The sequence below is a fragment of the Coregonus clupeaformis genome, chromosome 35 (assembly GCF_020615455.1).
Source record: "Coregonus clupeaformis isolate EN_2021a chromosome 35, ASM2061545v1, whole genome shotgun sequence".
Taxonomy (NCBI): Eukaryota; Metazoa; Chordata; class Actinopteri; order Salmoniformes; family Salmonidae; genus Coregonus; species Coregonus clupeaformis.
The window spans coordinates 20426286-20570464 of NC_059226.1; the positions used below are offsets into that span (position 1 = coordinate 20426286).

Here is a 144179-nt window from a genome sequence, read left to right on the forward strand (position 1 = left end):
GTTCCCAGACATTTCTGGGTGGAATGGCCCTAGTCCTCACCCTCTGATCCAACAGGTCCCAGACGTGCTCAATGGGATTGAGATCCGGACTCTTCGCTGGCCATGGCAGAACACTGACATTCCTGTCTTGCAGGAAATCAAGCACAGAACGAGCAGTATGGCTGGTGGCATTGTTGGAGGGTCATGTCAGGATGAACCTGCAGGAAGGGTACCACATGAGGGAGGAGGAAGTCTTCCCTGTAACGCACAGCGTTGAGATTGCCTGCAATGACAACAAGCTCAGTCCGATGATGCTGTGACACACCGCCCCAGACCATGACGGACCCTCCACCTCCAAATCGATCCTGCTCCATAGTACAGGCCTCGGTGTAACGCTCATTCCTTCAACGATAAACGCGAATCCGACCATCACCCCTGGTGAGACAAAACCGCGACTCGTCAGTGAAGAGCACTTTTTGCCAGTTTGCCAGTCCTGTCTGGTCCAGCGACGCCCATAGCCGACGTTGTTGCCGGTGATGTCTGGTGAGGACCTGCCTTACAACAGGCCTACAAGCCCTCAGTCCAGCCTCTCTCAGCCTATTGTGGACAGTCTGAGCACTGATGGAGGGATTGTGCGTTCCTGGTGTAACTCGGGCAGTTGTTGTTGCAATCCTGTACCTGTCCCGCAGGTGTGATGTTTGGATGTACCGATCCTGTCCAGGTGTTGTTACATGTGGTCTGCCACTGCGAGGACGATCAGCTGTCCATCCTGTCTCCCTGTAGTGCTGTCTTAGCTGTCCGTCCAGTACGGACATTGCAATTTATTGCCCTGGCCGCATCTGCAGTCCTCATGCCTCCTTGCAGCATGCCTAAGGTACGTTCACGCAGATGAGCAGGGACCCTGGGCATCTTTCTTTTTGTGATTTTCAGAGTCAGTAGAAAGGCCTCTTTAGTGTCCTAAGTTTTCATAACTGTGACCTTAATTGCCTACCGTCTGTAAGCTGTTAGTGTCCTAACAACCGTTCCACAGGTGCATGTTCATTAATTGTTTATGGTTCATTGAACAAGCATGGATTTTTACGAATTATCTTTGAAAGACAGGGTCTTTTTTTGCTGAGTTTATATGGTCAGTCTGTCCTTCCATCAAGTGTATAGCTTCTAGCTACAAGCTACAGTGTGTGTATGTGTGTGTGAGTGTGTGTGTCTGTCTGTCTGTGTGTCTGTGTATCTTTGTGTGTGTTTTGCAGGGACAAACTGGCCATATGGCATTTCGGTTAAATGACAGATGGGCTGGTCCATTTTTTTCCTATTGGACCTGTCTAACTTTACTTTTTGCACAAGATATTCACTATCTGGCTAATAATGGAGGCCTCAAGGAATAAAATGGACCGGTGTAGGGGTCTGAAAGGAATACAATAGGCTGGTGTGGTGGTCTCAAGGAATCAAATGGGCCGGTGTGGGGGTCTCAAGGAAAAAACTGGACCGGTGTTGGGGTCTCAAGGAATAAAATGGGCCGGTGTGGGGGTCTCGAGGAAGAGTTGGCTGCTGTGGGGGTCTCGAGGAAAGAAATGGGCCGGTGTGTTAGAAATGCCAGATGTATTCTCTCTATTAGTTTCTCTGAACCGCAGGCAGTGGCTTTTAGAAATAAGACTCTCGGTATAGAGATATTCATCTTCATGTCCAGCTCACCATCCAACAGAATAACTCTATTATATGTGGCAGCTGCACACACTGTAGCTCTTATGAGGTCATTTCACAAAATAAAGATCCCATGTACACACCTATGAAATTATATGTGTGATCTAGTGTTATTTTCATGGTTATGCCATGTATTTGTTTTCACCACAATCTGACACTGCCTTTTTTAATTGCCACTCTGGGATTAATAAAGTTGTATCGAATTTAATTTAAATGAGCTGGGTGATCAAACTGGGTGATTGAACTCATTATGTACGTACATAAAACAGTCTGAAGGTGATGAGAAAGAGAAAGCAGTAGTCGTGCCCAAGCGTGTGACAATGTGAATATGTTCATTCAGAGAAGACATTTTGAAGTGAGTCCTTTAAGGCCCTGCTTCTGTTGTGGTTCAATTCCCTGTCTGGTTAATGTGTTTAACCAGACACTTACTGCAGGGTCACACGCTTAAATAGCACCCGTGGTGCAACTCTAAGGGAGCTTGAGTGAAAGACCAGGATGGGAGTCATGGTAGAAGAGTGTGAGATTACAATGTCAAACACTTTATAATCCACAGAGTGAGGGTGTTTCAACCCAATGTCAAACACTTTATAATCCACAGAGTGAGGGTGTTTCAACTCAATGTCAAACACTTTATAATCCAAAGAGAGAGGGTGTTCCAACTCAATGTCAAACACTTTATAATCCAAAGAGAGAGGGTGTTTCAACTCAGTGTCAAACACTTTATAATCCAAAGAGAGAGGGTGTTTCAACCCAAGCCTCATTTCCTCTTTAACCCTTTCTTGGAATGGAGAGATTTTTGAAATGTACAGTACATCATGGTTATGATACTGTATGTATAATAATATAGCATATAATATGCCATTTAGCAGACGCTTTTATCCAAAGCAATTTACAGTCACGCGTGCATTCATTTTAATAATTTTTTGGTGTATGGGTGGTCCCGGGGATCGAACCCACTACCTTGGCATTACAAGCGCCGTGCTCTACCAGCTGAGCTACAGAGGACCACGTAATTAACTGAACATGATGGTATAAACACTGAGTGTACAAAACATTAGGAACACCTGCTCTTTCCATGACATAGACTGACCAGGTGAATCCAGGTGAAAGTTATGAAATCTTAATGATGTCACCTGTTATATCCACTTCAATCAGTGTAGATGAAGGAGAGGAGACAGGTTAAAGAAGCATTTTTAAGCCTTGAGACAATTGAGAAATGGATTGTGTATGTGTGCCATTCAGAGGGTGAATGGGCAAGACAAAATATTTAAGTTCCTTTGAACGGGTATGGTAATAGGTGCCAGGCGCACCGGTTTGAGTGTGTCAAGAACTGAAATGCTGCTGGGTTTTTCACGCTCAACAGTTTCCCGTGTATCAAGAATGGTCCACCAGCCAAAGAACATTCAGCCAATTTGACACAACTGTGGGAAGCATTGGCGTCAACATGGGCCAGCCAAACCATCAGCTGTCTGAAGTCCTATAGATTAGTTTTGACATGAGAGGGCTTCTGACATTGTTTCAGATGGCTCCAGCTGCTGTGGTCAAGCCGGTGCAAATGAGTGTTTGGGGAGGAAAAGGAAGGAAAAGTGACTGACAGCTCAGCGAGGCAGAACTCACGCTCAAGGGAATCACAGTGACACCAGCCTGCCTCTCCCCATATACACCATGATCTATCATCTCTGCCCACTCTGCTTTGTGGTGAGGACCTGAAAGATCTCACCCAGTGGCCAGATCAGCTGTTTGCCTCAAGCACCCTTTCATTGTTCTACAGAACAAGGTAGAGTTGAGCATGTTCTGTCCCTTTACCTGAGATCTCAACCAGTCTCAACCAGTTTGGTGAGCCACACAGTAAGTCAAAGCCTGATGAAGACGTCCTTCACCAAAACATAAGTGTGTTTGTTTGTCCCGAAAATAAACTCAGATCTAAGCAGACAAAGGGTGTTCCTTTTTCATTTTCCTGGACGAGTCAGATTAGTCACCTGTTGAAATGTCATAGGGTAAGGAATACTTTTATTGATTATCATGTCCTTCAGTTGAGCACCTGATTCCCTTTGTTGTTTTTGTTCAAGCTGGGCAGAATGAACAATCAGTTGTTAATTTTGAACAAATAGTATAGTTGTTATGTGTTACAGCCACTTGGCTGCAGGTCTTCCAGGAACAGCGTTCAAATTCTGTCCTTGAATCCCATTGTTCTGTCAGAAACAGTTCACTGAAAGACTACTTTTCACCGACTTTCTAAGCATAAAATGTTTGTTTTTTAAGTCATTGCACTTAGCATCTACACCATGGTCACCCAAACTCGGTCCACATTTTGATTTTTGCCACTACACAGCTGATTCAAATAATCAACTATAATCAAGCTTTGATCATTTGATTCAGCTGTGTAGTGTTAGGGCAAAAACCAAAACGTGCACCCCTTGGGGTCCCGAGGACCGAGTTTGGGAAACACTGATCTACAGTATAATAGAAATTATCATTCCGTTCTGTTTGATATGTGAACTTTGACAGTCTGTCATGAATGAATGTATTTAATTACAATATCTTATTTTGTAGTGCTGTGCTAAGAATGTCTGTAGACATCAATGGCACATTCAAGTATAAAGGCCTTATCTGTGTGGCCTCACAATTTATAATGCTTTGAGGTTAGAAGAAGCCTGAAGCAATCCTAGTCTTCCTCTCACAAGCACGAGGTGGACATGTCACACACCACACTGTAAATTCTAGTTCATTCTCCATCTGTAGTTCAGCACATCACAACTAATAATCAGTTGGCCACTTAGCCAGAGGGATAAGAGTGCCAAGGAAGAAATATGATGAGTGTTGAGTGCCAACAAGTGTCTTCAACAACCCTCTTCAACCCTTTTTCATGTTTGTGCATGTTTCCTGTGTCATTGACTGTAGTCTTGTATTATTCAGACACAAGTCTGCATATGGCACATCATACGGCCCAGCCACAACAAAGGTGTCACGCTTAAAACGAATACAAACAAAAGCAACTAAAAACACAATGTGGGAGCGGGAACATAAAACATTAGAGGTAACGTAAACAAAGAGGTCCACCGCCATGCACACTGAACATAAACAAAGCCAGATGAATTGATATTCCAACATTGATAGGAAAAGGAAGAATACAATTCACTCTTTGTTTTCGCCTCACATGCTAGAGTTTACAGATGGTGGTTTGTTCATATTAATTAGTGGCTGATCCCAATGATGTAGTCAAGTCACTAAACCTTGAGTCAAGGAACTTGTGAGTCTGAGTTAAGAGACTTGGGAGTCTGAGTCAAGGGACTTGTGAGTCTGAGTCGAATCACGTGTCATGAAAATCATGACTTGAGTCCGAGTCAAGTCTGAGTTCTGGATTCAGGTCCATACAACACTGTCTGATCCCATTAGTATTATTAGTATCCTAGTAGTTTGTGATCTGATCTTGGAACATGCCTTAGGCTGACACAAATGTCTCAAACTCACCCTTTTTTATTTGAGCAATTAAAAATGCAACACTAAAAATCACACTGTGTCAAAATGTTTTCCTAAGCAGCTGATGTGACCTTAATGAAAATGCATAATTTTTTATGCTTGCCATTTCCATAGGAACACGCCAGAAGTATGTTTCAGTTAACACTCACTGTCATTACCGGCTCCCACTCAGACCTGGGTTCAAAATAATATTTGTGTCCTTTCAAATACTGTAAGTGTTTGATTAAGCCTGCCTGGGATGCTAGATGGGAGGAGTTTGCACTTTTGGGACTTTTCATTGGCTCTGTTGCACTAGGCAAGTTCAACCAAGCAACGCAGCTGAAGTATTTGAAAGAAAACAAATACTATTTGAACCCAGGTCACATTAGAACCCTCTGAAGCCAGCCCCTCCACCACTCCCCATGCAACCCTCCAGTGGCAGTGAGTGCTCTTCCTGTACCACCTGGGGTTCAAAGATCATTGTTGTACCCTCACACACAGGGGTCAGAATTCATTAGCTATATCAACCTCTTAGAGAGACCCTATTGTTACAAAACTATAAAAACATCCACATACATGATTTATTACAGAAAGATTTAATGGTCAGAAACGCCTGAGGATTAGTTTGTGTTGAAATTATGGCGCTGTAACCTTGCAGTGTCCTACTGTCCAATGGTCCTCTGTAGCTCAGCTGGTAGAGCACGGTGCTTGTAACGCCAAGGTAGTGGGTTCGATCCCCGGGACCACTCATACACACAAAAAAAACGTATGCACGCATGACTGTAAGTCGCTTTGGATAAAAGCGTCTGCTAAATGGCATATTATATTTCTTTATTATATTATTTTACTTGCTGCAGCTATTGTGAAAGTGGTAAAGGGGGAAACAGTATTTTATGTTCTCATGAACTCATATAGGATGGACAGAAGTTTGGTATCATTCTGAAATGTGTTGGCTTAACACAGCATAGTAGTCTGCTGTGAGTGTGACTGTTTATCTGTGGCTAATAACAGTCACCTTAACAAGACCAAGGTTTTGACCATGTATTTTCTAAGACCAGATCTCTTGCCTTGTTATTGTCTGTTGAAAAGTGTTCAGATACATACACTACATGGTCAAAGGTATGTGGACACCTGCCGGTCGAACATCTCATTCCAAAATCATGGGCATTAATATGGAGTTGGCTATAACAGCTTCCACTCTTCTGGGAAAGCTTTCCACTAGATGTTGGAACATTGCTGCAGGGACTTGCTTCCATTCAGCCACAAGAGCATTAGTGAGGTCGGGCACTGATAATAATAAATAATAATATGCCATTTAGCAGACGCTTTTATCCAAAGCGACTTACAGTCATGCGTGCATAAATTTTTTTGTGTATGGGTGGTCCCGGGGATTGAACCCACTACCCTGGCGTTACAAGCGCCGTGCTCTACCAGCTGAGCTACAGAGGACCACTGATGTTGGGCGATTAGGCCTGGCTTGCAGTCGGCGTTCCAATTCATCCCAAAGGTGTTCGATGGGGTTCAGGTCAGGGCTCTGTGCAGGCCAGTCAAGTTCTTCCACACCGATCTCGACAAACCATTTCTGTATGGACCTTGCTTTGTGCACAGGGGCATTGTCATGCTGAAACAGGAAAGGGCCTTCCCCAAAATGTTGCCACAAAGCTGGTAGCACAGAATCATCTAGAATGTCATTGTATGCTGTAGCGTTGATTTCCCTTTACTGGAACTAAGAGGCCTAGCCCGAACCATGAAAAACAGCACCAGACCATTAGTCCTCCGCCACCAAACTTTACAGTTGGCACTATGCATTGGGGCAGGTAGCTTTCTCCTGGCATCTGCCAAACCCAGATTCGTCCGCCGGACTGCCAAATGATGAACCGTGATTCATCACTCCAGGGAACGCGTTTCCACTGCTCTAGAGTCCAATGGCGGCGAGCTTTACACCACTCCAGCCAACGCTTGGCATTGCGCATGGTGATCTTAGGCTTGTATGCGGCTGCTCGGCCATGGAAACCCATTTCATGAAGCTCCCGATGAACAGTTATTGTGCTGACGTTGCTTCTAGAGGCAGTTTGGAACTCGGTAGTAAGTGTTGCAACCGAGGACAAACGATTTTTACACGCTACGCACTTGGCAGCCCCATTCTGTGAGCTTGTGTGGCCTACCACTTCGCGGTTGAGCCGTTGTTGCTCCTAGATGTTTCCACTTCACAATAACAGCACTTACATTTGACTAAGGCAGCTCTAGCAGGGCAGAAATTTGACGAACTGACTTGTTGGAATGGTGGCATCCTATGGCAGTGCCACGTTGAAAGTCACTGAGCTCTTTAGTACAGGCCATTCTACAGCAAATGAGGGTGCAACCTTGCAATTTAAAGGGTCAGAGACACTCTCTGATGCAGCTAGAATGAGGCCTGTATGAAAATGCTTTCAAGGTCCTTTACATCAGGTTGTCTGGGGAGGGATGTAAGACGTGGGACAGATAGACACTTCAGACGACTTGAAGTGCTTTTACTCAGGAAGAATTGAATACCAGCGTACAAGGTTTCAACCCACACACACATCTAAGATTGCACAGAGCGGCTGCATGCCAAGCTGCAAAGCACAGACCAGCCTGGGATCACAGACACACAGCATTCTAATTTCAGCTCTGAGAATAGATGCATATTGAAATTCTTCATTTCCATTTTAATTATGTTTGCACTCTGAAACCAAACACTGCATTTGCATAATAATGAACAGTGTTGCTATACACGTAATTGGCTCTGTCAAAGAGAATGAGGAGACCAGAGATAGCGACAGGCTATAAGTTCAGGAGACATGCCTCTTGGCTGTTCTTGTCCTCACCAATGTCCCTACACCCAAACAGCAACACATTTGAAGACATTATAGCCTTGTCCTTATCTCCTCCTGATATATAACAGACATACCATGTCCATTTTAGGACAACTTGCTGAGATTGAGTCTGTCCTAATATGGTCACCATATAGGCAATAACAGAGGGTGTGTTTCTCAGTATGCTTACTACCGTTCTCCGATCATGCAAATTGGAGCACAGCACGGTCAGAGCGTGAGTCCAAATAAAAAAAGCGAGAGAAAATAAACTCAGTCTTCGGAATGTATTGCCCATTCACATCTCATAATTTTGCCTGACTACAATATGTTATCTTGATATGGTAATAAATACATACTGTGTTCATTTTGGCATGTTTAACTGCCTAAAATATCCATTGTAGTGTGCATAGTTCGCAGGCCAACTGACGAAGAATTGGTAGCTGCTAGCTCTGGTCCTCTGTAGCTCAATTGGTAGAGCATGGCGCTTGTAACGCCAGGGTAGTGGGTTCGATCACCGGGACCACCCATACGTAAAAATGTATGCACACATGACTGTAAGTCGCTTTGGATAAAAGCGTCTGCTAAATGGCATATTATTATATTATTACCCACGAAGAATTCGTAGCTAACGCTGGCCATCTACCTTGCATAACAACATGAGTTTTAGTCCGTTTTTTAAACGTTAAACTAGCTGGCTAGCTAGATTAATACGATCCACATATAGGTAGTTGATAATTATGAAGATAAAAGTTTGCGTTTGCTTTATGTAGTTATCTTGTTTCGTCTGTATTGGTCAAAGGTCCTAGCATGAAGTGCGAGTGCTTCTTAAATGTAAAATTGTATGCATTCTCCACACTCTCATCCTCACAAGAATGTACACAACCGATCGTTCTTGAAGAACAAACTCTGAACATTGGAGTGTGGAGCACGGTAGTATGCATATTGAGAAACACCCAGAGTGTGTCATTACTGTGAGTTGCCTGCATAGTTTTGTTTAGGCTAAGTACGTGAGGGCACACATTTAATGTGTTGTGAAAAGTGTTATGAAATGTAATGTCATATAATATTTTTAATTGTACGTAACTGCCTTAATGTTGCCTTGGCAGCAGCTAATGGGGATCCTTAAGCAATACAAATACAAAATGTCAAATATATTGAATTTGGCCATCAGTGGCCCCTGGGTGCATGACGCCTCTGTCCAGGACTATTAGGTCACTTTGCAGAATGAACGTTATTAAAAACTCTTCAGCTAAATCAAGGATGCCCGTTAATCACATTGACCCCTGAGTAATATAATGGATTTGTTATGCTAATATTGCCTCATGGCGGTGTCGGCCATGTGTGGCCTTTAAAGACCCCATTGATTTGATTCCTATTGTATTTTCAGAAGGGACAAAGACATGAACGTGAAAAAAATACGTATCGTTACAGTCACTGTCACACAAAGGAAAAGTGAAGTATGTTCGTGTATAATTGGACTCAAGTGAGTAAACATTGTGAGAGAGCTGTTATGGATGGGCACTGTTTTATGAACATAAGCCAACAGCCCTGGGACAATCTCTGCACTCCCTGACCAGAGGAATTGGTAAGGCAGAAAAAAACTATCTGGGACCAGGCGACTTTGCCTTCAGTGCAGCAGAGAAAAGGAGCAGCTGTTTTGGGGACAGTACATTTGTTGAGAAAAGCCGACTGAGGCCCTATTAGGCTGGTCAGTGTTCCACTGTGTGACGCTGTGGCCATGGGCAGGTTGGCACCAATTACACATTAACAAGTTAGGTGACAGGAGGAATTGGAACAGTGGTGCCGTGGGATTCAACTCAAATCACTTGACTGCGAATGTCTGCATCGGAAACGACACCCTATTCCCTCATGGTCAAATAGTGCACTAATAAAGGGTGTCTTTCGAGAAGCAGACAATGTGTTCTCATAAGGCATTACAGTAGCACAGGAAACTTGTAGGGAACAGAGATGATTTTGGTTACATGATTTGACTGTAATCTATCCTGGGGTAAGTCTATGGTAGGGGTCTGTATGATGTTGTGATGAACATATACAGACCATCAGAATGTGCTGAACATGAAGGCTTGTTCATGCTACATTTTTTTGTCTTATTTTACCATTTAGGTAAACCCAGGACATCATGATATCCCCACTGCTCCTAAAACTCTAATAATCCATCATTCAAACACCAGAGAGAGAGAGAAATATTGGCTAGAATATTCAGGGCTGTTTGATTACATTTACATTTACATTTACGTCATTTAGCAGACGCTCTTATCCAGAGCGACTTACAAATTGAATTGATTCCAGTCCTGGAGGGCCGAAACACTTCTGGTTTTTGTTCCTACCTGGTAGTTAATTGCACTCACCTGTTGTCCAAGGTCTGAATTAGTTCCTGTTTCAGCCCTCCAGGACCGGCATTGAACAGCCCTGGGCTAGATTATCTTTACTCTTCAGTAATATATTACAGTAATGAACGGTGTCCATATTAGGATAGCCTCAGCGTATGCTATAGACCTTCCTTCATAATGAACTTCAACCTTTCTTCGTCATCTGCTCCTCATCCTCAGAACTACATACCCAGCCTCCTCACTTGCCGATTTCAAGCGCATATAATCTTTTGATCCAGTTGTCAATCAATTAGCACACTCTACATCCAGATCAATGTGTAATTAATTGGGAATTAGCTAAATGATTTCATTGGTTGCCACGGGCATGGTTATTCTGGGGTACATGGAATTAGCTAAAGCTAGTTAACATTCGTATTCAGTTAGTGCAACAGTTTATGTGGATATGCAGTGTCAGTCATATACACAGCATAAAGAGAGTGGTGTGGCTACAGAGATCCAATACATTATTATATTCTATATGTAATTCTATGGGTATGGGATCATAGCCATTATGTTGTGGCTATGATCCCATACACACACACACCAGAATTTTATGTCAGCATTAGTTAGCGTTCACATTCAGTAATTGCAACAGTTTGGACTCCCTGTGGTACAGCAGTAGCTCTATGTGGCTATGCTGTCTCTCTGTCAGTCAGTCAGATAGTCAGATAGTCAGTCAGTCAGATAGTCAGATAGTCAGTCAGTCAGATAGTCAGTAAGTCAGATAGTCAGATAGTCAGTCAGTCAGATAGTCATGTAGTCAGTCAGATAGTCAGTCAGTCAGATAGTCAGTAGGTCAGATAGTCAGATAGTCAGTCAGTCAGATAGTCATGTAGTCAGTCAGATAGTCAGATAGTCAGTCAGTCAGATAGTCAGATAGTCAGTCAGTCAGTCAGATAGTCAGTCAGTCAGATAGTCAGATAGTCAGTCAGTCAGATAGTCAGTCAGTCAGATAGTCAGATAGTCAGTCAGTCAGATAGTCAGTCAGTAAGATAGTCAGACAGATAGTCAGTCAGTCAGTCAGTAAGATAGTCAGGCAGATAGTCAAATAGTCAATTAGTCAGTAAGATAGTCAGTTTGATAGTCAAATAGTCAGATAGTCAGTCAGATAGTCAGATAGTCAGTCAGTCAGTCAGTCAGTCAGATAGTCAGTGAGTCAGATAGAGAAAATGGTATATGAGAACATAATGGGACCATAGACACTTAATGCCACTCAAAGTCACTTCAATGTCAATGCCACTTCACTGGTGACATGTCTGACTGCTGTCATTACTCTTTGTGTCTGAGAGGTGTTGCTCTCTCTCTCATGGGTCTGTGGAGACCTGATGTGACACAGTGGCGTGTCCCAAATATATCAGGCTAACAGACAGACAGGGAGACAGACAGGCAGACAAGCAGACAGGCAGACAGATAGACACACAGACAGACACACAGACATTCAGACAGAGTATTTTCATTCTACTTCCAACAAGTTTCAGTCAGTGCCCACGGGCGTAATCCACAATTTGTCATGTGTTTACACAATTACACAACAGTATCTTTAACACTAAATTCTATAGCAATCAATCAAAAGTATTTGATAAAGCCCTTTTTACATCAGCAGTTGTCACAAAGTGCTTTACAGATACCCAATCATTGTGATCAGCCAATCAGAAACTGTTTTATCTCTCAAAGCTCTGCATTGGACCTAAATTGTTTCCGATTACGGGGGTGTGGTGAACTGTGAAACTATGAGAGGTTGGAACGGACAACTTCAACGCCAGATACTTGTTATCACTAATAACTGCACTGTCAGACAACGTCCATTTTGTCCATTCCATCAACTCTATCACACTGCGATTTGACAGGACAGAACAGCGGATATGGAAAACATTCAGACCGTGAAAGTACTTTCAGCTTAAATCTCTTCTTCCTCCACTCCAGGGGATTGAAGCCTAAATCACCTCTTTGCCTGAGAATCCCTGGAGCTCAGGATATTGACTCTTCACTCTGTTAAGAAGGAAATAAGGGTTTAGGGGGAAAATGACTATTGCTTCTTAAGGTTGCCATTGACCAGCATCTTAATAAATCCAGTCTGTCTGCTTGTGCCCTGAAAAGCCAAGTAGAGCAAAGTGTAGATAGGTTTGAGTTTTCAATGGTCAAATGTATAATACTGTCATATTGAAGAAACCTATTGACACAAAAACAAGATAGAAATTTCAGCACCTTTTGGCGGTTGTGGGGGTGGATTTCAACCGCACAGGCTGTTTTCACAGCAAAAAACTATGACACATGAACTGACACTTGAAGGGGCTTTTGGGGCTTTCTGGAGTGCAGACCCGGAGTTCTGCTTGACTACACTACACTAGACTCAAGACAACAGAAGACGGGAGAGGGCAAGAGCACTGAGACAGAGAGAGGCAGGGAGGCAGACAATAACAACTTGCAGTATGGGAACGAGATTTCCCCTAAACCACAAATAAAGGGGCCAGTCACATAGTGCTACAGGGTAGCACCATTCGGTAGTAAAAACATGTGTGACTTATAAGGCTAATTTAAAATAGGGTAGTTCGTATTGCACCAGAACCCACAGTGTAACATTACGTAGTTACAGGTGCATGGAGGAAACCCATGACACACCAAATCATGTTTTATTATAGTGTTTGCTGCTCTGACAAGGAGGAACACAGTTAGCATCAACAGAATCCATGTCCATGGTTTCCACTAGCGGCTAGCTGATAGCTGACATGGGAATCTTACAACGCCGCTTCGGGGCTGTTGACTATGTGATTGTCAATTTATCAAGGGGTGGATATAATCAATGCCTTCATTGATTTGAATTAGGACCAGGCGGAGAGGGTACATGATTATCACACCTCTGCAATCAGGCTGTTATTGGATGCCTGTCCTCTAAACCACCCCTTTATTGTAATATCCAACTCTTATCAATGACAGCTGGAAAGACATAATCAACACAGAGACTTGTTGTCTTGATTAGCTAATACAGGATATCAGAACAGCTGGAAAGAAATAATCAACATGAGACCCATCCTGATTGGTTAAAACAGGAAATAAATAATCTATATAGAATATCATCCTGATTGGCTAAAACAGACTACTGATACAACCAGAAATAAATAATCAAAGTAGAAACGGTCCTGATTGGCTAAAACAGGATATCAATACAGCCAAAAATAAATAATTAAAGTAGAGACTCGGCCAGTTTCAACAAACAAGATGAACTTGGCACACTGCAGTGTATTAGCGCTGGCTTTAAAACTATACTAATGGGAGATTACACGCACTTGCGTTATAAAATTATTTTGATAAAAACAGTAAAAATAAAGGCATGAGTAGATTGGGTGAACTCTTTTTGTTACCGTGCTAATGCCAGACCGCTGTGTCTATGTTCTCTATTCCAGCCCCCAATTAAATAACGATCTATAGGAGCATTTTAATGTCAATGACTCCTATAAAAAATATATATTAAGTCGTAGTCCGCGCCCCCGCGGAAATATAATTCGAATAATAATACAAAGCCCCATCAAAATCTGTCAGTTTAAGCTAGAGATATCTGGTTATTTTTGCTTGGAATGCGTCTCAATCCACCGCATCCGCCGATGTCGCCCTTGACGCATCTGCGGTGAAAGGTGGCAGAGCTAGAGTGGTGTTTGTCAGACCATGAGACATCCCGAAAATCGGTCTTGTCATGAAAACGTCTGTAGTGTCTGAACAAACTATTATGACCACTCTATGGAAAGATTAGACTCTCGAAAAACATGATGGTCTTCTCTCCGTTTTGCTCTATGACCCCAACAAGCGTCTGAACTCGGTACAGCTGATCTGCCAACTTCTGTCTGTTTGTCCATGTATAAAGCTGTCATTCAATGTGTTTCTATGGGCTAATAGCAGTAAGGCCAAGTTCAATGTTTGATCTAATGTTTTTTATATATTTTCGTTGATACCTTAAGGGGTCCTAAAATTAAAAATCAAATAGCTAAATGATCCTTGGTATGACCATCTTAAAACAATTTCATATGTTAGCTTAGTAGAACCCCCCCAGGGGTCTCCAACCTTTTCTAGCATGAGAGCTACTTTTGTTTTTAAATTAAACATGTCACAAGCTAAAATAATGGTAAATAAAAAACTCTAAGGGGGGCTCTATTAAATTTGTATTTATTTTCTCCAAAATTATGTTCTATATTTTCCCACATTTTGTTTTCTCAGTTTAATTTTCCTGGTTTCAGATTGTTTGGGTTTTTCACTCTCAAAATTACAATTGTTCATAGAGAAACAACGAAATTGGATGATATCAATGATTAAATCACATCAGAAGACCATTTTTTGTTGGTCTGGAAGAAAACGAACACATTTAGATTTTTCTGTGTAATTCCCCTTTAATTGTACATCTAGCGAGTGAGGAATGTGCAGTCTAATGTGTCATCTAGCGAGTGAGGAATGTGCAGTCTAATGTGTCATCTAGCGAGTGAGGAATGTGCAGTCTAATGTGCCATCTAGCGAGTGAGAAATGTGCAGTCTAATGTGTCATCTAGCGAGTGAGGAATGTGCAGTCTAATGTGTCATCTAGCGAGTGAGGAATGTGCAGTCTAATGTGTCATCTAGCGAGTGAGGAATGTGCAGTCTAATGTGTCATCTAGCGAGTGAGGAATGTGCAGTCTAATGTGCCATCTAGCGAGTGAGGAATGTGCAGTCTAATGTGTCATCTAGCGAGTGAGGAATGTGCAGTCTAATGTGTCATCTAGCGAGTGAGGAATGTGCAGTCTAATGTGTCATCTAGCGAGTGAGGAATGTGCAGTCTAATGTGTCATCTAGCGAGTGAGGAATGTGCAGTCTAATGTGTCATCTAGCGAGTGAGGAATGTGCAGTCTAATGTGTCATCTAGCGAGTGAGGAATGTGCAGTCTAATGTGTCATCTAGCGAGTGAGGAATGTGCAGTCTAATGTGTCATCTTGCGATGGTTCTGTACTGCTGCTGCTCATTTCATGGCAAAGTTGGCAAATAACAAATAATAGATACAAATGATATACTTCCTCATGGTATACTTCTGCCCGGTAAACCTACTTTGCAGTTTACATTTAATTGAGAAGGTTTTGGGGGAAGTATTTCTGTCAACCCACAAGACGGTTATCACATCAACTGGCTACTAGTGTTGGGCATTCCGAGTCTTTTCTGTGAGCTGGATCATTTGACTCTGTTCACTTAAAAGAGCCGTTCATTTGGCTCCCAAACAGCTCTTCGTTCAGTAATGCTTAGAAGTTCACCTAAAACCATGAAAAAATTGTACATATCGAATTTAAAGCCTAAAACGTTGCCTACCATGACGTCAGATCGTGAAATATGAGTCCAAATATAGTTTTACCCAACCAAATTATTCGATGGTCTGCAACAAAAAAATTATATAAATTTAACACACTGAAAAAATTTGTGTGGACCAGCATGAGGGTCTCTCCTCACTACATTGTTCCTGCACTAAGGAATTACCATCTTCAGAGAATGTTTAAAAAATAATCTCTGCAGATAATCGATGTCTGGAGCTCAAAAAGCTATAGTAAATGTATGTAGATCAGGGAGCCAAATTAACGGCTTCCCGAGCTGTTCAAAAAGATCTGTTCATTTGCAAACAACCCATCACTACAGTGATAGACAAAGGCCCGCACCACACAGACAGAAAGGGGCAATTTTGCTGGAAATTAATTGGCAGATGTTGTGTTAGGTTTGCCTTTTTAAGACAAAAGTGGCTAACCAGAGGTGGGATAGACAGTAGCTGGGAGCTTGCAGTGTCTGATACTTGTGAGATTTGTTTATGACAGTTTGCGATGGAACACGTGAAAATTGCATGTACTTTCAGAAGTGTTTGGCGAGCTACTCATGGGTGGTCTGCGAGTTACTAGTAGCTCGCGATCGACCTGTTGGAGGTGACCTGCTATATATGCTCCCAACAATTGAATGGGTAAATCTAACCAACGTTTCAGCAATGCAGTGCCTTCAGGTTTACTTCTTTTTGACAATACAATGTCCCTTTTAGATTTATTTTTTACAATGCACAGTGAAAGACAAATATAAACGTATGTACAGTTTGTATAATCGTCCTACATCTTTTTCCGTTACTTATCAGCAAAAACGTGGAATTTAGTCAAGCATGCATTCAAATATATTCATCAGCTAAACCTTGAATATAGAGGTTTTAGTGACAGAGTAGCATTCTCTTTCAGTTGGGCAAGTTGACCTATTTTAAGAACTTTGATTGGTTGGTGCGCTCCTACTATTAGTGGAAATATAATTCTATGTGTCATGCTGGTCAGCTGGTTGTGTTAGCAAAGTGACTAAGCTAAGTGTTACATGTTTTCCTCTGGGAAAAGCTACAAGCTACTATGCTTAAACCTTTTGGAACAGCTAGAGCGTTAACTCAGAGTTCGTAAGTATGGACCCATCCTGATTGGCTAAAACAGGCTAATGTTTAGGGTCAGTGTGACGGCTGAGGAGTGAATTTCACACATCCCCATCTGCTACCTAAACCCCCCTCCCCCCAACCCCCAAACTCACTCCACAGAAACCCCTGATCAGAACTGCAGATCCGGTTCACAGCACCATCTGTAACGGAAATCACGCTGGTCTTGATTCGGATTACACCAGGACCTCTGCCTTGCAAACACAAGCGACCGCCCTCCTGAAGCATCTTATCAGTCGTGCCATGGAAAAGCTAGCTGTTCGGCAGCGCAAGTGGAGACACTTCAGGCTGAGGAAGGAGATTTCACATGTGCTACATTAGCTGTTGTTGACACTTGAGTTTGCTTTCTCTCGATATGTATGGGAACTATGTCATCAGAATTGTAATGACCGTGTTAGTTTGGGGCGTTGATTTAATATGGTTGGTTTGATGTGATCGATACTGGATATGCATGTTAAATCTGGTCTTTTGTGCTTTTCCCAATTTAAGTGTATTTCAAATAGGTCATGCTCAACTCAAAGGTTGCATCTGAAATGGTACCCTGTTCCCTATATAGTGCACTACTTCAAAATAGGGTGCCATTTCAGATGCAGCCAACGTTTCACAAAAATTCAATGCAGTGAATGTCAATGGACGATTTGAGTTACGCATGCAGTTACGATCTGTCCCTTGGTTATCATTATGGATTATTTGACTAGCTAATATCCAGACTAATTATCGAGTCATTGATTCTTCCCTCCTGAGACCTGCCAAGTAACACCCTCCTAAAATGCTAGTTTTTTGCCACTCACTCCTTACCCCGCTCCCAAAACACTACCTCAATACAGATGTAGGATCTTAACTTGATCACCCTGTTGCAGGAGAACTTTCCAGGATTTTAATAAATAACTGTATTTGAGGTTTAAAAAGGCTTCTGAAGTTTGACATTTCCACTTTGACATTTCAGACTTGATTTTCCTTCACGAAAAATTGATCAACCCCTACAAAAATGTCCATTCATTATAAACCACATAACAATTCACATTTCCTGTTGCTGCAGGATTATTTTCCTGCTGTAGCAAACTGGCTCAAATTAAGATCCTACCCCAATAGGTGGTGCAGGTGCAGTCAGCCCAAAAGAGACATTGATGGAAAGGAGTGTAAGAGAACAAAAGTTCACATTCTCCCCCCAGAGAGATGAGAGAGGGCCAAGGAGCGACGCCATCTGACTCAAAGACAAGTTATTCTTTTAAGTAACTGTCCAGTAAAAATCTCACTTTTAGAAGTTCACGTTCTGTTAACTCATACCCAAATAATGTTGTTGAATCATCCTATACTTGTATTTGTGTGGCTAAAGCATAAATTGGAGAAATAAAAACTTAAAAAACCCCACCTCAAACTTGTATCTCAAACAGACCGTTTCAAAAATACTTGCTATTTTCTCATTAGGTATGATGTCATACTCCTGAGGAGGATGAGCTGGCCAATCATTGGTGTAGAGGTGTATCAGCTGGCCAATCAGAGGTCTACTCGCGTTAATATTTTTAATGACCGGTATACGCCCACACCATTCTGTTGTTGGGGTACACCCACACCATTTCAACACAGAAAAGCTACTTTTTAATTTCAATTGAATTTTTATTATTTTATTTTTAAAGGTGAAAAAGCAAGAAGTTTTCAGCTCTTAAGTTTCACCTCAACTTACAGCACACAATGGCGGTACCACGATGACTTGCCTGAAGAAGGCTATTTGTTGACTAGTAATGGCAGACTATCAGAGACTGATCTTTAAGTCCTATCATGGTGTGGGTCTGTAAAGACAAGCTATTACACTGTGATCGTAGCGGCATTTGAGGTCTAAAGTGCCTGACACGTGACATTACATCAAAGCGCTCAAGAAGGATCTCACGTCAGTTGGACCAATTGTATTCTCTTATCCCATTTATGAGTTTCTCTGTCAGGAGTTCAAAGGGTGTTGGAAATTGGATGGAGTCGGAGCAGCCCTCCTATAAACCAGGCATGGATAGCCATGCATGAAAATGACATTTATACAGTTTGAGTGATGGCTGGAGTGAGGGCTGAAGATAGAACACTGACTTTGTGACTCTTTCTATGAGAGTGTGTAAGATATTTCTCTCCCAGGTTTATAAAATAGATACAAAAGCAGATAACAGAAATGAAACACTGAAGATAATCTTTGGATTAGTTGATTTGGAGTAGTCCTTAAGCCTATATCTGGCATACACTTTCCCCTCAATACTGTGAAAAGAAAAGGCATATAACTGACATACATTTTCTTTTTTAATACTGTGGAAAGAAAAACATTTGTTTTGTCTATACACAGTACCACAGCATTGTTGAATTGTTGATTCTGTTTGGCTTTAAGGGAGTTATAGAGTGTGACTCGACAGTTAGGAAAGATATATCAGCTACACCTCTGAAGTGATTACAATAGGCACCTTATTACCATTCTAAATAACTGCTTCTTAATACTGTGAAAAGAAAAGGCCTATAAATTGACATATACTTTCTCCTATCTTTGAAATAAAGTCCCTATAACTGACATACATCTTCTCTTTAATACTGTGGAAAGAACCGAGAAGACTGTGTGCAGTGTAAAAAAATTAAATATGGGTGAAGTGGGCAAGAATTTCCTTTCTCGACATCAGACCTGCCTAATTCTCAATTGAAACATCGTTTTTGTATTTAATTAAATTAAACATTCTGTTAACATCTGACTCCAGAGTGACCTGCTCTTGCAATCTGTAGTCTATGATATTTCAGATTTAGATATGATATTAATTTATCACAAAGTAGTTTTAGTGTAGTTCACTTCTTCCAGTGTGAAGTAATTGGTAGCTTGGTAAACTATATTTTCAGAGTAGCTTCCCCAACACTGACTGTGTGCCTACACAGTACAATCAGATTACAAGATCACTCAACAACGACCTCATATTCCGAGTGCTATTTCCCTGTTCCCTCGTCTTTCACATCTCACACCGCCTGAGAATATCAACCCTGTTCCCTCGTCTTTCACATCTCACACCACCTGAGAATATCAACCCTGTTCCCTCGTCTCTCACATCTCACACCACCTGAGAATATCAACCCTGTTCCCTCGTCTCTCACATCTCACACCACCTGAGAATATCAACCCTGTTGCCTCGTCTCTCACATCTCACACCACCTGAGAATATCAACCCTGTTGCCTCGTCTCTCACATCTCATGCCGCCTGAGAATATCAGCCCTGTTCCCTCATCTCTCGCACATCTCACCCCACCTGAGAATATCAAAACAATGTCACTAGTTGCCATGGTAGTAGCTGGCTGAAGGGTTTTGAAAGGACTATTTGATGGTTGTACACTCTTAGAAAAAAGGGTTCCAAAAGGGTTATTCGGCTGTCCCCATAGGAAAACCCTTTTGGGTTCCATGTAGAACCCTTTCCACAGTGTTCTACCTGGAACCAAAAGGGTTCTACCTGGAATCAAAAACGGTTCTTCAAAGTGTTCTCCTATGGGGACAGCCAAATTACTCTTTTAGGTTCTAGATAGCACCTTTTTTTCTAAGAGTGTACTATCGTGTCTCACTTTGACATGAATGTTTATACATTATTCATACATGATTTTAGCAGATTTTCAGTATTTTCACATGCTGAGTTTGCTTGGTTTTGAAGCTCTTAGAATCTGCTGGGCTAGGGAGAAAGTGAGAGAGAGCTGGCATAATTGGGAAAGGTTGGAGGCTCTGTGATATATGAGCCTCGTAATTAAATCAAAGCTATGGCCCAACACTTCACAGCCAGCACCTCTTTACTGCAAATACCCCCATTTGGGCTCTAAACCCAGCCTGTTTGCTGATTGGCTGATCAAATAACACAATATCCAACATCTTCCACTCAACATCTCTCTCTCTCACCATGCACGGTTAATGTGGTAAAAGGGATTAGCTTTTCAGCAGTTAATTCCTTCACTCTATACCCTTTACTGGAGTCTGCTGCATGCCTACCACTGGGTGGTCTACTCTGATTGCAAATGCCTATACTGTCCCTCCTGCCAGCAAATTGTCTAATTAGCCATACACTAATAACACATAACAAGGGGCCAACTCGTGGCAGTGTGCCACCCAGACACCATCTGTTGTAATGGCTTGGAGTAGCCACCAAACCATAGACGAGCTAACGCTAGGATGCTAATGCTAGGATGCTAACTCTAGTGCGAAAATAGTCTAGAGATTGGTGCTAAAGATACAGTATCATGTAAATGTACTCTATGTTGTTTATGTGCTAAGGCACAAATGCTATGATGCTAACGCTAGGGCACTAACGCTAGGCTTGGACGCTAGCTTCACACAGCCTGGTGCAAAAGATATCACGTACTCTGTGTTGTTTATAGAATGGCGCTGCAATGGATTGCTGCCGTTTTGCAGGCTCCTGGCCAATTCTGTTTCTCTGCATTGTTGGGAAGGGCCCTTAAGTAAACATTTTACTGTTAGTCTAGCATGTGAAATAAAATTTGATTAGATTTTATGTCCCAAGGGCAGTTGTGTTGTCGTGGATTCTACAAGGACTGTAATAAAGCCCTCAGGCCCAGAGCAACGGGAGAGGAGTAAAAATATAACCGACTGAAGAGGGCCTCCACCTGGGCAATTAAGGGTTGGATAGAGGAACACTGGAGGTAGCAGCTGGATGGAAAAGAGTATGTTCTCTCACTCTCTCCCTACCTACTTCTCCCCTCTTTCTGTCCCCCATCTCCCTCTCTCTCCTTTCCTTTCCCCCATATCTCTGTACCTCTCATCTCCATAGCACTTTACTCTGATAGACCAGGGCAGGCTCAGAGTTTAGTATCGACTCTATGGACCCCTTGGCTGCAGCTGTGTATGCTGCATGAAAGCAGAAATGGATAGACTACAGCACTCTAGTACTACAGAGACCTCTTCAAAGCAATACACATGAGGCACATATATTAACGTACATTTGGTTCAGTAAACACTATTTAGCATACCACCTCAGTTGCTTCTAAATGTCAAACTCTACAATCTACAATTTCTTTAATCCGTTTGCTCTGCAGAGGTAACACTTTGGCTAATGAATAGCCCTATTTATTTCAAACATCATCAAGAAGAACCTAGGTGCATCTTAATAGTCTAGAATAGCTACCTCTACTTGTCTCCTCTCATTCATCTGTACTGGTCTGAAATAATGAGGGCAGGGCCGTGTCAAAAAAAAGGTTAACTTACATTTCTGACGTTCATTGGCATGGGTCCTCAGATCCTCTAAAGGTTCTACAGCTGCACCATCGAGAGCATCCTAACTGGTTGCATCACTGCCTGGTATGGCAACTGTTTGGCCTCCGACCGCAAGGCACTACAGAGGGTAGTGCGTACGGCCTAGTACATCACTGGGGCCAAGCTTCCTGCCATCCAGGACCTTTATACCAGGCGGTATCAGAGGAAGGCCCTAAAAATTGTCAAAGACTCCAGCCACCCTAGTCAGAGACTGTCCTCTTTGAATTGTCTAATGCTCCTGTAGCCAAATATCAACATGTGTATTTTTTAGAATAGGCCTTTATTTTCTGCTAAATCACACTCATCCCACTGTAAGCGAGCTTATAGCCTACTGCTCAAAGAGAGGGCAGAGGGGTAGGCTATCATCTGATCATAGTGAATGTAGATGATGTAAATCAGATAGTTAGCTAGCTAGTTATCTATGCTGTTTAAAAATATAACTAGTCTTTACCTGTGATTGGAGTTTATTCTGCTGATGACATCTGCCTCTTAGGCCTCCTAACAAACAGTGGAATTGAAGCCTTTCCTGTTCCTGACAGTGAGTTGACACATGCAACTCAAAAGGGAGCCACTTCTACAATTCCATTCTATGCCGGTAGCTTCTGCCTGCAGGAGGGGTGCAGTGCATGCACTCGTGTGGTGGCAGAGAAGCTGGGGAGCAGGAATTTTACTTTTTTTTTTATGAGCTAGTTTGATGGCAGATTCATTTAAATAACAAGAGAGAGAGAATAGATTAAAAGTTAAATAAAAATATAATAATAAAAAAACGCCACCAATCTGAAAGGGCACTTTTCTCATAGGAGGGCGAAAGGGCAGGTGCTCAGGCACCCGTTGACCTCTATCTGTGTCTGAGTGAAGACAGTACAAGGGCTGTCAGGGGATTTGCGTACTCCTTTTCAGTTCTTTCAAGTCAGTGCAGAGAAAGGGAGAAGAGATGAGCAGAGGAAGACACTTTAGACTACTGAGATGCAGTCAGTCAGTGTGTACTTGTGAGGGAGAATCGATCGATAGGGCACGCAACTGTTTTTTGTTGTTGTTTGCAATGGAAAATGAAAAATAACCTTTCTTATTGGACAAGTCCAGGTAACATAATCAATACAGAATACGAAACAGGTGCACCAACTAGACATGACAAAACAAACATCGAAAACATCAAGCGGTAGTAGCTAGTACTCCGGGGACGACGAACGCCGAAGCCTGCCCGAGCAAGGAGGAGGAGCAGCCTCGGCGGCATCCGTGACAGCAGGGTGTGTTATACAGTACCTGGAAGAGACTGAAATAGTACAATACCACACAGGTCGTGGACCTCAACCTTTCATTTGCTGAGTGGAGTGTGTCATTAGGAACATCAAACAATACCACGTTTATTCAGCAGCTTGATTGGAGATGAGACTATGCTGACCAGTGTGTCTGTGTGTGTATTAGTTTGTGTGTGTGTGTGTGTGTGTGTGTGTGTTATGGGTTTTCCCTATCTTCCATTAAGAACAGCACTACTTCGTACTACATATTTTCACTCAGACACTCCTCATCTTGTGATCCAGTGAATACAAAGAGCTCTGCTGTAGGGCCAGATGGCAAAAGTGAAATCAATCAGATCAACATGGGCAGAGAGAGACAGAGGCTGCATCCCGAATGGCACACTATTCCCAATAGGCCCTGGTCAAAAGGAGTGCACTAAATAGGGAATAAGGTGCCATTTGGGATGCAATCAGAGTCAGCCTGTGGCCAAGTCATTCAGCAGATGCCCTTGTACTGACTGACTTACAACCCCACTGAATATCAATCACAATAGGAAACACTATCTCCAAATGTGAAACAGACAGACAATTGGATTTCATTTCAGGTATACGCTATTTATTTTAGAAGGCAATTAGACAATTCTCCAAGTGATTCAAGTGATTACCCACTGGGCACAGATGTCAATTCAACGTCTATTCCATGTTGGTGAAACGTAATTTCATTGAAATGACGTGAAAACAACGTCGATTCAACCAGTGTGTGCCCAGTGGGTAGGAATGAAATGGAAGGAGGAACGGTGGGGATTTCAAGGAAAACAGAAAGTTACAAGTCTGTGGTTATCCAATGTGAGTGTTAAGGGGAGAAGTGGCAGATTAAGGTATTGGTTTGACGCACACAGCCATGGCCTTGTTTTATTATCTTTTATCTGCTGTGTCACAGATACAATCCCCCTGCCATCGAAGGTCCGCTTACTGGCTTACACTGTAGGATGGAAACGATCATGTCCAAAGAGTGCCAGCAGCACGGAATACGCAAGTAAGAACACTAAGAGCAAGTAAGAACTCTACAGACAGCTATATCGGTCAGCTTATACAGGACGAGTAAAGGCTCAGTGCACTACTTTTGTGAGAAGGAAAAAAAAAATCATTAAAATGTTTTCTATATTAGGATATTTCAGGGGTGCTGCAGCACCCTCAGTACCCCTACTTCCCGCGGCTATGGGAATAGGGTGCCATTTAGGACCCACATTTGACTCTTCACCCTGGTCTAAGAAGTATTAGAGGAAAGGACATGGTAGTGTAATCTGTTACACAATCATTATTGTTCCACACAGTTTCATACCAGGGTTCAAATACTATTAGAAATATTTTGAACACTTAGCTTTTCTCTTCTTTTTTTTGCATTTTGGGGGACTTTGTATTGGTTCCATTGTGTCAGGCAAGCTTAATCAAGCCCTAAAGTATTTTTAATGATTTCGAATAGTATTTGAACCCAGGTCTGCACAATAGTCTATGAGAGTGCTGCAGGTCAGCATGAAGGCATGCAGAACAGTGTTTGCTGTTCTTTTTATGCCAAAGATAATACTTGTCTGTCTGGGGCATGTTGTTTAGTCTTTCTTTGTGTTTGGAAGCTGTCGATGACCAGAAGGGGAAAGGGTCACTGTGTGAATCACTTGGGTCTCGTCCACTCAAAGCTATGTGTGTAGCTGGTACGGTGTCTCATGTCCTCTCCCCTACCTCACTGGTTGGCTACTTTCACAATCCGGGTCCAATTAACAGTATGTTTGATATAGGCTGTACACAAAAATACAAGAGGTATCTGGCATAATTTACGTCTAATAATTATGCTAACATTATTTGCTCCCGAGTGGCGCAGCGGTCTAAGGCACTGCATCTCAGAAGACGTCACTACAGACACCCTGGTTCGATTCCAGGCTGTATTACATTTACATTTTAGTCATTTAGCAGACGCTCTTATCCAGAGGGACTTACAGTTAGTGAGTGCATACATTTTCATACTGGACCCCCTGTATCACAACCTGCCGTGATTGGGAGTCCCATAGGTCGTCGTCCGGGTTTGGCCGGTGTAGGCCATCATTGTAAATAAGAATGTGTTCTTAACTGACTTGCCTAGTTAAATAAAGCTAAAATAAAAATAAAAAACATTTTCAATAGATTTGGTCAATAGATTTACTTGATGATCTCTTGACCTATAATCAATCAATTATGACAGTTTCCAGTCATTATTTTTAATCTCACAACTCAAATGTAGACCGGAGGTAAACAAGGCCTCAGCACTTAACCACCTTTATCTTCTCGTCACTACGAGAAGACTGCTGGCTCAGGACTGCTCGCTCAGTCCTAACGTAATAGCCTGGTGACAACGAGGTTACCGCATGCATTTTCTTTTTTTTATGGGAGGAAACGGAGAAGGAACAGGGAAATAACGGACCATTAAATCCATCTGTGTGTTGGGCTGGAGAACAGTAGCAAGCAGTAGCAACAGCTCTGTATGAGGTCTCTACCCGGTGTCTGTCATTACAAACTGTGAGTAGCTAATAAAAGCTGCGCGCGCTCCGCATCTCTGCTCAATCCAGCCCTTTTCACTCAAGGCATTCTCTGTGCGCACTTTACCATGTAGCCAGAGCCACATAGTCGTGGCACCTACAGTTATTTATTTTCTTGCGTAGACTTATTTTCAATGGTCTCGCTCTTTTTTTACAACTTATTTCAGCATGATGGCAAATTATCAAAGGTTGGTTATTTTCAAAGGTGAATTCAAACGACAGAGAGCTGTCAAACCTCGTTTCGGCTGAACGTATTGGAGAGTTGTTTGAGAAGGTTTCATGGTGGGAAATGAAGACCCAGTGAACTCAGACAAACGGAATAAAGTTTTACATTGGATGATATTTTATCGATTTTAAAGGTAAGGAAAATATAGAAATGTGTCATTATCAAAATGTCATGTTATATCGGGTCTTAAAATTCATTGACACATGCCATTAATTTTCAAACTGACATTTTCTGTCAGTTTAGGTGTATGGAAAAATATTCGAGGCTATAATTTTTATTCAGTAATCATGGTAAAGAAAAACACAATGGAAATCATGCGTGTTGATGTTATTGAAATATGTATTTAATATTTAAGCTTCAAATCACACTATCACTATAGTCTACTTAGTTTTTTCTAATGTCTTGTCACATTCATAGACTGAGTGATTTATGACACTATTTTATCAGACGACTATCATTGCATTAACTCTTTCAGGCATGATAACAACGCACTTCAATTTCCTGATCGAATGACATTTTTAACTTGGGTGCCATGAAAAGAATTTGCGCATATTTAAGTATTGATGGTTTCAATCCCTGACCCCTCTCTGTGATCACATCTGAAACGTGAATTTGAATTTATGGATCATTGGCTCACATGGTCTGTTGCTGCATGAACAAACAGATGAGTAGCTCCTTATCTTCAACTCCAGATTTCCCACACAGCCCTTTAAATCAGTGGGCCAAAGGTTTGTGACAGAGTCACTGTGTGTCTGAACAAGGTAGCAATCTGTCGGGTAGTGCCTGAACAGCACTTGTGGTCTATTCTAAATCAAAGCACTGTAAAGCATTGACCCAGCCAGTGAAGAGAAAGGTCTGTAAACTGGCAGAACAAGGTAGACAACCTATCAGGTGCCTGAACAGAGACCTATTCTATTCTATTCTAAACCAAAGCAATGTAAAGCATTGAGCCTGAAGAGACACAGGGGTAATTTTGCGGAACAAGATTGCAATCTATCAGGTGCAGGATCAGCCCACGGGTGGTCTATTCTATGTTATTCTATTCTAAATCAACACACTGTAAAGCATTAAGCCAGTCTTGATTTGTGCGAGCTGGCCCGGAACGTCTTGTAGCAAGAGCCTATCTCCTGTTTCTGTAGCATGAGGCAGCTTGAGTAACCCCCTGGACAGGACGCTAGTCTATCGCAGGGCCTTACCCAAAATCTCATACCTCCTTATGTCCTTGAATGAGACATGAGCTCCCCTAAATGAAACAAATGTCCAACTTTGGCGGGGGGACTCTAATTGAATCATTCTCCTATTTGTTTAAAATGCAATTTTTTACTGCTATAGTGGTAAATATGAAAATAAAAGCTAATTCCAAATGAAACGAACACCCCGTCATGGTTTAAACAGTAACAGTTCGGTTCAGGTTAATTCAATCGCATTCATTTCTCTACCCCGCCTGTCTCTCTCTCTCTGTCTGTCATGAGGTTTCGCTAGCGAACTTGCAACATTGTATCGACTGGGTCCTCACAGTTTTCCGCGCCAATGACCTCTAGACAGACACAGACAGCTGTATTAGCATTCCGTATTTCAGCCCGTTTTTCTATCAGGTGCCTGATCAGCCAAAAGGTTGTGTATTCTATTGAGGCAGTGCCTGAAAAGACAGAGGGGAGTAATCTGGCATTACAATGAATCAGGTTCCTTAACAGCCCACGGGAGGTCTTCTAGTCTTTTCTTCTCTATATTCTATTCTATTTAATTCTATTTAAATGTATTTTATTTAATTATATTATATTTCAATTCTAACACTAGGCTTAGATCCAGACTACTGAGACTGAACCACTTGTTGACCGATTGCTCAATGTTGCATTCAATACATACTGTACAGTGCATCTATTAATAGTTCAGTAGCCAACGTCAACCCAACGATTCCATTTCAACGAGTCCAAAATTGTACATGTAAGCATGGAGCAAACATGTTACATCATGCATCTGTTAATCTCAAATGGCACCCTATTCCCCATGGGCCCTGGTCAAAAGTATTACACTATGTAGGTAATAGGGTGCAATTTGGGATGCAGAATATGATTAGGTAATTGCACTGAGTGTACAAAACATTAGGAACACCTTCCTAATATTGAGTTGCACCCCCCTTTTGCCCTCAGAACAGCCTCAATTCAGCGGGGCATGGACTCTACAAGGTGTCGAAAGCATTCTACAGGGATGCTGGCCCATGTTGACTCCAATGCTTCCCACAGTTGTGTCAGTTGGCTGGATGTCCTTTGGGTGGTGGACCATTCTTGATACACACAGGAAATTGTTGAGCATGAAAACCCAGCATCGTTGCAGTTGCAGTTCTTGACACACTCAAACCAGTGCGCCTGGCACCTACTACCATACCCCATTCAAAGGCACTTAAATATTTTGTCTTGCCCATTCACCCATGTCTCAATTGTCTCAAGGCTTAAACATCCTTATTTAACCTGCCTCCTCCCCTTCAGCTACACTGACTGAAGTGGATTTAACAAGTGACATCAATAAGGGATCATAGCTTTCACCTGGATTCACCTGGTCAGTCTATGTCATGGAAAGAACAGGTGTTCCTAATGTTTTGTACACTCAGTGTATAGCAGTGTTGTGAATTTGGTGCATTGATATAAACCGTTTCAGTTGTTAGGCTACTCTCTTTATCCCTGGCACGGTAGGTGACGAGCTAGCTTTTCATTAAACAACATAATGAGGATTTCTATCAGCCTAATCGAGGTGTTCGAACAAGGCTGGATTTCTCGTAATGCGACTGTCGTTTTAGGTATAATGCTTTCGGTATAATGCCGGGAGCCGCTTGTGGATTTGACAGCTCTAATTCAGTTCCACTACTGACACCGCCAAACAACCGCTATGTGGGTGTCAGCTAGTGTGGATCTGATAGAATCTAGCCAATGGTCTGCGCCCCAAATAACACCCTATGGGCAGTGGACACCTTATGGGCCCAGGTCAAAAGTAGTGCACCATAAAGGGAATAAGGTGTTATTTGGGAAGCACACATGGACACATGGCATAGGCAATGTCATCATCTGTTTGACTGTTTTGTTTTCAACATCCCACACACCCCTCCCTCGTATCTGGTGTTGCTTATTTAGCACAACAATACCCATATCTCAAACAACTGGCAGCTTTCATTGTGCAGGAGGTGCAATGACAAATTGGCATAATGAAACATGTTATGATATTGATATTATCTCAGGTTGGCAGGGGGCATTCCTCTCACTGTGTGCTGACACCGACCGACACTCCAATTTGAATCTGTCACGGCTCACTGATTGAGGTGCCGCGGTCCTTTCTTTCTTTCAATTACTTAGGCAGGAATAATTTACATACTAATTTGCATTAATTCCCACCCCCTAATAAATACATGTTTTCTATAACAGTGGAGAGGAGTAACCTTTGGGTTGTTATTTACTGAGGGAAGAATATAGTCTAGTATCAAGTGAAGGACAAGCAGTTCTCAGGAAGGGGGCTGTGACTGGGGAGTTGACTGAATGATTTCCCTATGGTGGGTGTAGCTCAGTGTGTGTGTGAGTGCATACATGCGAATGTGTATGTGCATACGTGTGTGTATGGGTGTGTGTGTGTGTGTGTGTGTGTGTTGCAGTGTGCTAGTCTAGTAGACATGACAGCATAAGCTAGAAGGAAACCTATACTTTGACTTCAGATAAAAGGCAGAACTTAAGCTGTTCTATATTGTATTTAAAAGGAGAGAGAATTCCCAGCGGAGCTCTCAAAACACACACCAGGACCCTACTGTTACATCTTTTAATCTGCTATGTGATTACATTTGATAAGGGCTTTTATGGCTGAATAGTGAAAAAAGTACCCAACATGCTGTGAAACCAAAGACTGAGTGCATAAACAGCTGGACCCTCCTGCAGAGATGTCATGGACAGTGCCTTCGGAAAGTATTCAAACTCCTTGATTTTGTTGTGTTACAAAGTGGGATTAGAATGGATTTAATTGTCATTTTTGGTCAATGATCTACACAAAATATTCTGTAATGTCAAAGTGGAAGAACATTTCTACAATTTGTAAAAAATAAAAATAAATAAAAAACATATATGAAAAATAAAACACTAACATACACTACCAGTCAAAAGTTTGGACACACCTACTCATTCAAGGGTTTTTCTTTATTTTTACTATTTCTTACATTGTAGAATAATAGCGAAGACATCAAAACTATGAAATAACACATATGGAATCATGAGGTAACCAAAAAAGTGTTAAACAAATCAAAATATATTTTAGATTTTAGATTCTTCAAATAGCCACCCTTTGCCTTGATGACAGCTTTGCACACTCTTGGCATTCTCTCAACCAGCTTCATGAGGTAGTCACCTGGAATGCATTTCAATTAACAGGTGTGCCTTCTTAAAAGTTCATTTGTGGAATTTCTTTCCTTCTTAATGCGTTTGAGCCAATCAGTTGTGTTGTGACAAGGTAGGGGGGGGGGTATACAGAAGATTTGGTAAAAGACCAAGTCCATATTATGGCAAGAACAGCTCAAATAAGCAAAGAGAAACGACAGTCCATCATTACTTTAAGACATGAAGGACAGTCAATACGTTACATTTCAATAACTTTTAAAGTTTCTTCAAGTGCAGTCGCAAAAACCATCAAGCACTATGATGAAACTGGCTCTCATGAGGACCGCCACAGGAATGGAAGACCCAGAGTTACCTCTGCTGCAGAGGAAATGTTCATTAGAGTTACCAGCCTCAGAAATTGCAGCCCAAATAAATGCTTCACAGAATTCAAGTCACATAGACATCTCAACATCAACTGTTCAGAGGGGAATGTGTGAATCAGGCCTTCATGGTCGAATTGCTGCAAAGAAACCACTACTACAGGACACCAATAAGAAAAAGAGACCTACTTGGGTCAAGAAACATAAGCAATAGACATTAGACCGGTGGAAAATTGTCCTTTAGTCTGGAGTCCAAATTTGAGATTTTTGGTTCCAACCGCATTGTCATTGTGAGACGCGGTGTGGGTGAACGGATGATCTCCGCATGTGTAGTTCCCACCGTAAAGCATGGAGGATGAGGTGTTATGGTGAGGGGGTGCTTTGGTGATGATTACCCTTAACCAGAATGGCTACCACAGCATTCTGCAGCGTTACGCTATCCCATCTGGTTTGGGCATAGTGGGACAATCATTTGTTTTTCAACAGGACAATGACCCAACACACCTCCAGGCTGTGTAAGGGCTATTTTACCAAGAAGGAGAGTGATGGAGTGCTGCATCAGATGACCTGGCCTCCACAATCCCCCGACCTCAACCAAATTGAGATGGTTTGGGATGAGTCGGACGGCAGAGTGAAGGAAAAGCATATGTAGAAACTGTTAGAAAAGCATTTCAGGTGAAGCTGGTTGAGAGACTGCCAAGAGTGTGCAAAGCTGTCATCAAGGCAAAGGGTGGCTATTTGCAGAATCTCAAATATAATATATATTTTGATTTTTTAAACACTTTTTTGGTTACTACATGATTCCATATGTGTTATTTCATGGTTTTGAAGTCTTCACTATTATTCTACAATGTAGAAAATAGCAAAAAATAAAGAAAAACCCTTGAATGAGTAGGTATGTCCAAACCTTTGACTGGTACTGTATATCTTGATTAGATAAGTATTCAATCCATGTTAGAATCACCTTTGGCAGCGATTACAGCTGTGAGTCTTTCTGGGTAAGTCTCTAAGAGCTTTGCACACCTGGATTGTTCAATATTTGCATATTATTCTTTTTTAAATTCTTAAAGCTCTGTGAAGTTGGTTGTTGATCATTGCTAGACAGCCATTTTCAAGTCTTGCCATAGATTTTAAAGCCAATTTAAGTCAAAAATGTAACTAGGCCACTCAGGAACATTCAATGTCATCTTGATAAGCATCTCCAGTGTGTATTTGGCCTATAGGTTTTCCACTAGGATTTTTTGCCTGTGGTTAGCTCTATTCTGTTTCTTTTTATCCTAAAGAAATCTTGTCCTTGCCGATGACAAGCATACCCACAACATGATGCAGCCACCACCATGCTTGAAAATGTGAAGTTTTACTCAGTGATGTGTTATGTTGGTAACTACAATGTTGGTGATCCATCCTCAGTTTTCTCCTATCATAGCCATTAAACTCTGTAACTGTTTTAAAATCACCATTGGCCTGATGCTGAAATCCCTGAGCAGTTTTCTTCCTCTCTGGCAACTGAGTTAGGAAGGCTTTGTTTGTATCTTTGTATTGACTGGGTGTATTGATACACCATCCAAAGTGTAATTAGTAACTTCACTATCCTCAAAGGAATATTCAATGTCTGCTTTTTTCCCCCCACCCATCTATCAATAGGTGCCCTTCTTTGCGAGGCATTGGAAAACTTCCCTTGGCTTTGTGGTTGAATCTGTGTTTGAAATCCACTGTTCGACTGAGGGACCTTGCAGATAATTGTATGGGGGTACAGAGATGAGGTAGTGATTAAAAAATCATATTAAACACTGTATTGCACACATAGTGAGTCCATGCAACTTATTATGTGACTTGTTAAGCAAATGTTTACTCCTGAACTTATTTAGGCTTGCCATAACAAAGGGGTTGAATACTTATTGACTCAAGACATTTGAGCTTTCATTTGTAATAGTAATTTTAAAAAAAAGATCGAAACAAATTCCACTTTGACATTATGGGGTATTGTGTGTAGGCCAGTGACCAAACATACTTTCTGAAGGCACTGTATGTTTTATCACAAATGGGATACAAATCAGGGGACATGTGCCCTCGGTTAATGGGCGTTAATGGAGCATGATGCCTATGCATTTGTGGACAGGATATGGGTCTATCCCCATCGATTTTCGAAGATCATGGGGCTTACCCAGTACTGATTACCACAGGCTGACTGTAGACAGAGGCTGTGGCTGAACCAGCCAACCAAGAGTCTCTCTCTCAACAGACACCTCTAGGACCAGGGGCCTCATTTATAACGTTACGTAAATTTCACACTCAATTTCTGCGTGCGCCATTTCTGAAAAGTTTGTGCACTTACAGAAATATGGAGATTTATAAACTTGGCGCAAGCCATACATAGCATGTTTCCAGTTATGAATCAGACCTGTCATAAAACTGTGCACGTGTGAACGAGCATTAAAACTCTGCCTGGAAGACGCCCTCCATTCACCTTTTATAGAGACAATAACATCCTTTATTTGCTGTATAATTTGGAACTATTGGCATTAGGCCACAGCATGCAGATGACGAATTGTTGTTCAATATTTAGTTTATCAATATAGGCTCTGAGATTAAATAGGCAACGATGTCACGCTCCTATCGCACATCAATACTGTATCCTACCCATACCGATGTTATATAAAGCTACTGGTCTATTTACTGTGTTGGCAAAACACTTTAATCTTTAGCAGTAGGCCTAATTTATGCTATATCTGGAAAATGACTGTGTCCGTTTCTGGAAGAAAACAATGGCAAATAGTTGTGAACAATGTTTAGCATCGACTTTCCCCCCAACCCAACCTAAATATGATGGACTGCCTGCAAATTCTGAAACATTGTCTAGGGCAGGATATATATATATTTTTTAACTTACAGTAGCATACATAGGCCTACTTCAATGTAAAACATAAACTGTTCAACTGTTAAATTCGACTGTATACCGGTATTATAAACCTCGCTGATATTGCAAAACTTGAAATAGCCTACATATAGCACATCCATGTATTTACTAGGCTACTAGGTCCAATTAAATGAGAGATGCGCATGGTAATTTGTTATAGGCTATGGCTCCTTCGGGAATATGAACCCATCACGGACAGAAAAGGTGAGGAATTTATTCGGCAATGGTTTTGAAAATAAAATAATAGGAACAAGATTCCTATGTCTAATTATTTTAGATTTAAATAAAACACTGATTTTCGCTCTTCTCACCAATGGCAAATGGCTGCATTCTTGTTAATACGTTTTCCTGTGTTTTTTTATGAATAAGCTTTTCATCATATCCCCCATTTGCACACGATGCTTACTTGCCAGCGTGCAATATAATATTTAAACCACTAGCAGATGTGAGTACGCATGGTCTAAAGTTTTTGGGGTGAGCACATTCTCACATCATGTAAAACTTTTATAAATGCCAACTTTTGCGTGAAAACTGGCGCATGCACATTTTGGGTTATATTTTGTATGTATGCAGGGTTTACAAACGAGGCCCCAGGAACCAATGGTCTGGAGTGTGATTGCAACATTTACATTTTACATTTACGTCATTTAGCAGACGCTCTTATCCAGAGCGACTTACAACACAGGTTACCCAGTGGTTACCAAGTTACATAAGGACATTAGTAAATATATACCCAATGCATGGGAGGTAGGGGAGAGCAAGTTGCCCTGTGTGCCAGACCTGGGTTCAAATAGTATGTGTTCTTTCGAATACTTTGAGTGTTTGAGTCCGTCTGGAGTGCCAGATGGGTGGGGTTTCCAGTTCTGGGACTATTTCATTGGTTCCATTACACCAGGCAAGCTCAATCAAGCCCAGGTAAAGTATTTAAAATAATTTAAAATAGTATTTAAACCAGGTCTGCCTGTGTGGTTTCAAAATAATAATAATAATAATAATATGCCATTTAGCAGACGCTTTTATCCAAAGCGACTTACAGTCATGCGTGCATACATTTTTTTTTGTGTATGGGTGGTCCCGGGGATCGAACCCACTACCTTGGCGTTACAAGCGCCGTGCTCTACCAGCTGAGCTACAGAGGACCACAAAGCCATCCCATCTCTTCATGGTTTGAGCCAGGTTATTATTAATGTAGTCTAGGATGAGCATGGTTTTATTGCAACAGCACAAGCGTGGCACACTTATTAAAATCCTAATAAATTAAGTCAGCAGCATGTGCCATCCTCAGAGCTGAGGGGGGCAGACTTACCTGCATTGTCTGGAAAGACAGTCACTTCTAGTTATGCTACAGTTTACACATAAGCATTTGTAGACAGTCATAATAGTCTTCATGTTGTTATAGCCAGTGGTGTAAAGTACTTAAGTAAAACTACTTAAAAGCACTACTCAAGTCGTTTTTTTGTTATCTGTACTTTACTATTTATATTTTTGACAACTTTTACTTAACTACATTCCTAAAGAAAATAATGTCATTTTTACTCCATACATTTTCCCTGACACCCAAAAGTACTCATTACATTTTGAATGCTTAGCAGGACAGAAAAAATGTCCAATTCACTCACTTATCAAGAGAACATCCCTGGTCATCCCTACTGCCTCTGATCTGGCAGACTCACTAAAGACACATGCTTTGTTTGTAAATGATGTCTGTGTTGGAGTGTGCCCCTGGTTCTCCAGAAGAAGAAAAAAATAAAATGGTGCCTGTTTAATAATATAAGGAATTTAAAATGACATACTTTTGATACTTAAGTATATTTGAGAGATTACATTTACGTTTGAAACTGAAGTATATTTAAAACTAAATACTTTTAGGCTTTTACTCAAGTAATATTTTACTGGGTGACTTTCACTTTTACTTGAGTCATATTCTATTAAGGTATCGTCAAGTATGACAATTGGGTACTTTTCCCACCACTAGTTATTGCTAATATAATAAACAAATATTATCAAACGTGTTTAAACGCAGCTTGGACAAAAAGGGTGTTAAACGGAGGGACTTGAAAATCCAAAACAATTTACCCCAAGGCACCTCAACTTAGAAAAACAAGAACTGCAATGATCTTTGAGGTTCATTAGGGACCAAAAAAATGAAGATTGTTCCTAATGAAACTCTAAATCTGAGGGGGGAGGGGGACAGAGAGTAAATGTACATTCATATTCCATAACTGTGTGCTGTTATGTTTTGGGAGGCCTTTCAAAAATGTTTGTTCCCTAGAGAGAGCGACTGAGAGACAGAGAGACACCACATTGATTCTGTTCTTTTCTTCCATCCATGCAGGTGGGATGTCATAGTCAAAGCTCCTTGGATATCTGAGAGACATTGAGGAACCAGAGCCGCCATGGACTCCTGGGTGTTCCCCTCCTCGCTCCCCAACATAACCGAAGAACCCCTGATGTACGACAGCTTTATTCTGGTCAACGAGTCAACGGAACCCAATGGTACCTATACTGGTGACAACACGTTCAACCAGACCAGCACCATGGTCATCACCTTCCTCTACTTCCTGGTGTGTGGTATCGGTCTCTGCGGCAATGCCCTGGTGATCTACGTCATCCTGCGCTACGCCAAGATGAAGACGGTCACGAATATTTACATCATGAATTTGGCGGTTGCAGATGTTCTGTTCATGTTGGGGTTACCGTTCATCGCCATTCAGCTGGCGCTGGTCCACTGGCCGTTTGGTGCGGTGCTGTGCCGCGTGGTCATGACAGTGGACTCACTCAACCAGTTCACCTCCATCTTCTGCCTTATGGTCATGAGCATCGACCGCTACCTGGCCGTGGTGCACCCCATCCGGTCCACCAAGTGGCGTAAACCACGTATGGCCAAGACCATCAACCTGGCGGTGTGGGGGGTGTCGCTCCTGGTCAACCTGCCCATCATTATCTACAGCGGTTTAATCACCAAGCACAATAGTTGCTTCTGTACCATCGTGTGGCCAGAGCCCGAGGAGGCCTACTACACCGCCTTCATGTTCTACACCTTCGTCCTGGGTTTCTTCCTCCCGCTCATGGTCATCTGCCTGTGTTACCTTCTCATCATCATCAAGGTCAGTCTCATGGTCATCTGCCTGTTACATCACCATCACGGTCAGTCTCATGGTCATCTGCCTGTGTTACCTTCTCATCATCATCAAGGTCAGTCTCATGGTCATCTGCCTGTTACCTCATCATCAAGGTCAGTCTCATGGACATCTGCCTGTTACCTCACCATCAAGGTCAGTCTCATGGTCATCTGCCTGTTACCTCACCATTACCATCAAGGTCAGTCTCATGGTCATCTGCCTGTTACCTCACCATCAAGGTCAGTCTCATGGTCATCTGCCTGTTACCTCACCATCACCATCAAGGTCAGTCTCATGGTCATCTGCCTGTTACCTCACCATCAAGGTCAGTCTCATGGTCATCTTCCTGTTACCTCACCATCACCATCAAGGTCAGTCTCATGGTCATCTTCCTGTTACCTCACCATCACCATCAAGGTCATACTTGTTTTACACCGTTCTGCCACCACTACGGTGTCCATATTAGGACAGCCTCAGTGTCAACATGCTACTGATACAACTCCTGCTGAGACAGAGGCTGACCTACATAGATGAGACTGACAACTCCAAGACTACTGTCGTCTTTCTATACTTTTATTTTCATTTTAAGATGACTAAATTGTTGTGCCCTATTGTATGTTGTCATGGTAGCAGGGTGTGTCTACTTTAATCTATTGTTTTCTTCTTTTGTTTTTGCCTGTGTGGTGAAGTGCCTTGAGATGTAGCTATATTTACCTATATTTTAAAGTGGGCTATACAGATCAAATCTTTAATTATTACTACTATCAAAGTGAAGTTCTCAGGGATCCGTGTCGGGTCCCCTAATATTTACCTATTTTTTAAAGCTATACAAATAAAATCTATTATTTTTTAGGTGAAGTCCTCAGGGATCCGTGTCGGGTCCACTAAGAGGAAGCGCTCGGAGAGGAAGGTGACCCGCATGGTGTCCATCGTGGTTGCCGTGTTCGTCTTCTGCTGGCTGCCCTTCTATGTCTTCAATGTGACTTCGGTGACAGGAACCATCTCCACCACGCCCTTCCTGAGGAGCACCTTTGCCTTCGTGGTGGTCCTGGGTTACGCCAACTCGTGTGCCAACCCCATCCTTTACGCGTTCCTGTCAGAGAACTTCAAGAAGAGCTTCCAGAACGTTCTGTGTCGGAAGAAGGTGGGCGGGCTGGATGTGATTGAGCGCAGCGATAGCAAGCAGGACAAGTCTCGTATGATGAATGACCCCACGGAGACTCAAAGCACGCTGCTCAATGGAGACCTGCAGACCAGCATTTGATGTTTGTTTACACTAACACATCCCCTTATGTGTGATCTATACAGACATCTTTGATTTCACATCAAAGCTCCCTCACAAGCTCATCACACACAAACAAAAACACAAACAAAACACATGCATGCACACAAACGCACAGAAACAAACACACATGTTTCTGCAGATGGAATTGATCATCCTGACCTGTTATCATGCCCTATGAACAACTCATGTAGGGAGAGTGATTGTAGTTGATCTCATAGTGTGATATTCTGTAAGCATTCTCTTCCCCCGTGGATGAGGTGAAAAAAGGCCAAAGGAACTAAGCCCTCATGGTGTCTGCTCCTCAACGGCTGTTATCACCCTCTTCATGTCTCATATTTCTGTTTACAACCTCTCTCTTTACTTTCTAAAAAGACATACAATGATATGACAGTGGGTTTTCCTGGTGGTAAAACCCATCAATTGTAATATAGTCATAAAGGAGATAATACTAGCTGTAGCTGTGACTTTGCTCTCTGTTTGGGTGGAAAGCTGAAGACGAGTACTGAGTGTATTGACACTGGGAAGGAGTGGACAGTGACAGGATCACATGAGGACCAGAACAGGGTTGTGTTCATTAGGCCCCAAAAGGAAGAAAGGGACTGAAACCGGGAAGTGCTACCTGAACTTGTCCAATAAGAAACATTTGTTTTCTGCTGCAGAACATTTTGCCATGTTGTGTCCTGATTAATAAGTCCCAGACCGTTACTTACAGTTACTGATTGACATCAGATGAGACTTAACCATGGAAATCAAGGATTCCCTTTACATACGTTTACACTAGCAGGGTGAACCTCCATCTTTGTCTTTGTCACGTTGTCCTGTAGCCGAGTAAACACCAGACTAGGACGTAAGAAGTATGCCAAAGTGAGACTAGGACTATAGCAGACTCACCGTGTGCAAATTGTCTGTTTACAAAGATTGTGTGTCCAAAATGGTGGGCTCTGCAGAATGTGGATTTAGTAACATGCCTCTATGCTCAGATACTGTATTACTTAACACAACCGTGAGCAGAAGACCACATCACCTCTGGATCACTACACCAAGGTGTGGTTCGGTTGTCTAATTACTTTCTACAGAGAGAGGAGGAACAGTAGAGATGTTGGGACTACTTTGAAATGATATAAAAACACATGATATCCCACATGGCTAAGTCGCTGGCACAAGTCCTGCTGAGACTGCTGCTGTCCAAATATGGACACCGTAAAGTCGGTTTAACATTATGGTTGACCTTAGTGCTTCTTTTTTTAGGCTCAGCAAGACACATTTGCTGTGGAAAAATAGTCAGCAGTGAGTCATGGACCTACAGCTGAACAGAGTTACAGAGTTGGAATCACACGACCTACTGAATGATGAGTGACTGTATGAAGTCTCCCAATAACTGTGAATGCACCCTCACTGTATAATTGAACCGTTTCTCTCTCTCTCTCTCTCTCTCTCTCTCTCTCTCTCTCTCTCTCTCTCTCTCTCTGTGTGTGTGTGTGTATGTGTACGTGAGAGAGAGAGAGAGTGAGTGTGTGTGTACTGTCCACAGTGTTTTATTTGATACAGCATTCAGTCCAAGGCCATGATTAGAAGAAGTATGGGAACCAAGTGACCTCATCTGGAGAAACTCAGGGCCCAAATTATTATTCTAGCCCAGAGTGTTTCTTTGTCAGGTCACATAATCAGGAAAAGCGTAGAGTTTTACTACAGAGATGAATGCTGAAATGTTGTTATATTGATGGCATTAGCATGGCATCGACCAAAGCTAATCACTAACCAAACCGCTGCTAGACTGTATAGACTCAATGTGTGCCGTAATTGTCAAGTCAACATTGTCGTGTCGTGGTTGAGAATAATTTAATAAATGTTTCATCCAAGCTGAATAGAACTGTTTGATAGTTTAGATAGCAAAGACAATGCATTTTTCAATCACTATTCTCCAGTCCTATTTTAAACCATCCCTTGTCATGTTTCACGTCATCCATAAACTGTTGCTATTATGTACAGAATAATGTCCAAGAAAGACCCGTCTTTGCTTCAGCTGGTATTGAATACTGTAGTGGTCTTCATTGCTGTAAATTAAGCAGCTCTAATCTGTTTATCAATCAAGCAACATTGCTTCAAAGCCCAAAGAAGAAATCCAGTTTGATCAGTTACAATTCAAAATGGCAGACTTCAAAAACACTGCAGGTCATGCTACAAACACCGATAAAGCTCTACCGCATCATGGATTCATTTATAGTTTGGCAGCTGTTTGACCTGCATTTGACCCAAGTTTTATAGCTGGTCTTCAGGCTTGCTGAGTCATGTCGTGTTTGAGATGCTGAGCTCATCCCAGGCTACCTAGGGCAGGACAATCACCCACATACCCCATACTCTTTCTGAGAGGTCAACTCTGGCACGCTGGCATATGGAGCATTCCCACTGGGCACATACTGGTTCAAATCACGTTGTTTCCATGTCATTTCAATGAAATGACATGGAAGCAACGTGGAATAGACGTTGAATTGATGTCTGTGCCCAGTGGGTTGTCACAGAGTTAGAAAAGCTAGGGGATGCATTTGGGACAAAAGACTGATGCCATGCAACATTTTAAAGTAGTCAACTGGCTATGGGTTAAAGAGGGACCAGAGAGTTCCATCCAGGTAAGTAGGAGGGATCATACAATGAATCATATACTCCTGAGCAAACATTCCAGCACTGCAGATAACAGAAAATCATCAACATTGGCTTTATGACCATTCAAAACACAAACAGTGAAAATTGACTTTTGAAATGGGGATAGCAGTCAATTAACGACACTGCCCAATGCCTATACGGTCACAGAAGCGATCAATGGCAAGGATAGGATATGCACCATCTAGCTTTTTAAACTCTGTGAGCAATGTGCCCTCGCTTTGGGAGGTCAGAGGTCACGCTGAGGCATCCAGTCTGAGCAATGTGAATTTGAGAAGGGCTAGAACACATCGTACCCTCAAAGGGGTGCAGGTGTGTTCCTTCTACACCCCATTATCATCATCACTCCCTTCCCCTACTCTCTAAATCTCACAGGTATAACCTGTGGATCTATGCCCTATACAGTAGTGTGTAGAGTGTACTATACTGTAGATCTAGCTTAAACAGTCAGTACACATCCTTCTCGTCTTGCATAAAGGGTCACCTGACCCGAAGTTAGTCACAGACATGCTGCCCAATTTGTCTTAGTTTGTCCCCTGTTCAGGCTCTGGCGCCACACTCCTGTGTGTGTGTGTGTGTGTGTTTTGTGGCCATACAGTGCCTTGCAAAATAATTCATACCCCTTGGCGTTTTTCCTATTGTTGCATTACAACCTGTAATTTAAATTGACTTTTATTTGGATTTCATGTAATGGACATACACAAAATAGTCGAAATTGGTGAAGTGAAATGAAAAAAAATAACTTGTTTAAAAAAATATATTACGGAGAAGTGGTGCGTGCATATGTATTCACCCCCTGTGCTATGAAGCCCCTAAATAAGATCTGGTGCAACCAATTACCTTCAGAAGTCACATAATTAGTTAAATAAAGTCCACCTGTGTGCAATATTAGTGTCACATGATCTGTCACATGATCTCAGTATATATACACACCTGTTCTGAAAGGCCCCAGAGTCTGCAACACCACTAAGCAAGGGGCACCACCAAGCAAGCGGCACCATGAAGACCAAGGAGCTCTCTCCAAACAGGTCAGGGACAAAGTTGTGGAGAAGTACAGATCAGGGTTGGGTTATAAAACATATCAGAAACTTTGAACATCCCACAGAGCCCCATTAAATCCATTATAAAAAAATGGAAAGAATATGGCACCACAACAAACCTGCCAAGAGAGGGCCGCCCACCAAAACTCACAGACCAGGCAAGGAGGGCATTAATCAGAGAGGCAACAAAGAGACCAAAGATAACCCTGAAGGAGCTGCAAAGCTCCACAGCGGAGATTGGAGTATCTGTCCATAGGACCACTTTAAACCATACACTCCACAGAGCTGGGCTTTACAGAAGAGTGTCCAGAAAAAAAGGCATTGCTTAAAGAAAAAAATAAGCAAACACCTTTGGTGTTCGCCAAAAGGCATGTGGGAGACTCCCCAAACATATGGAAGAAGGTACTCTAGTCAGATGAGACTAAAATTGAGCTTTTTGGCCATCAAGGAAAACGCTATGTCTGGCGCAAACCCAACACCTGTCATCACCCCGAGAACACCATCCCCACAGTGAAGCATGGTGGTGGCAGCATCATGCTGTGGAGATGTTTTTCATCGGCAGGGACTGGGAAACTGGTCAGAATTGAAGGAATGATGGATGGCGCTAAATACAGGGACATTCTTGAGGGAAACCTGTTTCAGTCTTCCAGAGATTTGAGACTGGGACGGAGGTTCACCTTCCAGCAGGACAATGACCCTAAGCATACTGCTAAAGCAACACTCGAGTGGTTTAAGGGGAAATATTTAAATGTCTTGTAATGGCCTAGTCAAAGCCCAGACCTCAATCCAATTATGGTCTGACAAAGATTAATGTACACCAGCGGAACCCATCCAACTTGAAGGAGCTGGAGTAGTTTTGCCTTGAAGAATGGGCAAAAATCCCAGTGGCTAGATGTGCCAAGCTTATAGAGACATACCCCAAGAGACTTGCAGCTGTAATTGCTGCAAAAGGTGGCTCTACAAAGTATTGACTTTGGGGGGGGGTGAATAGTTATGCACGCTCAAGTTCTGTTTTTTTGTCTTATTTCTTGTTTGTTTCACCCCAAAAAATATTTTGCATCTTCAAAGTGGCATGTTGTGTAAATCAAATGATACAACCCCCCCCAAAAAATACAATTTTAATTCCAGGTTGTAAGGCAACAAAATATGAAAAATGGCAAGGGGGGTGAATACTTTTGCAAGCCACTTTACATGTTTGTGTGTTCGTCTGCCATATGTACTGTATGAGTGTGTATGTGTTTTGTGGGAATGCTACCCCTAGGCCTCAGCATCCCATCCTCCAGCCTGTCTCCTGAACAAGAGAAGCTAACAGTATGAGTGGTCTAAGGCGCCGCATCGCAGTGCTAACTGTGCCACTAGAGATCCTGGTTCGAATCCAGACTCTGTCGCAGCCGGCCGCGACCGGGAGACTCATGGGCGGCGCACAATTGGCCCAGCGTCGTCCAGGGTAGGGGAGGGAATGGCCGGCAGGGATGTAGCTCAGTTGATAGAGCATGGCGTTTGCAACGCCAGGGTTGTGGGTTCGATTCCCACGGGGGGCCAGTATAAAAAAATATATATATATATATATAATTCACTAACTGTAAGTCGCTCTGGATAAGAGCGTCTGCTAAATGACTAAAACGTAAAATGTAAATGTTATCTGTCCTGAAGACACATGATGCCTGTTGCAAATAACATTAAACTCAAACACATTTCACTGACAAGTTCTGGCAGGTTCTTTTGATTTTATATATACAGTACCAGTCAAAAGTTGACACACCTACTCATTCCAGGGTTTTTCTTTATTTTTACTATTTTCTACATTGTAGAATAATAGTGAAGACATCAAAACTATGAAATAACACATATGGAATCATGTAGTAACCAAAAAAGTGTTAAACAAATCAAAATATATTTTAGATTTTAGATTCTTCAAAGTAGCCATCCTTTGCCTTGACCCCTTGCCTCTTGGCATTCTCTCAAACAGCTTCATGAGGTAGTCACCTGGAATGCATTTCAATTAACAGGTGTGCCTTCTTAAAGTTAATTTGTGGAATTTCTTTCCTTCTTAACGCGTTTGAGCCAATCAGTTGTGTTGTGACAAGGTAGGGGTGGTATACACAAGATAGCCCTATTTGGTAAAAGACCAAGTCCATATTATGGCAAGAACAGCTCAAATAAGCAAAGAGAAATGACAGTCCATCATTACTTTAAGACATGAAGGTCAGTCAATACGGACAATTTCAAGAACTTTGAACGTTTCTTCAAGTGCAGTCGCAAAAACCATCAAGCGCTTTGATGAAATTGGCTCTAATGAGGACCGCCACAGGAAAGGAAGACCCAGAGTTACCTCTGCTGCAGAGGATAAGTTACCAGCCTCAGAAATTGCAGGCCAAATACAGTGGGAAAAAAAGTATTTAGTCAGCCACCAATTGTGCAAGTTCTCCCACTTAAAAAGATGAGAGAGGCCTGTAATTTTCATCATAGGTACACGTCAACAATGACAGACAAAATGAGAAAAGAAAAATCCAGAAAATCACATTGTATGATTTTTTATGAATTTATTTGCAAATTATGGTGGAAAATAAGTATTTGGTCAATAACAAAAGTTTCTCAATACTTCAAAAGGTTTTCACACACTGTTGCTGGTATTTTGGCCCATTCCTCCATGCAGATCTCCTGTAGAGCAGTGATGTTTTGGGGCTGTCGCTGGGCAACACGGACTTTCAACTCCCTCCAAAGATTTTCTATGGGGTTGAGATCTGGAGACTGGCTAGGCCACTCCAGGACCTTGAAATGCTTCTTACGAAGCCACTCCTTCGTTGCCCGGGCGGTGTGTTTGGGATCATTGTCATGCTGAAAGACCCAGCCACGTTTCATCTTCAATGCCCTTGCTGATGGAAGGAGGTTTTCACTCAAAATCTCACGATACATGGCCCCATTCATTCTTTCCTTTACACGGATCAGTCGTCCTGGTCCCTTTGCAGAAAAACAGCCCCAAAGCATGATGTTTTCACCCCCATGCGTCACAGTAGGTATGGTGTTCTTTGGATGCAACTCAGCATTCTTTGTCCTCCAAACACGACGAGTTGAGTTTTTACCAAAAAGTTATATTTTGGTTTCATCTGACCATATGACATTCTCCCAATCCTCTTCTGGATCATCCAAATGCACTCTAGCAAACTTCAGACGGGCCTGGACATGTACTGGCTTAAGCAGGGGGACACGTCTGGCACTGCAGGATTTGAGTCCCTGGCGGCGTAGTGTGTTACTGATGGTAGGCTTTGTTACTTTGGTCCCAGCTCTCTGCAGGTCATTCACTAGGTCCCCCCGTGTGGTTCTGGGATTTTTGCTCACCGTTCTTGATCATTTTGACCCCACGGGGTGAGATCTTGCGTGGAGCCCCAGATCGAGGGAGATTATCAGTGGTCTTGTATGTCTTCCATTTCCTAATAATTGCTCCCACAGTTGATTTCTTCAAACCAAGCTGCTTACCTATTGCAGATTCAGTCTTCCCAGCCTGGTGCAGGTCTACAATTTTGTTTCTGGTGTCCTTTGACAGCTCTTTGGTCTTGGCCATAGTGGAGTTTGGAGTGTGACTGTTTGAGGTTGTGGACAGGTGTCTTTTATACTGATAACAAGTTCAAACAGGTGCCATTAATACAGGTAACGAGTGGAGGACAGAGGAGCCTCTTAAAGAAGAAGTTACAGGTCTGTGAGAGCCAGAAATCTTGCTTGTTTGTAGGTGACCAAATACTTATTTTCCACCATAATTTGCAAATAAATTCATTAAAAATCCTACAATGTGATTTTCTGGATTTTTTTCCCCAATTTGTCTGTCATAGTTGACGTGTACCTATGATGAAAATTACAGGCCTCTCTCATCTTTTTAAGTGGGAGAACTTGCACAATTGGTGGCTGACTAAATACTTTTTTCCCCCACTGTAAATGCTTCACAGAGTTCAAGTAACAGACACATCTCAACATCAACTGTTCAGAGGAGACTGTGTGAATCAGACCTTCATGGTCAAATTGCTGCAAAGAAACCACTACTACAGGACACCAATAATAAGAAGAGACTTGCTTGGGCCAAGAAACACGAGCAATGGACATTAGACTGGTGGAAATCTGTCCTTTGGTCTGATGAGTCTTTGTGAGACGCAGAGTAGGTGAACGGATGATCTCCGCATGTGTGGTTCCCACAGTGAAGCATGGATGAGGAGGTGTGATGGTGTGGGGGTGCTTTGCTGGTGACACTGTCAGTGATTTATTTAGAATTCAAGGCACACTTAACCAGCATGGCTACCACAGCATTCTGCAGCGATACGCCATCCCATCTGGTTTGGGCATAGTGGGACTATCATTTGTTTTTCAACATGACAATGACCCAACACACCTCCAGGCTGTTTAAGGGCTATTTGACCAAGAAGGAGAGTGATGGAGTGCTTCATCAGATGACCTGGCCTCCACAATCACCTGACCTCAACCCAATTGAGATGGTTTGGGATGAGCTGGACCGCAGAGTGAAGGAAAAGCAGCCAACAAGTGCTCAGCATATGTGGGAACTCCTTCAAGACTGTTGGAAAAGCATTCCAAGTGAAGCTGGTTGAGAGAATGCCAAGAGTGTGCAAAGCTGTCATCAAGGCGAAGAGTGGCTATTTGAAGAATCTGAAATATAAAATATATTTGGATATATTCAAGACTTTTTTGGTTACTACATGATTCCATATGTGTTATGTCATCGTTTTGATGTGTATGTATATATATATATATATATATATATATATATATATATATATATATATATACATACACACACACACACACACACACACACAAACACACTGGCTAGTTTATTAGGTACACCACCCCGTTCACGTGCCATGGCTTGCTATCTAAAACAGAAAGACAGGCACAGAGGCATTCAGTTACTATTTGATTGAACGTTAGAATGGGCAAAACGAGTGACCTAAGCGACTTTCAGCGTGGTATGATCGTCGGTCCCAGACGCACCGGTTCCAGTATATCAGAAACGGCCGGCCTCCTGGGCTTTTCACGCACGACAGTGTCTAGGGTTTACCGAGAATGGTGTGACAAACAAAAAACATCCAGTCAGTGGCAGTCCTGCGGCCGAAAACAGCTCGTTGATGAGAGGTTGAAGGAGAATGTCAAGAATCGTGCAAGCTAACAGGTGGGCAGCAAACAGGCAAATAACGGCGCAGTACAACAGTGCTGTGCAGAACGGCATCTCGGAACGCACAACTCGTCGTCCTTGTCACAAATGGGCTATTGCAGAAGACGACCACACCGGGTTCCACTCCTATCAGCTTAAAACAAGAAGAAGCGGCTCCAGTGGGCATGCGATCACCAACACTGGACAATTGAGGAGTGGAAAAACATTGCCTGGAACATGACAGTGAGTTCAGTTTACTTGAGTGGCCTGCGCAGTTCCCAGACCTGAACCCAATAGAGCATCATTGGGATGAGATGGAACGGGCTGTTCACAGTATTAATGTACCGCGGTCCAATCTGCAGCAAATGTGTGATGTCATCGCCTCAGCATGGACCAACATCTCTGTGAAACGTTTCTGACACCTTGTAGATTGCCCCAGAAAATGTAGACTGTTCTGGAGGCAACTGGGGGTCTGACCCGGTACTAGACTAGTGTACCTATAAACTTTCCGGTGAAATAGATGGAAATAACACAGCTAGAGACTCTTAGCCATTGTCTGACCACGTTTTTAAAAGTTTTCCATTGCATTCCCTAATGAACATAACCCTGATCTCAGTTAGTGACACCTCTTTTCATAAACCTGCATTCTAATAAACAAAACTCTCTGATCACCAACTCTGATAAGCACAGCAACAGTGACCAGGAGGACAAAATGGCCCCAAGAAAGATTGATACATACTGTAGTAACAAGGCAATTGCGTCATACTTCTGGGTAAAGAATACACTCAAACCACAGAACAGTGACATGAGGCACATCTGCACCATAATATTAGTAATTAGAACAATTAATAATTGATTACATTTAAAGGATTTCTTTGGCTGTGTTTACACAGGCAGTCCAATTCTGATCTTTTGTTCCACTAATTGGTCTTTTGACAAATCACATCAGATCTTTTCACATCAGATATTTTTCAGAGCTGATCTGATTGGTCATAAGACCAATTAGTGAAAAAAATATCAGAATTGGGGTGACTGTGTAAACACAGCCTTTGATCTGCACAGCATCAATAGCCTGTTCCAGATATGCATGCATTTTTGCCAACCCCTCTGACACTCAATGTTGTCTTGCCATGCCGTACATGACAACAAGTTAGAGGAGTTGGCTTAAGCATATACAGATCTGTCCACAGCTACATCAACAGGTAGAAAGAACCATTATATAAACATATGTATTGGATTGTCCTTACATTTTGTATTCCATAACATTTTATTTGCAATTGACATAGCAGTGGTTCCCAATACTGTTATGTGTGAAGGAGAGCACAGGCTCCATAATCTGGCTTCAACCTCTATGATGAGTGGGCACTGTATCTTTGCTTAGTGATACAGATTTTTCGTCAACTTTTTCCATGTTTCTTTTTACTAATTTCAAATCTGACCTTAGCTTAAAAAACAACATGTTTTGTAGATTTCTCATGCTTATTATACTTCATTTGAGATTACAATATTACATGGTGTTGTTCGTTTACAAGTGCAACCTGCAGTGGGTAATATGTTAGGACAGTGGTACATCTTCATCCAACCAAGGCACCCTAGCTTGGCTACATTGTCTGTAGACCTTACAGAATGGGGAACAATGACTACACATCCTACGAGTGCTGATGTAAATTGATATGTTATCCAGTATAGAGTCAGCTATACAACGTTTCAGGCTGTGGTAGAACTGTTGCAAATAGCTAGCCAAATCGTTATTGTGATATAAAGGGCAACTCAATAGCCTCCATTCACCATCTGTGTTCATTACTACTATTTTTCTCTGTAGATAGAAGTTGCTGGCTACTACGGATGATGATGGTTGATTACCTTATGGTGTCCATATTAGGACCGGTTCCTGTCCATATTAGGGCAGCTTCCTAATATGGACACCGTATCACCTACCCTCAATCATTACACCAAGGGAGAAAAGATCTGACCCTGTATCAGTGGTTAGGGACAACTTCTACCTACTCCACTCTTCTCAACTGTTGCTGAAGGGTTTGTTTGTTTGCCTCTGTACAAGGAATTAGTAATGCTCAGGGGCCTTTTCTCTTTCTGATTCCATTTTGCCATTATATCTTGCTTTTGTACAAAAAATATACTTAGCATTGTTAATTTTATTGCTGTTCCTTGGAAATATTGTTCCTTTGTTTGCTTATAAAAACATATTGCAGTTGCATGTGTGTGTGCTTCTTCATGAAAGACTTAATAGTTGCTCTCCTTACCACATTGTCAATCGTAATGATGTACATAGTAGGCCTAACTCCTGACTTCAGTAAGTGTAAGAGATTTTAGTATGGATTAAGAATCCAAAAATCTAAATCTAGAAAATTCAATAACAGAATAGTCACATCGTCCCCCTATTAGGAGGACCCAGTAGCATACAGTGAAACAGTGCCCCTCTGTGGTGAAAAGACGCTACTATATGAAACAGTGATGACATTCTCCATGGTGTCTTTTCCCACTCAAACCTTGTGATTTCTGAATCGACCACTGAGGGATACACCAATTGCAGACATAACCAGATCATTCCATACCATACCAAGGCCTGTACTCCTACTGTCTTCCATCATCTAGGTAATAATGATTGGAAACCAGTTACTATCGGAAAGTTTAGGGGAGGGGCGGTTTCCCGCACACACAGCCCTTGTCCTGGACTAAAAAGCCAACTCAATGGACAGGGTACACAAAGGTCCATCAAGTGACTCGAGTCCCACATTAGACCATCCAGTATCCATGCAGAAGCACACCAAGCGCCCATCACCACATGGCATCCTAAAGTCCGGAACCAAAGACTGTAGGTTAGCCACACACTTCCTTTAATCAACTCCAAACAAAGATTGCCTCAGTAGCATTGAAAGTATAGCTAGCTACTGCAGTAGTACTGCAGTCTAACCTCCGGTCTTGTAGTCTACGGTCAATAAAACATACATTAGGCGGGTTTCCGGGTAGGGTGAATGGAGTCCCATTCATTTATTTAGACCTGTTGTACTCTACCTGTGAGACCACATACAGCGGCCTCAGCCAAACATCACCCAAACAGTGGAAACATCACCCAAAGTGTGGGAGTGCTCAATTCTTAGACTGCAAGACCAGAGAATGGGGTAAGGCATAATATGCCATCTAAACTGACATTTCCTAACACTACCATGAGGTTATTGACTCCACTAGGATCTATTGGAACAAGTCACTTAATCTACTATGGAGGGCTTCAGGGAAACAGAATGATACAGCAAGAGAAACAAGCTAGTATGCATAATGCATCTTAAGAGATTGAACAGGATCTTAAGCGCATACAAATTCGTAACATATCATACAAATTGCACGACGTAACTTATTATACGAAATGGATGACGTACACAATTGTGTACACTTTGAGGATATGTTTTCGCTCGTGAGCGCTACTTTCAAAACGACTGGCTGAAATGACAGAAAACCTTTAACACATCTTTAATCTACTATAGAGGGCTTCGGGGAAACTATGATACAGCCAGCTAGTATACACCATGCATCACAGTTCTCCATCTGTGGCAGGCGGTTCTCCATCTGTGGCAGGCGGTTCTCCATCTGTGGCAGGCAGCTCTCCATCTGTGGCAGGCAGCTCTCCATCTGTGGCAGGCAGCTCTCCATCTGTGGCAGGCAGCTCTCCATCTGTGGCAGGCAGTTCTCCATCTGTGGCAGGCAGTTCTCCATCTGTGGCAGGCAGCTCTCCATCTGTGGCAGGCAGCTCTCCATCTGTGGCAGGCAGCTCTCCAATTGTGGCAGGCAGTTCTCCATCTGTGGCAGGCAGCTCTCCAATTGTGGCAGGCAGTTCTCCATCTGTGGCAGGCAGTTCTCCATCTGTGGCAGGCAGTTCTCCATCTGTGGCAGGCAGTTCTCCATCTGTGGCAGGCAGCTCTCCATCTGTGGCAGGCAGCTCTCCAATTGTGGCAGGCAGTTCTCCATCTGTGGCAGGCAGTTCTCCATCTGTGGCAGGCAGTTCTCCATCTGTGGCAGGCAGTTCTCCATCTGTGGCAGGCAGTTCTCCATCTGTGGCAGGCAGTTCTCCATCTTCTGTCTCTGTGTTAGTGGTGTACCTACAGGGATGTATTCAGGGACGTGAAACACTGAGCATTGCAGGTAGAATAGGAAATGGTGTCAGCTATTCAATCTATCTGACAATCATTTCTACAAAACGCGTTTCTTCCAAACGTTGTGTCATTCAACACCATGCGACTGCACACTACACTAGTGCTAAAAGAGTGAATAGATTTGAAACTGTGAATAAATCAGGCAATGGTGACAGAGAGTGTTATATTAAAGAGAAAAAAGTTTTGTTCCGAGTTTAATCACTGAAACAGAATGTCTCTCTCCTCTCACCTCCTCATACGTTAGGGCTGCATTACTGAATGACCTCTGAGTGGCGCTCTTCTCTCAGAACACCATGATGCATCGGAAGCCTTGGTGGTGCGACCATTTAAAACGTGCAATTTCTCTGTTCTTCGACCCCCCATCTGTTCTGGCTCAGGGTTCAATAATGGACTAATCTGTAGCAGACCAGAGGATATATATATATATATATATATATTTTTTTTTTTACTTGTTTGTTTACCGAGCAGCTGAACCAGACCCAAAGTGTTGTGGTATCAATGTGGTATACATTTTCCCACATTTCTTTTTCAATCTTTACATACACAGTGATATTCAAACATAAAATACCCAACAACACATGGGTGTTTTTTCTTTTTAAACTCAGAATTCAGACAGCACACTGATTGGATAGAGCACTGTGTTACCGCACTGCAGATGCAATATACCCCGAGCCACATTGGGTCGTGCTCATCAGGGCACGCGATGGATAACGTTTTAAAACGTTTTGCCATGGAAAATTAAAATTAGCGTTTCTCATTGGACAAGCCCAAGCAGTCCCTCCCTGTTTCAGTCAGTTTTCTTCCATTTGGTGCCTAATGAACACAACTTTGGTCTGAACAAGCCACGTGTGGTTGTTGTTGTTATGGATATTAAGAGAACACTGATGGATTCAAAGCTGGAGAGGGTGCAGCAAACAGACAGCGCCACCGTGTACATGCAATCTTTTAGCCATTTTCCCCTCCCCCCTCCCAACACCAGTACAGTACAAACATCATGGTCAATGGAGTCTTGTAACAGAGAAGAGCTGTAGGCATGGAGGTATTATTGCCCAAGGCGACATTAAGACTGATATGCATCCACAATGGTACACTATTCCCTATGTATATAGGGAATAGTGAGCCATTTTAGTTTTGCCCTAGACCTGCACAGCTGTGTCGCAGTATACTTACGTTAGCACGTCGCTTTACTTGACGGATTCTAGGTCTGTGTTCGAAATGGCACACTATTCCCTAGAGCACTACATTTGTCTCTGCAGTATATGGGGAATAGCAAGCGATTTCCCCCAGGTATGCATCCTACTGTGTTGCAGAGGGCTTCAGTTTGAGTGGTTGCATTCTAAAAAGACCCACAGCAGTCTGATAGCCATGGCCTCTAATCCTCTAAATATACTGCATACTGTGCCTGGTCCCAGATCTGTTTGTGATGTCTTGCCAGCTAGCAAGACAGCACAAACAGATCTGGGACCAAGCTACAGTATACATTGCCTCTACTTCATAATGCCACAAGAAACCTACAGCTTATCCCCAAAATACATGTTTCAACAGCCAAAAGTGAGCCAATTTAAATCACCACTATCATTATATACCCAACAAAACTTTCCACGATAATAAAGAATACTACATCCAAATAAACGTCTTCTGAAGGTACCATGACAACAAGGAAGGGACATTACTGCACCGCAACAAAACAGAACGACTAGAAGAACATGGACACTGGAAAGAAACGGTAAACAAAGAATTTCAATGAACGAGTCGCTAAATAAAAAAATAGATATTCCCTGCCCTCAACCGAAATTAAACAAAAAAAGAAAAACACAAAAAATAGTTTGAACACGGTTACGTTCAATTTGCTCCAAGTCCATTTTTTGTGTTTGGCTACACTTACCAGGAAACTAGCAAGGATGGCGTCTCGCTCTCTCAGTTCTCTGACTTTTCCTCTTTAAAAAAATAGATGTACTAGAGGGATCATACAGCATTCCAGAACTAAATTCAAATGATAAGAATCATAACCATATCTTTTAGGAAAAAATAAAATGTTTGCTGTTTAAAAAACATAATACCATACTTTTGTTTTGTTGTTGTAGTATATATAGTTTTTGCATTCAGTTCTGTATGGATATGAAGACATCTACAATCTCATCCCATCGTGACTGTATGGTAAATGCTTGGTCAGTTGAAACGAGAGCACCATGAGGAAAGAAACAGGAAGTCAGAATCGAATACTGTCGTTTTTGGGGTTTGTAGCCCCAATGTGCCCTCTTTCCTCTCCACAGAACTGTCAATCACTCTCGCCAAGGCTCCGCCCCACTGTCAGAAAAGGGGCGGAGTGAGGGAGAGTGAGGGGAGGGCTCCTCCCCCCCATACCACTCCACTTTCCTCCTTCTCTTTCTCTATTCAGTGTGTCAAGTAGATGCCGGGAACTCAGTGCTGTTTTTAAACACAAGTTTTGCATGAATTTTCACTATTTATTAGTCATTGTTTATGTTAGACTCTCTGTGTGTTCGTGTTTTATCATCCTCTGTTCCCCAGTCATTGGTTGGTTCCTCTCATCTCTTTGAGCGTTGGGTTGGTTCTCCGCAGAGTCAGCGGTCTCCAAGGTAAGGCTACTCATATTCCAGGAACTGCTTGTGATAGAATAGAAGATACCTGAGGGGAAAGGAAATAGCTATTAGACTTAAATGTGATTATTATTAATAGTAATAGTAGTACATGAAAAGAGCTAGACTTAAATGTGGTTAGTTTGTGTGGGGTTGTTCAGTGTTGTTAACCCTATAAGAATGTGTTTGGATGGAATCGACCCCTAGAGTTGGGGTCAATTGAATCTAAATTGAAGGCAATCTAACGTTGTGTTCAGAAGGGCACACAAAACGTTTTGCAAAAAAATAAAATGAAAATCTGTGTTGTTATTGTTAAGTATTAGCAGTAGTTGTCCAGGTCATTCTGAACATGACCCGGGTATCGAACTGCAATCCCACAGGAATTCCACTTCCAAATCAACTGAGAGGAACTTGGTACTACCTGAACTTGTTCAATAACAACATAACCTTTTGTTTTCTGTTGAAAAACGTTACAGCGTACCCACGGTCAAAACCTTTTACAACGGAAAACGAAACAGAGCGTTTTTCTATTGGGTAGTCCCTATTGGGTAGTCCCTATTGGGTAGTCCCTATTGGGTAGTCCCTATTGGGTAGTCCCTATTGGGTAGTCCCTATTGGGTAGTCCCTATTGGGTAGTCCCTATTGGGTAGTCCCTATTGGGTAGTCCCTATTGGGTAGTCCCTATTGGGTAGTCCCTATTGGGTAGTCCCTATTGGGTAGTCCCTATTGGGTAGTCTTTTCTTTCAGTCTGTTTTCTAAAGAATATGACCCTGGTGTCTGACTACCCACCCTTCACTGTCCAGCACGTCCTTGATGCTGGCCTTTGTGATGATGGCGTCGTCACACTTGAACCACTGGTCCTTGTGTTGGCGGATGAAGCTGGTGTAGTGGCCGCTCTCCAGGGTGCCCTGGTGGTTCACCACCGCAAACAGAGAATACCTGGTCCACCACAACACACACAGAGACAGTGGAGAGTTAAACAGAGAATACCTGGTCCACCACAACACACACAGAGACAGTGGAGAGTTAAACAGAGAATACCTGGTCCACCACAACACACACAGAGACAGTGGAGAGTTAAACAGAGAATACCTGGTCCACCACAACACACACAGAGACAGTGGAGAGTTAAACAGAGAATACCTGGTCCACCACAACACACACAGGGACAGTGGAGAGTTAAACAGAGAATACCTGGTCCACCACAACACACACAGAGACAGTGGAGAGTTAAACAGAGAATACCTGGTCCACCACAACACACACAGGGACAGTGGAGAGTTAAACAGAGAATACCTGGTCCACCACAACACACACAGGGACAGTGGAGAGTTAAACAGAGAATACCTGGTCCACCACAACACACACAGGGACAGTGGAGAGTTAAACAGAGAATACCTGGTCCACCACAACACACACAGGGACAGTGGAGAGTTAAACAGATAATACCTGGTCCACCACAACACACACAGGGACAGTGGAGAGTTAAACAGAGAATACCTGGTCCACCACAACACACACAGGGACAGTGGAGAGTTAAACAGAGAATACCTGGTCCACCACAACACACACAGGGACAGTGGAGAGTTAGTGGAGAAGCAAGGGAGGGGAAGTAAATAACTTTATAACACAGTTGGTGGTATATAGCGACTTCACCTGATTATTCTGGCTTCACATATTCCTCTTAGTTTATACATCTATTTCTCTGACCATGTGAACTAGCCAGAGGGGCCATCCATTTAAATAGTGACACGGACCATGGTCAGGAACACTCGACTAAACTACCAACTAGAAATGGTACTGTATAACACTGATTCATTTAACCCTGGTAAATGTATTGGAAAATGAATGCCATTGTAACTGCCATGGATGAGAAAAATATAGCTACTTTTAATACTGTTTACATTTATTTCATTTGGGAGTCGGACTAGGATGCTCCATGCCGTTAACGTTCGCTGTTGCGCTAGAATGGAAACAATTATAATTAAATTAATTTAGCTTTTTTTCCTGTGCACCTGTTGTCAAATAAATTACAAACGGCATACAAGGAAACTCTGGCAACAGATGACAATGGTGTTATTCAGACCTAGGTTCAAATACTATTTGAAATCTTTGAAATACTTTCAGCGTTTGCTTTAGCCTGCCTGGAGTGCTAGGTGGGCGATGTTTGCACTTGCAACTATTGAATTGGTTCCATTGTGCAAGGCAAGCTCAATCAAGCCCAGATAAAGTATTGAAACAACATTTCAATCTTATTTGAACCCAGACCTGGTGCTGTTTACTGGCGATATGTTGCTGTTGTTTACCATAACACAGAATAAACTTGGACGTACTTACTTATTGTCGTTGTTTAACACTTCTACTGTCTGTTGATAGTGGCCATTCACTCTGCTCTCTTTACTGTAGAGGACAGAGACACTCAGTCACATGCATGCTCATATCAAATGACACTTAGAAGAAAATCATCCAACATGTAACAGAGACATACATGGTTACACAGCCATTCAAATGACAGTCTCACAGTGACGGTTACATTTACATTTGAGTCATTAAGCTGACACTCTTATCCCCAGCGACTTAAAGTGCATTCATCTTAAGGTAGCTGGGTGAGAAAACCACATATCACAGTCATAGTAAGCTCATTTCTCCTCAATAAAGAAGTTAATCAGCAAAGTCAGTGCTAGTAAGAAATACAAGTGCAAGAAAGGCAAGGATGACTGTTAATACAATCTGTTATGTCATTGTATGACAGTGTTATGAAGGAAAGTGTTACCACATACTATAATTCTGTCATGAGTATTCAGACATAATACTGTGTCTTTGATTGATTGATTGATTGATTTTGGGGTAAAACAATTTGTCCAGTTATAAACTATTTACAAGTACAAAGACCCCAGAGGATGACATGAAAGTGTTGAAACACGTATTCCAATGTTGTGCTGGGTGTCATTTACCACATATCCACTAGGGGGCATGGGTGTCCTGTATAATAAGCAGGCAGACAGCGGAGAGTCTCCTACACTCTCCTATTTCTCTGTCCATTGATCTGCCACTCACTACATTCAGAGCTACATGACTACTGCCGTTACAGCCAGAGCTACATGACTACTGCCGTTACAGCCAGAGCTACATGACTACTGCCGTTACAGCCAGAGCTACATGACTACTGCCGTTACAGCCAGAGCTACATGACTACTGCCGTTACAGCCAGAGCTACATGACTACTGCCGTTACAGCCAGAGCTACATGACTACTGCCGTTACAGACAGAGCTACATGACTACTGCCGTTACAGACAGAGCTACATGACTACTGCCGTTACAGCCAGAGCTACATGACTACTGCCGTTACAGACAGAGCTACATGACTACTGCCGTTACAGACAGAGCTACATGACTACTGCCGTTACAGCCAGAGCTACATGACTACTGCCGTTACAGACAGAGCTACATGACTACTGCCGTTACAGCCAGAGCTACATGACTACTGCCGTTACAGCCAGAGCTACATGACTACTGCCGTTACAGCCAGAGCTACATGACTACTGCCGTTACAGACAGAGATGTGTCACTGGCATCCCCAAAGCATTGTCCAATGGTGAATACACAGTAGATAGGTAGCTAGGGTATATGATGAATAAACAGTAGGAAGGCAGGGTATATGATGAATAGACTGTCGGAAGGTAGGGTATAATGACAAATAGACAGTAGGAAGGTAGGGTATACAGTGGGGAGAATAAGTATTTGATACACTGCCGATTTTGCAGGTTTTCCTACTTACAAAGCATGTAGAGGTCTGTAATTTTTATCATAGGTACACTTCAACTGTGAGAGACGGAATCTAAAACAAAAATCCAGAAAATCACATTGTATGATTTTTAAGTAATTAATTTGCATTTTATTGCATGAAATAAGTATTTGATCACCTACCAACCAGTAAGAATTCCAGCTCTCACAGACCTGTTAGTTTTTCTTTAAGAAGCCCTCCTGTTCTCCACTCATTACCTGTATTAACTGCACCCGTTTGAACTCGTTACCTGTATAAAAGACACCTGTCCACACACTCAATCAAACAGACTCCAACCTCTCCACAATGGCCAAGACCAGAGAGCTGTGTAAGGACATCAGGGATAAAATTGTAGACCTGCACAAGGCTGGGATGGGCTACAGGACAATAGGCAAGCAGCTTGGTGAGAAGGCAACAACTGTTGGTGCAATTATTAGAAAATGGAAGAAGTTCAAGATGACTGTGAATCACCCTCGGTCTGGAGCTCCATGCAAGATCTCACCTCGTGGGGCATCAATGATCATGAGGAAGGTGAGGGATCAGCCCAGAACTACATGGCAGGACCTGGTCAATGACCTGAAGAGAGCTGGGACCACAGTCTCAAAGAAAACCATTAGTAACACACTACGCCGTCATGGATTAAAATCCTGCAGCGCACGCAAGGTCCCCCTGCTCAAGCCAGCGCATGTCCAGGCCCGTCTGAAGTTTGCCAATGACCATCTGGATGATCCAGAGGAGGAATGGGAGAAGGTCATGTGGTCTGATGAGACAAAAATAGAACTTTTTGGTCTAAACTCCACTCGCCGTGTTTGGAGGAAGAAGAAGGATGAGTACAACCCCAAGAACACCATCCCAACCGTGAAGCATGGAGGTGGAAACATCATTCTTTGGGGATGCTTTTCTGCAAAGGGGACAGGACGACTGCACCGTATTGAGGGGAGGATGGATGGGGCCATGTATCGTGAGACCTTGGCCAACAACCTCCTTCCCTCAGTAAGAGCATTGAAGATGGGTCGTGGCTAGGTCTTCCAGCATGACAACGACCCGAAACACACAGCCAGGTCAACTAAGGAGTGACTCCGTAAAAATTAACTCAAGGTCCTGGAGTGGCCTAGCCAGTCTCCAGACCTGAACCCAATAGAACATCTTTGGAGGGAGCTGAAAGTCCGTATTGCCCAGCGACAGCCCCGAAACCTGAAGGATCTGGAGAAGGTCTGTATGGAGGAGTGGGCCAAAATCCCTGCTGCAGTGTGTGCAAACCTGGTCAAGACCTACAGGAAACGTATGATCTCTGTAATTTCAAACAAAGGTTTCTGTACCAAATATTAAGTTCTGCTTTTCTGATGTATCAAATACTTATGTCATGCAATAAAATGCAAATTAATTACTTAAAAATCATACAATGTGATTTTCTGGATTTTTGTTTTAGAGTCCGTCTCTCACAGTTGAAGTGTACCTATGATAAAAAAAGTACAGAACTCTACATGCTTTGTAAGTAGGAAAACCTGCAAAATCGGCAGTGTATCAAATACTTGTTCTCCCCACTGTATGACGAACGCACAGTAGAAAGGTAGGGTATATGATGAATAGACAGTAGAAAGGTAGGGTATATGACGAATAGACAGTAAGAAGGTAGGGTTTATGACGAATAGACAGTAGGAAGTTAGGGTATATGACGAATAGACAGTAGGAAGGTAGGGTATATGATGAATAGACAGTAGGAAGTTAGGGTATATGACGAATAGACAGTAGGAAGTTAGGGTATATTATGAATAGAGAGTAGGAAGGTACTGTAGGAAGGTTATATTCCATACCCTGATGGTGGAGGATGGAGAACACAAAACACACACAGCGTTCATACACACATCTCATTATTTGATAGCGCTGGAGCAGGAGGAGTGAGGGTCTTATATTTCCAAAGCAGAGCTTAGATCTGCAGTGTGTGTTACCCCACCTGGAAGCTATGAAAGGTGTCATGTCCAGCTCTAGAGGGAAGGAGACATATGTGGTGATCTTCCTCCTCAGTTTTGCAGAGTGTTCAAACCGCTACATCCCAGGAGGGAGGAGAGAAGAGAGGGGGAGGGGAGAGAGAGAAAGAAAGAGACACATTATTTAGACCCATCCCTGATCTTCTGGTCATTTTGAAGGGAGGGATTACTTGTGAGAAATAGAGAGCCCTGTTAGACTTGAGCCCTGATGGTAATAGATTAATCAGAACAGCCATGGATCAGTCTGAAGAGCAGAGAGAATCCCACATTCAGCACAGCCCTATGAATATTATAAAAAGCTTATGTATGGCCCACCACATCTCCATAAATAAAACATGTAGAGGACTGAGTGTGTGTGTGTGTATGTATGTGACTGTGACTGTGTGTGTGTGTGTGTGTGTGTGTGGTGTAGTGACAGTAATGGAAGGCAAATCTTTCCACACAGAAAAAATTATAGCAGTAGTTATAATAGGCCTCTATTTAAGCATACAGTGAGAATGACAATGAATTGTGTAACATGATATGTTCATATATTAGTGTATTTCAATATATTTATTATATATTATTACACTTCAATATATCATATGTTCTTATATTGTATTTAAATTAGGGCTGTCAAAAATAGCGCGTTAACGACGTTAATTAGTTGTTTGCTGTTAATTACGTCAATTTTTTTAACGCATTTCACGCATGCGCAGTGTGACAAATTATTCAGGTCAGGAAAGTGGTTGGGAGCTAGAGGCGAGATGGAGCAAGGTGAGCAAAGTGGGCCTATTGACGGATTCAAATATAAAAAGAATGATGATGGTACAGTTAACAAGTACAAGGTTATTTGCAAGATTTGTAAGAAGGAGTTTCAATTTCACCGGAGCTGTTCAAGCTTGAAGTACCATGTCAACGCCAAACATGCGTTTGCTGGGCCGTCAGATTCTGTCATCGCAGCCCTGGACAATCAGGAGCACAAACTCGTTTTGCCGACCGCAGCAGAGTGGGATAAACTGCAGAGGCTGGAGACACTTCTAGAGCCATGCAGGTAAATCAGTCTGTAACTTATCAAATAACATCGCTTTGATTATTTTCTGGAATGAATTAAACCAAGTCAAATATCAATAACATGTATCTATGTAAAAAATAATGATGATGATAATAATAATAATAATAATAATAATAATAATAATATGTTGATAACCACTGTTCTAATAATACACTGTCTCTGTGTGCATGTGTGTGTTTGTGTGCGTAGGTATGTAACTGAGCTCCTGGGTGGAGAGGCCTATGTCTCCTGTTCTGTGGTACTACCTTCTCTCTGCCACTTGCGTCTCAAGATGGAAGCCTGTGATGAGGACCCTGCATATGTGGTGAGATTCAAGACCAAGTTCAAGGAGGACCTAGCATCCCGTCAAGAACAGCTCAACAATGCATGGCTCCAGATTGCTACAGTTTTGGATCCTCGTTTCAAAGACTTGAAATGCCTGCCCAAGACAGACAGGGAAGAGGTGTGGACCACACTTGAAGGGATGCTGCAACAAGAATCACCCAGAAGGTCTTCACAGACACATGATGATGGGCCACCCAGGAAGAAAATCAGCCTTCTGCAAATGGGCTCAGATTCAGAATCAGAAGATGAAGAGGTCCAACCTGCCATACAGAGGTACAGAGCAGAGCCCACCATTAAATTGGAGGACTGCCCCTTGAGGTGGTGGGCATCTCATTCAGGAGCCCATGAGAAGCTGGCCTCACTAGCTCACAAATATCTAGCCACTCCTGCAACCACTGTTCCCTGTGAACGACTTTTCTCAGTTGCAGGTCACATTGTGAACAAGAAAAGGTCAGCTTTACTTTCAGAAAATGTGAACAAGTTAGTTTGCCTCAGCAACTGGCTGAAAGATGATGAAGCTCAGTAGATTTGAAAGGTGATGTTCAAACAAAAAGACCAGTTTCAGTGCAACATGTTATAGTAGTTAGCAACTGGATTTTTGAGCAACTGGATTAAAGAATGGAGGAAAAGGTAAAAGATTGTTCTTTGGTTTGATTTAAAAGTTTTATTGAAAATGTTTTTTTCCACAGATGACTCAAATTGTGCAAAAATGTGGTAGGTCACTGTTATGATTTGACTACATTTATTGCTTTCTGTTCAATTGAATACTGTAAATTGTACATCCTGGTTAAGAGGAATGCCAAAGAGGAAGTGATGGAACATTACAAAGACAAATATTATGGTGTGTAGTATGTTTCAGCTTGATTTAAAACACCATTATTTGGCTGTGTTAATAAACAGACATAATATGAAAATTATGTATCTGTGTCCTGTTATTTATCTTTTGGTATGCATTTCAGAAAAAAAATGGTTAGGATTCAGGTGTAATTGCAAATAGTGATTAATCATGATTAATCCACTGAAAATTCTGATTAATTTGATTAAAAATTTTAATCATTTGACAGCCCTAATTTAAATACATTGTCCTTAGTGGTCATGGCAGGCCTCTTGTGATTGGCCGGGAGCAGAGAGACTCACTTTGAGCTGGAAACACGCCACGATGGAGAGAGACTCACTTTGAGATGGAAACACCCACGATGGAGAGAGACTCACTTTGAGATGGAAACACCCACGATGGAGAGAGACTCACTTTGAGCTGGAAACACGCCACGATGGAGAGAGACTCACTTTGAGCTGGAAACACGCCACGATGGAGAGAGACTCACTTTGAGCTGGAAACACCCACGATGGAGAGAGACTCACTTTGAGATGGAAACACGCCACGATGGGGAGCTTCTTCATCGTCAGCTGTTTGGTGGACTCCTGGTAACTATGGCAACCACCACATTTGATTTTGGCACTGCTTCCTAGATGCTCAGGCCGAGTGAACCTGCAGAGAGAGGGAGTGGAATGATAAGAGAGCGAGAGGGAGGGAGGGCGGGACGGAGAGAGAGAGTATATAGAAAGAGAGAGAATGTGGAGAGAGAGAGAGAAAGGGGAGTGAAAGGGGTGGGGGAAGAGAGAATGAGGGAAGATAATACATTCAGAGGGTACAGAGACAGATAAAGTAGAAACACACCAAGTGTACAAAACATCAGGAACACCTTCCTAATATTGAGTTGCACCCCGTCAGAAGAGCCTAAATTCGGCGGGGGATGGACTCTACAAAGTGTTGAAAGCGTTCCACAGGGATGATACACACAGGAAACTGTTGAGCGTGAAAAACCCAGCAGCGTTGCAGTTCTTGACACAAACCGGTACGCCTGGCACCTATTACCATACCTCGGATTCACCTGGTCAGTCTATGTCATGGAAAGAATGTTTTGTACACTCAGTGTGTAAAGAAGAGACAGATATAAAGACAATAGATAAGAATTTGTTTGTAGTGATACATAACAAGTCAGTTTCCATGGTTACACTGCAAGAGGCTGCAATATAGTGCTAAGCACCGATCAGACCACGCCTGTCGATGGAACAGTGAAGTCACCAGTGTTCTGTAGGGGGGAGGCCAACAATGGTGGTCAACGAAGTGACTAAGGATTGATACTGTTCATCAGCGAGAGAGAAAGACTTCACACACTGCAGCATATGTTCACAAGGGTAGGACCCCAGGAAGAATAGCTTCTGCTTGGCAAAAGCTAAACGGGGATCCGAATGAACAAAAACAATCCAACATCCACACTAGCACACCACTAAGAATGCATGCCCAATACATTGGACACTAAGATAACCTGCCTAAATGACTACCAACCCGTAGCACTGACGTCTGTAGCCATGAAGTGCTTTGAAAGGCTGGTCAAGACTCACATCAACACCATTATCCCAGAAACCCTAGACCCACTCCAATTTGCATACCGCCCCAACAGATCCACAGATGATGCCATCTCTATTGCACTCCACACTGCCCTTTCCCACCTGGACAAGAGGAACACCTACGTGAGAATGCTATTAATTGACTACAGCTCAGCGTTCAACACCATAGTGCCCTCAAAGCTCATTAATAAGCTAAGGATCCTGGGACTAAACACCTCCCTCTGCAACTGGATCCTGGACTTCCTGACGGGCCGCCCCCAGGTGGTAAGGGTAGGTAACAACACATCTGCCACACTGTTCCTCAACACAGGGGCCCCTCAGGGGTGCGTGCTCAGTCCCCTCCTGTACTCCCTGTTCACCCATGACTGCATGGCCAGGCACGACTCAAACACCATCATTAAGTTTGCTGACGACACAACAGTGGTAGGCCTGATCACCGACAACGATGAGACAGCCTATAGGGAGGAGGTCAGAGACCTGACCGTGTGGTGCCAGGACAACAACCTCTCCCTCAACGTGACCAAGACAAAGGAGATGATTGTGGACTACAGGAAAAAGAAGAGGACCGAGCACGCCCCCATTCTCATCGACGGGGCTGTAGTGGAGCAGGTTGAGAGCTTCAAGTTCCTTGGTGTCCACATCACCAACGAACTATCATGGTCCAAACACACCAAGACAGTTGTGAAGAGAGCACGACAAAGCCTATTCCCCCTCAGGAGACTGAAAAGATTTGGCATGGGTCCTCAGATCCTCAAAAAGTTATACAGCTGCACCATCGAGAGCATCCTGACTGGTTGCGTCACCGCCTGGTATGGCAACTGCTCGGCCTCCGACCGCAAGGCACTACAGAGGGTAGTGCGTACGGCCCAGTACATCACTGGGGCCAAGCTTCCTGCCATCCAGGACCTCTATACCAGGCGGTGTCAGAGGAAGGCCCTCAAAATTGTCAAAGACTCCAGCCACCCTAGTCATAGACTGTTCTCTCTGCTACCGCACGGCAAGTGGTACCGGAGCGCCAAGTCTAGGTCCAAAAGGCTTCTCAACAGCTTCTACCCCCAAGCCATAAGACTCCTGAACAGCTAATCATGGCTACCCGGACTATTTGCACTGCCCCCCCCCACCCCATCTTTTTACGCTGCTGCTACTCTGCTAATTATTTATGCATAGTCACTTTAACTCTACCCACATGTACATATTACCTCAACTAGCCAGTGCCCCCGCACATTGACTCTGCACCGGTACCCCCCTGTATATAGCCTCACTACTGTTATTTTATTTTACTTCTGCTCTTTTTTTCTCAACACTTTTTTGTTGTTGTTGTTTTCTTTTACTTTTTTATTAAATAATAAATGCATTGTTGGTTAAGGGCTGTAAGTAAGCATTTCACGGTAATGTCTACACCTGTTGTATTCGGCGCATGTGGCAAATAAAATTTGAAGTGTGTATATTATAACAATGTTTTCAACCCTCAGACTCAGCCCTGTCTGTACCTTTAAGAGGCATGCTGCAGCACCCAGGCTGTGACTGGGGATGGAGTACAGGAGGGAGAGGAATAAGGAGGAGGAACAGAGAGGAAGTGAGGACACAGGAAACAGAGGAGATGGAACATAAAGAAGAGCAAATTGACATTCATCAAATTACAGGAGAGAGAGAGAGAGAGAGAGAGAGAGAGAGAGAGAGAGAGAGAGAGAGAGAGAGAGAGAGAGAGAGAGAGAGAGAGAGAGAGAGAGAGAGAGAGAGAGAGAGAGAGAGAGAGAGAGAGAGAGAGAGAGAGAGAGAGAGAGAGAGAGAGAGAGAGTCAGGTTATATGATTGTGGTAGCAGAGGTGGAGAGAGAGATAGGATAGAAGATGAGTAGACTAAACAGCATACTATGTTTATGGTAGCCCATATGAAGTGGAGACGGACGGACAGACAGGCGTCTAGTGGAGAGGAGAGGGATAGACGTGGTGAAAGACATGGGGACGGACAGACAGACGTCTAGTGTGGTCATACCTGCGTAGACAGTCTGTGAGCGTGGTGGCCCCTGAGAGGTGGCTCTCTCCATTGACCGTTGAGCCGTCTCCCCCGGGGCTGAGGGGCCAGAAGGGAGTGGACGAGCCCGGCAGGTCCAGACTGATGTCCCAGAATGGGTCTATTGTGGTGGACACACCGCTAGAGAGGGGAGGGGAGAGGCTCAATGAGATACATTGTGTGTGTATGGGTGAGTTACGAGGTAATGTGGGTTGCTAGAAAGACTGGTGTGTATGTGTGTTAGTATTCATACTCTTGGTCATATTAGTAGTCATGGGGAAAGGGTGATGGATGGTCATGGTGTGTAAGCTTTAATCCATACACTTTGTGAGTGTGTACACATACATTCTGTTCAGCCAACTGCACCGATAGGGGGCTATGGAGGGGGTTACTACTGTCTCTGTCCAATAGGGGGCTATGGAGGGGGTTACTACTGTCTCTGTCCAGAAGGGCTATGGAGGGTTACTACTGTCTCTGTCCAATAGGGGGCTATGGAGGGGGTTACTACTGTCTCTGTCCAGTAGGGGGCTATGGAGGGGTTACTACTGTCTCTGTCCAGTAGGGGCTATGGAGGGGGTTACTACTGTCTCTGTCCAGAAGGGGGCTATGGAGGGGTTACTACTGTCTCTGTCCAATAGGGGGCTATGGAGGGGTTACTACTGTCTCTGTCCAGTAGGGGGCTATGGAGGGGTTACTACTGTCTCTGTCCAGTAGGGGGCTATGGAGGGGGTTACTACTGTCTCTGTCCAGTAGGGGCTATGGAGGGGGTTACTACTGTCTCTGTCCAATAGGGGGCTATGGAGGGGGGTTACTACTGTCTCTGTCCAGTAGGGGGCTATGGAGGGGGTTACTACTGTCTCTGTCCAATAGGGGGCTATGGAGGGGGTTACTACTGTCTCTGTCCAATAGGGGGCTATGGAGGGGGTTACTACTGTCTCTGTCCAATAGGGGGCTATGGAGGGGGTTACTACTGTGTCTGTCCAATAGGGGGCTATGGAGGGGTTACTACTGTGTCTGTCCAATAGGGGGCTATGGAGGGGTTACTACTGTGTCTGTCCAGTAGGGGGCTATGGAGGGGGTTACTACTGTGTCTGTCCAGTAGGGGGCTATGGAGGGGGGGTTACTACTGTGTCTGTCCAGTAGGGGGCTATGGAGGGGGTTACTACTGTCTGTCCAATAGGGGGCTATGGAGGGGGGTTACTACTGTCTCTGTCCAATAGGGGGCTATGGAGGGGGTTACTACTGTCTCTGTCCAGTAGGGGGCTATGGAGGGGTTAATACTGTCTCTGTCCAATAGGGGGCTATGGAGGGGGTTACTACTGTCTCTGTCCAATAGGGGGCTATGGAGGGGGTTACTACTGTCTCTGTCCAGTAGGGGTCTATGGAGGGGGTTACTACTGTCTCTGTCCAATAGGGGGCTATGGAGGGGGTTACTACTGTCTCTGTCCAGTAGGGGGCTATGGAGGGGGTTACTACTGTCTCTGTCCAATAGGGGGCTATGGAGGGGGTTGCTACTGTGTCTGTCCAATAGGGGGCTATGGAGGGGTTACTACTGTCTCTGTCCAATAGGGGGCTATGGAGGGGGTTACTACTGTGTCTGTCCAATAGGGGGCTATGGAGGGGGTTACTACTGTCTCTGTCCAATAGGGGGCTATGGAGGGGGTTACTACTGTCTCTGTCCAATAGGGGCTATGGAGGGGGTTACTACTGTCTCTGTCCAAATAGGGGGCTATGGAGGGGGTTACTACTGTCTCTGTCCAGTAGGGGGCTATGGAGGGGTTACTACTGTCTCTGTCAAATAGGGGGCTATGGAGGGGGTTACTACTGTCTCTGTCCAATAGGGGGCTATGGAGGGGTTACTACTGTCTCTGTCCAATAGGGGGCTATGGAGGGGTTACTACTGTCTCTGTCCAATAGGGGGCTATGGAGGGGTTACTACTGTCTCTGTCCAATAGGGGGCTAAGGAGGGGGTTACTACTGTGTCTGTACAGTAGGGGGCTATGGAGGGGGTTACTACTGTCTCTGTCCAATAGGGGGCTAAGGAGGGGTTACTACTGTCTCTGTCCAATAGGGGGCTATGGAGGGGGTTACTACTGTGTCTGTCCAATAGTGGGCTATGGAGGGGGGTTACTACTGTCTCTGTCCAATAGGGGGCTATGGAGGGGGTTGCAACTCCATTCAGTTAGCTATAAGAAAGCTAGCTTTGGTAGAATTTGGAATGATTGGTTGATTCTCCTCTCATTAGTATGTCTGACTGTGGTTTGGGTAGTTAGCCTATATTTAGGTATAGTATCTAATCATGTAGTTCTGGAGAGATAAACTACCACTATTCCCTGTAAGTATAATGGACCCAAGCCATGAGCACACGCTGCAAGTAGACATAGTGAAGAAGTATTATAGCTAAAGAGATAACCCTACAGTCCCTTGTATTTCAGTCAGGTATATAGGGAGCTAGCCCTACAGTCAGGTATATAGGGAGCTAGCCCGACAGTCAGGTATATTGGAGGTAGCCCTACAGTCAGGTATATAGGGAGCTAGCCCGACAGTCAGGTATATTGGAGCTAGCCCTACAGTCAGGTATATTGGAGCTAGACCGACAGTCAGGTATATAGGGAGCTAGCCCTACAGTCAGGTATATAGGGAGCTAGCCCTACAGTCAGGTATATTGGAGCTAGCCCGACAGTCAGGTATATTGGAGCTAGCCCTACAGTCAGGTATATAGGGAGCTAGCCCTACAGTCAGGTATATTGGAGCTAGCCCTACAGTCAGGTATATAGGAGCTAGCCCTACAGTCAGGTATATTGGAGGTAGCCCTACAGTCAGGTATATTGGAGGTAGCCCTACAGTCAGGTATATTGGAGGTAGCCCTACAGTCAGGTATATTGGAGCTAGCCCTACAGTCAGGTATATTGGAGGTAGCCCTACAGTCAGGTATATAGGGAGCTAGCCCTACAGTCAGGTATATTGGAGGTAGCCCTACAGTCAGGTATATTGGAGCTAGCCCTACAGTCAGGTATATTGGAGGTAGCCCTACAGTCAGGTATATTGGAGGTAGCCCGACAGTCAGGTATATTGGAGCTAGCCCTACAGTCAGGTATATAGGAGCTAGCCCTACAGTCAGGTATATTGGAGCTAGCCCGACAGTCAGGTATATTGGAGGTAGCCCGACAGTCAGGTATATTGGAGCTAGCCCTACAGTCAGGTATATAGGAGCTAGCCCTACAGTCAGGTATATTGGAGCTAGCCCGACAGTCAGGTATTTTGGAGCTAGCCCTACAGTCAGGTATATTGGAGCTAGCCCGACAGTCAGGTATTTTGGAGCTAGCCCTACAGTCAGGTATATTGGAGGTAGCCCTACAGTCAGGTATTTTGGAGCTAGCCCTACAGTCAGGTATATTGGAGGTAGCCCTACAGTCAGGTATTTTGGAGCTAGCCCGACAGTTAATGGGAGCTAACTTCTGTGTTGTGTTGTGTGTGGCCAGGTGTGGCTGAGCCCGGCTAGCCGTGTAGCACTGTGTAGTATGCAGTAGAGTGCAAAGAGTGCAATAGTGTGCAGTAGAGTGCACTAGAGTGCAGTGTGCTCTGTGTTAATGTGACAGGACAGCCCAGCGTCTAGAGAACCACCTCCCAACAGCAGCTACACGGGGAGGGGAGGACCATGAATTAAATATGAGAGGAGTGCAGTGAAGGGGCACTGTTGGGAGATTGGGAAAGATGAGAGCAGTGTTGGGAGATTGGGAAAGATGAGAGCAGTGTTGGGAGATTGGGAAAGATGAGAGCAGTGTTGGGAGATTGGGAAAGATGAGAGCAGTGTTGGGATATTGGGAGAAAGATGAGAGCAGTGTTGGGAGATTGGGAAAGATGAGAGCAGTGTTGGGAGATTGGGAGAAAGATGAGAGCAGTGTTGGGAGATTGGGAGAAAGATGAGAGCAGTGTTGGGAGATTGGGAAAGATGAGAGCAGTGTTGGGAGATTGGGAGAAAGATGAGAGCAGTGTTGGGAGATTGGGAAAGATGAGAGCAGTGTTGGGAGATTGGGAAAGATGAGAGCAGGTTAGAAAAGGGGAGAGAGGTGAGACTGGGGCTAGAGAGAGGGAGAGGACAGGGGGAGTGGAAGGGGGAGAACCACTGTGGCACTAGAAGAGAGTACTAAGGCAGGAAGCACTGGGAGACGTGAGCGCAAGAGGGGAGAGAGGTAGGTGAGTGTGGGGGAGAGAGGTACGTGAGAGTGGGGGAGAGAGGTACGTGAGAGTGGGGGAGAGAGGTAGGGGAGTGTGGGGGAAAGAGAGGACAGAGGAGGCAGTGGGAGGTGAGTCACTCCAGACTGATAAATCCACTGTTGCAGAAGGAGAGGGTAGTGGGGTCTAGGCTGATTAATCAACCGTAGCACAAGGAGAGGGTAGTGGGGTCTAGGCTGATTAATCAACCGTAGCACAAGGAGAGGGTAGTGGGGTCTAGGCTGATTAATCAACCGTAGCACAAGGAGAGGGTAGTGGGGTCTAGGCTGATTAATCAACCGTAGCACAAGGAGAGGGTAGTGGGGTCTAGGCTGATTAATCAACCGTAGCACAAGGAGAGGGTAGTGGGGTCTAGGCTGATTAATCAACCGTAGCACAAGGAGAGGGTAGTGGGGTCTAGGCTGATTAATCAACCGTAGCACAAGGAGAGGGTAGTGGGGTCTAGGCTGATTAATCAACCGTAGCACAAGGAGAGGGTAGTGGGGTCTAGGCTGATTAATCAACCGTAGCACAAGGAGAGGGTAGTGGGTCTAGGCTGATTAATCAACCGTAGCACAAGGAGAGGGTAGTGGGGTCTAGGCTGATTAATCAACCGTAGCACAAGGAGAGGGTAGTGGGGTCTAGGCTGATTAATCAACCGTAGCACAAGGAGAGGGTAGTGGGGTCTAGGCTGATTAATCAACCGTAGCACAAGGAGAGGGTAGTGGGTCTAGGCTGATTAATCAACCGTAGCACAAGGAGAGGGTAGTGGGGTCTAGGCTGATTAATCAACCGTAGCACAAGGAGAGGGTAGTGGGGTCTAGGCTGATTAATCAACCGTAGCACAAGGAGAGGGTAGTGGGTCTAGGCTGATTAATCAACCGTAGCACAAGGAGAGGGTAGTGGGGTCTAGGCTGATTAATCAACCGTAGCACAAGGAGAGGGTAATGGGGTCTAGGCTGATTAATCAACCGTAGCACAAGGAGAGGGTAGTGGGGTCTAGGCTGATTAACCAACCGTAGCACAAGGAGAGGGTAGTGGGGTCTAGGCTGATTAACCAACCGTAGCACAAGGAGAGGGTAGTGGGCACTGGGAGAATGGGAGTGTAGGGGAGAAAGGATGGAGGGAGGGAAGGAGGGAGTGAGGTAATAGGAAGGAATCTGATATCAGAGGGAGAAGGGCAAGGGAGGGTAGAGCAGGGGAGAAAGGAGGGAGGAGGGGGTAAGAGGGAGGAGGAGGATGGGAGGAGAAGGATGGGAGGTGAGAGCAGAGGAGAAGAGCAGAGGAGGAGGATGGGAGGTGAGAGCAGAGGAAAAGAGGGGGGAGGAGGATGGGAGGTGAGAGAGCAGAGGAGAAGAGGGAGGAGGATGGGAGGAGGAGGATGGGAGGTGAGAGCAGAGGAGAAGAGGGAGGAGGAGGATGGGAGGTGAGAGAGCAGAGGAGAAGAGGGAGGAGGAGGATGGGAGGTGAGAGCATAGGAGAAGAGGGAGGAGGAGGATGGGAGGTGAGAGCATAGGAGAAGAGGGAGGAGGAGGATGGGAGGTGAGAGCATAGGAGAAGAGGGAGGAGGATGGGAGGTGAGAGCAGAGGAGAAGAGGGAGGAGGAGGATGGGAGGTGAGAGCAGAGGAAAAGAGCAGAGGAGGAGGATGGGAGGTGAGAGAGCAGAGGAAAGTTCTTGCCTCCTGGCGATGTCAGATGTCAAAATGTCAAATGTGAGTCTTTTAGCAGTCTTGACACATACAACCTTTTCCTTCTTCCACACACAGTCTTGTACAGCTAACCTTGTGGGGACACACAATTCAAAATCCTATTTTCCCTAACCCCTAACCCTAACCCATACTTTTTCCTTAACCCTAACCTAGAAACCTAACCTTAACCCTAATTCTAACCTTAACCCCCTAGAAATAGCATTTGACCTTGTGGGGACCAACAAAATGTCCCCAAATGTTTGTTTGTTTAAACACGTCCACACACACAGGGGATGTTGGCTAGTGGAAAGAAGATGAGGCGCTCGCACACACACACTTACTGGCAGACTTGACAGGTGACATCTGATTGGAGGCCGCCGGTGAAAATTTGGTCAATGATGCAGCTACAGTGGTTCGGATTGTTGGCCTTCTTCCCGTTGTCATCTCCTAGGTAACCAACAGAACACAGATAGAGAGCGAGCACACAACTCTCTCTCTCTCCCTCTCCCTCCCTCCCTCCCTCCCTCCCTCTCTCCCTCTCTCCCTCCCTCTCTCCCTCTCTCCCTCCCTCTCTCCCTCTCTCCCTCTCTCCCTCCCTCCCTCCCTCTCTCCCTCTCTCCCTCCCTCTCTCCCTCCCTCCCTCTCTCCCTCCTGCAGTGAAGCATGTCTAGCACCTCTAAACTCCCTCTACCTTACTGCAAATCAGAGGCCTCCTTACTGCCGGGACCCTCTCTATGTCTGAGTCAGACCTGTCTGTGTCATTGCGGTGCAGTGGGGCACATTGTCATTCCCCCCACAATGCTCTCTGTCCCTTCGGTGCGCGGCATTGTCACTTTCCCTTCACTCAATCCCTTCAGTACATTTCCACTGGTGCTGAGTGCCGACCACACACTGCATTATGGGTAGATTTGACACAGACGTGTCTCCTCGGCAAAAGTGGCGTTTCGATTGACACAACTGAGGATTCAGCGCATGCAGAATTTACGCAGGCAGACAGACGTGACAAATCTGTTCTCTCTTATAACCTATTTCAACTGTAGGCTAACTGATAATATTCAGTTTTAAACCAGACAACGACATTGTAGATCTCATACATTTATCATACATCTTTTCTTGACGAAAACCACTTTGGTCTCTGATCCGCAAGAAGAATCAGAACATCTCTCTTCGGTTACAATACACTCACACTGTCTGTACTGCAATGAGTGCAGTTACACTGAAGAGATACAATATATCTCAACTGCCACTTCTCTTTAACAATACTACAGTATTATACTGTATTTATGAGTAAGTTATTAAGTGAAACTTTACTCCAGTATTTAAGAAATAAGTCAGGAGGGCGATACTTACGGGTGGTGTCTCCTTTGCAGTGCCGGTGCAGCACGTCCAGCGCTGCGATGAGGAACTCATGGGCATCCTGTTGCTCGTAGCCCGCTAGGTGACGTGCGTGAGTCCACACCAGGTGCAGCAGCCGGAAGGGAATGTGGGGCCAACGGTGGCCCGAGTAGAACTGTGGAGAGAAAGTAGGTTAGTGGGAGAACAGGGATTTAACATCTGGCAGCCATGTTGTTAAATTTACCTACACTCTACTTGTATCTTCACTGAAAGGGAAAAGTGCCCGTTTTTCTTTGTATAGCTGACACATTAGCACAGGGATTCCCAAACTTTTTTGGGCCCACGACCCCATTTTGATATCCAAAACATTTAGCAACCCCACCATGTAAAAAAAGGTGTTGTAAGTCAATTGCCAATGTTTACTTTTCTTCAATTGGAGCTATGACAGTCTATTGCAAATCAGTTTTACAGTACTTTTGACAGTATTTCTAGCCGAAGGAAGTAGTTTGAAGTGACTGAAATGCATCAGAAAGGTATTGGGAAGTTCAGAAGATCATCAGGCAATAATTGTGTATGATCTTCTCTGTAGAAAATAACATATTTGATGATGTTCTTTTCCCCCCAGTTTGATTTAGTGCCTGGTCTTGTCCAATCTGTTTAATTGAGTCCTGTGCGGCTTGTGGGCATTTATTGTAAAGTGAAACAGAAGACACACAAGTGTTCCTGAAAGTCTTATCTTTCAGCGATGGGGTCATACTACTTTGTAGCTTAAACCGTTCAAAAGATACTCACATTTGTAGGAAAAAAACAGAAAACGCTCTTTACTACAACCGCATCTAGCGGATACTAGAGGTTACTGACATAACCCCGGTTCTATGGACCAAGCAGTTAAAAAAAAATAATAATAATCAGGCGACACCACATGGGAAACACTGCCTTACCACTACATGAGCCCATCGACATAACTTACTAACCTGACTTGAATCAATTTCTCCAAGCATCTAATATTAGTGTTAGCAAATGCTAGCATCCACTAGCAAATGCTAGTGATTGTTAGCAAACGTTGGTACCTATTAGCAAATGCTAGTAACTGTTAGCAAAAGCTATTATCTGTAAAAAAAAGTATTTGCTAGAACCTGTTAGCAAATGCTATTATATGTTAGTGAATGCTAGTCACTGAACTTCCAGAGAGAGTGTGTGTGAAACCAGACTGCTGAATCTCCAGGTTGCTATGGGGATTGGATGATTGACAGTCTAGGTCAGGGTGTGAGATGGAGAGAACATTTTACATTTACATTTTAGTCATTTAGCAGACGCTCTTATCCAGAGCGACTTACAGTTAGTGCATACATTATATATATTTTTTCATACCCCCTGTGGGAATCGAACCCACAACCCTGGCGTTGCAAACGCCATGCTCTATCAACTGAGCTACATCCCTGCCGGGCATTCCCTCCCCTACCCTGGACGACGCTGGGCCAATTGCGCGCCGCCCCATGGGAACACCACCATAATGAAAAGAGTGCTCTGCTTGAATGCAGAAGCAAGCCTATTACAGTACACACACACCTTTAATCTCCTGACTCACGCACACACAAATAAGCTTATATCTTGTATCTTACAGGCTCTTTGGTCCTGCGCTGCGGTTTGAAGCAGGCTGACAAACCAAAGAGTCTATAAAAAGAAGGGAGACGGGGAGGGGTTGTTCAAAGACCATCGCCTCCCTGGCTGAGAGGAGCTATGTGTGGGTACAGACTCAGAGGAACAGACCCGCTTTCCTGGTACTGATGATGGTGCTGCATGCGCCAAGTTCAAAGGAGAGGAGGAACGCGTGGAGCAGGAACGAGCATCGTGATTGGGAGAGAGGGAAGAGAAGTGTGTGCGCGCGTGTGCGTGCGTCTGGCTCTAAGGGACAAGAACAGAGCAAGAGGGACTGAGATATGCGCTCTAGCTGAATAGTTATAAGCAAGCACAAACAGTTTGTTCTGAAACTTTTATTGTAGTTCCATTGTAGCATGACAAGTATTCTCCAAGGGTATGCTTTTAACTTTCCTCCTTGGTTTACTCTAGACACTAGTTGATTCACGCTGTCAAATCTGAACACTAAACGGTTGCTCCCCCATGTGATGAAGGTGAATGGTTGCTCCCTCCCTTTGTTCTAGCTGAACGGATCAGCCCACTGAGGCCTCCCGGGGAACACCTTCGTAATATTGAGTTGCATCCCCCTTTTGACCTCAGAGCAGCCTCAATTCATCGGGGCATGGACTCTACAAGGTGTCGAAAGCGTTCTACAGGGATGCTGGCCCATGTTGACTCCAATGCGTCCCACAGTTGTGTCAAGTTGGCTGGATGTCCTTTGGGTGGTGGACCATTCATGATACACATGGGAAACTGTTGAGCATGAAAAACCCAGCAGCGTTGCAGTTCTTGACACAAACCGGTGTGCCTGGCACCTACTACCATACCACGTTCAAAGGCACTTAAATATACACTGAATGGCACACATACAAAATCCATGCCTCAATTGTCTCTAGGCTTAAACATCCTTCTTTAACCTGTCTCCTCCCCTTCATCTACATGATTGAAGTGGATTTAACAAGTGACATCAATAAGGGATCATAGCTTTCACCTGGATTCACCTGGTCAGTCTATGTCAGTGGTTACCAACTCCAGTCCTCCAGTCCCCCCGACAGTATACATTTTTATTGTAACCCTGGACAAGCACACCTGATTCAACTTGTCAACTAATCATCAGGCCCTCAATGAGTTGAATCAGGTGTTTTTTTTCCGGGGCTACAACAAACATTTGTGCTGTCGGGGGTACTGGGGGACTGGAGTTGGTAACCACTGACATAGACTGACCAGGTGAATCCAGGTGAAAGTTATGATCCCTTATTGATGTCACTTGTTAAATCCACTTCAATCAGTGTAGATGAAGGGGAGGAGACTGTTCAAATATTAATTTTTAAGCCTTGTCTATGTCATGGAAAGAGCAGGTGTAATGTTTTTTACACTCAGTGTATATATACACACCAGAGAGTGAGAGGGTGTGAGGAGGAGAGGAGGAGGAGGAGGAGGAGGAGGAGGAAGAGGAGCAGACAGACATCTGTAATGTTCAGGGGGCATTGAGTCTATTAGATGTAATCTAACCCACTGACTGTACTAAAGACATTCAGAACTGGTAGTGAACGATTGGTAAGGAGGCTAGCATTTAGAGATAAGTATGGAGACACACACTGAGACACATACACACAGAGACCGATAGACAAAGACAGACACCCTCCCCCGCACCCATCCCCTCACACACAGACTGGTGAGCTGAGTTGATATAAAATGCCAAATACTGTAGCTCTATAATACGGCAGGGCATTCTTGTTGAACTCAGTTCATTCCACTCAGACAGAGTTGTTTCTCTCCAGCTCCACAAAGCAGTGATCCAGTCAGTGACTCCCCTCTGCAGTCAGTCTGTTAGTCTGTGAGAACATTCTGTTTTGATGTGGTTAGTCATTCCATTTCTATGTCTGACTGGCTGTAATTCTATCTCATATGTTTTCCTTTGGCCTCACAAACCCTTAGAAGACTGCATTTGACCGCCCTAGGGTTGCAATATTCCAGTCTTTCCCAGAAATCCCAGTTGGAGGACTCCCTCCCTGATTATTCCCTCCTGATTCTCCAACAACAAACATTTCTGAAAAACCTGGGAAATTTGACAGAATTTAGCTAATTGCAACCCTATCCCCCCTAGCTCCGGCCTTACCTCCTGAAAGAGTTGTGACATCTCACACACCAGACAGGAGTTGGACTGCATCTCACACTTGTGCCTGTCGGACAGGAAGAAGTCCCGCAGCAGGGGTGTGTGGGTGAGGGCCTGGACGATGCAGTTCATGAAGCACGTGTTGCCCAGGTTGATCAACCCTCGTAAACCTGCCGGGGGGGGGGGGGGGTTAGAGAGAGAGGGGGAATGTGAAAAAGTCGGCCAACTTCGGGACAAACAATCAAGAAGGGTACAGTTATAGGTGCATTCTCCTGCAACAGAGAGAGGAGTACATTAAGGTCTAACATTGCCATCTCCTGTAAAGGCAGCTTTAATTGTATTTAATTATTTGACAGGGACAATGAAAAATAATAAACAGTTCTGTAAATGTGCTAAATTTCACCATGGTTTGGGCTAGTGTAATGTAGCCATGGTTTGGGCTAGTGCAATGTAGCCATGGTTTGGGCAGTGCAGACGAAAGCTGTAAGCGGTGGTCCACCACGAAGGCCTGTGTGAACAGAACAGGTGAGGCCCAGCGTGGAGCCTGGGACTGGTCCAGCCTGTTTGGACCAGGAATAGAGCTCTCGGCTTGTGGTTAAACTCTCCAGACTCGACCCACTCCACACCCAACACCCCAAGGCCCTGAGACAGCTGGTAGGACTCTCTATGAGTGTTTCATTACAGCGAGCGGGAGTGAGAAAGAGAGAGAAGGAGTGAGACTGAATGAACTCAAGAAAATCAAGATATATAACTGCAGAGGGAGGACAGAGAGAGAGGACAGAGAGAGAGGTCAGAGAGAGGACAGAGAGAGGACAGAGAGAGAGAGGACAGAGAGAGAGGACAGAGAGAAGAAAAGAGATCTAGAAAGAGAAGAGGAGGAAGAATGAAACAGAGATAGGCCTAAATAGGTTTGAATCTACAAAGAGTGTGAGAAACAGAGAGCGACAGACTGAGAAAGGAAGCGAGAGAAAAAAAGAGAGAGAGAAGGTAAGACCACCCTGTTGTGTGAACTTGTCATTGAAGAAGGAACAGCGCATTCTCTCTCTCCCTCTCTCCCTGGGCTACTGCCTGCTAACCTGTGGTGTTAATCACTCCAGCTGACCTTTCAGGCCCAACTTAAACACATGAGTAACCCTGGACTTTACAGACAACACCACAGACACAGTCTCTGTCCCTTACACACACACACACACACACACACAGCTGTACACACACAGCTGTCTGGGTGATGAAATCGACCATGCTACCATGCTAGCACTTCATAAAGACGTGCGGACAGCGGACCAGCCTATATCCCACCAATGGTGCAGTTTGTAGTGATTTTCCTTCGCTTTGGATTGTGCCGTAGTAACTCCAGCTCTCGCTTCGTAGGCTCCCACGTCGAGTATTTCTCCCCTACACCTGGTCACAAAGACAGAGACATCGTTGAGACATTGACGAAACCAACAATATTTTCAACCTGAACCTTGATGAAAGTAGCCTGTTCCCAGATCTGTTTGCCAACTCTTCCGGTCACTGGTGTGACAACTACCATAGGAGTTGCCAGGACAGCACAAACAGATCTGGGACCAGGCTATGATAAATGTCTATTGCAGGGATCATCAACTAGATACGGCCCGTGAGACAATTTTGTCTTGAATGGATAGTTGGGGGCCGGTCATAATTACAAATAATTAGTAGACTGCAAACTGACCGCAAGAAGCCCAAACAGATATAATATTTGACTAAAACAATCATTTCAAACCTTGAATATCTGTATACAATCATACAGTGGGGGAAAAAAGTATTTAGTCAGCCACCAATTGTGCAAGTTCTCCCACTTAAAAAGATGAGAGAGGCTTGTAATTTTCATCATAGGTACACGTCAACTATGACAGACAAATTGAGAAAAAAAAATCCAGAAAATCACATTGTAGGAATCTGTGGAGCATGAAGACAACCAGTGTGCTGGAGTTTCTTTTCAAACCTGAACCTAAGGAAAGTCCCTTTCTGTGAGCTTGTATGGCCTACCACACGTTGTTGCTCCTAGACGTTTTCCACTTCACAATAACAGCACTTACAGTTGACTGGGGCAGCTCTAGCAGGTCAGAAATTTGACAAACTGACTTGTTGGAAAGGTGGCATCCTATGACAGTGCCACAATGAAAGTCACTGAGCTCTTCAGTAAGGCCAATCTACTGCCAATGTTTGTTAATGGAGATTGCATGGCTGTGTGCTCGATTTTATACGCCTGTCAGCAACGACTGTGGTTGAAATAGCCGAATCCACTAATTTGAAGGGGTGTCCACATACTTTTATATACATAGTGTATGTGAATGCAGCTGCCACTCATTTAAAATCACTAAATGCGGTTTATCATAGCTCCCCACATTGTGATCTGTATCAGAAAGTGGTTAAATAAATAAAGGTAAAAATACATGATGGAATATAAATCAATTTGACTTTTTTGGTGGACTAGAGATAATGGAAAAACAGACACAGAAAAGTAGTGTTGCCTGAGTTGCTGGAGACCAACAACACCGTACCTTGCAATTTCCAGGCTTTCCTCTGTTCTTCTTTGGCAATCTGTTCCATCTCTTTGTCGTATATGTAGTCTTGACACACAAAACAATATATTCCACCATATAATAAGTCTATTGCTGAAAGAAAGAAAGAAAGAGAAAGAAAGAATACACAATAATTAGAAATAGATATTTCCTACAGAACAATAGCTTCTGTTTATTTAACGTCTAACCTCGTCATTGATGTGGCCAGTGTGAAGACAAGCACTTTCTCTGTGTGTGTGTGTGTGTGTGTTCCACTACTCTCAGCTCTATTGATTTGAGCTTTGTGTCGTTCCATCTTATTGCCGCTTGCATTGGGGAATTAGAGAACTATCACATAGGGAAGGTGTGTGTGTGTGTGTGTGTGTCACAGAGTACAGTGGGGAAAAAAAGTATTTAGTCAGCCACCAATTGTGCAAGTTCTCCCACTTAAAAAGATGAGAAAGGCCTGTAATTTTCATCATAGGTACACGTCAACTATGACAGACAAATTGAGATAAAAAAATTCCAGAAAATCACATTGTAGGATTTTTTATGAATTTATTTGCAAATTATGGTGGAAAATAAGTATTTGGTCACCTACAAACAAGCCAGATTTCTGGCTCTCACAGTCCTGTAACTTCTTCTTTAAGAGGCTCCTCTGTCCTCCACTCGTTACCTGTATTAATGGCACCTGTTTGAACTTGTTATCAGTATAAAATACACCTGTCCACAACCTCAAACAGTCACACTCCAAACTCCACTATGGCCAAGACCAAAAAGCTGTCAAGAACACCAGAAACAAAATTGTAGACCTGCACCAGGCTGGGAAGACTGAATCTGCAATAGGTAAGCAGCTTGGTTTGAAGAAATCAACTGTGGGAGCAATTATTATGAAATGGAAGACATACAAGACCACTGATAATCTCCCTCGATCTGGGGCTCCACGCAAGATCTCACCCCGTGGGGTCAAAATGAACGGTGAGCAAAAATCCCAGAACCACACGGGGGGACCTAGTGAATGACCTGCAGAGACCTGGGACCAAAGTAACAAAGCCTACCATCAGTAACACACTACGCCGCCAGGGACTCAAATCATGCAGTGCCAGACGTGTCCCCCTGCTTAAGCCAGTACATGTCCAGGCCCGTCTGAAGTTTGCTAGAGTGCATTTGGATGATCCAGAAGAGGATTGGGAGAATGTCATATGGTCAGATGAAACCAAAATAGAACTTTTTGGTAAAAACTCAACTCGTCGTGTTTGGAGGACAAAGAATGCTGAGTTGCATCCAAAGAACACCATACCTACTGTGAAGCATGGGGGTGGAAACATCATGCTTTGGGGCTGTTTTTCTGCAAAGGGACCAGGACGACTGATCCGTGTAAAGGAAAGAATGAATGGGGCCGTGTATCGTGAGATTTTGAGTGAAAACCTCCTTCCATCAGCAAGGGCATTGAAGATGAAACGTGGCTGGGTCTTTCAGCATGACAATGATCCCAAACACACCGCCCGGGCAACGAAGGAGTGGCTTCGTAAGAAGCATTTCAAGGTCCGGGAGTGGCCTAGCCAGTCTCCAGATCTCAACCCCATAGAAAATCTTTGGAGGGAGTTGAAAGTCCGTGTTGCCCAGCGACAGCCCCAAAACATCACTGCTCTAGAGGAGATCTGCATGGAGGAATGGGCCAAAATACCAGCAACAGTGTGTGAAAACCTTGTGAAGACTTACAGAAAACGTTTGACCTGTGTCATTGCCAACAAAGGGTATATAACAAACTATTGAGAAACTTTTGTTATTGACCAAATACTTATTTTCCACCATAATTTGCAAATACATTCATTAAAAATCCTACAATGTGATTTTCTGGATTTTCTTTTCTCATTTTGTCTGTCATAGTTGACGTGTACCTTTGATGAAAATTACAGGCCTCTCTCATCTTTTTAAGTGGGAGAACTTGCACAATTGGTGGCTGACTAAATACTTTTTTTCCCCACTGTATGTTTTTTTGTGGGACTGTGTGTGTCTATCACATCTAACCCTCCTGCTCTTTCCACTAGCCTATGTTCTCCAACACCATGGTAACAATACCTGGGTTATTCTGTTGCCGTGACAACCTATTTATTCATAGGTTGCACCAAGTCACTTGGTCGCATCATGCCATTGTTATGAACGTTCTCAAGCCGTGGTGATAAGCCCAGTCATTCTGGACGGACGCTGACTACTATTTCTTCTAAATTACACTATAGTGCCTGGAAATACGATGACATTGCAAAAGTAGTCAAATATTTAGTAGGAAACAACTTTGCCAGCATTATCTTGTCATCAAATTTACTTTAGACAGATGGCAACGTTGTCATTAGCTAGCAAAGTTTGTCAAAACAACTAGCAACGATAACATTAGCTAGCTAAAATCCTGTGGCCTCCCCTCAATTTTAGCTAGCTAGCTAACATTATACTGCATCTAAAGTCAATCTGGTAACATCAAAATGATGACAAAAGGTTTTCTTACTAACTATTTGCCTCATTTTGAATGTCATAGTATTTCCAAGCCACTGTAATGCACTTTTGATGAAATCGTCATCACCGCTCATTAATGATGCATTGAGAAGAATGCTCAGCCGGGCATCAGATCAAAACAAACGTTCAAAACAATATTGTGATGAAACATGCAACTCATGAATAGCCAAATAGGACCCCTTGCACATTTGGATACTAAAAGGTTTGCCTCGTAACTAGGAGAGGATCCTGGAGAGTGAATGATATGTCTAATTTCAATTGAAAAGGGACAATTTGGATTGGCCTAAAAATCTATGCAGAAAATGTGAATGGAGCGTGTTTGTTTGTGCGCGTTCATCTCATCTCATGGTGTGCGTTATCCATAAGATGAGAGAGGAGCTAGCTAGAAGAAGCTCATCATCTCTGTGTCCAATGGCAACAGGCATGCACTGAGAAAGCCCTTGGACTGATGCAGTAACCATGGAACCAGAGAGAAGGAGAGAAAGAGTTCTGTGTACATCACACAGAGGAAGTTAAAAATAAACCTGACAAACAGAAGGAGAGGGGGATGATGAAGGAAGTGAAGGAATGGTGCAATGGCACAGTGAATATGTGTGTGTGCTCCTGTGGAAAGGCCTAACCTAATGAACACTGTAGCGGTACTCTGGGGGGCTGAGGGGCAGATAGGAGTGGGGCTTGATGACAGGAGCGACCGACACGGCTCAGTGTATGTGTCAGAGGGTGTGTGTGTATAGGTCTCCCAGTGGTCTAAGGCGCTGCCACTAGAGATCCTGGTTCGAATCCAGGCTCTGTCGTAGCCGGCCGCGACCGGGAGACCCATGGGGCGGCGCACAATTGGCCCAGCGTCGTCCAGGGTAGGGGAGGGAATGGCCGGCAGGGATATAGCTCAGTTGGTAGAGCATGGTCTTTGCAACGCCAGGGTTGTGGGTTCGATTCCCACGGGGGGGCCAGTATGAATTTTAAAAATTTTTTAAATAAAAAATAATGTATGCACTCACTAACTGTAAGTCGCTCTGGATAAGAGCGTCTGCTAAAATGACTAAAATGTAAATGTAAAATGTATAGATCAAAACCTTACTGAACGACCGACACGGCTAAGTGTGTTTGTGTGTGTGTCAGAGTATATGTGTGTGTGTATAGATCAAAACCTTACTGTGAACCCCCCCAGAACGACCTTCTAACCCCCATCACACCCAAATGGCACCCTATTCCCTTCACAGTGCACTACTTTTTACCAGAGCCCTGTGGGCCCTGCTCAAATGTAGTGCACTAAATAGAAAATATTATACTTTGATAATTAGCATGTAAGAATCACAGGGTCATCCCTATTCTATGTGGTTCAGGACTAAACATGTCTAGCCCTCCCACAGAGCTGACTTGGGAACAGTGAGGCTTAGAGAATGACATGTGTCTGGCTAAGACTAAGCACTGGCTCCCAGTAGATTGTTAATGCTACTGGGAAAGACGGGTCCTGCTCAATGTCTCAGAAAAGGATAGTTCTCTCAGGCAGAGAGAGGCCTGAATCTGCCTGTGTATTTTGGTGTATGTGTATGTTTGTTTGTGTGTGTGTGTGTGTGTGTGTGTGTGTGTGTGTGTGTGTGTGTGTGTGTGTGTGTGTGTGTGTGTGTGTGTGTGTGTGTATGTTTGTGTGTGTGTGTGTGTGTGTGTGTGTGTGTGTGTGTGTGTGTGTGTGTGTGTGTGTGTGTGTGTGTGTGTGTGTGTGTGTGTGAGGCAGTGTGCTAGTCTAGTGGACATGACAACATAAGCTAGCACGTGCACATCTTACCTAGGTTGTGCCGTTTGTTTTTGGCGTGCTCGTGGATGTGTTTCTTGGTGAAGCAGCCAAAGAAGACACAGGACAGGCAGGAGTGGAGCCGGTTCAGGTGGGCGCCGCACATGTGACAGATACACGCCTTGGCCTGCAGGGGGCGAGAGAGCGAGAGAAGGGAAAGAGAGGGAGGGAGAGAGAAGGGATGAGAGTCAGAATAATAAGGGAATATACATCGACATCTTCTGAGCATTGAGAGGCAGATGGAAACCTAGACAGAGAGGGAGGCTGGCGTAAAGAGATCTCCCTGCTGGCTTGGGCAGACACACACACAGTCATGTTTTTTTTATATTTTTTTTTATTTAACCTTTATTTAACCAGGTAAGCCAGTTGAGAACAAGTTCTCATTTACAACTGCGACCTGGCCAAGATAAAGCATAGTAGTGCGACAAAAACAACAACACAGAGTTACATATGGGGTAAAAAAACATAAAGTCAATAAATACAACAGAAAAAATATATACAGTGTGTGCAAATGTAGCAAGTTATGGAGGTAAGGCAATAAATAGGCTATAGTGCAAAAATAATTACAATTAGTATTAACACTGGAATGCTAGATGTGCAAGAGATTATGTGCAAATAGAGATACTGGGGTGCAAAAGAGCAAAATAAATAACAATATAGGGATGAGGTAGTTGGGTGGGCTAATTTCAGATGGGCTGTGTACAGGTGCAGTGATCGGTAAGGTGCTCTGACAACTGATGCTTAAAGTTAGTGAGGGAGATAAGAGTCTCCAGCTTCAGAGATTTTTGCAATTCGTTCCAGTCATTGGCAGCAGAGAACTGGAAGGAATGGCGGCCAAAGGAGGTGTTGGCTTTGGGAATGACCAGTGAGATATACCTGCTGGAGCGCAGACTACGGGTGGGTGCTGCTATGGTGACCAATGAGCTAAGATAAGGCGGGGATTTGCCTAGCAGTGATTTATAGATGGCCTGGAGCCAGTGGGTTTGACGACGAACACGACGAACCAGCCAACAAGAGCGTACAGGTCACAGTGGTGGGTAGTGTATGGGGCTTTGGAGACAAAACGGATGGCACTGTGATAGACTACATCCAATTTGCTGAGTAGAGTGTTGGAGGCTATTTTGTAAATGACATCGCTGAAGTCAAGGATCGGTAGGATAGTCAGTTTTACAAGGGCATGTTTGGCAGCATGAGTGAAGGAGGCTTTGTTGCGAAATAGGAAGCTGATTCTAGATTTAACTTTGGATTGGAGATTCTTAATGTGAGTCTGGAAGGAGAGTTTACAGTCTAACCAGACACCTAGGTATTTGTAGTTGTCCACATACTCTAGGTCAGACCCGTCGAGAGTGGTGATTCTAGTCGGGTGGGCGGGTGCCAGCAGCGTTCGATTGAAGAGCATGCATTTAGTTTTACTAGTGTTTAAGAGCAGTTGGAGGCTACTGAAGGAGTGTTGTATGGCATTGAAGCTCGTTTGGAGGTTTGTTAACACAGTGTCAGATGAAGGGCCAGATGTATACAAAATGGTGTCGTCTGCGTAGAGGTGGATCTGAGAGTCACCAGCAGCAAGAGCGACATCATTGATATACACGGAGAAAAGAGTCGGCCCAAGAATTGAACCCTGTGGCACCCCCATAGAGACTGCCATAGGTCCAGACAACAGGCCCTCCGATTTGACACACTGAACTCTATCTGAGAAGTAGTTGGTGAACAAGGCGAGGCAGTCATTTGAGAAACCAAGGCTATTTAGTCTGCCAATAAGAATGTGGTGGTTGACAGAGTCGAAAGCCTTCGCCAGGTCGATGAAGAGGCTGCACAGTACTGTCTATTATCGATCGAGGTTATAATATCGTTTAGGACCTTGAGCGTGGCTGAAGTGCACCCATGACCAGCTCGGAAACCGGATTGCATAGCGGAGAAGGTACGATGGGATTCGAAATGGTCGGTGATCTGTTTGTTAACTTGGCTTTCAAATACTTTCGAAAGGCAGGGCAGGATGGATATAGGTCTGTAACAGTTTGGATCTAGAGTGTCACCCCCATTGAAGAGGGGGATGACCGCGGCAGCTTTCCAATCTCTGGGGATCTCAGACGTTACGAAAGAGAGGTTGAACAGACTAGTAATAGGGGTTGCGACAATTTCGGAGGCTAGTTTTAGAAAGAAAGGGTCCAGATTGTCTAGCCCAGCTGATTTGTAGGGGTCCAGATTTTGCAGCTCTTTCAGAACATCAGCTGTCTGAATTTGTGTGAAGGAGAAGCGGGGGGGGGGCATGGGCAAGTTGCAGAGTTGGTGGCCGGGGTAGTGGTAGCCAGGTGGAAAGCATGGCCAGCCGTAGCAAAATGCTTGTTGAAATTCTCGATTATTGTAGATTTATCGGTGGTGATAGTGTTTCCTAGCCTCAGTGCAGTGGGCAGCTGGGAGGAAGTGCTCTTATTTTCCATGGACTTTACAGTGTCCCTAAACTTTTTGGAGTTAGTGCTACAGGAAGCACATTTCTGTTTGAAAAAGTTAGCCTTTGCTTTCCTGACTGCTTGTGTATATTGGTTCCTAACTTCCCTGAAAAGTTGCATATCGCGGGGGCTATTTGATGCTAATGCAGTACGCCACAGGATGTCTTTGTGCTGGTCAAGGGCAGTCAAGTCTGAGGAGAACCAGGGGCTATATCTGTTCTTAGTTCTGTATTTTTTGAATGGGGCATGTTTATTTAAGATTGAGAGGGAATTACTTTTAAAGAACAACCAGGCATCCTCTACTGACGGAATGAGATCTATATCCATCCAGGATACCTGGGCCAGGTCAATTAGGAAGGCCTGCTCGCTAAAGTGTTTTAGGGAGCGTTTGACAGTGATGAGGGGTGGTCGTTTGACCGCGGACCCGTTACGGACGCAGACAATAAGGCAGTGATCGCTGAGATCCTGGTTGAAGACAGCGGAGGTGTATTTAGAGGGTAAGTTAGTCAGGATGATATCTATGAGGGTACCCATGGTTACGGATTTAGGGTTGTACCTGGTAGGTTCGTTGATAATTTGAGTGAGATTGAGGGCATCTAGTTTGGATTGTAGGATGGCCAGGGTATTAAGCATATCCCAATTTAGGTCACCAAGCAGTACGAACTCTGAGGATAAATGGGGGGCAATCAATTCACATATGGTGTCCAGGGCACAGCTGGGGGCTGAGGGGGGTCTGTAGAGCAAGCAGCAACAGTGAGAGACTTATTTCTGGAAAGGTGGATTTTTAGAAGTAGAAGCTCAAACTGTTTGGGCACAGACCTGGATAGTATGATAGAGCTCTGCAGGCTATCTCTACAGTAGATTGCAACTCCACCCCCTTTGGCAGTTCTATCTAGACGGAAAATGTTATAGTTGGGGATGGAAATTTCAGAATTTTTGGTGGCCTTCCTAAGCCAGGATTCAGACACTGCTAGAACATCAGGGTTGGCGGAGTGTGCTAACGCAGGGAATAACTCAAACTTAGGAAGTAGACTTCTGATATTTACATGCAGGAAACCAAGGCTTTTGCGATTACAGAAGTCAGCAAATGATAGCGCCTGGGGAGTAGGAGTGATACTGAGGGCTGCAGGGCCTGGGTTAGCCTCTACATCACCGGAGGAACAGAGGAGGACTAGAATAAGGATACGGCTAAAGGCTTTAAGAACTGGTCTTCTAGTGCGTTGGGTACATAGAATAAAGGGGGCAGATTTCCGGGCGTTGTAGAAAAGATTCAGGCCATTATGTACAGAAAACGATATGGAAGGATATGAGTAAAGTGGAGGTAAACCTAAGCGTTGGGTAACAATGAAAGAGATAGCATCACTGGAGGCACCAATTGAGTCGGTCTCCGCGTGTATGGGGGGTGGGACAAAGGAGATATCTAAGGCAGGTTTAGCTGGGCTGGGGGATCTACAGTGAAATAGTACAATTAGAAATAACCGAAACAACAATAAGCTAACCATATTGAGATGGGAGAGAGGCATAAAGCAATCACGGTGTAATTTGAGAGAGCTAAGACAACAGCTGGTAATGACGACACAGTTTGGGCTGAGGCTAAACATAAACAGGATGCGGTACCGTAAAAAGGAACAGTACAGCAGACATCAGCTGTATAGCTGAGTTATCATAAGGTCCGGTGAACAGCAATAGAATAGTTCGGGGGCTGCTAAAGCACTAGCGAGCAAGAGGCCACGGCTAGCGTGTGCTAGCGGGCCGGGGCTAGCAGATGGAATCTTCGTGGTCGACGTGGTAACGGGAAGCCTGTTGTAATCACATCAGACGATTTCGTCGGCAGACCAGTCGTGTAGGATCGGCGGGGCTCCGTGTCAACACTAGGTGGTCCCGTCCGGTTGACGTAGAGGTAGATAGCCGGGAGATGGGCCTAGCTCAGGATGATTAGCCAGACCACAACGTCCATTTTGTTGCAGCTAGCTGGTATTGATGAATCCGGAGTTAAAGGTCCAGTGATTCAGTGATTCCGGCAGAAAAACGGATATGTTCTGGGTCGATAACGCGCTGTGCAGACAGTACAGACTGGCCGAATAATAGTCCAGACTAGAGCTGGCTGGTGGGTGGTGCAGGCCACGGACAATGGTGAAAAACCGCTAACGGTAGCTGATAGCAAGTAGCTAGTTAGCTGGCTACTCCCGTCCGGTAGACCTAGAGGTAGATATGAGCCCGGCTCTAGGCTAGCTCGAGGCTAACTGGTGCTTGCATCGGGGGCAGTGGTGATTAGCCAGACAGCAACATCCATTCGGTTGCGGGTGGCTAGTTGCGATCCGGTGATTAATGTCCAGTGATTAAATTATTCCCGCAGAAAATCCAATGTTCTGGGTGAAATACCGCTAACTGTGGCTAATAGCAAGTAGCTAGTTAGCTGGCTAGCTAGTTTCAACTGGAGATTCTAGATAAAAGGTAAGTCAATAATAGAATCCGTTCCACATTGAGTGAGGCGGGTTGCAGGAAAGTATATTTTGTAGAAGGATGAAAAGTCTGATAGGGAAATATGTACGAAAAATACAAAAAAAACAGGGTATTTACAGGCTATTTACAGACACACGACAAAAACAGAACTGCACTACTACGCCATCTGTGATCAGATCGTTTAGGAGGAACACTGAGGCTGCGTCCCAACATAGGCTGCGTCCCACTGTTCCCTACATAGGGCTCTGGTCAAAAGTAGTGCACTATCAAAATGTAGAAAATAAGGTGTAATTTGGGACACAGGCTTGCACTCTTCAATAAATATTGAGATGAAGTAGGGCTGTGGTGGTCATGACATTGTCAGCCAGTGATTGTAATGCAAATAACTGCCGGTCTCACGGTAATTGACTGTTTATTAACACATTTAGCATCTCCTGGCTTCCACGCATAGCCTACAAGCCACTGATGAGGACCTTGGGAACATCTACATTTAAAATGTTTTTAATTAATCAATTTAATATAGCCTACACCATCACAATATATCCATTATTTTAGACAGGTCTAAAGAAACATGATATCCCATAGCCCTGATGCTGCTCTGACGACTGGAGACAGTCCCTTAGCCCTGATGCTGCTCTGACGACTGGAGACAGTCCCATAGCCCTGATGCTGCTCTGACGACTGGAGACAGTCCCTTAGCCCTGATGCTGCTCTGACGACTGGAGACAGTCCCATAGCCCTGATGCTGCTCTGACGACTGGAGACAGTCCCATAGCCCTGATGCTGCTCTGACGACTGGAGACAGTCCCATAGCCCTGATGCTGCTCTGACGACTGGAGACAGTCCCTTAGCCCTGATGCTGCTCTGACGACTGGAGACAGTCCCTTAGCCCTGATGCTGCTCTGACGACTGGAGACAGTCCCATAGCCCTGATGCTGCTCTGACGACTGGAGACAGTCCCTTAGCCCTGATGCTGCTCTGACGACTGGAGACAGTCCCATAGCCCTGATGCTGCTCTGACGACCGGAGACAGTCCCATAGCCCTGATGCTGCTCTGACGACCGAAGACAGTCCCATAGCGCTGATGCTGCTCTGACGACTGGAGACAGTCCCATAGCCCTGATGCTGCTCTGATGACCGAAGACAGTCCTATAGACCTGCCTGAAGCTGATGGGACTGACAGAGCAACCATATGGAGGAGCTCTGTAGTGATGATGAACTGGAGTGAGACATGGAATGAATACAGGAGAGAGCGAGAGAGAGAGAGAGCGAGAGAGAGAGAGAGAGAGAGAGAGAGAGAGAGAGAGAGAGAGAGAGAGAGAGAGAGAGAGAGAGAGAGAGAGAGAGAGAGAGAGAGAGAGAGAGAGAGAGAGAGAGAGAGAGAGAGAGAGAGAGAGAGAGAGAAGAAAGATGGACAGAGTGCACAGGCGAGATGAGGGAGAGAAAGGAGAGTCAAAGATGGAGTGCTAGAAAGGAGATGTGAGAGAGAAAGAGGTCTGTTCAAAGTCATCAGGACACAGGCTTGTCACTAAGTCACCTGCTGGGCAGAGGAAGAGAGGGAGAGGAAAGAAAGGTGGAATAGAGCAGGAGAAAAACAAAAGACTAAGCCGCAGCTTAGTATCCATTTCAACCATGTTTCTAGAATTCTGAGTAAGAAAAGATTGCTGGGGAGTGAGAACACAGTAACCACCTAAAGTAACCACGACATGACGCTCATTGACACACACTACCTAGCCAAGGTATTAGGCCTACAGCAAAGAACACCTCCACACAAAAGGTAGGCTACAGTCACCTGACGAACAGCAACACAATGAAACAACCCGACACCATTACGACAGCATAGAGAACCATTGTAAAGGGGTCATAAAAGATCCAGCCTGGTCTCAGTTTCACTTCCTCCACATTATATCACTATGAAACAGTGTGACTGGTTAGGAGAGGGAACAGTCACTGTGAGAAACAGACTCATGACTCAGAGACAGGCCACAGTGTAATGTTTACGCATTTACTGGCTTTCTATCTGGCCACCAATGTGGCATTGAGGAGGCAGCTTTTTTCCCCTGCTATAACTTAGTCATTTAGCAGTGACCCTGTCTAGCTATGGCTCCCCACCTCAAACAAATTGAAGCCTTGGTTGGTTTTGCTTGAATGTTGTGGTGTTTGAGTCACTGGATGTTGCTTCCCAAGGCTTTTCTCCCTCACAAGTAAGAAAATATATCTTTGGGAAACACTTGCTACAGTGATGGGCAGATCACCGGGTGCCATATGACAGCATGGTGAATTTGACAGCATGGTCTATTTACCACCACAAACCAATGCTGGCATTAAGATTGCACTGAATGAGTTGTACAAGGCCATTAATCAACAGGAAAACGCTCATCCAGATGCAGCGCTCCTAGTGGCCGGGGACTTTAATGCAGGGAAACTTAAATCCGTTCTACCTAATTTCTACCAGCATGTCAAATGTGCAACCAGAGGGAAAAAAACTCTAGACCACCTTTACTCCACACACAGAGACGCATACAAAGCTCTCCCTCGCCCTCCATTTGGCAAATCTGACCATAACTCTATCCTCCTGATTCCTGCTTATAAGCAAAAACTGAAGCAGGAAGCACCAGTGATTCGGTTAATAAAAAAGTGGTCAGATGACGCAGATGCCAAGCTACAGGACTGTTTTGCTAGCACAGACTGGAACATGTTCCGGGATTCTTCAGACAGCATTGAGGAGTACACCACATCAGTCACTGGCTTCATCAATAAGTGCATCGATGATGTCGTCCCCCACAGTGACCGTACGTACATACCCCAACCAGAAGCCATGGATTACAGGCAACATCCGCACTGAGCTAAAGGGTAGAGCTGCCGCTTTCAAGGAACGGGACTCTAACCCGGAAGCTTATAAGAAATCCCGCTATGACCTCCGACGAACCATCAAACAGGCAAAGAGTCAATACAGGTCTAAGATTGAATCATACTACACTGGCTCTGACGCTCGTCGGATGTGGCAGGGCTTGAAAACTATTACAGACTACAAAGGGAAGCACAGCCGCGAGCTGCCCAGTGACACAAGCCTACCAGACGAGCTAAACCACTTCTATGCTCGCTTCGAGGCAAGCAACACTGAAGCATGCATGAGAGCACCAGCTGTTCCGGACGACTATGTGATCACGCTCTCCGTAGCCGATGTGAGTAAGACTTTTAAGCAAGTCAACATTCACAAGGCCGCTGGGCCAGACGGATTACCAGGGCGTGTACTCCGAGCATGTGCTGACCAACTGGCAAGTGTCTTCACTGACATTTTCAACATGTCCCTGACCGAGTCTGTAATACCAACATGTTTCAAGCAGACCACCATAGTCCCCGTGCCCAAGAACTCTAAGATAACCTGCCTAAATGACTACCGACCCGTGGCACTGACGTCTGTAGCCATGAAGTGCTTTGAAAGACTGGTCATGGCTCACATCAACAGCATAATCCCAGAAACCCTAGACCCACTCCAATTTGCATACCGCCCCAACAGATCCACAGATGATGCAATCTCTATCGCACTCCACACTGCCCTTTCCCACCTGGACAAGAGGAACACCTACGTGAGAATGCTATTCATTGACTACAGCTCAGCATTCAACACCATAGTGCCCTCTAAGCTCATCACTAAGCTAAGGATCCTGGGACTAAACACCTCCCTCTGCAACTGGATCCTGGACTTCCTGACGGGCCGCCCCCAGGTGGTAAGGGTAGGTAACAACACATCTGCCACACTGATCCTCAACACGGGGGCCTCAGGGGTGCGTGCTCAGTCCCCCTCCTGTACTCTCTGTTCACCCATGACTGCATGGCCAGGCACGACTCCAACACCATCATTAAGTTTGCCGACGACACAACAGTGGTAGGCCTGATCACCGACAACGATGAGACAGCCTATAGGGAGGAGGTCAGAGATCTGGCCGTGTGGTGCCAGGACAACAACCTCTCCCTCAACGTGACCAAGACAAAGGAGATGATTGTGGACTACAGGAAAAAAAAAGAGGACTGAGCACGCCCCCATTCTCATCGACGGGGCTGTAGTGGAACAGGTTGAGAGCTTCAAGTTCCTTGGTGTCCACATCACCAACGAACTATCATGGTCCAAGCACACCAAGACAGTCGTGAAGAGGGCACGACAAAGCCTATTCCCCCTCAGGAGACTAAAAAGATTTGGCATGGGTCCTCAGATCCTCAAAAAATTCTACAGCTGCACCATCGAGAGCATCCTGACTGGTTGCATCACCGCCTGGTATGGCAACTGCTTGGCCTCTGACCGCAAGGCACTACAGAGGGTAGTGCGTACGGCCCAGTACATCACTGGGGCAAAGCTCCCTGCCATCCAAGACCTCTATACCAGGCGGTGTCAGAGGAAGGCCCTCAAAATTGTCAAAGACTCCAGCCACCCTAGTCATAGACTGTTCTCTCTGCTACCGCACGGCAAGCGGTACCGGAGTGCCAAGTCTAGGTCCAAAAGACTTCTCAACAGCTTCTACCCACAAGCCATAAGACTCCTGAACAGCTAATCATGGCTACCCGGACTATTTGCACTGCCCCCCCCACCCCATCCTTTTTACGCTGCTGCTACTCTGTTAAGTATTTATGCATAGTCACTTTAACTCTACCCACATGTACATATTACCTCAACTACCTCAACTAGCCGGTGCCCCCGCACATTGACTCTGCACCGTTACCCCCCTGTATATATAGCCTCCCTACTGTCACTTTATTTTACTTCTGCTCTTTGTTTTTCTCAACACTTTTTTTTTGTTGTTGTTTTATTCTTACTTTTTTGTTTAAAATAAACGCACTGTTGGTTAAGGGCTGTAAGTAAGCATTTCACTGTAATGTCTGCACCTGTTGTATTCGGCGCATGTGACCAATAAAATTTGATTTGATTTGATTTGATTTGATTTGATTTGAAAGAGCTACAGCTTGCAGTTCTGGCCAGCAGGGGGAGTGTCTGGAGAAGAGATGCACTCACTGACAGCTATCTGATTTCCCTCCCATGTCATCTCCACAGAGCCCAGAGTAATGCTGCCGGCAGGCTGCAGCCACTACAAACACCTCTTCATAGAAGGACCAGACACACTGTGAGAGAAGACTAGGCTATTGTCCACCTACAATGTTATGACTGCCATGGGGGTGATATAAGAGACCAGTTATATCATCATATCACTGAAATAAGGCACACACACAGTCTATCGCTGCATGGCCTTAGAAGCCCAGGGAGGATTGTGATGACGGAGCAGTAAGCTGGACATTCAGGGCCACATACAGTAAGCTCTGTTCTCATTCAGTCTGGCGTGTGCGGGGCTTATCACACTGGGATGAATGGGATCTAATGGAGAGGGGCGGGCGCAGGTGAATCACATTCAGACTGGGGCCTGACAACACAGACAGGCTAGTTAGGGCTCTCCAACCCTGTTCCTGGAGAGCTACCCTCCTGTAGGTTTTTACTCCAACCCTGTATCTGGAGAGCTGCCGTCCTGTAGGTTCTCACTCCAACCCCAGTTGTAATTAACCTGATTCAGTTTATCAACCAGATAATTATTGGAATCAGGTGTGCTAGATTAAGGTTGGAGTTAAAACCTACAGGACGGTATCTCTCCAGGAACAGGGTTGGAGTTAAAACCTACAGGACGGTAGCTCTCCAGGAACAGGGTTGGAGTTAAAACCTACAGGACGGTATCTCCCAGGAACAGGGTTGGAGTTAAAACCTACAGGACGGTAGCTCTCCAGGAACAGGGTTGGAGTTAAAACCTACAGGACGGTAGCTCTCCAGGAACAGGGTTGGAGTTAAAACCTACAGGACGGTATCTCTCCAGGAACAGGGTTGGAGTTAAAACCTACAGGACGGTAGCTCTCCAGGAACAGGGTTGGAGTTAAAACCTACAGGACGGTAGCTCTCCAGGAACAGGGTTGGAGTTAAAACCTACAGGACGGTAGCTCTCCAGGAACAGGGTTGGAGTTAAAACCTACAGGACGGTATCTCTCCAGGAACAGGGTTGGAGTTAAAACCTACAGGACGGTAGCTCTCCAGGAACAGGGTTGGAGTTAAAACCTACAGGACGGTAGCTCTCCAGGAACAGGGTTGGAGTTAAAACCTACAGGACCGTAGCTCTCCAGGAACAGGGTTGGAGTTAAAACCTACAGGACGGTATCTCTCCAGGAACAGGGTTGGAGTTAAAACCTACAGGACGGTAGCTCTCCAGGAACAGGGTTGGAGTTAAAACCTACAGGACGGTAGCTCTCCAGGAACAGGGTTGGAGTTAAAACCTACAGGACGGTAGCTCTCCAGGAACAGGGTTGGAGAGCCCTGGGCTAGACACTATACAGCCAGTACCACCACACTCAATGACATGCGCAAGAGATGATGGAGAGTAGAGAGAGGCTGAAAGGCAGACATTAGATGTAGGCTGATATGAACGAGAGAGAGAGAGAGAGAGACAGAGAGAGAGACTGAGAGAAGCAGAAAAATACAGGCCTAAAAGAAGCAGAAAGATTGAGAGAGAACGACAGAAGCAGATAGAGAAAAAGAGGAGAAAGAGAGAGTGAGAGGAATGAAGTGTGATTGTGATCATCAGTAGACAGGCAAGGCAGGCTAGTGCTCTAAAGACAGTCACGCCTACACCTCATTATCATTAGCTCTCTGCTCCAGCCCCTCCCCCCTCAGCTCTTCAAGAGAGATGCTGCTGTTGATTCCTTACAGCACCCCTCCGAACCTTCTGCATTGCACCAGAGCTCCAGTCAAAACACAGCTACCCCTGTCAACGCTGCAACCGCATCCCCCTGCACCCCAACCCTCGGGCCCTCTTCCCTGGGTAGAAAAATCCACTTCCCCCCACTGTTTCACCCTCTCTGGTTCCCATGCAGCCTGCCAGCCAGACCCTATACTATTCCTCAGTGTCAGCAGTAACTCTCCCTCCCCCTTCCTGAGGCTTTTAATGTCCTATTAGATCAGCTATAGATCAGGCCGCTGGCTGATATGACTGGAACAAGAGTTTTACAGTTACTAGCAGAGGGAGCGTCTCTCTCACTGCATCTCTCCATCGGTTTCAGGCCCAGGGAAAGGGAGGGGCAGGGGGAGACGGGCAGGGCAGGGGGAGACAGGCGGGGCAGGGGGAGACGGGCAGGGCAGGGGGAGACAGGCGGGGCAGGGGGAGACAGGCAGGGCAGGGGGAGACAGGCGGGGCAGGGGGAGACAGGCGGGGCAGGGGGAGAGGAGGTTTGGGAGAGAGGCAGATCCTCCACAGCTAGCAGACCATGAGAGCAGTGACTCACCACACACCGTTTCACATGCAATAAGCCGCTCTGCTGGAGACAGACACACACAGGCGTGAGCGCACACACACCATCATAAACAGACACACTGACACGCACACCCTTACAGACATTAACTCACACACAGGCTTGTCCTCTCCTCTCCTCTCCTCTCCTCTCCGTTTCTATATTTAATAGTGGGGAGGTTGAGGGAGGAGAGGAGGAGGGTGTGGATGCTGATGCTCCAGTGCTGTTCTGACTGACCCCCTGAGGGTGCAAGCCAGGGCTGTGTCAGATGACCTCCCCCCTCCCTCTCTCTAGTTTCCCCTTGACTGACTAACGCCTAGCCTGCCGGCCCCAGTCTCACTGAGCAGGACGAGACAGAGAAGCATAGACTAACCATCTCTCTACCCCTCTACCATTCCACTGTACTACACCCCTACTACGTCCAGTTCCTCTACTGTCTGAACCTGCCACGCACACACCTTACTGCCTTTACCAGGCCCATGTAGAGACACCTTCCAGCCAACCTCATCCTGTGGAAGCAGGAGAGACATGAAACAGAATAGTGAGTGCACACTATGCAGCATGTTCTCTCTAAGCCGCAGCATCATCATCACATTGCAGAGCTGCTTATGGAGATGAGCTGCTTTGATGCTACCATGATCAAATGGTGTTTGGTGATGTTGTGCTGCTGTTCAGACATGTGATGTGTGTGGTGTGATGTGTGTGTGTGTGTGTGTGTGTGTGTGGTGTGATGTGTGTGTGTGTGTGATGAAGGGTGTATATTCAGTATTCAGACCCCTTGTATTTCTTCACATTTTATTGTGTTACAAAGTGGGATTAAAATGGATTTGTCATTTTGTGTCAACAATACTCTTATGTCAAAGTGGAAGACAAATTATTAATTCTTTGTTAAGATTAATAAAAAATTAAATAACTAAAATATAGTCGTTGCATAATTATTCAGCCGTTTTGTTTATGCAAGCCTAAATTAGTTCAGGAATAAAATTTGGCTTAACAAATCACAAAAAGTAACATGGACTCACTCTGAAATAAGACCAGGGAGCTTTTTGAAAGCCTCATAAAGAAGGGCAGTGATTGGTAGATAGGTAACAATAAATCAGACATTGAAAAGCTCTTTTAGCATGGTCTAGTTCAGGGATGGGTAACTTTGATGGGAGTGGGTGCCACAAAAAATCTGAAATCAGTGGCAGTTTTACAGCTTATTTCCGGCAATTCTACACATTTTGCCATAGGGTGGAGAGCAATGTTTGCCGTTTTTTATATGATATCTGAGTGACAGTGACTAACACAATCAAATGGGGGGCCCCTATCGGTAATTTGACCATGATTACTACAAGTTCAGATAGCTGGCCAGTGTTCAATGGCTGGGATGGGAGAAAACTGATGATCGATCAACAACATTGGAGTGACTCCACAATAATGACCTAAATGAGAGTGAAAATAACAAAATACAATTATTACAAAACATGCATCTTGTATGCAACAAGGCACTACAGTAATACTGCAAAAAAACATGGCAAATGAATACACTTTTTGGCCTAAATGCAAAGCCTTTTGTTTGGGGCAAATCCAACACGTCACTGAGTAACTGCTTCCTTATTTTCAAGCATAGTGGTGGCTGCATCATGGTATGGGTTTGCTTGACAGCAGCAAATACTGGGGAGTTTTTCATGATAAAAAGAAAGCGGGTTAGGGCTAAGCACAAGCAAAATCCTAAAGGAAAACCTGTTTCACCAGACACTGGTAGAGAATTCACCTTTCAGCAGGACGATAACCTACAACACAAGGCCAAATTTACACTGGAGTTGATTACCAAGAAGACAGGTAACGTTCCTAAGTGGCAAAGTTACAGTTGACTTAAATCTGCTTGAAATACTAATGGCAAGACTTGAACATTGCTGTCTAGCCATGATCCCCAACATCTTGACAGAGCTTGAAAAATTATTATGAAAAGAATAATAGCCAAATATTGCACAATCCATGGGTCTAAAGCTAAACACTAAAGTTGTTTCTAACATGTATAGACTCAGGGAGCTGAATACTTACACAACAACTATATTTTATTTCTTTCATTTGTATGAATCTTGAAAAAAATAAAGAAATTAAATAAGCTTCCACTTCGACAGAGTATTTTGTGTAGATTGTTTACAAAAAATGACAATTAAGGGATAAACGCTGAAGTTCTGTACATTACCTTGGAAATAATGGACGACGCAGCGGAACGAGGTGGAGCCGAGTCCCTTTGCGGAGTTAATTTCTTCCAAGGTAACGTACAAAACGGAGGCGTTTATCCTGCTTATACCACAGTTGCCAAAAAAAAACAATATGAAAGCACATGTACCGGTAGAAAATAAATAAGTAAATATTTTCATTTTTATATGCAAATTCATACTCTCTCATCTTTTGGTTGCTAGAGACACTACTCAGTCCTTCGTTCTGTATGTTTTGTTGCCATGCTCAGTTTCAACGTTCTTATCCCTTGCTTGCTGCTAGCTAACCAACTAACTACGGCTACACAGTCACGACCTCTGCAGCCACAATAACAGCTAAATGTATTGCGTTGCGTTTGTTTAAGCTGTTTATCCCGCTTATACCACAGTTGCCAAAGAAAACAATACTAAGCACACATTTACCAGCAGAAAAAAAAAATTGGTACAGTGGGGAAAAAAATTATTTAGTCAGCCACCAATTGTGCAAGTTCTCCCACTTAAAAAGATGAGAGAGGCCTGTAATTTTCATCATAGGTACACAAATTGAGAAAAAGAAATCCAGAAAATCACATTGTAGAATTTTTAATGAATTTATTTGCAAATTATGGTGGAAAATAAGTATTTGGTCACCTACAAACAAGCAAGATTTCTGGCTCTCACAGACCTGTAACTTCTTCTTTAAGAGGCTCCTCTGTCCTCCACTCGTTACCTGTATTAATGGCACCTGTTTGAATTTGTTATCAGTATAAAAGACACCTGTCCACAACCTCAAACAGTTACACTCCAAACTCCACTTTGGCCAAGACCAAAGAGCTGTCAAAGGACACCAGAAACAAAATTGTAGACCTGCACCAGGCTGGGAAGACTGAATCTGCAATAGGTAAGCAACTTGGTTTGAAGAAATCAACTGTGGGAGCAATTATTAGGAAATGAAAGACATACAAGACCACTGATAATCTCCCTCGATCTGGGGCTCCACGCTAGATTGCACCCTGTGGGGTCAAAAAGATCACAAGAACGGTGAGCAAAAATCCCAGAACCACACGGGGGGACCTAGTGAATGACCTGCAGAGAGCTGGGACCAAAGTAACAAAGCCTACCATCAGTAACACACTACGCCGCCAGGGACTAAAACCCTGCAGTGCCAGACGTGTCCCCCTGCTTAAGCCAGTACATGTCCAGGCCCGTCTGAAGTTTGCTAGTGTGCATTTGGATGATCCAGAAGAGGATTGGGAGAATGTCATATGGTCAGATGAAACCAAAATATAACTTTTTGGTAAAAACTCAACTCGTCGTGTTTGGAGGACAAAGAATGCTGAGTTGCATCCAAAGAACACCATACCTACTGTGAAGCATGGGGGTGGAAACATCATGCTTTGGGGCTGTTTTTCTGCAAAGGGACCAGGACGACTGATCCATGTAAAGGAAAGAATGAATGGGGCCATATATCTTCAGATTTTGAGTGAAAACCTCCTTCCATCAGCAAGGGCATTGAAGATAAAATGTGGCTGGGTCTTTCAGCATGACAATGATCCCAAACACACCGCCCGGGCAACGAAGGAGTGGCTTCGTAAGAAGCATTTCAAGGTCCTGGAGTGGCCTAGCCAGTCTCCAGATCTCAACCCCATAGAAAATCTTTGGAGGGAGTTGAAAGTCCGTGTTGCCCAGCGACAGCCCCAAAACATCACTGCTCTAGAGGAGATCTGCATGGAGGAATGGGCCAAAATACCAGCAACAGTGTGTGAAAACCTTGTGAAGACTTACAGAAAACGTTTGACCTGTGTCATTGCCAACAAAGGGTATATAACAAAGTATTGAGAAACTTTTGTTATTGACTAAATACTTATTTTCCACCATAATTTGCTACATAATCCTACAATGTGATTTTCTGGATTTTTTTTCTCATTTTGTCTGTCATAGTTGACGTGTACCTATGATGAAATGTACAGGCCTCTCTCATCTCTTTAAGTGGGAGAACTTGCAGAATTGGTGGCTGACTAAATACTTTTTTTCCCCACTGTATACATTTTCATTTATATAAGCAAATTCATACTTTCTCTTTTGGTTGCTAGAGACGCGACCCAGTCATTTGTTCGATTAGTTCCATATTTATGGACGCGCTCCACTCATTCGTTCTTTATGTTCCCTTGCTTGCTAGCCAGCCAGCTATCTACAGCTAACACAGTCGCAACCTCTGCAGTCAGAATAACAGCAAAGTAGCTGTTTTCTATTGACATTCACTTGGATACATCCATTACAATAAGCTGATAATGCCCGATTTTGCCTGGCATAGCTAGAAAAGTTTGCCTTATCAGGACACTCGTCAACACTGACTGTTAATTACGAGGAGATTGCATTGCATATCAAACACTAGGCTAGAAGCTAGCTAAATAGTTTGTTGCTAGCCAACCTGCCAATATGACAACCAAATTCAAAAATATCAGTTGCTGAAAACAGCTGGTCAAACTAGAAACATGTGGTAGGATTTGCCAGCTTAAGCGGAGGTGGGGACAGGAGAAATTCATGTTTATCACTCACCACGTTAGGTCATCAGATGCTCCCCCCAAAAAATGTCTCTGCAAAAATAAATCAATGCTAGCTAGCTAGCAAAGTTTTTTCCTTGTTGGACCTGTAGCAAGTACGGTCTGCATGTGTAGGCGCATATTGCATCATGCAATGTGTCGATATCTTTTCCAACTGTCCCATTATCTGGTTTTAATGTCCATTCTAGAATGCCCTTCTAGCCAATCAGAAAAGAGTATTCAACAACGCTGTGGTATAAATCCATTTTCAACCCACTCTGTAACACAATCAAATGTGAAGAAATCCAAGGGGTCTGAATGCTTGTGTGTGTGTTACACTCTCGGGGAGACATGCGCTTCACACACTCGTGTAACTCTGCCTTAGAGAGCTGTCATCTCATTAAGAGGATTGACATCATGTTGTACTCTCTATGAACCAGATCAGTGGTGTAGAGAGCCCAGATCATAGATCAGAGGGCAAAGCCTCAGAGAGAGGCAGCCAGCACCACTGATCATTACCCAGACACACATACTACTGGTACACAGGCATTCACTCACTCACAGAAACTCACACTCACTAGAATAGGCCTAGATCATGCACACATAGGCGTAACAAGCTAACACACAGATTAGGTCTACCATGGTCTAGCTAACTAGCCTCTCCACACTACACACACCTCTACTGTCTGTCTACTACTGCCCCTGCTCTCTGCACAATCTAGCCTCTCTCCATCTCTAGTCATGGTTGTTGGTTGTTATTAGTGCAGCCTTGTTTTTCTCTGAGTGTACACAAAGCACTGGAGGGTCCCCCCCCACACACACACACACAAATGTGATGAATGTAGGTTTGGGCTCTGGTCTGTTTTGATGGGCTTGCCCCTGGCTATTCCTGACTCTTTACGAGCTAGCACAGCGGGCACATCAACCCTGTGTGTGTGTGTGTACTACAGATGGTGAATGGCCCTGCCTAGACGAACAAAGGCTGGGATGCATGGTCATCTGTCATGCCTCAGAGCCAACAGATGCCCAGCAGCAGAGTGTGAGAGTGGTTCCTCGGATTAGAATCACCAAGCCAATCAGAGAACAGAACCTCCTCGGTAGAATCCCCAAGGCACCAATCAGAAGGCCAGAAACCCAGAGGAGGTCTCTGAGTAAATCTATAATAATCTACCATCCATAGATCAGTAGATCAGAGGAATGACATATGATGACACCAAAATGCTTTTAAAGCAATAAAGTTAATGAAACCAGGAACTAATTGTCACAACCTTCCAACAAAAGGCTGCCTGCCTGTGTGTGTGTCCTGTGATGGAACAATGGGGTGTAATAGTGTCCACAGTAAAGGTGATGGATGGGAGAGGAGGCCTGGTTTTTGGGCCTGTCCCCACCCAGTGATTGACAGGTCATTAGCCAGATAGAGACGCTGGCTGGCTCAGAGCCAGCCGATTGGCTGGGGAATATCCCAGGATGCTTTGTGATCTGGTGGACAGATTCAAGACTCTGGTCGGCAGAGAGAGCGAGAATGAGAGAGAGAGAACATGGGCCAGATGGAGAGGCCTCGACACACACACACACACCACACTACTCCAAGTCCTTCACACACACACACACCACACTACTCCAAATCCTTCACACACACACACCACACTACTCCAAATCCTTCACACACACACACACACCACACTACTCCAAGTCCTTCACACACACACACTACTCCAAGTCCTTCACACACACACACACACTACTCCAAGTCTTTCACACACACAGAAGAAGTGAGAGAGAAAGGGATGGGCAGGGTCTTAGTCTGTTTAATTGGACGGTGTTAAACGTAGCTTCAGTAGAGCATCAACAGAGGGGCCCCTGCTACCTCATGAAAGATGCATGGACAAGGTTCACAGGACAGGAGATTGGCATTGTGGGTTACAACCAGCTGCTGCTGGGTCTAGTGTGTGTGCACAGTGTCTTATCTACTTGACCAGTGATGCCCTCGCCTATAAAGCACAGAGGTGATAGATACACAAGCCCAGAGGCGATAGAGAAACACACACACTCACAGAGTACATTTATGGAGCAAGGTGTAGGCCTGCACACGGATCTGAAAGGACAGCACAATACAGCTAGAAGCAGTAGAATGTCAGGCTACAGGACAGTACATATCTAGAACAGGATAAAGACAAGCCTGGAGGACAGGCTGGGTGAGGATGGTTAGAGGGACCTAGGGGAGGGGATCCTTGGTCTGTGTGAGGATGGGAGGCCTTAGTAGTCCCTTTGTTTGGGCTGGATAGAGCAGCCAGCAAGCCGCAGCCATGCTGACAGAAAGCTATGCCCCATCAGACAGCTCTTTGCCTAGGAGGGGAGGGTGGGTGGGTCTGTGAGGTCTGGTGAGAGGGAGGGAGGGGAGGGAGAGATGAAGGGAGGGGAGGCTTGGGTAGCGGCCAGAAGCTAAGCCTGTCAGTTCACAACAACCCACACAGATAATCTGCCTGGACTCTGTTTGGGCGGGGTGGTGTGGAAGAGGAGTGAGTGAGATGTGGTGGTGACCCATCAGAGATGGATCTGAGAGGGAGAGAGGGAACAAATGAGAGAAGAAAGTATGGCAGACGAAAGGAAATGGATGTGTCATCTTGACAGGTCCCTCATCCCAGTTCTCCACAGCCCACAACTGCTTTCTCTCTCCCTCTCTCTCACTTTATTTTTCATCAGAGTAAGACAAGTAAGGTTGGGGTGGGTGAGGGGAGGAAACTGTTCCTCTGATCATGCAAGATTTATAGAATCAAAAAAACAGTTAGTCGGGCTCTGTCGCCTTTCGCTCGTTTTCGAAACCCTTTCTCCTAAAATCAAAGGAACCACTGACTTCTTGAAAGCAGCCGAGACTGAAACACTGTCATTACCCCCCCCCTTTTCTTGTCTTTCATCATGCTGTCTGTAATTTCCACTAATCTCAGGGTATTGGCTGTGGGTTAACATTTTAGGAAAATTCCTAAAGTGGAAATGTTTCAGTGTTGCACTGTCTCTAGGCCCATCTGCTGATATAGGCCCATCTATATTTTTCATAGCTGTCTATTTACCACCACAAACCAATGCTGGCATTAAGATTGCACTGAATGAGTTGTACAAGGCCATTAATCAACAGGAAAACGCTCATCCAGATGCAGCGCTCCTAGTAGCAGGGGACTTTAATGCAGGGAAACTTAAATCCGTTCTACCTAATTTCTACCAGCATGTTAAATGTGCAACCAGAGGGGAAAAAACTCTAGACCACCTTTACTCCACACACAGAGACGCATACAAAGCTCTCCCTCGCCCTCCATTTGGCAAATCTGACCATAACTCTATCCTCCTGATTCCTGCTTATAAGCAAAAACTGAAGCAGGAAGCACCAGTGATTCGGCTAATAAAAAAGTGGTCAGATGACGCAGATGCTAAGCTACAGGACTGTTTTGCTAGCACAGACTGGAACATGTTCCGGGGATTCTTCAGACAGCATTGAGGAGTACACCACATCAGTCACTGGCTTCATCAATAAGTGCATCGATGATGTCGTCCCCACAGTGACCGTACGTACATACCCCAACCAGAAGCCATGGATTACAGGAAACATCCGCACTGAGCTAAAGGGTAGAGCTGCCGCTTTCAAGGAACGGGACTCTAACCCGGACGCTTATAAGAAATCCCGCTATGACCTCCGACGAACCATCAAACAGGCAAAGAGTCAATACAGGTCTAAGATTGAATCATACTACACTGGCTCTGACGCTCGTCGGATGTGGCAGGGCTTGAAAACTATTACAGACTACAAAGGGAAGCACAGCCGCGAGCTGCCCAGTGACACAAGCCTACCAGACGAGCTAAACCACTTCTATGCTCGCTTCGAGGCAAGCAACACTGAAGCATGCATGAGAGCACCAGCTGTTCCGGACGACTATGTGATCACGCTCTCCGTAGCCGATGTGAGTAAGACTTTTAAGCAGGTCAACATTCACAAGGCCGCAGGGCCAGACGGATTACCAGGACGTGTACTCCGAGCATGTGCTGACCAACTGGCAAGTGTCTTCACTGACATTTTCAACATGTCCCTGACTGAGTCTGTAATACCAACATGTTTCAAGCAGACCACCATAGTCCCCGTGCCCAAGAACTCTAAGATAACCTGCCTAAATGACTACCGACCCGTGGCACTGACGTCTGTAGCCATGAAGTGCTTTGAAAGACTGGTCATGGCTCACATCAACAGCATAATCCCAGAAACCCTAGACCCACTCCAATTTGCATACCGCCCCAACAGATCCACAGATGATGCAATCTCTATCGCACTCCACACTGCCCTTTCCCACCTGGACAAGAGGAACACCTACGTGAGAATGCTATTCATTGACTACAGCTCAGCATTCAACACCATAGTGCCCTCAAAGCTCATCACTAAGCTAAGGATCCTGGGACTAAACACCTCCCTCTGCAACTGGATCCTGGACTTCCTGACGGGCCGCCCCCAGGTGGTAAGGGTAGGTAACAACACATCTGCCACACTGATCCTCAACACGGGGGCCCCTCAGGGTGCGTGCTCAGTCCCCTCCTGTACTCTCTGTTCACCCATGACTGCATGGCCAGGCACGACTCCAACACCATCATTAAGTTTGCCGACGACACAACAGTGGTAGGCCTGATCACCGACAACGATGAGACAGCCTATAGGGAGGAGGTCAGAGATCTGGCCGTGGTGGTGCCAGGACAACAACCTCTCCCTCAACGTGACCAAGACAAAGGAGATGATTGTGGACTACAGGAAAAAAAAAGAGGACTGAGCACGCCCCCATTCTCATCGACGGGGCTGTAGTGGAACAGGTTGAGAGCTTCAAGTTCCTTGGTGTCCACATCACCAACGAACTATCATGGTCCAAACACACCAAGACAGTCGTGAAGAGGGCACGACAAAGCCTATTCCCCCTCAGGAGACTAAAAAGATTTGGCATGGGTCCTCAGATCCTCAAAAATTCTACAGCTGCACCATCGAGAGCATCCTGACTGGTTGCATCACCGCCTGGTATGGCAACTGCTTGGCCTCTGACCGCAAGGCACTACAGAGGGTAGTGCGTACGGCCCAGTACATCACAGGGGCAAAGCTCCCTGCCATCCAGGACCTCTATACCAGGCGGTGTCAGAGGAAGGCCCTCAAAATTGTCAAAGACTCCAGTCACCCTAGTCATAGACTGTTCTCTCTGCTACCGCACGGCAAGCGGTACCGGAGTGCCAAGTCTAGGTCCAAAAGACTTCTCAACAGCTTCTACCCCCAAGCCATAAGACTCCTGAACAGCTAATCATGGCTACCCGGACTATTTGCACTGCCCCCCACCCCATACTTTTTACGCTGCTGCTACTCTGTTAAGTATTTATGCATAGTCACTTTAACTCTACCCACATGTACATATTACCTCAACTACCTCAACTAGCCGGTGCCCCCCGCACATTGACTATGCAACGGTACCCCCCTGTATATATAGCCTCCCTACTGTCACTTTATTCTATTGTATATATAGCCTCCCTACTGTCACTTTATTTTTACTTCTGCTCTTTTTTTCTCAACACTTTTTTGTTGTTGTTTTATTCTTACTTTTTTGTTTAAAATAAATGCACTGTTGGTTAAGGGCTGTAAGTAAGCATTTCACTGTAATGTCTGCACCTGTTGTATTCGGCGCATGTGACCAATAAAATTTGATTTGATTTGATTTGATAGCTGGGTTGTGTTCATTAGGCACCAAACGGAAGAAAACCGACCGAAACAGGGATTACCCGTTTTCAGAGGTTGCCTGATTCTTTACGGTTCCTCATGCTCTCTTGTCTCTCTGCAGCAGACATAGTGAGCAATATGTTTGGAACATCAAATCGCAATATCGAATCTCAATACATATAGAACGTGACAATTGTGAGAATCGCAATACATATCGTATCGGCACCTAAGTATTGTGATAATATCGTATCGAGAGGTCCCTGGCAATTCCCAGCCCTAACCACGACCTTCATGAATATTCAGTCCCATGTCAGCCCCCTCCTTCCCTTCATTAGCCATTCATAAACTATCAATTATAGATAGGTGGGTGAGGAACAGCAAAGAGCCAGACAGCCAACCTCTGAAAGCAGGGGCAGGCTTCCACGCTATGCTAGTTGACAGAGTTGTCCTCCTTCACGCTATTCATTTACTTTACCAGTAACTGTTTAAGTGGTGGAATTACTTCGACTGACGCAGTTAGCTGCTGCAATGTTCTGGAACACAAACTTAAATTTAGAGAGAAAACATTACTTAACAGTCTGATGCACACACGCAAACACACACTGGGCTGTGGCACATATACGCACACTGTGGCACACACAGATGCGCATACACACTAAAAACAAAACACACACCGTCACAGAGAGTGAGTTAAAAGAAAGGAATAAGGAAAGGAGTAAGGAACTACAGAAGACAGAAGTAGAAAGAAACTGGATAACACCTAGTTCCTTCTTTAGCCAACTCTAAAAGTGGAAGTGCTCTGAACAATTTAGTAATACAAGGAAATACAGTAGTTAGTACGGCACAAAGCCATCCAACCACAGTATAATTCTCCTAGAAGGCATAATGGCATGGGCCAATCCAAAACGGTCCGCTAACTGACAGCCTTTAGAATCAAACATCTCTGTTAAAAAAGGAAAGAAGGAGGGAGAGAGAGAGAGACAGAGAGAGGATGGAGAGAGAGAGAGAGGGGATGTAGAGAGAGAGAGATGAGGGAGAGAGAGAGATGGAGAGAGAAAGAGAGATGATGGAGAGAGAGAGCAGAATGGAGCGAGAGAGGGATGGAGCGAGAGAGAGATTGAGAGGGATGGAGAGAGAAATAGGCCTAAAGAGGGAGATGGAGAGAATAAAAAGAATAGGCTAGTGAGAGAAAGGGATGAGAGAGGGAAGAGAGAGAAAGAGGAGTGTGAGAGGAGACACAGAAGAATCAGAGAGAGACAGAGGATGGCTAGAAACAGAGGAGCAGACAGAGGATGGCTAGAAACAGAGGAGCAGACAGAGGATGGCTAGAAACAGAGGAGCAGACAGAGGATGGCTAGAAACAGAGGAGCAGACAGAGGATGGCTAGAAACAGAGGAGCAGACAGAGGATGGCTAGAAACAGAGGAGCAGACAGAGGATGGCTAGAAACAGAGGAGCAGACAGAGGATGGCTAGAAACAGAGGAGCAGACAGAGGATGGCTAGAAACAGAGGAGCAGACAGAGGATGGCTAGAAACAGAGGAGCAGACAGAGGATGGCTAGAAACAGAGGAGCAGACAGAGGATGGCTAGAAACAGAGGAGCAGACAGAGGATGGCTAGAAACAGAGGAGCAGACAGAGGATGGCTAGAAACAGAGGAGCAGACAGAGGATGGATAGAAACAGAGGAGCAGACAGAGGATGGATAGAAACAGAGGAGCAGACAGAGGATGGCTAGAAACAGAGGAGCAGACAGAGGATGGCTAGAAACAGAGGAGCAGACAGAGGATGGCTAGAAACAGAGGAGCAGACAGAGGATGGCTAGAAACAGAGGAGCAGACAGAGGATGGCTAGAAACAGAGGAGCAGACAGAAGAGAACCACGTAGACTTATACAAAATAAAATATGTATTGTCACATACACCTGATAGGTACAGTGAAATGTGTTGTTTTACGGCCATACATTTTTTTGGCGAAAATGTGGGTTAAGTGCCTTTCTCAAGGGCAAATCAATTTTTCACCTTGTCGGCTCGGGTATTCGAACCAGCGATCTTTCGGTTACTGGCCCAATGCCTTAACCGCTAGGCCAGAGCCTGTCGTTTAGCGCTCATTAGCAAAGCCAAGGACAAAAGTGTTCAGTCTATTTGTTTTTTCCTCGCTCTTCTTCCCCTATTGGCCTATATTTTATGCATAGCTTAACTGGCTTTAATTGTTCTGTCCACGGGGCATTTACTGTGCCTGATTCTTTATGTGTCACCATATTAATGACACTGGGATCTAATAGACTGGGACTGGGAACAGTGGTACAGTGTCTATGTTTACCAAGAGGATACTAGAGGTCAAAGTATCCATAGCCGTTCCTGTTCATCCGACTCTGGTGAAGTAGATAAATAGCTTAATTGCCAAAATCTCAAACTATCCTTTTAATATGAGGGAATTAGTCATTTGAGAAAATTACAGGGTTTTTTTCTGTATAGAAAAGTGGTGATTTGGGGGATGGAAAAAAAACAGAACGCATGCAAAAAAGAAAATGAACTACATTGAACAAAAATATAAAAGCAACAATTTCAAAGATTTTACTGTTACAGTTCACATAAGGAAATCACTTAATTGAAATACATTCATTAGGCAATAATCTATGGATTTCACATAACTGGGAATCCAGATATGCATCTGTTGGTCACAGACACCTTAAAAAATAGGTAGGGGCGTGGATCAGAAAACATGTCAGTATCTGGTGTGACCACCATTTGCCTCATAAAGAGCGACATCTCCTTCACATAGAGTTGATCAGGTTGTTGATTGTGGCCTGTGGAATGTTGTCCCACTCCTCTTCAATGGCTGTGCAAAGTTGCTGGATATTGGCGGGAACTGGAACACGCCGTCGTACCTTTCGATCCAGAGCATCCCAAACATGCTCAATGTCTGGTGAGTATGAAGGCCATGGAAGAACTGGGCCATTTTCAGCTTCCAGTAATTCTGTACAGATCCTTGCAACATGGGGCTGTGCATTATCATGCTGAAACATGAGGTGATGGCGGCAGATGAATGGCACGACAATAGGCCTCAGAATCTTGTCACGGTATCTCTGTGCATTCAAATTGCCATCGACAAAATGCAATTGTGTTCGTTGTCCATAGCTTATGTCTGCCCATACCATAACCCCATCGCCACCATGGGGCACTCTGTTCACAACGTTGACATCAGCAAATCGCTCGCCCACACAACGCCCACTACAGTTGAAACCAGGATTCATCCGTGAAGTGCACACTTCTCCAGTTTGCCAGCTGCCATCGAAGGTGAGCGTTTGCCCACTGAAGTTGGTTACGACGCCGAACTGCTGTCAGGTCAAGACCCTGGTGAGGACGACGAGCACGCAGATGAGCTTCCCTGAGACGGTTTCTGACAGTTTGTGCAGAAATTCTTCAGTTGTGCAAACCCAGTTTCATCAGCTGTCCGGGTGGCTGGTCTCAGATGATCCCGCAGGTGAAGAATCCAGATGTGGAGGTCCTGGGCTGGCGTGGTTACACGTGGTCTGTGGTGAGGCTGGTTGGATGTACTGCCAAATTCTCTAAAACATTGGATGTGGCTTATAGTAGAGAAATAAACATTCAGTTCTCTGGCAACAGCTCTGGGGGACATTCCTGCAGTCAGCATGCCAATTGCACACTACCTCAAAACTTGAGACATCTGTGGCATTGTGTTGTGTGACAAAACTGCACATTTTAGAGTGGCCTTTTATTGTCCCCAGCACAAGTGGCACCTGTGTAATAATAATGCTGTTTAATCAGCTTCTTGATTACCTCACCTGTCAGGTGGATGGATTATCTTAGCAAAGGAGAAATGCTCACCAACAGGGATGTAAACAAATTTGTGCACAACATTTGAGAGCATTGTGTGGGTATGGAACATTTCTGGGATCTTTTATTTCAGCTAATGAAACATGGGACCAACACTTTACATGTTGCATTTTTATTACTGTTCAGTGTATATATATATTTTGTAATAATACCATCTTTGAGAATTAACAATCAAATAAAAGCTAGTAAGTCAGGAAGAATCGAAAATTCCAAAAAGCGGGCATTCAGGGCACATGCCCATTGATTTAGTTATAATATCATGTTTGAGCAGAGGAACACTGCATTAGCCATGGCAAAATGCATAGAACTGCAGGAAATTAGCTTCAAAACTGCAACATTTTCTCTATGCCACCAAGATACTTTTACAGCTTCCTACAGTTTACACTTCCTCTTCTAATGAACTGGGGCGGCAGGTAGCTTAGTGGTTAAGAGCGTTGTGCCAGTAACCGAAAGGTCGCTGGTTCTAATCCCCGAGCAGACTAGGTGAAAAATATGTCGATGTGCCCTTGAGCAAGGCACTTAAACCTAATTGCGCCTGTAAGTCGCTCTGGATAAGAGCGTCTGCTAAATGTTTAAAATTTAAATTTTTAAAATTTTAATTTAAATTTTAAAATAATGCAACTATCTACTAAATCTATTCATTTAAAAATGATTACATTCACCTGATGATAAGATGTGATTTTATTTTTACGACACCATTCATAAAAATCTAACTATAGGCTATACCGGTGGTGTTTCCTTCACCACCTGGGAGAATCATTGATGTCGTCCCAAATGACACCATATACACTACATAGTGTGCTACATTTTGACCAGAGCCCTATTGGCCCTGGACAAACAGTGCACAACATAGGGAACAGGGTGCCATTTGGGACACAGCCATTGAGCCTGTATGCAGAGCAGGTGACAGAGGTTCTGTGAACGCTGCCGTCATGTATCGACTGGGAATTGATTTTCGCTGGTGGTAGCTGGAGGCTGACAGCTCTCACAGGGAGGATGTTGAGGAAGGAGGGAGAGAGAGAGCGAGAGGAGAGAGATGTCAAGTGAATAGAAAGCCACTACCACTCAAGAGCGCATGTATGTTCCCTTTCCTGCTCTAAATGACAACGTCCCCCAATGTCCCTGTGCCGCTAGGTATCTCTGCAAGTAGCAAACACAGCCACTGTGTGTTCGCATCAACGTGGCCAAGGACAACCATACGGAGAAAAACAAGGTTCTGGTGCAGAGACAGTGGATTCCTTTCCTCAGCGATGGTTCTCCTTTCATCTGCCTGTGCTAGCATTGACACACAAAACAAACAGACACACAAACTTCATAATGAAAAATTATGTGACAGGTAAAATGAAGACGGCCATCTTTATCTCCTGAAGTATTGACTGCAGGTACGTAGCTACTTAAAAAGTATTAAATAAAAAATTCGAAGAAATAGTTTCAACGGTATTGACAGTATTGAAAAACCATCCCGAGCTATTTCCAAATACCCCGGTATACAGTATATTGCCCAAGCCTAACCTGAGCAGCTGGAGAGGATCGTTTCTCCTGCCTTCACAGCCTCCATCTCCCAGTCATTCTGCATCAATAATCCCAGCCAGTGTGTGTGTGTGTGTGTGTTAAGCACCCAGTCGGGCTCAGCAGGCGAGCCAGACGTACCTCGATACAGGTGTTAGACAGCTGCTTAACAGAAGAAAGGGCTTGTCCCAGTCCTAATCCCAGACAGACACACTCACACGCCCCCCGAGCTACAACTAGGGCACGAGACAGATAGGGGAGATAAGTAGTAGCCTTCAACTGTCGTTAGGGCTTTCGTTTGACAAAGTGGAGATTATTTAACTGTAGCTGTACGCTATGGCGGGTTGATCAAATAAAACAAATCTGTCACTATATAATATACTGGTATCTGAATAAATCAGATACTGTTTTTTTAACCATTATTTTACCAGGTAAATTCATTGAGAACACATTCTCATTTACAGCAACGACCTGGGGAATAGTTACAGGGAAGAGGAGGGGGGATGAATGAGCCAATTGGAAGATGGGGATGATTAGGTGGCCATGATGGTATGAGGGCCAGATTGGGAATTTAGCCAGGACACCAGGGTTAACACCCCTACTCTTACGATAAGTGCCATGGGATCTTTAGTGACCACAGAGAGTCAGGACACCCGTTTAACGTCCCATCCGAAAGACAGCAACCTACACAGGGTAATGTCCCCAATCACTGCCCTGGGACCAGAGGAAAGAGTGCCCCCTATTGGCCCTCCAACACCACTTCCAGCAGCATCTGGTTTCCCATCCAGGGACCAACCCTGCTTAGCTTCAGAGGCAAGACAGCAGTGGGATGCAGGGTGGTATGATGATGGCCACTAAAACAGATGGGGTTGGCTTAGATTGTTGACAACATGTAGGCCTAAAGTATATGTTTATCAAAAACATAAAAACATTTGCACAATTGTTGGTTACCTAGCAAGCGAATGTTTTGCCATATTAGCATAGACGTGACATCAGTCAAAACAAGACATGGTATCAAGAACAAGATAAAATGAGCCACCTATGAATCCCCATAATGCAGCTTCTTGTCATTGTTGCCATCTGACCGTTCTGAATCATAACATCACACGGCCTTCAGACCCATTGCCGCACGTGCATCATTTTTGTGACGTTGTCAGCCAACCAGTCTAATATTTAGGCCTATAAAAAGAATGTTCACTGCACAGCTTTTGTCAAGGGAAGTAGCCTATGCTTCATGATTCCTACTGGAGCAGCAAAACGACTGAAATAGGCTACACAATTCATATGCATGACCATGACCGTGTGCAGTGAAGACGGCTTAGAATCCACCACCCCTCAGGCTGTAGCCTCGGGGGGATGTCGTGCTCGGCACACTGTTAGAAACTAGGTGAGCAGAGAGGCTGAGGGCACTGACTGACTGGACAAACCATCTACCGATAACCATATTACTGGTAAAGCCATGAAAACCATTAGTGGAAAACATTGATGAAATGTTATAGGAATGCATAGCCTTATAACGTTACGGCTGCTGGAGCCATACAGTAGTGGTAACCCATTAACAGCAGTGTTGGAGAAGGAAAAATAGCGTTTCTCGATCCCACAACGAGCAGCATTGCTTCACCTTAATGCTCTTGGATGGAGAGCTTTCATTGAGAAACTGATGACAGCCATCAACTAGGCCTGGTAACTAGGCCTGGTAACTAGGCCTACACCCATTCCATCCTACTCTAGCTATTCCTAACAGACAGCCATCTTGGATGAGAGAGAGCCCATAGAACTGGGGAGGTAGAAATGAAATGTCAAATAAATTAGGAAGACAGATGATCTGAGATGTGACTCTGGGGGTGCTTAAGAAATATAATATGGTGGGAACTAAGGCAGGTGGTACTTACAGTGGGGGGGAAAAGTATTTAGTCAGCCACCAATTGTGCAAGTTCTCCCACTTAAAAAGATGAGAGAAGCCTGTAATTTTCATCATAGGTACACATCAACTATGACAGACAAATTGAGAGAAAAAAAATCCAGAAAATTACATTGTAGGATTTGTAATGAATTTATTTGCAAATTATGGTGGAAAATAAGTATTTGGTCACCTACAAACAAGCAAGATCTCTGGCTCTCACAGACCTGTAACTTCTTCTTTAAGAGGCTCCTCTGTCCTCCACTCGTTACCTGTATTAATGGCACCTGTTTGAACTTGTTATCAGTATAAAAAGACACCTGTCCACAACCTCAAACAGTCACACTCCAAACTCCACTATGGCCAAGACCAAAAAGCTGTCAAAGGACACCAGAAACAAAATTGTAGACCTGCACCAGGCTGGGAAGACTGAATCTGCAATAGGTAAGCAGCTTGGTTTGAAGAAATCAACTGTGGGAGCAATTATTAGGAAATGGAAGACATACAAGACCACTGATAATCTCCCTCGATCTGGGGCTCCACGCAAGATCTCACCCTGTGGGGTCAAAATGATCACAAGAACGGTGAGCAAAAATCCCAGAACCACACGGGGGGACCTAGTGAATGACCTGCAGAGAGCTGGGACCAAAGTAACAAAGCCTACCATCAGTAACACACTACGCCGCCAGGGACTCAAATCCTGCAGTGCAAGACGTGTCCCCCTGCTTAAGCCAGTACATGTCCAGGCCCGTCTGAAGTTTGCTATAGTGCATTTGGATGATCCAGAAGAGGATTGGGAGAATGTCATATGGTCAGATGAAACCAAAATATAACTTTTTGGTAAAAACTCAACTCGTCGTGTTTGGAGGACAAAGAATGCTGAGTTGCATCCAAAGAACACCATACCTACTGTGAAGCATGGGGGTGGAAACATCATGCTTTGGGGCTGTTTTCTGCGAAGGGACCAGGACTACTGATCCGTGTAAAGGAAAGAATGAATGGGGCCATGTATCGTGAGATTTTGAGTGAAAACCTCCTTCCATCAGCAAGGGCATTGAAGATGAAACATGGCTGGGTCTTTCAGCATGACAATGATCCCAAACACATCGCCCGGGCAACGAAGGAGTGGCTTCGTAAGAAGCATTTCAAGGTCCTTGAGTGGCCTAGCCAGTCTCCAGATCTCAACCCCATAGAAAATCTTTGGAGGGAGTTGAAAGTCCGTGTTGCCCAGCGACAGCCCCAAAACATCACTGCTCTAGAGGAGATCTGCATGGAGGAATGGGCCAAAATACCAGCAACAGTGTGTGAAAACCTTGTGAAGACTTACAGAAAACGTTTGACCTGTGTCATTGCCAACAAAGGGTATATAACAAAGTATTGAGAAACTTTTGTTATTGACCAAATACTTATTTTCCACCATAATTTGCAAATAAATTCATAAAAAATCCTACAATGTGATTTTCTGGATCTTTTTTTCTCATTTTGTTTGTCATAGTTGACGTGTATCTATGATGAAAATTACAGGCCTCTCATCTTTTGAAGTGGGAGAACTTGCACAATTGGTGGCTGACTAAATAAATGTTTTCCCCACTGTATAAGAGTATTCTCTCACTGGAGGTTAATATACGTTAATGTAGCTTTATTTTTCAGTTGCACAGACTGAGGGTCGTCTCCTGACTGATACTGTAGTGTAGCCTACTGCATCTTCAACTTCTACACAGAGATCGGAGAGCAATGGATGTTTGTGTAGGTACTGAGATGGTTAAGAATTGTGTGATTCCTCATCTGCTGATGTGATGGTTTCAAGGCAGAGGTATCTATTCACAATTCCAAGGCCAGGGACATAATGTCAGAGACCTTTTCAAGGCAGAGGTATCTATTCACAATTCCAAGGCCAGGGACATAATGTCAGATAACTTTTCTGTGTTATATCAGCCACCCTATTATTCATTAGACTGACTGGCAGTGGAATGTTGCCTACACATTAAAGACACACACAGTATGAGTGACGTTATCAGTCTCTCTGTCCTACAAACTGGTCAGGAAATATCCTCCCTGTACACTGGAGGCAACATTACTTTGGCGACAGACCTGGACGCAGACCAAAGAGATGGAGCTGGGCTGGGAGTGAGAGAAAGAGAGTTGAGGGATCCAAAACAATAAGTACAAAGAAGATAGAACATAACTGGGCAACTATCCAGGCCAAAAAAGCTTGAAAATATGACGTAGGCCTAGCCATATGGTAAAAGGAAGTTCCTGTGAATTACTTCATAAAATATAACTTTGGTTTGAAGATATTCAGCCTTTGTAGAAAGAGGTAAGAAGTGGGAAACAGCACAGCTTTCAAAAATGTACTCGACAGACCTGGGTTCAAATACTATTTGATTGAAATCATTTCAAAAGATATGCTTGATTGAGCTTGCCTGGCTTATTGGACCAATATAATAGTCCCAACAAGTTAAACCCCACCTATCTGACACTCTAGGCAGGCTAGCGCAAACACTCAAAGTATTTGAAAGATTTCAAATAGTATTTGAACCCAGGTCTGCAGAGAGAGGAGAATTCATTCCGATAATGAACGTGAATTCCTGTAACTGGCTGCGAACAAAAACACAATAACTGAGTTGACCAGATTGATGCTCTGGGCAAACTCAGTAGCGACTGGGAGTGAGTGCCAAAAGCTAATAGCATCTTTCATACCCACAGAGAAGCCAGCAGACCCTGACTGGGGCTCAATGTTAAGGATATGAGACAACATGAAAATGTCCACACCTACCTATCAGGGTTGAGGGGAGGCTCATAATAATGGCTGGAATGGAGCCAATGGAATGGCATCAAAGACATGGAAACCATGTTTGAAGTATTTGATACCATTCCACCTATTCTGCTCCAGCCATTACCACGAGCCCGTCCTCCCCAATTCAGGTGTCACCAACCTCCTGTGGTGTTCAGTAGGCGCAAAACAGAGTGAAGCAGGGAAGTACTATCAGAACTTGTCCAAAAAGAAGAGCATTTTTTCAGGGTGTGCCCTGGTGAACAGGACCCTGGTAAAGAGATGAGCCCACTGCTAAACATCCAGTCTCCAATCAAACCCATCTAACGAAGCCGATTACCTGCCTTGAATAGAGAGAGCTTCGACTTAGCATAGCCCTTGGGGTTGGAACACACACAGTGATTCAGATATGTTGCATTTGGGACCGAGTGGGGCCCTACGCACCCAGGCGCTGCAATCCCATTTAAACATGCTGCTCCTGGGGCTTTAGGGAGCTAGCTGCAGAGTTGGTGGTTACTGGTGGTTTCCTCTGGGAGTGTCGATCCTAGCTGTGAGCAGTGTGCACACAGTGAGGCTTCCGAGGATGCGCTCTGTTAATTAATTTCAAAAGAAAGGGCTCTGAGACAGAGGGGCAAAAAGCAAAGTTAATCATGATGTACTACTGTATAGGAGAGGGGAGGGAGAGCCTGGACAGGAGAGGGAGGGGGAGAGCCTGGACAGGAGAGGGAGGGAGGGGGAGAGCCTGGACAGAAGAGGGAGGGGGAGAGCCTGGACAGAAGAGGGAGGGGGAGAGCCTGGACAGAAGAGGGAGGGGGAGAGCCTGGACAGGAGAGGGAGGGGGAGAGCCTGGACAGGAGAGGGAGGGAGGGGGAGAGCCTGGACAGGAGAGGGAGGGAGGGGGAGAGCCTGGACAGGAGAGGGAGGGGGAGAGCCTGGACAGAAGAGGGAGGGGGAGAGCCTGGACAGGAGAGGGAGGGGGAGAGCCTGGACAGGAGAGGGAGGGAGGGGGAGAGCCTGGACAGAGGAGGGAGGGGGAGAGCCTGGACAGAGGAGGGAGGGGGAGAGCCTGGACAGAAGAGGGAGGGAGGGGGAGAGCCTGGACAGAAGAGGGAGGGAGGGGGAGAGCCTGGACAGAGGAGGGAGGGAGGGGGGAGAGCCTGGACAGGAGAGGGAGGGGGAGAGCCTGGACAGGAGAGGGAGGGGGAGAGCCTGGACAGAAGAGGGAGGGAGGGGGAGAGCCTGGACAGAAGAGGGAGGGAGGGGGGAGAGCCTGGACAGGAGAGGGAGGGAGGGGGAGAGCCTGGACAGAAGAGGGAGGGAGGGGGGAGAGCCTGGACAGAGGAGGGAGGGAGGGGGGAGAGCCTGGACAGAAGAGGGAGGGAGGGGGAGAGCCTGGACAGAGGAGGGAGGGAGGGGGAGAGCCTGGACAGGAGAGGGAGGGAGGGGGAGAGCCTGGACAGGAGAGGGAGGGAGGGAGGGAGGGAGGGAGGGAGGGAGGGAGGGAGGGAGGGAGGGAGGGAGGGAGGGAGGGAGGGAGGGAGGGAGGGAGGGAGGGAGGGAGAGCCTGGACAGAAGAGGGAGGGAGGGAGGGAGAGGGAGAGCCTGGACAGGAGTGGTAGGGAGGGCCTGGACAGGAGTGGTAGGGAGGGCCTGGACAGGAGTGGTAGGGAGGGCCTGGACAGGAGTGGTAGGGAGGGCCTGGACAGGAGTGGTAGGGAGGGCCTGGACAGGAGTGGTAGGGAGGGCCTGGACAGGAGTGGTAGGGAGGGCCTGGACAGGAGAGGTAGGGAAAGCCTGAACAGAGAGTGTGTTAACAACCAGCAAGGTCTAGTGAACTGCTGTAGCGCTGTACAAACAAAGGGTCATCGACCATCCAGCGACAGCTGTTTGTTCTAGAGACAGCCCCGTGTCTGTCTGTCATCGTACAGTACTCACTGTCTCTCACCAAATACAGTAGTTGAGCTAAAGCTTTAGCAGTTAGAAACACATCAAGTGTCGCCTGACTATGCGCTAGGCTATCCATGCAACCGTCCAGATAGCTGACAGCCTTTCCGTCAGAGGAGGCTGGTGGGAGGAGCTATAGGAGGATGGGCACATTGTAATGGCTGGAATGGACTCAATGGAACGGAGTCAAACACGTTACCATGTGTTTGGTACCATTCCATTGATTCCCTTCCAGCCATTACAATGAGCCCGTCCTATAGCTCCTCCCACCAGCCTCCACTGCTATCCATCTACAGTAGGGTTTTCTGAACTCGGTCCTGGGCTATGAATGGCCATAGCACTAGTATGATGGACATGTGTGGGAGACTAAAAAGGGGAGAAAGCATGTCAGTGATTGGTTTACCGTACCCACATGATATGCCTCTGCTAATGTTAGTGCAAGGAGGAAGGAGGAGTTTGTCAACTCACCAATGCTGTCCATCTGACATCATTCTGAAGCACCTAGTTCATCAACAATGAAATAAAACATGTATGACACATGTAAGGTGTGCTGTGATTGCCAGTGAAAAACAAAAAAACATAGAACAGTGATTTGTGTAGTCAAAAGCAATCAATCCAAACCATTCATTCAGTAGAGGACACTAGCTGAGGCCACTATAACAACATGAACGCTTTGAGGGACAAACAGGTCAGAAAAGCAAAAACAAAGGTTGATAATTTAGGCTAGCTAGCCTAATATTTGCTCAAATTGGCAAAGATCCTTGCTATCAGTAGCCTATAGGTCGGGATATTTTGAGACAGTGACTGAATTGAAATGCCAATAACCTAATTTATGGTTACTTGGCAAGTCATGGGGGGGATATGATCGCAGATGGTCGAACAGGTAGTTTAGTGTGCGAGTCTTGCGCCTTCCTGGTCTGAATGAGGGATTGGAGCATGCTTCACTGAACAATACAGGAGTGGGGTGTTTCTAGTGACAATGGGTGGATCTGGTCAAAGCAGCCAGCCATTCCCATAAATAAATTATGTAACGTAATCTCTAGTAAGGACACATCAGTCATGTTGGCATGCAAAAAATATATTGTTGTATCATTTTAAGAAAGGGGATCAATAGCTAGCTATAGTCAAAGTTCAGTTGATGATACCCTAAAATAAATGTGATTCGCTGGTTAGGTAGATTTTCTCGGTAACGTTAGCTAGCCAACCAGCAAAACCAGGCTAGATGTCAGCTAGCGCTCTAACTAGCTACATAGCTAAATTACCACAACCTTCACTAGCTATATACAAGTTATCTAAACACTATTCGTTTTGCTCAGGAGGAGAGCAAGGTTCTCGCGTCATCATTGTTGGTGGTGTTTATTTTCCTGCAGTAGCACACAGTATCTAGCTAGCTAATTAAATGGTGATGATCAAGTCAAGACTTTTGTTTGCTAGCTAGGATAATGGTAACTCTGCTGTGTCAATTACCCAGCTAGACACATTATCTAATGACTGGGCATCAACATCGAACTAGTTAGTATCGTTTGATTGATACAATGTAGCTCCGATGAGATTGATGTGCCTTGAATGGTCCCAGGTAGCATGATGATGGGGTAACTTTATGCCCTGCGTTTCCACACACACTCATAACGAACGAGCTGTGGTGTGCTAGCTAGCGCAATGTGTCTGCATTGAACCACCAGACTCAAACAGTGTAACGTTACGTGGGTGTACATTTGTGTGCTTGAAACTGTGTGGGGGCGTTATATGCATAACGTCAGCCCCTGTGTCTGTGCGTAGTTATATTCCGTTTTTGCTTCAGTTTCTGGCATTCCTGTCTTTTTACCTTTCGTCTCCTGGTTTCAGCATTCCCGCTCCAAACAAAGCATTGATATATGACTCGTAGGTTTTGCCTCCAATTGTCCACCTTATAAGCGTTCACATGTGAGCACCCTGCCGGACTCATGACTGAAACAACATTCAGTTTTGTATTTTAAATGATGAAACGTGTCCTACAATAGAGAATAAGCTAACTAGCTAGCGCGTGCTTGCTGTCCAGAACATAAGCTAGCTGTGGTTTCCGTTTGGAAATGGGACAGCCGCGACAATATCCAAAATCAGATTCGGAGATCTGACAAATACGTCCTTTGTTGACTTGCTTGTACAGTTATCCGTCTTCGTGAATCTGTTCCCGTCTCAGACTGACAGTTGCCTTTATCCTCATGTCAAACACTTCCACTCACGATTTATTTTTCTAATGGTATGTTGTGCGTCGAGCCCGCCCAAAGCAAAACATGATTAGCGGATACAAAGAAAGGTGACTTCATATGTTGGCTGAAGAGTGCTCTGGTGCGTTGTTTCCCGTTGAAGTCACGCCCCTTTGCAGTAAGGATAGGGTTCTGATCGGTGCAAAAATATGTCCTTTCGTAAAGTAGGCGGACTCACTGGTCTAAAATAACCAATAGGCTGAGATAAAATCAAACCTGGGTGGCTTACTGGTTGTGTCAAATTGTCAAAAAATAGTTGTATTTAATTGACAATACCAAGTACCGCCCTTTCAACTGGACCACAGCGATCCCCGGTCTGCCTCTGCGCTAGTTTGATGCTCTCATACGATGAAAAAGAATCATAGAAATTCCATTTTATTATGTACTGAACCACATGGTCAGAAAATAATGCATCTATTCTGCACCAGTTGTATTACTTTGTGTGCAAATCTATTCCAGGATCTGTGAACAGAGGCTACCACTACTGCATTATCGATAAAAGGCTGACATCTACTGGTTATAAATTATATTGCACATTGAAATCTGTGTCACTTGCTGGTTGTGTCAATCAGAGTTGTTAACAAGTACCTCCCTCCCCTGTCTGCCTGTGCTCTAGTAGTGCGATGCCCTCCCCTCATTCAATGAAAATTAATCAAATAAATTCAATTTGCTGATACACTAAAGAAAGCCTACACTGTTAAAATACAACAACTCAAAACACCAACATTGTGTAATTAAACCATGAAAGGTAGTGCACCTAAGTGTTAAGAACGTACTTTATGCTCACTCCACAGTTAGCGTGAAATGTCGCTGATGGAGCCATCAAATACGGGCTTTTGGGGTGGCTCAACCCCTTGGAACGTTGTCAAGCACGGCGTTGTCAAGGACTGCGATCATGTGTGTGTCATTTGAGAAAGTCGATGAAGGTAAACTCTTAGCAGCACATTGACTTGTTACATAAACTGAGATCTGGTGTTTGAACGAAAGAAAACCCGATGTAGGCCGTCATTGTAAATAAGAATTTGTTCTTAACTGACTTGCCTAGTTAACTAAAGGTAAAATAAAAATGTAAGTGTTATGATACACGTAATGTTTTTAAAAACATAATGGAAGTAACCTGAAACACCCAAAGTGGTTCTTCAGTCTGAATATTGGTGTTTTTAAGAGAAGGATGTCAAAATACTTTTTTGGGAATACAAATGGTTTATAGCCTAAATAATGATTGATGATAATTTGCAATTAACATTTTACAATTTATTGTAGGGTATTACTGCTTTTTAATTTACAGTGACTCGTTTTAGAAATGTACTGAGATTAAGAAAAATAGCTGTCATATTTTCCCACAATTTGCTGAAATACAGTGGGGGAAAAAAGTATTTAGTCAGCCACCAATTGTGCAAGTTCTCCCACTTAAAAAGATGAGAGATGCCTATAATTTTCATCATAGGTACACGTCAACTATGACAGACAAAATGAGAAAAAAAATCCAGAAAATCACATTGTAGGATTTTTTATGAATTTATTAGCAAATTATGGTGGAAAATAAGTATTTGGTCAATAACAAAAGTTTCTCAATACTTTGTTATATACCCTTTGTTGGCAATGACACAGGTCAAACGTTTTCTGTAAGTCTTCACAGGGTTTTCACACACTGTTGCTGGTATTTTGGCCCATTCCTCCATGCAGATCTCCTCTAGAGCAGTGATGTTTTGGGGCTGTCGCTGGGCAACACGGACTTTCAACTCCCTCCAAAGATTTTCTATGGGGTTGAGATCTAGAGACTGGCTAGGCCACTCCAGGACCTTGAAATGATTCTTACGAAGCCACTCCTTCGTTGCCCGGGTGTTTGGGATCATTGTCATGCTGAAAGACCCAGCCACGTTTCATCTTCAATGCCCTTGCTGATGGAAGGAGGTTTTCACTCAAACTCTCACAATACATGGCCCCATTAATTCTTTCCTTTACACCAGGGTTCTTCAATTCCGGTCCTGGAGGGCCGAAACACTTCTGTTTTTTATTTCTACCTGGTAGTTAATTGCACTCACCTGGTGTCCCAGGTCTGAATTAGCCCCTGATTAGAAGGAGAGGATGAAAAACAGAGGTGTTTCGGCCCTCCAGGACCGGAATTGAAGAACCCTGCTTTACACGGATCAGTCATCCTGGTCCCTTTGCAGAAAAACAGCCCCAACGCATGATGTTTCCACCCCCATACTTCACAGTAGGTATGGTGTTCTTTGGATGCAACTCAGCATTCTTTGTCCTCCAAACACGACGAGTTGAGTTTTTACCAAAAAGTTCTATTTTGGTTTCATCTGACCATATGACATTCTCCCAATCCTCTTCTGGATCATCCAAATGCACTCTAGCACACTTCAGACGGGCCTGGACATGTACTGGCTTAAGCAGGGGGACACGTCTGGCACTGCAGGATTTGAGTCCCTGGCGGCGTACTGTGTTACTGATGGTAGGCTTTGTTACTTTGGTCCCAGCTCTCTGCAGGTCATTCACTAGGTCCCCCCGTGTGGTTCTGGGATTTTTGCTCACCGTTCTTGTGATCATTTTGACCCCACGGGGTGAGATCTTGCGTGGAGCCCCAGATCGAGGGAGATTATCAGTGGTCTTGTATGTCTTCCATTTCCTAATAATTGCTCCCACAGTTGATTTCTTCAAACCAAGCTGCTTACCTATTGCAGATTCAGTCTTCCCAGCCTGGTGCAGGTCTACAATTTTGTTTCTGGTGTCCTTTGACAGCTCTTTGGTCTTGGCCATAGTGGAGTTTGGAGTGTGACTGTTTGAGGTTGTGGACAGGTGTCTTTTATACTGATAACAAGTTCAAACAGGTGCCATTAATACAGGTAACGAGTGGAGGACAGAGGAGCCTCTTAAAGAAGAAGTTACTGGTCTGTGAGAGCCAGAAATCTTGCTTGTTTGTAGGTGACCAAATACTTATTTTCCACCATAATTTGCAAATAAATTCATAAAAAATCCTACTATGTGATTTTCTGGGGTTTTTTTCCTCCATTTGTCTGTCATAGTTGACGTGTACCTATGATGAAAATTACAGGCCTCTCTCATCTTTTTAAGTGGGAGAACTTGCACAATTGGTGGCTGACTAAATACTTTTTTCCCCCACTGTATGTGCAGTCAAAACGTGATTTTCCTGTGTTTTACATATATTTCCACACTATGAGGTTGGAATTATACTGTGAAATTGTGAAAATGATGATGATGCCCTTTTAGTGTAAGAGATGTTTGAAAAGACGTCATGAAATTTCAGTCTGTTTTGGTGGAATGGAGTTTTGGCCTGCCTGGCCACATCACCAGGCAGTATAAATTAATAGACAATGCCACTAATTAAAAGCTACTATAGTTGCCAGGCCCATTGTGAGATTATAGTTGATGTTACAATCATCACGTTTAGGGCTATGTAAATTATAGCAGAGGTAACATGTATAAAGTGGGCCTCTATCATGGTATTTGTACGATCAAATATGGATTTGAACCCTGGTCTCCTGCTTGTCAAAACACTTCCTTAGTCCACTCAATCAGTCTTCAGGAATTGACTGTTGTGCTGAACCACCCTTGTTACACTGAGTGCAAGGGGCCCGATTCAGCTTTGAGATAAGTTGCCTTAACATGAACTTCAATCAATAAAACATGTTCTCCAACCCTGTTCCTGGAGAGCTACCGTCCTGTAGGTTTTAACTCCAACCCTGTTCCTGGAGAGCTACCGTCCTGCAGGTTTTAACTCCAACCCTGTTCCTGGAGAGCTACTGTCCTGCAGGTTTTAACTCCAACCCTGTTCCTGGAGAGCTACTGTCCTGCAGGTTTTAACTCCAACCCTGTTCCTGGAGAGCTACCATCCTGCAGGTTTTAACTCCAACCCTGTTCCTGGAGAGCTACCGTCCTGTAGGTTTTAACTCCAACCCTGTTCCTGGAGAGCTACCGTCCTGCAGGTTTTAACTCCAACCCTGTTCCTGGAGAGCTACGGTCCTGTAGGTTTTAACTCCAACCCTGTTCCTGGAGAGCTACTGTCCAGTAGGTTTTAACTCCAACCCTGTTCCTGGAGAGCCACCGTCCTGTAGGTTTTAACTCCAACCCTGTTCCTGGAGAGCTACCGTCCTGCATGTTTTAACTCCAACCCTGTTCCTGGAGAGCTACCGTCCTGTAGGTTTTAACTCCAACCCTGTTCCTGGAGAGCCACCGTCCTGTAGGTTTGAACTCCAACCCTGTTCCTGGAGAGCTACCGTCCTGCAGGTTTTAACTCCAACCCTGTTCCTGGAGAGCTACTGTCCTGTAGGTTTTAACTCCAACCCTGTTCCTGGAGAGCTACCGTCCTGTAGGTTTTAACTCCAACCCTGTTCCTGGAGAGCCACCGTCCTGTAGGTTTTAACTCCAACCCTGTTCCTGGAGAGCTACCGTCCTGCAGGTTTTAACTCCAACCCTGTTCCTGGAGAGCTACGGTCCTGTAGGTTTTAACTCCAACCCTGTTCCTGTAGAGATACCATCATGTAGGTTTTAACTCCAACCCTGTTCCTGGAGAGCTACCGTCCTGTAGGTTTTAACTCCAACCCTGTTCCTGGAGAGCTACCGTCCTGCAGGTTTTAACGCCAACCCTGTTCCTGGAGAGCTACCGTCCTGTAGGTTTTCACTCCAACCTTAATCTACAACACACAATTCTAATAATTCGCTGGTTGACAAGATGAATTGGGTTAGTTACAACTGGGGTTGGAGTGAAAACCTACAGGAGGGTAGCTCTCCTGGAACAGGGTTGGAATTCCATCGTTATTCCATTAATTTTTTCTCGTCAGCATGCTAGGCTAAACAGTGCTAAGGCAGCCCTTCGGATTTCACAACACTCCCGGCAGCTACTCATCCCAACGCTAGGCGTCACATTTTCATGGAATCCAATGGGCTTCTTTTTGCATTAGCTAGCCTAGCATGCTGAGGAAAAAAGCAGGTTATAAAAAAACGAGCAGTATTTCAATGTTCTCGATTTCCCATATTGGATAATGGTATAATAAAGAGTAGAGAGACACCTTCCATCCCTGGATTGAGGTATTTTTTCAAGCTGTATCTCTCATTAGTCACTGTGATGCATAGCATTCTTTTCTACTTGAAGGAGAAGGTAGTGAACCTCAAGTCGAAACCATTACGGCTATACGCACCACTAGAGTCTATCTTAGTGTTAATACTGTCCATATGTGTTGTTGATTGATACCATACACCCCAATTAAGCTATTGGCTGGCTTTGCCTTCTGGAAAAGGCGGATGAGTTTTTGAAAATGTACATTATACCCACTTCTTCTGATGACCCCACTACACCACTGGTGAAAAAATAATATTATCAAGGTAATTATAGGAAATATAAATCCACAGCTCCTGTTGGGTCAAAATAAGTGAATCCTTTTTGCTAGATATTGATTAAAAAATTTAACCATCGGGTTCGATCCTGGGCTGTGTCGCATCCGTCCGCGACCGGGAGACCCATGAGCCGGCGCACAATTGGCCCAGCGTCGTCCGGGTTAGGGGAGGGTTTGGCAGGCCGGGATGTCCTTGTCCTATCGCGCTCTAGCGACTCCTTGTGGTGGGCCAGGCGCATGCACGCTGACATCAGTCGTCAGCTGTACAGTGTTTCCTCCGACACATTGGTGTGGCTGGCTTCCGGGTTAAGCGAGCAGTGTGTCAAGAAGCAGTGCGGCTTGGCAGGGTCATGTTTCGGAGGACGCATGGCTCTCAACCTTCGCCTCTCCCGAGTCCGTAGGGGAGTTGCAGCGATGGGACAAGACTGTAACTACCAATTGGATATCATGAAATTGGGGAGAAAAGGGGCTAAAAAGCACAAATAAATAAACACAATTGTCACCATAAACATCTATCTAATTTACTTGTCTAAACAGTGAGAGAATATAACAGACTTGACTGCAGAGGCTTTGTGTCCATCATGATAGTGTATTTGTGCTCAGATGCCACAAGAGTGAGCCATTGCTTTACAATGAAGGCCATGAACGAAGAAATCTGTCCACTAGGTTTGTTTGAGTAATGTGGTCCAGGGTCCACACACGCTGTAGTAGTTCACAGGGTTCCTGTTCACTGTGACAGGTTTTCCACTGGAAAGAACATGTCTTTCTATTGTGGCATGTTGAAGTAAGTATAGCAAATGCATTGGGACATTAGTTGAGTCATGTAATTTAATTTGGACCAAATTCTGGGCAAATCACTGGGGAAGGTTGCTGTCTCTGTGAATACATTCCAATATGTTCCAATGGGCTTCGACCACATTCTTCTATAAGATCCCCTATTGTTCCTATCAAAATATGTTTCGTTCTTAGCTAGAAAAGTGCTTGACATTCCAATGAAATTTGAGTAATTTTTAGGGTCTGGTAGATTCATGGTAAGGAAGGACCCATCATTTGTGCTGGCTTGTTCTGATTTAAATACATCCACTTGGGGGCACTAAATGTACTGTCATGCAATCGATCACACAGAGGAGGGTTTTAGTGCTGGAAAGCATGGCTGATATAGTTAACATAAATCTTAGCTGGCCAGCACATGTTGTGATTTGATTCTGGTTCTGAAAAAGCTGTGTCTCTAAATTAATGCAATGCAGTCTTGGGAATAGTGTAACATTAATTTATGTATTAGCTTAATGCATGAAATCATTGTATTTTATTCAAGAAAAATAGTGTGAATAAAGCTAAACATAATCTATGACACATCTGTTTAAATGTATAGGCTACGTTTTGCACGGGGAAAATACCCAAATAATTTGTGTCATTTTTTGCATACAATATTACTACTCCAGTATGCCTCAGGCATACTGGTTCAATGGTTCAAGGTTTGCATTGACATGCCGTCCACTCCTGTCAGCATACACAAATTGCTGAACTGTGGATACTAGTTCCGATCTGTGAAAACGCCTTTCAGTTGGTCATTAGGTCACCGTTAATGGACCCTTGTCCAGAACGTTTCGTTTCACAGTACGCTTCAATGGCTACTGTTCTTAAAGTTTGTCACTGTGGATAGGGCATTAATAAGAACGTACGGAAAATTATGCTTTACTTAGTCAATTAGTCCTACTGAATGTTTTTAATCAAGCAATTTGGAGACATGATGTCTGAAATGGCTTTGTTTTGTATTGCTAGTTAATGTCTGAGATAGCTTTGTGTTGGTGAATGATTTCCTGATCCAAGTTTGGTTGAATTGCAGTTGTCAAAAGAAAGCAGCCAATATGGAGTAAACACTTGCTCTCTTTACTCACTTGCCCTTTCCCCTAATTAATTGTCATTGCTCTTCTTTTTGATTAATCTGTTGGATTCATTGGTTTACATCAACTACTCATGTCTATGGTGTTTACTAAGAAATTAGGCCATCAGTAGGGTATTGTTCATGCATGGATTAATTTCACCTACTAAAGACTTACTGTACATCAACACATGTTTGTCAAGTTTTTTACATTTACATCATTTAGCAGACACTCTTATCGAGAACAAGTTACAGAAGCAATTAGTGTTAAGTGCCTTGCACAAGGTCACATCAACAGATTTTTCACCTAGTAGGCTCGGTGATTCAAACCAGCAACTTTTCAGTTACTGTCCCAACGCTCTTAACCTCTAGGCTACCTGCCGCCCATCATCACTCACATGTCACATGTCTTCCCCTCTTCCTGTTTATCCTCACTTTATTCATTGACAAATAAATCAGAGATGTTGTGTAAAACAACGTGCCAAACGTTAATCATAAATCAGTCAACCTAGACTTAAATTAGCTGAATCAATTACTTAATAAATTAGTTAAATAGGTAACCCTCCGAGTGGCCACAATCTGTCCAAGATAAAGTTTTACAGTATATTCTTCTGAATGTCTTTGTTCTGTATGATTCAACTACAAGTTCAATGTGAAATACATGATGGTATTATTTGTACTTCACATACAGTGCCTTTCGGAAAGTATTCAGACCACTTGACTTTTTCCACATTTTGTTACCTTACAGCCTTATTCTAAAATAAATAATAATAATAATAATATGCCATTTAGCAGACGCTTTTATCCAAAGCGACTTACAGTCATAAATAGATTAAATTGTTTTTATCCTCATCAATCTACACACAATACCCCCCTAATTACAAAGCAAAAACAGGTTTTTAGAAATGTTTGCAAAGTTATTGAAAATAAAAAACGGAAATATCACATTTACATAAGTATTCAGACCCTTTACTCAGTACTTTGTTGAAGCACCTTTGGCACCGATTACAGCCTCGATTCTTCTTGGGTATGACACTACAAGCTTGGCACACCTGTATTTGGGGAGTTTCTCCCATTCCTTTCTGCAGATCCTCTCAAGCTCTGTCAGGTTGGATGGGTAGCGTCGCTGCACAGCTATTTTCAGGTCTCTCCAGAGATGTTCGATCGGGTTCAAGTCCGCGCTCTGGCTGAGCCACTCAAGGACATTCAGAGACTTCTCCCGAAGCCACTCCTGCATTGTCTTGGCTGTGTGCTTAAGGTCATTGTCCTGTTGGAAGGTAAACCGTCGCTCCAGTCTGAGGTCCTGAGCGCTCTGGAGCAGGTTTTCCTCAAGGATCTCTCTGTACTTTGCTCCGTTCATCTTTCCCTCAATCCTGACTAGTCTCCCAGTCCTTGCTGCTGAAAAACATCCCCACAGCATGATGCTGCCACCACCATGCTTCACCGTAGGAATGGTGCCAGGTTTCCTCCAGACGTGAAGCTTGGCGTTCAGGCCAAAGAGTTCAATCTTGGTTTCATCAGACCAGAGAATCTTGTTTCTCATGGTCTGAGAGTCCTTTAGGTGCCTTTAGGCAAACTCCATCGGGCTGTCATGTGCCTTTTACTGACGAGTGGTTTCCGTCTGGCCACTCTACCATAAAGGCCTGATTGGTGGAGTGCTGCTCCACAGAGGAACTCTGGAGCTCTATCAGAGTGACCACCGGGTTTTTGGTCACCTCCCTGACCAAGGCCCTTCTCCCCCAATTGCTCAGTTTGGCGGGGCGGCCAGCTCTAGGAAGAGTATTGGTGATTCCAAACTTCTTCCATTTAAGAATGATGGAGGCCACTGTGTTCTTGGGGACCTTCAATGCAGCAGAATGTTTTTGGTACCCTTCCCCAGATCAGTGCCTCGACACAATCCTGTATCGGAGCTCTACGGACAATTCCTTCAACCTCTTGGCTTGGTTTTTGCTCTGACATGCACAGTCAACTGTGGGACCTTGTATAGACAGGTGTGTGCCTTTCCAAATCTTGTCTAATCAATTGAATTTACCACAGGTGGACTTCAATCAAGTTGTAGAAACATCTCAAGGATGATCAATGGAAACAGGAAGCACCTGAGCTCAATTTCGAGTCTCATAGCAAAGGGTCTGAATACTTATGTAAATAAGGTATTTCTGTTTTTTATTTTTAATACATATACAAAAACTTCTAAAACCCTTTTTTTCACTTTGTCATTATGAGGTATTGTGTGTAGATTGATGAGGGAAATGATTTATTTAATAAACGTTACAATAAGGCTGGAACGTAAAAAATTTGGAAAAAGGGAAGGGGTCTGAATACTTTCCAAATGCGCTGTAAATTATTTGCATTGACCATTTGCACTTAAAGTCCGCTCTCGACATTTGGAACATCAAAATATAGATTCTTAAATAAATATATGTTGTATTGTCACATACACCGAAATAGGTGAAATTAAGTTGGATAAGTTACATTATAAGTGGATGAGTTATACGGATTAGGGGATACGTTTATCACCGGAGAAGTGAAATGATGTTTTAGGTATTTATTATCTAAGTGACTTTAAAGGCATACTCAAAAGTTAAACTGTTATTTCATGTGAGGCCAGTGCTCATCCACAGGATACGAGGGGTCAAAGGTTGATGTCATCTCAGCCGACACTTTGAAGAGAGCTACAGTGGTCAAAGGTCAAACCCTTCAGTATATCAGTGGGATAATTCATAGTTAAATCAGAATCCACCCCCAGCATGGGAATCAAGTGTTCGTCCTAAATGGCACCCTAATCACTATATAGTGCAGTACTTTTGACCAGAGCCCTATGGGGCCTGACTCAACGGACATAGTGCACTAATTGCAACGTATTGCACAGAGATCAAGGCAAGCTTAATTCTTTCAGAGAGAGAGTTATTTTTTCTCTCAATCCAACATATAATTTTCTACATACAATGAAATCACATTGATTCCTGCGTCGCTTCGCTTCATCATTCATAATCATTCACAAATTATACAGCTCAGACTGAGTGTATAAGTGGTCTAACGTTCGCTACCTGGGTGGCTGCCACCCACCCATGACATTCTATCCAACGTGATAATTTCATTACAGTGAGTTGAAGAAAGGAGAGATTGAATGTTGATGTACCAAGGTTTGCTAAATTTTAGAATCTTATGAGCTGAGTCATTTCCTTTGTCATCATGAGATCTGAATGTTCTGTTTTCCATAATGGAATATGTTGTTAGTGAACATCTTAATTGCCCTTCTCTCTCTCTCTCTCTCTCTCTCTCTCTCTCTCTCTCTCTCTCTCTCTCTCTCTCTCTCTCTCTCTCTCTCTCTCTCTCTCTCTCTCTCTGTGGGTCCATCTGAGCTCACTCTGTGCTGTTCTCTGATTGTCATCTGTTTGCTTTTGATGTGACGCTGTGGGGGAACAGTGTAGACTTTCCTCTGTTTAGTGAGACTGATTTAGCTCAAGCTTTTCTCTAGCCTGGTCCCAGATCTGTTTGTGCTCTTTCCAACTCCAATGCTGTCATTGTTTGACATGATGATGAGTGAAAAGGATTTGGCATGATGGCACAAACAGATTGGCACTCAGGCTAGCTTTCCTTTCTTCAGTGAGTAAAATTCAGCTTTCCTATCTGTAGTGAGTAAGATTCAACTAGAGCTTTCCTGTCTGTAGTGAGTAAGATTCAACTAGAGCTTTCCTATCTGTAGTGAGTAAGATTCAACTAGAGCTTTCCTTTCTGTAGTGAGTAAGATTAAACTTTCCTATCTGTAGTGAGTAAGATGCATTTGGAGCTTTCCTCAGTTTCCTCAGTCTCTCTTTAGGCCCTACACACTCAGGTTCCACAAGCGTTGTAGAGAGGCTTCACAATGGTTGTGTAAACTAGCTATCCTTCATATCACAACAATATCAGTTGTATCACAACCATTGTGTCAAATGGTTGAGAGAATGCCAAGAGTGTGCAAAGATGTCATCAAGTCAAAGGGTGGCTACTTTGAAGAATCTCAAATATAAAATATAATTTGATTTGTTTAACACTTTTTTGGTTACTACATGATTCCATGTGTATTATTTCATAGTTTTGATGTCTTCACTATTATTCTACGATGTAGAAAATAGTAAAAAATAAAGAAAAACCTTTGAATGAGTAGGTGTGTCCAAACTTTTGACTTGTACTGTATATGTATGTGAATGGTCTGTATAGACAGTATGGACAGTATATGAATAGAAAAGGTATGTACAGCAGTAGTTATATAGGATGAACCATGACTAAAATACAACATATCCATATAAAGTGGGTAAAACAGTATGTAAACATTATTAAAGTGACCAGTGTTCAATGACTCTATGTACATAGAGCAGCAGTCTTTAAGGTGCAGGGTAGAGTACCGGGTGGTAGCCAGCTAGTGACAGTGTCTAAGGTTCAGGGCAGGGTATTGGGCGGAGGCCTGGCTAATGATGACTATTTAACAGTCTGATGGCCCGGAGATAGAAGCTGTTTATCAGTCTCTCTGTCCCAGCTTTGATGCACCTGTACTGTCATCGCCTTCTAGATGGTAGCGGGGTGAACAGGCCGTGGCACGTGTGGCTGAGGTCCTTGATGATCTTCTTGGCCTTCCTGTGACACCGGGTGCTGTAATGTCCTGGAGGGCAGGCAGTGTGCCCCCGATGATGCGTTCGGCTGACCGCACTACCTTCTGGAAAGTCCTGCGGTTGTGGGCGGTGCATTTGCCGTACCAGACGTTGATCCTGCCCGAATGAATGCTCTTGATGGTGCATCTGTAGAAGTTTGTGAGGGTCTTAGGGGCCAAGCCAAATTTCTTCAGCCTCCTGAGGTTGAAAAGGCGCTGTTGCACCTTCTTTACCACGATGTCGGTGTGAAGGGACAGTCACAGGTGAACAGGGAGTACAGGAGGGGGTTGAGCACACACCCCTTTGGGGCCTCCGTGTTGAGGATCAGCGTAGTGGAGTTCTTGTTGCCTACCTTCACCACCTGGGGTCGTGGATCTGTTGTGGCTGTATGTAAATTGTAGTGGGTGAAGGATGTCGGGTAAGGTGGAGTTGATATGATTAACTAGCTTCTCAAAGCACTTTATGATGACAAGTGAGTGCTACGGGGCGATAGTCATTTAGTTTACTTACCTTAGCTTTCTTGGGTACAGGAACAATGGTGGACATCTTGAAGCAAGTGAGAACAACAGACTGGGATTGGGAGAGATTGATTGGTTTCCAGTGTTTCCAGATTCGTTGCGGTGTCTACTTGGGGGCGGCGGGGATATAAAAGGCAGTGACAATAACCAAAGAAAATTATCTCGGGAGGTAATGCGGTCGGCATTTGATGGTGAGGTGTTCCAGATCGGGAGAACAAAAGGACTTGAGTTCCTGTACGTTACCCAAGTTACACCATGAGTTGTTAATCATACCCCTCCACCTCAGACATACCCCTCCACATCTGTTTTTCCCAGAAAGTTATTCTTTCCTGTCCGCGTGATGAATGGAGAACCCTGCTGGCTGTATGGACAGGGACAATATATCCGGAGAGAGCCCTGATTCCGTAAAACAGAGTATGTTACAGTCCCTTATGTCTCTCTGAAAGGAGATCCTCGCCCTGAGCTCTTCTACTTTATTGTCCAGGGACTGAACCTTAGCAAGCAATATACTCGGAAGCGGTGAATGGTTTGCTCGCCGCCTGAGCCTGACTAGAACCCCATCTCTCCTCCCTCTTTTCCGGCGTCAATGTTTTTGAATAGGGGAGTCCAATCAAAGGATCCAGTTCAGGGAAGTCAAATTTCTGGTCGAGTGACTGCCGATCTAATGTCCAAAAGTTATTTTTGTCTGTAGGTAATAATACTAGAAATGCTCTGAGCAAATAATGTAAGAAATAACAAAAAAACTAAACAAAGAGCTAGAAACAGGGCGGCAGTGTCTGTCGGCCCAGCTTGTATGGTGGTGAGAAGAATAAACAGTCATGGAGGGAGGGGGAACCAGTGTTTGTATGGCTTGTTTATATAGATGAAAGAGAGAAGTGAGACCCCTGTCCTGGAACATTTTCACACACACACTCTCGTTCTCTTTGTGACACGCATGGACTCAGAAACACACACACGCACACGTGCACACATACACATACACGCGCGTGCACGCACACACACACACACACACACACACACACACACACACACACACACACACACACACACACACACATACACATACACACATACACACACACACACACACACACACACACATACAAACACACACTTGGCACATCCACAGACACAACGTGCTTATCCTGTGAAAAGCCTTGCTTTTCTCCCATCGTCTGAGGCCTAATTGATTTATCTGAACAGTCAGTGACTAGAACACTGTTGGTTCCCTCAGCCTGCCTCTCACCCTCACAGCAATAACACCAGCAGTGATGCAGTAATAGCATCACAGACAGCCTGTAACCAACAACAGGTTTACCCATGATATAATACAGAGGGCTGAGGTATTATGTCTTAGGTAATTCTACCCAAAATCTACAAATGGATTGACTGGAAAGTCTGGCATTGTCACTGAGCAGACCTGGAGTGTTTGCCCTAGCCCGCCTGGAGTGATAGATGGGCGGGGTTAACAATTTTGCGACTCTTCTGATTAGTTCCATTACACCAGGCAAGCTCAATCAAGCACAGATACAGTTTGAACCGAGGTATGTCACTGAGCATATAATTCAAGTGACCGTACAACCCATTCATAACCAAATTGAATCTGTTGTATTTTAACATTTACATTATTCTCTTACCTGGGGTTAGCTTTCGAAGCAGGAAGTCCACATACATAACAGGATGTTATATGTGCACTTAGAGTGGTTCCATGAAATAGAATGGAAATAGAGGAAATGGAGGAAATAGAATGGTGATTTCAGGCAATGCTATGTAGATACTCTATTCACAATGTTAAGCTTGCAAAGCCTTGGAAATGGTGGGGATAGATAAAATAGCCAGCAGCTATGTCACACCCTGGCTCTGGGACTCTATATGTTGAGCCAGGGTGTGTTCATTCTATGTGTTCATTTTCTATGTTGGGTATTCTAAGTTGTTCTATGTCTATGTTGGCCAGAGTGGCTCCCAATCAGAGGCAACGAGTGTCAGCTGTTGTGGGTTGTCTCTGATTGGGAGCCATATTTAAACTGTATGTTTTCCCTTGGGTGTTGTGGGTTTTTGTTCCGTGTCGGTATTGTTAACCGTGGACTTCACGAGTCGTGTTTTGTTTGATACTTTAATTAAATAAAGTCATGTTTGTTTCACACGCTGCGCCTTGGTCCGCTTCCTTAGACGATCGTGACAGAAAAACCCACCGTAAAAGGACCAAGCAGCGTGTCCAGGAGCAGGCAGACTGGACATGGGAGGAAGCGCCAGGAAAGGAGATGGAGAGGCTGGCGATGGCCCAGGTGGGCAAAGTGTGGTCCTGGGAGGACATGCTCGGGGGGCAAGGGACCTTGGGGTAGGATCAAGGCCCTGGCGAGAGAGGAGCAGCGGCGTCAGCAGTGCCATCGTCGGACGGACGAGAGGCACCCCCCAAGAATTTTTTAGGGGGCACACGGCATGGGCGACTGGGCAGCAGGAGGCTGCCACAGGGCGAAATAGGAGACGAGGAGAGAAGGCCACCGGGTTACGGGAGCCATTGGCGAGAGGAGGGAAGGAAGTTGTAGAGGCACGGCGAGAGGTACTGAGGTGTATTGCCAGTCCGGTCCGGCCCGTTCCTGATCCCCGTTTAAAGCCAGTGGTGTGTGTTCCCAGTACGGTCCGGCCTGTTCCTGCTCCACGCACCAAGCCTACGGTGTGCGTCGCCAGCCCTGTCCGGCCTGTCCCTGCTCCACGCACCAAACCTACGGTGTAGGTCGCCAGCCCAGCCCGGCCTGTCCCTGCTCCACGCACCAAGCCTACGGTGTGCGTCGACAGCCCAGCCCGGCCTGTCCCTGCTCCACGCACCAAGCCTACGGTGTGCGTCGACAGCCCAGCCCGGCCTGTTCCTGCTCCACGCACCAAGCCTACGGTGTGCGTCGTCAGCCCTGTCCGGCCTGTCCCTGCTCCACGCACCAAGCCTGCGGTGTGCGTCGACAGCCCAGCCCGGCCTGTCCCTGCTCCACGCACCAAGCCCGCGGTGTGCGTCGCCAGCCCAGCCCGGCCTGTTCCTGCTCCACGCACCAAGCCTACGGTGTGCGTCGCCAGCCCTGTCCGGCCTGTCCCTGCTCCACGCACCAAGCCTACGGTGTGCGTCGCCAGCCCTGTCCGGCCTGTTCCTGCCACTCGCACCAAACCTACGGTGTGCGTCGCCAGCCCAGCCCGGCCTGTCCCTGCTACACGCACCAAGCCTACGGTGTGCGTCGACAGCCCAGCCCGGCCTGTTCCTGCTCCACGCACCAAGCCTACGGTGTGCGTCGTCAGCCCTGTCCGGCCTGTCCCTGCTCCACGCACCAAGCCTACGGTGTGCGTCGTCAGCCTGGTCCAGCCCGTTCCTGCCACTCGCACCAGGCCAGGGGTGCGAGTCGTCAGCCTGGTCCAGCTCGTTCCTGCCACTCGCACCAAGCCAGGGGTGCGAGTCGTCAGCCTGGTTCAGCCCGTTCCTGCCACTCGCACCAAGCCAGGGGTGCGAGTCGTCAGCCTGGTTCAGCCCGTTCCTGCTACTCGCACCAAGCCCGAGTGCGAGTCGTCAGCCTGGTAAGACCGGTCAGCTGCTCCACAACGGAGCGTAAGCAATCCGCTCCGTCAATGTCCAGTCCAGATCCAGCCAGCATGGTCAGACCGGACCAGGGGCGCTACGGGGGAATTATGGAAGGGTGGTGGTCAAGCCCGGAGCCGGAGCCGCCTCCGAGGAGGAATGCCCACCCAGCCCTCCCCTGTTTGGGGTTTTGTTAAGGCGCGGTCGCAGTCCGCGCCTTTAGGGGGGGGTACTGTCACACCCTGGCTCTGGGACTCTATATGTTGAGCCAGGGTGTGTTCATTCTATGTGTTCATTTTCTATGTTGGGTATTCTAAGTTGTTCTATGTCTATGTTGTCAGAGTGGCTCCCAATCAGAGGCAACGAGTGTCAGCTGTTGTGGGTTGTCTCTGATTGGGAGCCATATTTAAACTGTATGTTTTCCCTTGGGTGTTGTGGGTTTTTGTTCCGTGTCGGTATTGTTAACCGTGGACTTCACGAGTCGTGTTTTGTTTGATACTTTAATTAAATAAAGTCATGTTTGTTTCACACGCTGCGCCTTGGTCCGCTTCCTTAGACGATCGTGACAAGCTAGCAACAGTTCAATCAGTCAGACTATTTTTAAACCTTTGCTGTGGTCTGGAGTCTGCACCATCATGGCTTTGAGCAAAAAGGCAAAGAGCCTTGAGCAGTCACTCTGATTTTGTATATTTAGCAGTTTCTCTGATAGCTTAAAGCTATATCACAGGCAGGGTGGTATCTGGATTGATAGGACATTGGCACTCTTCAAAGCGGCACTCTTCCAAGCTAGAGCCCAGGTCTGTGGAGCCTCATTATTTTGTGAGAAACATTCATTTCATGCACAAAATACCTCCAAAATATTTTGTTGATCCTCCGTATGTTATTCATTTTATGTAATAATATGATAATTATACATTTTATTTGTAGAGATCTTTCCAGGACATTCTAACCCACTTTACAAAGGAACATCCACTGTTTTAGCTATAGGAAATACGTGCAGCATGTGTGTTGTCATTTTAGTAGGCTGAGTACTATGATTCAGTTGCTAGGTGACACAACACCTTGTGGGTGGTAAGTAGGCCTAAGTAATCAACAAAATAAGCAACTGCCGAGAGGCCACAGTACCATCTGGATAGTGTAGTAGTCACACCTTTCACTCTGGAATGGTGCTCTTTGATACATCAGATGACCTAATCAAAGCCCTGTTCAACTCAAATATTCCATTCACATGGACCTGTCCTGGCTTGTGTACCAGGGTATCGACAGAAAATGTAAAAAAAAAAATTGTTTGCAACTTAAAATAAAAATGAGCGTTTGTTCTTGGACAAGTCCAGGTGTCCCTTCCTGTTAGTCAGTTTTTTTCTGTTTGATGCCGAATGAACACAACCATGCCTAGTTGTGATTTAGTGGGCAGAGGCAGGAGGAGGTGAGTCAGACTGATGGTGATGGTGCAGGGCAGACAGACTGCTCCAGGAGGGCAGTGTGTACATGGGGGCTGCCCAGGGGATAAGATTCCATGAACAACAAACATAATCCATCTTCCCCCACACAGGATTTCATCAGGTGACCGACCACAAGGCCCAAAATACTTTGTGTGACTCAGATTGCGTTGTTGATTTAATGCGGGATGAGGGATGACAGAATTAATGTTTACAAGCTACCGTGTCTCTAGGGACGTTTCTAAAGGGTGCATGCGCTCAGAGAGTGGACAATACCCGTGGGGATCCTGTCAAATGAGTTTTATGAAAGTTCTATTCCAAGGGAAAGTTTTTTTTCCAGAGGATAGTGACTTACATTTATGTGTACAAGTTGTTCAAGGTTTTGTAAAGCGGAAAAAACCCTCGACGTTGGGGAATAGCCATCGCCCTTGGCTTTGCAAAGCAGAGCCGGGAGTCGTTGTGCGTATCTTGTAAGTTTGCCAATAGGAAAGGTTACTTAGCCGGAAGGGATTTCAGATCTTCAATCAGCATCAGCTTCAATGACATAGGCCTTCCCACACTGTGTAGAAAAGGTGAGATCCCTTTACTTTAAATGAACCATGCTAAAATTTGATCCAACCCAGATAGCTGGACAATTACATAGTCCTCACCCAGGGAACAGTGTGTGAGACCCACAGTAATGACGCATCAAATGTCAGCCCAAGCTGCACAAGTACGTCATCGGGGAGGCGGGGGCCAGAGAGAGTCAACCCACTTAGGGACTGTAGCAGAGGGGCTCAGAGACGCTTGGAGGAGAGAGAACCAAACCTTGGTTCAAATACTATTTGAAATTGTTCAAATACTTTTAGCGTTTGCTCTAGTCTGCCTGGAGTGCAAGATAAGCGGGGTTTGCAGTTTTGTGATTATTCTAGCAGTTCCATTGTGCCAGACAAGCTCAATTAAACCCAGATAAAGTATTTGAAATTATTTCAAATAATATTTGAACCCAGGTCTGGCTTGGAGCGGAGGAAAGCAAGGTCACCAAAACCTCCAATGGATCACTATTCCCAGAATACTAGTGATGAAATATTTTTGGATTCAGCTGCAGAAGATATGCTGTTGCTCCCATGGTGCTTATCCTAACTTCTAGCTGCCAATGTTTCTCACCTCTGAAAGATGCATCGGGAATGTCCGTTGGGAATGTCGTTTAGTGACATAAGATGGAATCCACTGGGTCAGTGACCTTTGGGATGAATCTGGGTTCTCCATGGTTCTGATCTTTTCTTGTTAGGCCGTAGGATGTTTCTTCACAGGGGAGAGGAGTGTACGCAGATGCAGCAACCTTGGTTCTGCAACCATGCGGGTAAAATAATGCCCTTTTTAAGAATGAATTATTGTTCTTCCTTGTAAAAAAGTCTATTTCATAACTCTTCGACTGTCAGCTATTTTCTCTACTAAAAATAGGTTTTCAGTCAACAGAGGAAGTTGATGGTGCTGTAACTCCAGTCCTCGGTAACAGTTCCAGGCAGTTCAATTCAACAGGACTGGATTTCCTTGTTACCATTACATAAATGTTACCATGTAAAAAAACTACAAATCTAAATCGACATCAAGGTTTTTCCAGGACACAGACAAATTGTGTGTCCAATTTGTATTTAATACATTGCAAATATCAAATGATAAAGCAACCATCCGAATAATCAGCTTAGACTTGTAGTGACTTTTGACACCTTCTGTTGAATAAGAGCTCTTGGTTTTCACATTCCATGCCTTATGATATATGATAGAATGTTTGTTTTCTCTCACTTCACTCTATAAACACACACGCACGTGTGCGGGCGTGCACACACACACACACACACACACACACACACACACACACACACACACTTATCCTCTTGACCATTGTTTACATAGCCTCGCCACTACCTCAGGCTTTGACATCTGTAAAAACAGAGTAAGACCCATGCTACCCAGTACCGCAGCTACAAGACGATACTCAGAGCGTCCAGCAAAGTCTGGAAAGTCCCCTAATGCAACACTCATGTTTGGAAAGAAATCTGACCAACACAGCTTGTTAGTAATGGCCTCGCTGCTCAAAGGAAAGCCTTTTTTCTACAGCTGTGTGATTCTTCAGCTGTGTGCATCAAATGTGTGCTGGAGAAAGTTCCTAGCTGGTAGACTTTGAATGGAGAAAATAATAATGGATGTGTGTTGTCCAGCACACATTCTACAGCACACATTTGCTGTAGAAGGCAAGCTAGACAGCCCGTAGAGAAGACCACTTTCCTTGGAGCCGCCAGTCACTTACTAACCAGCTGTGTTCTTTCCAAACGTGAGTGTAGTAGTAGGGCAGCTTCCAACCTTGGGCGATCTGACTAGAGGTGTATTCCTCGAGGTGTGTCACATTGTGATGTCAGAGTCAGACCGACTTCAGCAGAGTCTGTTTGGATAGAAGCTGCAGTACTGTGAGGCTTGAGTTTTTCTCTGTTTACAGATATCAGTGTCTGAGGAAGCTGCAAGGGTCATGTAATAATTGAAATGCATGTTGACGAATAGGACTTTGTATTGCCTTACCATAAACAGTGCAGTAATGTAGAGTAACTGTTGATTTATTACTTCCAACTAAAGTTAAGCCACAATTTGACATTTTTTATTTAGGTATTTTTGTGTGAATCAGAAATGTTTTAAGGAATTTTACTCTCCCCATCCTCCATTCCTCCACTCTCTCAGCCATTAGGTTAATCTCTCCTCCCTATTCCTGGAGTCCTGCTGTCATCTGTCTAAACTCCCATTCGCATGACCCTGCCCTTTGACCCTGCCCTTTGTCCACTCAGACTACAATGGAAACCATTAGTCACAGTATGGGCAGCTTCAGGCTTACATAAAGAGAAACAATTATCTTACATAAAGATAAATCATTATCTAACATAAAATACTCCTTGTACCTTATATGCTACTCTATACATCTACAGAAATCAGTATTTTCCGAAAGTGCAACTGTGACACAACACTACGAAGACATCTCCCCTCCAACATTTTAGCACACCAGGTTATGGCACGACACACTTCAAGGCACCCCTCTCTCTGAACAGGACCAACTAGACCATAAGCCCCAGCCCATAGCAGCTGGCTGCAGTTCCTTCCCAATCCTCCATCCTCCCTTATTCAGACAGGCAGGTGTCTGGAGGGCCAGGGATCAGAGGGGAGCTCAGGAGTTCAGTCCCAGACACAAGGCTCAGAACCTGTGGGGGGGCAGAGATCAGGCCAGGGGGGCACCCGTCCTCTCTCCTCTACCATCTTGCCCCCCCCCTGGCCTGATCTCTGTCTTGATCCTGAACCAGACAGAAGCATCCCACTGGACAGAAACGGGTCAAAACTAGACGTTGAACTGATGCACTGTAAACCCTAATAAGTTCACATAACTCAAAAATTATTTTGTAACAGATTACACAAAAATATTTTAGTGATGTTTTTAAATGTTTTAAGTTTACATAAAATAAAAATTATATTTACAGTTGCCTTAAATTATCTCAATGTTATCTTATAAATATTGATATTCCTCAACTTATAATTAGGGAGTAATTCACTCAAAATTTTCAATATTTTTCAACTCATATAATGTGGGAAATACACTCAAAATTTTCAATATTTTTCAACTCATATAATGTGGGAAATACACTCAAAATATTAAATATTCTTCAACTCATAAATGTGGGAAATACACTCAAAATATTAAATATTCTTCAACTCATATAATGTGTGAAATACACTCAAAATTTTCAATATTCTTCAACTCATAATGTGGGACATGCAAACAAAATTAATTCTAAACTGAAATACTGATGTCGGTCCATTACACAATTATAATCAGCGAATAATGTTAGAAAACATGAAAGTGACACCACAGTGACAATTTAACTTTTTTTTTATTCAACACAATGTGCTTTTAAAAAGGCACGAATCAAAAGGAGCTCAGTCAAAACAAAGTGCTTGTCATAAATTAAAACAAAAAAGGAAAAGGAAATGACTCCATAAAAACAAAATGTGTTTTAAAGTACATTAAGTGTTAATAGTTCCATATTCTGATAGTGGTCATTGCTACAGAGGGTAGATTCAGTATTTTGGGTCTCCATATCACACTATTCAGTAAACATTATGATAAAAACTCACAAAGGCTTCATGATAAAATTCAATAAGATTCTAATTATAATCCATCCTCAACAGCAATGACAACTATTAGAATGTGGAGCCATTTAAAACGTTTTGGCACTTACTGTACCTTGAAGGCTGCAACTCACTTTTTTAAAATAAAACATTCAAATAAAAGTACTGGTTTCTACTGTGCCGTACTTCAACTGGCAACATCAAGGTAAGCATTAGGTCACACAACATTAAACATGTATAGTGCATGAATTCAACAGTCGTTTCCCACAAGTACAGTACAAAAACTTGGGCTTGGCAATACGTCAATGTTGTGATATTTATCTATTAACAATCAATGTATTAAATCTGAGGTAGAAGAGGCAAACAGTGTAACATATTAAACATGAGGTAGAAGAGGCAAATTATTACATTTGTAAAGAGGGAAAAAAAACTAAAAACATCCTCAATACTCAGCTCAACAAATAGTCCATTCTGAGTGATTCACTCATTGAACAAATCATTCTTCAGTGTCAGTAGACGGCCTTTCAGTGGTTTGTTGTCCTCAAGACACATCACAACTTTTTGAAAAATGTGAATGTAAGCTCAAGATTCTTTGGGTACTGTAGGTCTAGTGCATAGACATACCCAAAGAGCAGGAGAAATGAGTCAGCCAGGTTTGTGGGACCACTCACAAGTATTTCATCTTCCACGACAATACAGATGCTCTCAGGGCTGAAGAGGGCCGCATCAGTAGTATCAAATCAAATCAAATCAAATTTTATTGGTCACATGCGCCGAATACAACAAGTGCAGACATTACAGTGAAATGCTTACTTACAGCCCTTAACCAACAGTGCGTTTATTTTAAACAAAAAAGTAAGAATAAAACAACAACAAAAAAAAAGTGTTGAGAAAAACAAAGAGCAGAAGTAAAATAAAGTGACAGTAGGGAGGCTATATATACAGGGGGGGGTAACGGTGCAGAGTCAATGTGCGGGGCACTGGCTAGTTGAGGTAGTTGAGGTAATATGTACATGTGGGTAGAGTTAAAGTGACTATGCATAAATACTTAACAGAGTAGCAGCAGCGTAAAAAAGGATGGGGTGGGGGGCAGTGCAAATAGTCCGGGTAGCCATGATTAGCTGTTCAGGAGTCTTATGGCTTGTGGGTAGAAGCTGTTGAGAAGTCTTTTGGACCTAGACTTGGCACTCCGGTACCGCTTGCCGTGCGGTAGCAGAGAGAACAGTCTATGACTAGGGTGGCTGGAGTCTTTGACAATTTTGAGGGCCTTCCTCTGACACCGCCTGGTATAGAGGTCTTGGATGGCAGGGAGCTTTGCCCCAGTGATGTACTGGGCCGTACGCACTACCCTCTGTAGTGCCTTGCGGTCAGAGGCCAAGCAGTTGCCATACCAGGCGGTGATGCAACCAGTCAGGATGCTCTCGATGGTGCAGCTGTAGAATTTTTTGAGGATCTGAGGACCCATGCCAAATCTTTTTAGTCTCCTGAGGGGGAATAGGCTTTGTCGTGCCCTCTTCACGACTGTCTTGGTGTGCTTGGACCATGATAGTTCGTTGGTGATGTGGACACCAAGGAACTTGAAGCTCTCAACCTGTTCCACTACAGCCCGTCGATGAGAATGGGGGCGTGCTCAGTCCTCTTTTTTTTTCCTGTAGTCCACAATCATCTCCTTTGTCTTGGTCACGTTGAGGGAGAGGTTGTTGTCCTGGCACCACACGGCCAGATCTCTGACCTCCTCCCCTATAGGCTGTCTCATCGTTGTCGGTGATCAGGCCTACCACTGTTGTGTCGTCGGCAAACTTAATGATGGTGTTGAGTCGTGCCTGGCCATGCAGTCATGGGTGAACAGAGAGTACAGGAGGGGACTGAGCACGCACCCCTGAGGGGCCCCCGTGTTGAGGATCAGTGTGGCAGATGTGTTGTTACCTACCCTTACCACCTGGGGGCGGCCCGTCAGGAAGTCCAGGATCCAGTTGCAGAGGGAGGTGTTTAGTCCCAGGATCCTTAGCTTAGTGATGAGCTTAGAGGGCACTATGGTGTTGAATGCTGAGCTGTAGTCAATGAATAGCATTCTCACGTAGGTGTTCCTCTTGTCCAGGTGGGAAAGGGCAGTGTGGAGTGCGATAGAGATTGCATCATCTGTGGATCTGTTGGGGCGGTATGCAAATTGGAGTGGGTCTAGGGTTTCTGGGATTATGCTGTTGATGTGAGCCATGACCAGTCTTTCAAAGCACTTCATGGCTACAGACGTCAGTGCCACGGGTCGGTAGTCATTTAGGCAGGTTATCTTAGAGTTCTTGGGCACGGGGACTATGGTGGTCTGCTTGAAACATGTTGGTATTACAGACTCGGTCAGGGACATGTTGAAAATGTCAGTGAAGACACTTGCCAGTTGGTCAGCACATGCTCGGAGTACACGCCCTGGTAATCCGTCTGGCCCAGCGGCCTTGTGAATGTTGACTTGCTTAAAAGTCTTACTCACATCGGCTACGGAGAGCGTGATCACATAGTCGTCCGGAACAGCTGGTGCTCTCATGCATGCTTCAGTGTTGCTTGCCTCGGGCGAGCATAGAAGTG

At 44.5% G+C, this 144179-nt stretch overlaps 2 protein-coding genes across 5 annotated transcripts; one reads left to right on the forward strand and one right to left on the reverse strand.

Moving 5' to 3' along the window:
- Positions 1-25753: 25753 nt before the first annotated feature.
- Positions 25754-41417, forward strand: LOC121551232 (somatostatin receptor type 2). 2 transcript variants are annotated; one of them, XM_041863788.2, is made up of 3 exons: positions 25754-26232; positions 36078-36849; positions 37718-41417. In XM_041863788.2, the coding sequence occupies exons 2-3, from the start codon at positions 36139-36141 to the stop codon at positions 38126-38128; spliced, it is 1122 nt and encodes a 373-aa protein (XP_041719722.1). In that variant the 5' UTR covers positions 25754-26232; positions 36078-36138; the 3' UTR covers positions 38129-41417. The 2 variants fall into 2 exon arrangements, with proteins under 2 accessions (XP_041719722.1, XP_045066846.1); XM_045210911.1 differs by lacking the exon at positions 25754-26232 and having other exon boundaries at positions 35689-36849.
- A 12179-nt stretch (positions 41418-53596) lies between these two features.
- LOC121551233 (ubiquitin carboxyl-terminal hydrolase 22-like) lies at positions 53597-120125 on the reverse strand. 3 transcript variants are annotated; one of them, XM_041863789.1, is made up of 14 exons: positions 119650-120125; positions 83156-83288; positions 78859-78972; positions 77633-77734; positions 76337-76503; positions 72595-72754; positions 71586-71691; positions 65323-65481; positions 62279-62405; positions 59505-59596; positions 56103-56165; positions 54756-55316; positions 54555-54704; positions 53597-53814 (listed from the first exon to the last, which is right to left on the reverse strand). In XM_041863789.1, exons 1-14 carry the CDS (start codon positions 119767-119769, stop codon positions 53772-53774), a joined length of 2097 nt encoding a protein of 698 aa, XP_041719723.1. In that variant the 5' UTR covers positions 119770-120125; the 3' UTR covers positions 53597-53771. The 3 variants fall into 3 exon arrangements, with proteins under 3 accessions (XP_041719723.1, XP_041719725.1, XP_041719726.1); XM_041863791.2 differs by lacking the exon at positions 54756-55316 and adding an exon at positions 118293-118325 and having other exon boundaries at positions 119650-120124; XM_041863792.2 differs by lacking the exon at positions 54756-55316 and having other exon boundaries at positions 119650-120123.
- Positions 120126-144179: the final 24054 nt, after the last annotated feature.

Excerpts from the sequence above, each read along its gene's own strand:
- LOC121551232 (XM_041863788.2), top strand. The coding sequence starts at position 36,139 with ATGGACTCCTGGGTGTTCCCCTCCTCGCTCCCCAACATAACCGAAGAA. Across the intron at positions 36,850-37,717 it reads ACCTTCTCATCATCATCAAG|GTGAAGTCCTCAGGGATCCG; the intron begins GTCAGTCTCATG and ends ATTATTTTTTAG.
- LOC121551233 (XM_041863789.1), bottom strand. The coding sequence starts at position 119,769 with ATGAGTCCGGCAGGGTGCTCACATGTGAACGCTTATAAGGTGGACAAT. Across the intron at positions 76,504-77,632 it reads CACTACAAACTGCACCATTG|GTTTACGAGGGTTGATCAAC; the intron begins GTGGGATATAGG and ends CCCCCCCGGCAG. Across the intron at positions 55,317-56,102 it reads GTGTTAAACAACGACAATAA|GTATTCTCTGTTTAACTCTC; the intron begins GTAAGTACGTCC and ends GTGGTGGACCAG.